The sequence below is a fragment of the Myotis yumanensis genome, unplaced genomic scaffold, assembly GCF_028538775.1.
Source record: "Myotis yumanensis isolate MYYU_CA2020_CCGP unplaced genomic scaffold, mMyoYum1.0.hap1 SCAF_15, whole genome shotgun sequence".
In the NCBI taxonomy this organism is placed as follows: Eukaryota; Metazoa; Chordata; class Mammalia; order Chiroptera; family Vespertilionidae; genus Myotis; species Myotis yumanensis.
This window is the reverse complement of record NW_027223766.1, coordinates 43,503,833-43,607,197: the sequence shown is the minus strand read 5'-3', so window position 1 is coordinate 43,607,197 and position 103,365 is coordinate 43,503,833. Positions and strand designations below refer to the sequence as shown.

The 103,365-nt window shown below is 46.7% G+C and overlaps 1 protein-coding gene and 1 pseudogene across 1 annotated transcript; both read right to left on the bottom strand.

The window, feature by feature from the left end:
• Nucleotides 1–25,314: 25,314 nt before the first annotated feature.
• Nucleotides 25,315–86,713, bottom strand: NIPAL2 (NIPA like domain containing 2). Its single transcript, XM_070392059.1, has 11 exons — nucleotides 86,487–86,713; nucleotides 71,406–71,474; nucleotides 68,477–68,648; nucleotides 55,715–55,774; nucleotides 45,275–45,396; nucleotides 39,456–39,552; nucleotides 36,936–37,071; nucleotides 34,703–34,791; nucleotides 33,352–33,415; nucleotides 30,349–30,443; nucleotides 25,315–28,138 (listed from the first exon to the last, which is right to left on the bottom strand). Exons 1-11 carry the CDS (start codon nucleotides 86,595–86,597, stop codon nucleotides 28,026–28,028), a joined length of 1,128 nt encoding a protein of 375 aa, XP_070248160.1. The 5' UTR covers nucleotides 86,598–86,713; the 3' UTR covers nucleotides 25,315–28,025.
• On the bottom strand, nucleotides 68,657–70,672 carry LOC138992997 (elongation factor 1-alpha 1 pseudogene; annotated as a pseudogene).
• Nucleotides 86,714–103,365: the final 16,652 nt, after the last annotated feature.

The window sequence follows — 103,365 nt, the reverse complement described above, 5'->3', positions numbered from 1 at the left end:
AGTGCAGGGGTGGTCTGATTTCATCACCCAGCCTCTGCACTGCTGACCAGCACGGGATCCTCACAGCTGCTTAATTTTTCTGGGCTTTTTGCTTCTGCAAAACCATAGAAGAGCATTTTAAAAATATGTTCTATGAAATGTGTCAAACCCCCGCCTCCCCCCCTCCCCAAAAGAGTGAGAGATTCCAAGGTCAGATTGATTGGGGAAACTGGGGTGAACACAGTTAAGCATTTCTTTTTAAAGGACTCCTGGAACCTCCCATGTGATAATGGACACTGTGAATCTCCAGGGTATGGTCCATTGTGTTTTCTAAGTCTTTTTGATCCCAAACTCCTTTTGCAAGGAGCACGGGGTAGGACCCGTGTCCCCAGGAACGGGCTTTGTAACCGTGGCCTACGGCGTGACGCTCACCTCCAGGGGGCGGCGACCACAGCGATCCGCTGCCGGTACACAGCCGTGCAGCCGCCCGGCCGCCTGACACTGAGCCGGGCAGCGAGGAGGCCTCGTCCTGGCCCACGGGGAGAGTGGGGGCGTCACCGCTTGTTTCCACTTGTGAGAAACGAGGTGCTCGTGAACTTCCAGTCGCCACGTGTGTCTCTCACCCCCAGTCCCTTACTGCCCTGCCCTGGGTGCCCAGGAGAGCTTGAGGGCGATAGTCTTTAAAATCTGAATTGTCCAGTCGGGCGCTATTTCCTGCAAACGGGTTCTTTTTTTTTTTTTTTAAATATATTTTATTGATTTTTTACAGAGAGGAAGGGAGAGAGATAGAGAGTTACAAACATCGATGAGAGAGAAACATCGACCAGCTGCCTCCTGCACATCTCCCACTGGGGATGTGCCCGCAACCCAGGAACATGCCCCTGACCGGAATCGAACCTGGGACCCTTCAGTCCACAGGTCGACGCTCTATCCACTGAGGCAAACCGGTTTCGGCTCCTGCAAACGGGTTCTTGCTGTAGCATCTGGCACTAGCTCCTGCGGGGGTGATGGGCTGGGGCAGGACACAGAAGGGCTGTAGTAGCCGATGAGACGCCTGGGTTTCCCCTCTCACCAGGCCTCTCCAGGTACTTGTGTCCAACCCCAATGAGACCGGAAAACAGTCTCACTTGGTGGTGTCTGTAAACAATAAACTAAGATGTCACCCGATGTCCGGTTGTGAATATTTACTGGATCGTCCCCATTTGTCCTCTAGGCTCTCAGCCACGTGGTTCGTGCCTGGCACCCGGGCCAGCCAGTCTGCTTGTGCTGAGTCATGCAGCCCCCCGCCGCCCGCCCTCCTCACAGGCCACAGCCACGCTCTGCTCTGTGGGGGAAGGTCAGACCGCCCTGAAAGGCAGACGAGCCCTTCCCAAAGCATGTCCCTGGGAAAAATGGGGGGAGCTCTCTGCCGATTCACTGACTGTTCGTCTATGAGGCTCTGCAGGTCCCTGCAGGAAGGAAATGTCTTTCCCAGACACCCCTTTCCACTTGCTTGCTTTTTTTCTTTCTAAAAATATATCTTATTGATTTTTTACAGAGAGGAAGGGAGAAGGATAGAGAGTTAAGAAACATTGATGGGAGAGAAACATCGATCAGCTGCCTCCTGCACACCTCCCACTGGGGATGTGCCCACAACCAAGGCACATGCCCTCGACCGGAATCGAACCGGGGACCCTTCAGTCCACAGGCCGACGCTCTATCCACTGAGCCAAACCGGCCAGGGCTCTTTCTACCTTTTTGCATCGCTGTTGTCCAGAGGACACTAGTGTCATGGAATGTGTTTCTTTTGATCTCGCTAGATGCCCACTGAGCTACTGGATAAGTACAGCACGGCCCACCCTCTTGTCGAGGGTGCGATGGCCAAGTTCACGAAGTCAGGAAGCGACCCGAGGAGCAGGCAGTGAGCTGAGCTCCCGGAGATCCGCTCCACCCGGAGTTCCCACCACCTTCCCAACAATAACAACTTGCGTCACCTAGTAATCGCCGTACCTTTCTGGTCCACACCCTTCTAGGCTTGGAGATGCGTGGATTGTCGTTTCCTTTTAAGAAAAACAGCATCATCAATCGCTCATATAAACACCTACGCGCACGTGCAGCCCGAGTGCCTGTGGCCAGTTCCTCATGGAGCTTGATTGGCGGGCGGGACCCTAATGTTCACGCTCCCTCTATCGGAAACAGGAAGTCAGCAGGCGCGCCTGGCACTCCACGTAGCGTTGCTGTCTTGCCTGCTGCGTGCCCAAGGTGAGTGCCTTCTCCCCGGCCAGTGGGAGGTGAGGTGAGGTGGGCAGTGGTGGCCGGATGGACTCCATAGAGCCTTAACAGGTGCACTATGACCAGCCGGTCGGAGGCCCGGGGAGCCCAGAAGCCAGCCCAGCCCTGGGCTGCCCAGCAGATGGTAGAAGTCGACAAAGACTAGCAGCGGCGGTCACTCGGAGCAGCGGTCCCAGTTACGCACTCCCGATCCCGGTCACCCCGGAACCCGGAGGCCCACAGGTGCAGTCTTTCCTTACAAAGCAGTGGCTTCCGTTCCTGGCTGCACATGGGATTCACCTGATACCCAAGCTTCCCATGAGTTGGGCTCAGTATTAGAAGCTCCCAGGCTGTTCTGACGTCTGGGGCCTGGGCTGGGGCCTGCGGCTTGAAGAGGCCCCTGCACTTGGGAAAGCGTGACTGAGGAACGAGGCCAGGGAAACGTTGCAACCCTCGTGTGGTTGGGCCCGGCTCACGGGGTCTGTTGTGAAGCAGCCAGGTGGGAACTGCATGAGAGCACACGGCCAGGGCCGCTGGTCAGAGCAGGGACTTGCACCTGGGAAGAGGTCTGGCGTTGCACACGCCCACGGCCTGGCTCAGTACTTGCAGGACCCTGACTGCTGGGGAGTATAAAGTGAGGCCTGTCTGTTTGCTCTGGGGGAGTGTCCTTCCAGATCGGCTACTGCTAACCTTGGCTGATCACCTGGGCCCTTTCCCAGCCTAGAGCCCAGGTGCTCTCCCCGCCCCCCCATCCCTACCCAGGATGCTGATTTAACTGGTCAGGGGTGTGGCCCGGACACTGGGAATCCTGAGAGCTCCCAGTCTGAGCTGAGAACCTCGGCTCTCGGCGTTTAGTTTGAGGTTCCAGTGTCATGAGCCAAGGACACAGAAACATGTCGGTCACAGGGAGCCCCACAGGGCAGAACAGGTGTAGGCCTCTTGAGTGGGCATGTCGCTGTCACTGATGAATGGATAGGGTCCTGCGGGTCTGAAAAAACAGCCAAGTTCACATACCGGCGTCTCCCTTCTCTGTCTTGTTAAAAATTAAAATGTAACCAGGTCCTGTTGTGGGAGAACCCACCCCTGTGCTTTCACAAAAAGAGATGTTTGCAGACGTGGACCCCGCCCATCCCATTGCGACCCTCAGCCTCACCCACCGCTGGGACACGCTGGCCCGGCTTTGGGACCCCCACCACTTGGCAGCAGCCTTGCTCTGCCTTCATGGAATGTTCTCGTGCCCCCCCGCCACTTCCTGCACACCTGTCCCCTCCCACCCCATCCTTCCCAGCTTAACTTTATGTTTCCCAGAGAGGCTCCTGCCTACCTTATTTTCTATCACCAGGGGTCTGTTTCCTGATGACATCACAACAGATCGCAATGCTTTGGTTGTTACTTGTCCATTCTATTAGGCTGTGAGCTTCTGAAGGGGAGACTGTGTCTTATTTGATCACTGTTGTTCCTCAGGTCCTAGCACAGTGCCTGCCCCATAACTGGTGTTTAATGTATGCTTGTTGGTGCATGAATCAAGTTGGTTGGTGTTTGTATGAAAAAAACGGTGCAATACGATTTTAAGCACAGGCATATGGTGTAATGCACAAATTAACCACTAGGTGGTGCCAAGACCTCATGAGAAAACGGCCTGCTCTGGAAAAATATCAGAACTAAAATACAATTCATTTGTGTGGGGGATTTACAGGGTTACCGATCAATTAATATTCCCTCTTTTGAGGCAGACCCATCCTACCAAAACCCTAGTTTGAAAAGGCTCTGTGATTTTTAAAGAGGGGACTAGAGAAGGAACAACCTTTAAAACTCCTACAATGAGTGATTCCCACCCACATTATCCCCAATAAGTTGGCCCACCCATCATGAGCAGAATGAGGAAGCTCATCACTTCGCCCGGAGTTGCCATCTCTCCCGTGGCAGCATCCGATGGGCAAACCGCCGCTTGGGTGCCTCCTTCCTGATATCAGCAAACACGGAGGAGCAGCCTCTGATTCTTAGGAAGCCAGTTCCGAGGCATTTGCTTCGCTCTTCTCCAGGCTAAACAAGCCTCATTTCTGTAGCTTTTCTTCTCTTGCCCAACATCTCCCCGAGGACCTTAAATTCCTTTTGGACAAGACATACTTTGTTCTTAGAACAGCCGTGCACGGCTGCGTGAGCCCGAGCAGGGGCTGCCGGCATAGGGAGAGCCTGGAACGTTCTGGGCCACTGTGGCCCTCTGAGGTCTCCAGCCTCCCCCTCCTTGCTCTGCGGGATACAGCTGCTCTGGCTTGAGGCAGGAAAAGGCTCAAGTCCCTTCTCTAAAAATCACAGAGCCTTTTCAAACTAGGGTTTTGGTGAGCGTGGTGTTCCTCAGCAGCAGCGCCTTGGATGGCTGCACGCAGGTGGCTTATTTTAGGAAGTGATAGAAGGGAACGTGAGAAGGGGTCTGGGCAGAGCACCCTGGGGACAAGCTAAAGCCAAGGCAAGCATGCGTCATTCGCCTGGCCACCGTGGGGCAAGTGCACCTCCCCCTGCCCAGCGAGGCCCAGAGAGGGAACCCTGCGTGCACCGGCGCTCACTCCCCCGGTTGGGCGGCGGGTGGGGGGTGCCCCAGGAGCATTTCTTGCCTGGCGCCTCCAGGTGTGCACAGGTGCTAAGATGGCCGAGTGCTCTGTGGGGACCCCACGGAGGGCCAGCTGGGAAGCCCCACAGGTGGCCAGGTGGAAACGAGGTGCGGCTAAGGCAACGTGCTGCTGGGCTACACCTGTTCCCAGCGGGTTGCTGTGGTTAGGGCTGAACAAAAGTGTGCGGAGGGAATGGGAGATGGGAGGAAAGACATCTAGCACAGAGCCCTGGGGATGAGAGAGAGAGAGAGAGAGAGAGAGAGTAGGAGGGACAGCGGGAGGGGTCAGGGCTGCTTGACGACCTCTGGAGTAAGTGCCAGCAGTTGGCATGTACCCTGTAAAGTCGATCTTGCCGAAGTGGGGAGCAGCTATGGCCCAGCACCCAGTAAGCTCTCTGTCCCTCCCTTTTGCGGGCGCTGCCTGGTGCAGTTGAGAATATTGCCCATTGGGTGCCGCCATCGTCACAAGGAAACAGGTCCCAAGACTGTTGTCTGGTCAGAAAATAACCCCATGGAAATGTTCTGCGGGCTCCGGGCTGGCTTTCCCATCGTTCCTGCCCACCCAGCTCCCGGCTTCCTCCCCGCTCACCCCACTCCATCCTCTCCGCGCCTGCAGCTCAGTCACCTGCTTCCTCAGTGAAGTGGAGCAGTCTTTTTTTTCAAAAATATATTTTTATTGATTTATATAAAAGGAGAGAAAGGAGAGATAGAAACATCAATGATGAGAGAGAATCATTGATTGGCTGCCTCCTGCACGCCCCCTACTGGGGACCGAGCCCGCAACCCAAACATGTGCCCTTGACCAGAATCGAACCCGGACCCTTCCCCGTTCACAGGCTGACGCTCTATCCACTGAGCCACACTGGCCAGGGCAGGTGGGGCCATCTCGCTGCTCACAGTGTGGCCCTGGACCAGCAGCATCTGCATGAGAAAAGCGGGGTCCTGGCTGCACCCCAGACCTCCTGAGAAGGGCGTGCGTTTGAACAAGGTCACGGGGGATTCGTGACCGAGGGCAGCTGCAGGGGCAGGGGGCTGTTGGTGGTTTCTGATCCTGTTATCAGCGGAAGAGTCTGAGGAGCTTGCGAACAACACATTCCTGAGCTTCTGCAGCCCTGAAATCCGTGATTTCTGTTACACTCCCTCCATGATTCCAAACCAGGCCATTCATAGGATCACGTCTGAGCATCACCAGGATATGTATCTTTGGTGGGTTTTTTTCCTACTTCTAAAATTCTGATATTTTCACCTCTGACTTTTCACAGATTTGGGTGCCACTCTTTTTGGTATTTAGATGTGGGGCCAAAGGTTTTTTCTTTTATAAAACGGAACTAGTTTCTGGTGCTGAATATTCTAGTCAGGAACTTGAGTCTGAGCTCATGACGCACACCGTGCAGTTCTTCCCACCCTTCGTCTAGCCGGGCCACGAGAGGCATGTGGGCTGTTCTGTGGCCGGCCCGGAGGGTCAGAAACAAACTCGAATCGGGCATGCCCTTATCCTTGAGCAGTTCAAGGTCAGCAGCTCGCTGCGTTGGTGCCATGTGAAGAGCGAAGAGGACATGGCCTGTGGCCCAGTGCAGGGCTCCTGCTCGGCCTGCTGCTCTCCCAGGAAACGCGGCCCTGAGTCCCAATAAGATTGACTCCGTTTGCTCTCTTGTCTCAGCGTTGCCCTGATATGCTGCTGTTGTTTACCATTCGAGCACCACCCAAAACCATTCATCTTGCCATCGCTGGGCGTTTAGGAAAGCCACGATTACGTCTCCCACTTGGCCTTCTCATGTTTAAAACATCAGCCAAAACCAAAACAATAAGACACACAGACGCCCCTCCACCCAGACGGGAGTGGGCACACGGCACAGCATCCCCCCTGCACCCTGGCGGCCGTCTCTGGGCGCTCGCCTCTCCTCCCGCGCTGCCCCGTTGCGTCTTCCAAGCCCCCGCTCATCTCATGCTTTTAATCTCGCCCGTAAATCAGCGGGCCTGGCTCCCCAGCCTGCGCCAGGCTGAGCTCCGGCCTCTGGGCATGGGCCTCCCTTCCCGGTGAGGATTAGTGTTAATCTCCTGCTCATGCGATGGAGTCAAGTTATTCTTTCCATCTGCCACCCCTCGGGCAGAGCTCTGGCCTCTCCTCCTCCTACCCAGAGGCCTCTGGGGGCCGGTGGTGACACCCCTCGCAGGGACCTGTGCAGGGTGACCACAGGCAGCTCTCTCACCCAGCATCTGAAAGGTGCAGCCTGGTGAGTGACAAGTTGGGGGAGGAAGGCCTGAACCCCAGAGAAGGGCCTGCGTCCAGCCAGTCCAACCACGCAGTCACACAGCTGCTTCCTAACAGCGCTGGGGCCAGAACTAGGTCCCCTGATGGCCAGGCAGCTCAGGACCAGCTTTCAAAAACGATAACAACACACACACACACACACACACACACACACACACACTTTTTCGGAAGAGTCTCAACCCACCAGGAAGCGAGCAGGCTGCTGTGCTGTGTCTGAGTTCTGCAGGCAGCTCCTTTCTTCCTCCTTTATGTCCCCATCTGTTCTCCGGCGCCTCTGCCCTCCAAGTGCTGGCGGAACAGAAGGGCAACTTCGAGCCCTGCCCCTCCCCAGCCGAGCAGCCCTGGGCAGGCCCCTGAAGCGATCTGACCCATCAAATGGAAATAACTTTGATGTCCACTCAGTATCTTTAAAAAAATACATTAAAAAATATATACTTTTATTGATTTCAGAGAGGAAGGGATAGGGAGAGAGAGATAGGAACATCAGTGATGAGAGAGAATCATTGATTGGCTGCGTCCTGCATGCCCCACACCGGGGGCCGAGCCCACAACCCTAATGGTGAGCTCCTGGTTCATGGGTTGATGCTCAACCACGGAGCCACGCGAGCCGGGCAGTCCACTCAGGATCTTGCAGCGAGACTCAGTGGACTATAGGAGCAAACGTGCTTTGTATTTATACTTGCTGAGCACTTGCTATGTGCCCCTAACCGAGCCTTAGCTTATTTTATGTGGATTATGTCTTTTAATCCTCACAATGGCTCTATGAGTTTTATAGTCTGCATTTTAAAGAGAGGGACGCTGATCCCAGGGAGGTGAGGGCACTGCCCCTGGTCACACAGCTAGCTGGGGCCAAGCCCGTACCTGTCGGCATCCTTAACCAACCTCCTGGGCGCTCACAGCGCAGATAATAATAATACAGTGGGGCCTTGACTTACGAGTGTCCCGACTAACGAGTTTTTTGAGATACCAGCTGTCTCTCAGCAGATTTTTTGCATTGAGTTGATAGAGTAATTTGAGTTAACGAGGTCCTTAACGAACTCGGTCTCGGAACGAATTAAACTCGTAAGTCAAGGCCCCACTGTAGGCTTTTGGAAGACAGGGGTCAAACAGCCGTGGGCTAAGCATTGCCTGGCCACTCTCAGGGACTTCCTAGGGGGAGGAGGAGGGGCTGAGGCTCACCAGCCAGGACCCCTGCTTTGCTTAAAACCGTGGGAACGAGAGGGAGGCCCGGATGGCTGCAGAGAAGGCATCGGTGCGGCCCTCGATGGTGCAGTTCTCAGACACGCCACGGGGTGGCGCTGTGGACCGACAGGCGCGCCCAGAGGTCTAGGGAAGGAGCCTCCCTTGGGTCCAGACTGGGGTGGATGAAGGACTATCCGGAGACTCAGCAGAGACCTCAGGATGGGGCTCTCGGTTCGTTTGCTCAGTGCTGAAGCCGCGGAACCCGATGAGGTTCCCGTCCACAGGTGTGTGTGTGGAGCTCCAGCCACAGACCAGGCGCTAGGCTTGGGGAAGCCAGGGGCACAGATGGCCAGGTCTGTCCCTGAACCCTAGGAGCCCACGGTCCACGTGGGTGGTGTGTTGGAGGTGCAGAGGGGACGCCATTCATCCCTTTAAAATGAACACAAAGAAAGCAGGCCAGCTTTTCGTGGCCTTAGAAAAGTAAAACTTGTGCCCTGGCCTGAATGACTGCGGGTTTGATTCCCAGTCAGGGCACATAGCTAGGTTCGGGGTTGCATCCCGGTAGGGGCACGGGTGGGAGGCAACCAATCAATGTTTCTCTCTCACATCGATGTTTCTCTCTCTCTCAAATCAATAAAAAGCAACAACATATCCTCAGAAAAGGATTAAAAAAAAAATGTAAACTTTGTATTTCCTTTCCCAAAAGCAACTTCATGCTTCCTCAGACCCCCACCCATCCCAGGCTGCTCCCTGGGGAACCCATGCCCCGCAGGAAGCAGAGTCTGAGAGTCCTGGGGCTCAGACGAAGGCTCTAGAGCCCAGTAAAGGGCCCTCCTTCCTAAGCACACCCACCATTCACAACCAGCCCCACCCGCCGGGGGAGGCCCTGCCTCATTCAAACCCCACAAACCCCAGTTCTTCCTCCTTCCACCCTCTGTGTCTCACTTTTCCTGAACCTCCAGAACGACCCACTCCCTCTTCCATGCTGTGTTCCTCCAATAACTGGACATTTTCCACGGTGGGTAGGAACCTGTTTACGCGGCTGCCCAGCTGGATGAGGTCCCTGCGGGCAGTGCCCCGCGGCTTGCACCCAGCACAGTGCCAGGCGGGTAGAAGGTGCTCTGGAGGCACGTGTTTAATTTAAATGGGTTACTCGAGAGAGAACGCACACGGGGTTTGTAACGTATTCCCCAACTTAATCCTAACAACACTCCGTTCACGTGCTATCACCTGCATTATTTATAGGTGAGGTGATGTGTTGCTCTGAGAGAGAAACCCTGGCATCTCAGAAGCTCTATCTCACCTCCCTGCAGTCTGCGGGGTGATGCACAGCCTCTTCCACCAAGAATCTACTTCATCTAGACCAGTGGTTCTCAACCTTCTGGCCCTTTAAATACAGTTCCTCATGTTGTGACCCAACCATAAAATTATGTTCGTTGCTACTTCATAACTGTAATGTTGCTACTGCTATGAATCGTAATGTAAATATCTGAATGCAGGATGGTCTTAGGCGACCCCTGTGAAAGGGTCGTTCGACCCCCAAAGGGGTCGCGACCCACAGGTTGAGAACCGCTGATCTAGACTGTCTTTCTCCAAGGCCGCTGCTCCAGTCGGGCTGGGCTGCTCTAACGAAGTGGCTCAGACTGGGTGTCTCACACATTAGACGTGTATGTCTCACAGGTCTGGGGGCTGGGAAATCCGAGGTCAAGGTGGCCCTGCAGACTGGTTCCTGGTGAGGACTCTCTTCCTGGCTTGCAGAGGGCCACCTTTCTGCTGTGTCCTCATATGGAGAGGAGAGGGGAGGGGAGGGAAGGGGAGGGGAGGGGAGGGGAGGGGAGGGGAGAGGAGAGAGAACCACCTCTCTGGTGTGTCTTCTTATAAGTACACTAATTTCATCCTGGGGGCCCCACTCTCATGACCTCATCGAACCCTAATTACCTCCCAAAGGCCCCACCTCCAAGGACCATCACATGGTGGGGGGGGGGGGGTCAACATATGAATTTGGGGGAAGCACATTTAGTCCATTAACAACTGCACTACATCGGCACATGGGCCGGCCTGGCCCTGAAGTCACTTCCATTTACAATTCATTCGCCAAAACTAGTCATGTTGCCCCAATATAATGGCAAGGGGAACCGAGAGGTGTGAGGAGCACACGCATATTTGGGGAGCACTTTCAAGTCTGCCACAGACCACAGCACACCCACACACATGCACACGCATTCACATACATGGGTGTATGACGCATGCTCCAGCACAAGTGCTAAATCAGGAAAGACCTACATGGACACTGAACCTGCAGGACATCATGTGTCCAAACAGAGAGGACGAGTGTATACCAATCTGTGTGCTGAGAAGTGTAAAAAGCTGCGTTTATTTTTTTAAAAAAATATATTTTGATTTTTTACAGAGAGGAAGGGAGAGGGATAGAGAGTTAGAAACATCGATGAGAGAAACCTCAATCAGCTGCCTCCTGCACACCCCCCACTGGGGATGTGCCCACAACCAATGTACATGTCCTTGACCGGAATCGAACCCAGGACCCTTCAGTCTGCAGGCTGACACTCCATCCACTGAGCCAAACCAGTTAGGGCAAAAGCTGCAGTTCTTAAAGAAGACACCCCCCCCCCCCCATTATGTAAAATTATGATGCTCAGGATGGAAAATAATGGCGAGCGGGCAAGGATGACACCCATGAGAATGCACTCTCTGTTTCCCAGGATGACAGTGCTGCAGGCGTGCCCTGCCTGGGTGGTTTACAGAGGGAGCAGCGAGACACAATGTTGGCAAGGCTTAGTTTGAGCACAGAGAGACTTGTTTTATTTCTTGCACCTACTTTGCCTATAGTGGGAGACAGGAGAGGAACGGAGGAGGTGGTTACACCCACTGCCTCTGCTCGGGGCTGCGCCTGCCGCGGGGGTGGTGACGGCTCACGGAAGTTAAATGCGACTTTAGGGAGGTTACCGATGACATTTTGACATTGAGGAGGCTGGAGGCGACACATCTCTGTGGGAATTAAAATATTTGGGCCAATTCTAACAATAAACAGGCCTTAAAAGGAAAAGAAAGGAGAGCAAAGATTGTAAGCCCTGGGTGTTGATGGGTCTCCCCGCCCTGCTCTTGGGGGAGGGGGTAAGTGTTTGGGACACAAAGGCCTTCTTTCACGGGGTGCTTGGGGGCTGCTGGGAGAATGCGAGGCCCTGAGTGTGGGTGTCACTGCTTAGAGTCCCCCTGCGCACCCACTGTGAGCGATGCCTTGGCGTCAGGAAAGACTCGGTGGTAGTTGGCTCCCGAGGGAGTGAGCTCCCAGGGAACCTCAGCTCTGGTGTGCACACCTGGGGAGCCCTCTGCACGCGGACTCAGGGCTGGCCTGGATGCATGGACCACAGTGGCGGTGATGATGGGTGACTTCACGGGTGGGTGAGATGGGGCTGGTCCTGGTCACGTGCTCTGGGGGAACCCACTGCCACGCCAGGAGCCGACAGGGGCAGGGGCAGGGGCAGGGCCCAGGCCACAGCCAGCACCCGTTTTCCAGGCGGTGTGTGAACGACTTTGGAAATGGACCCTCCAGCCCCAGCCCCGCCTTCAGAGGATGCGGCCTTGCCTCACCGGGCACCCGGCGGGCACTTCCCCTGGGACTCTGTGCCAGAGCTGCCCGCCAAACCACGCCTGCGTTCCTGGCCCTCGGAAACGAGGCGAGGTCATCAGTGATTACCTATGTTTCAGTCTCTTACATGTTAGAGTGACTTGTTTGGCAGCATTCGCTAACGAATACAGACAGGACTCAAATGGTGGGATGTCAGACATCCAGACCCTTCCTGGAAGTGAGCTGCCCACTTCTGGAGAGAGGCTGGGGCTGGGTGGCCCGGGGGCATTTGAAGGTCATCTGGCTGCCACACGTGCTCCATGCTGTGGCCGGCGGCCAGCCCCTGCCCTTCATCAGCCTTGGAGTTGCTCCACATCCCACACCCGGTGTGGCCGGCATTCCTCAGGCCCTGCCCGTCTCTCAGCACCGCCAGCGGTCAGCATCCTGCCTGGGCCCCCAGGCCAGCTGGTTGGGTGAGGACCGCAAAGCAACTGTTGATTCTCCCGGGTCCTTTAGATCAGCGGTTCTCAACCTTCTGGCCCTTTAAATACAGTTCCTCATGTTGTGACCCAACCATAACATTATTGTCATTGCTACTTCATAACTGTCATGTTGCCACTGTTATGAATCGTCATGTAAATATCTGATATGCAGGATGGTCTTAGGCGACCCCTGTGAAAGGGTCGTTCAACCGCCAAAGGGGTCGCGACCCGCAGGTTGAGAACCTATGCTTTAGAGTCTCGGTCGGTCCTGGCCATGCTGTTTTGGAATGAAGGACAGAGGTAGATGTGATTTCCTGTTGAGGAGCGGAGGGCAGGGCTGCAAACGCTGCGACATTTGAAAACATCTTAGAAATGAGCTGCGTTGCTCCTAAGTTCTGAGGTGGCAAGGGAGCTGAAGGCAAGGACGGTGTGGCTTCTCCCTTCCTCCTGTTCGTTCATTCCTTCCTTCGTGCATCCACTCCACAATTCACGTGTAAGAACTAGCTTCCAGGCCTGGTGGTGGAGACAAAGCAGGGACCAAACAAACAGTAAATCCCCCTCCCCCCCCCACCCCCCCCCGGAGCTTGCTTTCTCGTAGGGCACGTAGTCAATAACCACAATAAATAAAATACACTCAATTGCGTGTTTGATAGCGAGACGTACTGTGAGGAGAAAGAAAGACGAGGGAGAGTGGGTGCCAGGCCGTGCTGCAGTTCTCCTGTGAGCAGGTGGCATCTGGGTGAGGCCTGGAGGCCAGAGGCGGAGTCCTGTTGTTACAGGATTCCAGGGCCGGAGGAATAGGGGAAACCGAGGCAGGGAAATTAGGACGAGGCCGAACAGCGTGAGTCATTTGCAGCTGGCCTGCAAATAACGAACCGCTATCCTCCCCAGCCAAGGACACTCCTGGAGCAAATAAAGACCTCCTTAATGAGCGCATGCGGAAGGGAGGGGGAGGGGAAAGGCCATTTTACTCCCTAAGCCAGTGGTTCTCAACCTTGGCTGCACATTCGAATCCCCTGGGAATCTTGTTAAAATCCTGATTTCTGGGCCTCATCCTCCGGAAATTCTGTTTCTTTGTTACTAATGTGGTGGCCCCACGCCATAACAAAGACACAGAATATCCGGAGGACGAGGCCCAGAAATCAGGATTTTAAAAAGATTCCCAGGTGATTCGAATGTGCAGCCAAGGCTGAGAACCACTGCCCTAAGCGGAGAAGCCAGCAGCCTCGTGGCTCGGCAAGACCGTTGCCAGGATTCTGGGGAGACCACGGCAAGAAAACCTGGAGACTTGATTTGCACCCAGATACTCAGCAAAAGGGTCTGTTGAAACCTATGGGCAGGAGGAGGGTGTCTTACCCCCCAACTTGCTCCAGACGCTCGCTCTTCCGGACCAGCCGGAAAAGGCCGTCTGTGCTCCAGGCCAGGTGGAACGGATTGCTTTAATGGCGTTAATAAGTTGGCTTTCCACAACGAGGAGCGCGGTTGGGCACGGCCCTCTCCCACCGACCGGGGAGAGGTGTCCGGTCGGTCGCAGCTCTCTGGTGTTAGGGCGCCTGCCCAGGGCACTGTGATTCCCGGGAAGGAAGGCCAGGCAGGGCCCTGAGGCGGGAGCACCCAGGAGTTTTCACCAGTCCAAGCCATGTGTGTGGAGCAGTGTGAGCAGCACAAGGGTAGAGGGGACCAAGGCCCCGGGCGGTGGGGACTGAGGTGCTGGGCCTGGGGTGGGGGTGGGTGGAGGGGGACCGAGGTGCTGGGCCTGGGGTGGGGGTGGGTGGAGGGGGACCTAGGTGCTGGGCCTGGGGTGGGGGTGGGTGGAGGGGGACCGAGGTGCTGGGCCTGGGGTGGGGTGGAGGGGGACCGAGGTGCTGGGCCTGGGGTGGGGGTGGGTGGAGGGGGACCGAGGTGCTGGGCCTGGGGTGGGGGTGGGTGGAGGGGGACCGAGGTGCTGGGCCTGGGGTGGGGGTGGGTGGAGGGGGACCGGGGTGCTGGGCCTGGGGTGGGGGTGGGTGGAGGGGGACCTAGGTGCTGGGCCTGGGTTGGGGGTGGGTGGAGGGGGACCTAGGTGCTGGGCCTGGGGTGGGGGTGGGTGGAGGGGGACCGAGGTGCTGGGCCTGGGGTGGGGGTGGGTGGAGGGGGACCGAGGTGCTGGGCCTGGGGTGGGGGTGGGGGTGGAGGGGGACTGAGGTGCTGGGCCTGGGGTGGGTGGAGGGGGACTGAGGTGCTGGGCCTGGGGTGGGGGTGGGTGGAGGGGGACCGAGGTGCTGGGCCTGGGGTGGGGGTGGGTGGAGGGGGACTGAGGTGCTGGGCCTGGGGTGGGTGGAGGGGGACTGAGGTGCTGGGCCTGGGGTGGGGGTGGGGGTGGAGGGGGACCGAGGTGCTGGGCCTGGGGTGGGGGTGGGTGGAGGGGGACCGAGGTGCTGGGCCTGGGGTGGGGGTGGGTGGAGGGGGACCGAGGTGCTGGGCCTGGGGTGGGGGTGGGTGGAGGGGGACCGAGGTGCTGGGCCTGGGATGGGTGGAGGGGGACCGGGGTGCTGGGCCTGGGGTGGGGGTGGGGGTGGAGGGGGACCGAGGTGCTGGGCCTGGGGTGGGGGTGGGTGGAGGGGGACCTAGGTGCTGGGCCTGGGGTGGGGGTGGGTGGAGGGGGACCGAGGTGCTGGGCCAGGCGAAGCAGGAAGTGCTCTGGCTTCTGCTCTGAGTGAGCTGAGGAGCCCTGGCAGGTCTCAGCCCCGGAGCCTTTTGTTGCAGGGGACCCCCTGCCGGTGTCTCCGGCCCCTAATGTCCCCTGGTAGGTGGGGACAGGAACCTAAAGTTCCAGCCGCATCTGCTCCTGCAGGGTCTCCAGCCCTCCTTCCCCAGGGGCCTCCGGTGGTGTATTTTTCATTTTTGTTGGTCCTCACCTGAGGATACTTTTTCCACTGATTTTTAGAGGGTGGAAGGGAGGAAGGAAGGGGGAGGGAGGGAGGGAGAAAGAGAAGAGTGAGAAACATGGATGTGAAAGAGACACATCGATTGATTACCTCCTGCATGTGCCCCGACCCGAACTGGGGATTGAACCTGCAACCCAGGTATGTGCCCTTGATCGGGAATCGAACCCATGCCTCATCGGTGTGCAGGCCACCGCTCTAACCACTGAGCAACCAGCCGGGGCTCCGGTGGGCCCTGCCCTTGGGAAGGGCTGCAGCCAGGCAGATCTCTGCTGCTCCATCCCCAGACACACGCACCCCCGCCTCCGAGAGGAGCCCCTGGGAGCATCACATTGCTTCGTTGCTGAGCACCACGTGGGAGTACCAGGTGAGTCTCCGCGGCTTTGGGAGCTGGGCAAGGGCAGGTTCTGGGCAGGTGCAGGGACGAGGCCTCGTCCCCCGGCCTTTGAAAACCTGCACAAGCCACAGGGCTGTGGGACCCAGGTCACCGGGACTCTCCACCCAGCAGCCTCCGGGCTTGGCTCTCCCTGTCTGAGTGACCCTCCCCTGCTCAGCTTGTCCTCCTGCCCAACTTGAACAGGTGGGGGTGGGAGGTGATGGAGGGGAGTCGACACCAGTCGTGTTTGCAGGCTGGGCCACCCGGCACGATACCCTGGGGAGGCTGGCCCCTGAGAGCCGTCCCTCATTTCTCCTCTGGTCACACTCGTGTCCTGGTGGCAGCTTGGGGACAGTGGCACTGGGTCCTAGTGTCCCCTGCAAGCCTGTCTGGTTTCTTCAGCTCCTACTGGAGCTTTTGGCCGGGGTGGGCCTGTGAGTTCTGTGTCTGAGTCAGAGCGGGTGCTGCTCCCCCCGAGGTAGCCCAAGACGGTTCTGCCTGGTGCTCTCAGGTGCTCCCCGTGTGCCTGTGGTGCACACGTACACATGCCCATGGCCAGCGTCTGCGGCCCTTTCCCGAGCAGTTCTCCAGCTGGGCTGTGGTCCTTGGGGCTCTGACATGTCTCCTTGGCATTTCTTTATTCCTGGGACCTCCCCTGACACAGATACAGCCCCCCCCCCCCCCCCCCGCAAGCTGGTCTGTGACTCTCAGCCCTGCTCTCCCGCCTTCGCCCTCCGTGACCCGCGCTCTCCCGTGATGCTGACCACAGGGCGGGGGTTAGTCCTGGGCTGGCGGTGTTATTAAAAACAGGTGTAGGAATTGCTCCGCGCAGTGAGTCCACTGCCCAGTAAGGCAGTGGTTCTCACCTTCTGGCCCTTTTAATACAGTTCCTCATGTTGTGACCCAACCATAAAATTATTTTCGTTGCTACTTCATCACTGTAATGTTGCTACTGTTATGAATCGTCATGTAAATATCTGATATGCAGGATGGTCTTAGGCGACCCCTGTGAAAGGGTCGTTCGACCGCCAAAGGGGTCGAGACCCACAGGTTGAGAACCGCTGCAGTAAGGGCTCCTCGTGCTCGTAAAGCTAGCCGGGCCCTGAGGGGTCAGCTCATCGCTGTCGCTAGCCGGGGCCACACCGACGTCATTCCAGAGAGACGGGATTGTCTTTTATTTGTTGTTACGTTTTAAAGACCTCCAGCGAGAGCTCGGCCTCCTCGGGAAAGCGCTCTGGTGACGCAGTGTCCCCTCGGCCGCCTCGAGCTGCTGCGTGTGTGACAGGTGCATGTTGCAGGGCCCCTGCGACGATTTCCGCCCCCACCCCCCTCCTTGGACACAGGGACACAGGGCCCGTGACAAGGCCGTGGAGAGTGCAAGGGGTGGGGGTGGGGGACAGGGTGCTGTTGGGGAGGCTGCACGCTCTGATGCCTGGACTCGAACGCACCGACCCAGGCGGGCTCTGTGAGCGAAGCCAGGGCTGATCAGTGGTCCTGAGCTCAGCCCCTCGCTGTGACGGGGGAGTAACCATGGTTACTTTGCGTGTGGTGGGGCTTGGAGATAATCATGTGCAACGTGCCGCCTCCGTCGTAAGTGCTCCATAGATGCTATTCTTGGGGACGGAGGGAAAAACGATGCCTGGGGAGGCAGAGGGGACACGTGGAATCGAGAAGCTCCTGAGAACAGACGTGTCTGCGTGGGCACACATCAGGGCAGATCCCCCCGGGAGTCTCCCACTCACAGCAGGCGGCTCCGGGGAAATCCCACGGCTGCCTGGGTGGGGAGCGGTGCTGGTCCCAGGGCCACGGCAACCTGGGTACTTCCAGCTGCCTGGCCACGGTGTCGGTCCCCAGGTTGTGGAGGGCGTGGGCACGCGTCCCTGTGTTCTGTGGGGGGCGACCCACGTTGCCTGGCTGGATGAGAGGCAACCTGTCCCTGGGTTGTTGGTTTCCATAGCAACACAGGGACGAGCAGCTAAGCAACCAGGCAGTTAGGTTAAAAAAAAAAAAAAAAAAAAGCATGACTTGGGAACCTAGAAATTCATTTGTGTAGCAAGGACTCACCGATCATCAGCCATGCACCAGGCACATGGAATACGTTGGTGAGCGTAAGAGACAGACTCCTGCTCTTGAGGGGCTCAGGTTGTGGCAGGCAGGGGCGAACAGACAGACAATGAACAGTCACCACCATAAATACATAAATGATACAGAACGTTAGGAGCCACGGTACGGAGAGAAAGAGGTGATGGGGCCAAGAGCGGCGGGTAGGGGATGGCGTGGGCTGCAGCATTATATAAAGTGGTCAGTAGGCCTCCTGAGAAGGGAGAATTTGAGCAAAGACGTAGAGACGTTTCAGGAATTAGCCTGGCGGAGAGCACAGCACGTGCCAAGGCCCTGAGGCAGGAGTGTGCCTACAGAACAGGGAGGAGGCCGTGAGGCTGGAGGGGAGTGAGAGACGGAGGGAGGAGGGGCCTTCAGGGCAGAGAGGTTGTGGAGATCAGACCACGTGGGGTCATTTGACTTGGGCTTTTCTGCTGAATGACCAGCGAGAAGGCCACAGCCATATTCCAGCGAGAGATGATGCTGGTGGCAGCGGAGGTGGAGACGAGACCAGGGAAAATTCTGTCCCACAAAGAGTTGCAAGTGGATCCGTAGCAGGAATCAGATGCGTATGCAGATGACCGACTCATTGTACAAGAACCTAAGAGTTGCACTGAAAAAGAAGTAGAGATTCTGAGGAAGGAGCACATCTGGCTGAGAAATCGCTTAATTGTCAAATGTTAGAGATGGGCTTCGAGGGATGGAGAGTCCACCGGGAGCAGGAGTTGGGAGGGCGGGAGGGCAGGGCTTGCAGCCTGGGCGAAGCAGGAAGGTGGAAAAGGTAGGGGCTGAGCCAGGCCTTTCTCCACCCTGACTCTCCAACCCCAGCCCACGGTGCACAGGGGACCCTGAGCGGGCAGAGACCCTGGGGCAAAGCAGTGGGAAGCCGGGCAGCATTTCAGGGGGGAGGTTTGGACCCGAAACAAGGCCGTGGCTCTGGTTCTGGGAGGAAGGGAGAGGGTGGGTGGGATGCTGGGGAGACCGGTTACAGGTGACTGTTGAGTGGCTGGCTGTCAGCCACTGGAGGAGTTGGAGACGCCCTGAGGCCCAGGCTGGGCCGGGGAGCATGAGGTGCTGCTAACAGAAGAAGTTTGGTGTCGGAGGGTGGGCGGGGGGAGGAAAGGGAGAAGAGGGAGGCGAAGGGGGCCTCTGAACACACTGAGAGGGCCAGGTCTCAGGGGCGGGGGTCAGGCAGGGGCGGGAATGCTGGCCAAGGTGCAGTGGCCATGCTCAGCTTTCTGTTGATTTGCACCCATTAGTTTATTGGGGAGCGGGGGTCGGGGTGGGGCTCACAGAACCAGCGGGAAGAGGAGGATTAGGCTTGGAGAGGGGACAGGAACCAAGTGAAACCAAATGGCTGGCCCTGCGGCCATGGGCAGGCCTGGCACGCGCTGGATGGAGTCACTGGAGCCGTCAGACTGGAAGTGGCATGTGCCACCACTGCTCCTGGCAAAGGATGCCCTTGGAACTGCCCCGTGCTCCAGACTCGGGGGGGGGGGGGGAGGTGGGATGGGGGTCTGGAGGCAGGGTGGGGGGTAAGGTCTCGCCTTTCAGCTTTCACGGCAGATGCGTGGGGGGGGGGGGGGGGGTGGGAGTGGGGGGGGGGCTCTGCTGCACAGGGAAGGGTCCCCAGCAGAGCAGGGGCCACCTGCTGGGAGCCTAAGGAGACAGAGTCCCTGTTAGGGTGCCAGGGGGGCTGCAGCCAAGTCCCACACACCGGGGGCATGTCACCGGAAACGCATTGTCTCAGGTTCTGGCGTCAGGAGTCTGAGGTCCAGGTGTGGGCAGGGCTGCCGCTTCCCTCCCCTCTGTGGGCTGGGCGGGCCCAGCTGCTCGCTGCCCGCCGGGCTTCTGGGAACTGCAGGCGTTTGGCCCTGGTGTGTAGCCGGCTGGCTGCTCCCGGCGTCTCCACATCATCTCCCCTCTGTGTGTGTGTCTCTACACCCGAATTTCCCATTCGTATGAGGACACCTGTCCTGTTGGCTCAGGGCTCACGTGAGCGACCTAGTTTGTCTCTTGATTACCTCTGCGAAGCCCCTGTTTCCAACGGAGTTCCACTCGGAGGTCGTGGGGGTCAGGGCCCCCACGTGTCTTTGGGGGACACGATTCAGCCCCTCCGTCCCTACGGCCGCACGCGCATCGCTTTGGCTTGAACTTCGCTTAGTGTCTCTTCCTTTCCAGCACAAAATGGTTTTCAAACGGCGTTTATTGAATGGTCAATATTCAGATATGGGAATGAAATAAATCGGCGTTGCTGCTTCAGTCACGCATATAGATCAGTTCTCGGGCTTCAGCGCCTCTCCGCCCGCTCTGTGGATGGGTGGTGGGTCCGAGGCTCTGCCTGCGCCTGTCCCCCGCCGTGGCATACACGCTTGTCTCATTATTAACTTTATTATCTGGTGCAGCAACCCGTCAGGAGAGGGAGGCTGTTCTCGCTGCTGCTGGACAGAGAGCACATGCCCAGCACGTGGGCCGGGTGAAGGGCCAAATACCCATTTGCAGCAAAGACCTGTCCCCGGCCCCCCAGGAAGGGGTGCCCTATTCCAGTGATGGCGAACCTTTTGAGCTCGGTGTGTCAGCATTTTGAAAAACCCTAACTTAACTCTGGTGCAGTGTCACATATAGAAATTTTTTGATCTTTTCAACCATAGTAAAACAAAGACATATTTTTGATATTTATTCTATATATTTAAATGCCATTTAACAAAGAAAAATCAACCAAAAAAATGAGTTCGCGTGTCACCTCTGACACGCATGTCATAGGTTCGCCATCACTGCCCTAGTCAGACCTTTGCCCCAAACACACTGCCCCGCGGTTTGCAAAGGGACGTGACCGCACGTGTGTTGCTAGGCCTGCTGCCTGGCCCTTCCGCTCAGCCTGCTCGGGAGCCATTTCTGTCTTGCCACCTGTGCCTGTGCCATCGACTTTGTGCATGTTGCTCGGAAGGAGCCATGAAGGGGAGGAGGCCGCGGGGCCCTCTTTCCACAGTCAGTTTATGTTCTGTCACCTGCTCTTCCCCAGCACCTTCCTCCGAGGCCAGCGGGCCGGGAAGCAAGTGCCCGCCATCTGTCGCCTCTTCCCAGGGCTGGACGACGGAGGTTTGGAAATGAACCCAGCAGACTCCCCGATCCAACAAACCTCCACTCAGCAGAAGGAAGGGGAAGAGGACCCCAGGGGAGCAAGTCCCTCTCCAGGGTCCCTTGGAGGCGGCCGTTGTCCAGATGTCAGAGCAGCCCCCACCCGCCTGCGCGGGAGCCGCGGGGCTGAGCTGCGGGAGCCGCCAGGAATCTATTTTTATTTGGTGCTGTCTTGACTCTCCCTGCTTTGGGTGGAGAAGGAGTCTGGATTCCGCAGACGCCTCAGTGAACACAAACAGGAGCGGGCAGTGCCAGGGCTGTCACTCCTCCTCCGTGGTTTGGACGGGGCTTCCTGGTGGAGACCGTGGAAGGCTGGGGCCTGGGAGGCCAGGAGCAGGTGGTTTGCTTTACAGAGAGGCCCACGGGTGGCCAGGGAGGGGAGCGCCGTGCCCGGGGACAGATGTCTGCCCTGCCAACGCTGACTTCCCAGCAGCAGCTGAGGACTTGGGTGTGTGTGTGTGTCCCTACTTGTGTCCTGAAGACCTCCAGGCCAAAGCGAGAAGGTGGCCATGGCGTACCCAGGCTGGAAGGATGCCCGAACCTTCCCGAGGGCAGAGCCAACTAGCCCTGGCATTCCTGGTTGGGCGTGGGTGTGTGGCAGGAGCCTGGGGGGCACTGCTAGGAGACGCCGCCCTCAAGTGCCACCAGGTCATTCCTCTGGCGACACCTTCGGCCGCCTGCTCAGGGCTGCCCTCCCTGGAGGGCGCCGCACGGAGCTCGAGGTGCGGAAGGGGCTCTCTTGCTGCTGAGCTCTCTGGTTCCCTGTGGCTCGGTGACTGACCTCTCTCTCCACATGATGTCTCCTGTCCCCGTCAGCACCTCTTTCTTCCTCTCCCCTGTCCCTCAGCAGTGTCTTGGCCTCCCGAAATGACCGCATGTCAGCATTCCTGCGCTTCTGAGGATGAACGGGCTGGGGTGCTCATGAGAGGAAGCTTGGGATCCACCAGGGCCTCCTGGTCCTCTCCGTGGGCCCACCTTCTTCTGTCTCTTGTCGCAAGACTGCCCCGTCGGTGCAAACAGTTCTGCACTGTGATCTGACTTCTCCATAGCGCGTCCCTCCCTTTCTCAAACGGACTCTCTCCCCCTTTCTGGGCTCGCAGCCCCACCTGACGTCCTTCGGAAACCCAGTGAGCGCTGTGAAAACAAGGTCCCTGTGGGGGCCGGGCATGGACAGTCTCCCCAGCGCTGGACAAGGGAGGGGTTTGCTACGATTCCCAGCCTGGCCCTGGCCAAGGGGGCCGAGCCTGGCCTGGGCGCTCAGTCGCAGCGGCTCTCCTGGTGGGTGCCGCCCTGAGTCTTTGCTTCTCTGTGCCATCTGCCCTCTTCCCCTTCCCCTGCCCAAGGCTCGTAGCTCTTTGCTGCCACGATTCCTCTTCCTTCTCACATCAGGCCACTGCTGACGTGGCATGCTTGCACCCCTTAGCTGTCCCCTCCCACCTGCAGCTCTGAGCCGTGGGACTTCAGTTCTCTCCCGACTGCATGCCGCTCTCCACGTCTCCCGGAGAGCGGGGCTCTGGGCGGCCAGCACGTCCTCCTCTGGGCAGAGCTTTCTGCCTGGCCGTCTCAGTGGTCACTGCCCAGCCTGTGGCCCAGGTGGGATGTTTCTGGTAGGAAGTGATGGGCCAGAAACGCAGAACTTGAACTCAGCCATGATTTGCTGAACGTTTATTACACCACCTAATATCGATAGTGAATGACTCAGAAAGATAGAAGGCAAATGTCATTAGATTCTGACGGGTGAGTTTTGGAAAAGACATGGATTGTGTCCTCGGCCCCCATTCCCACCCCAAAGTGAAGTCATGCCACCATTTGCCTCCCCAATCCCAGCCCAGACTCCGGAGTCTCGATCAGAGCTGGCCACCGAGGGCCTTGCAGCCGCCCTCCTCGTCCTAGCAGCATCTTTCTCTTTCGACATGGATACAGACTCTCCCTGAGTTTATTTCGGGCTGCGAAGTTCCTCTTTCTCTCCTGGGCTTCCTCCCATGTCCAAGTTCTACCTGGGCTTCCGAGACCAGCTCAACCTGTACTCCTGCTGCGGCGAAGCGCTACAAACCTGCTGCCTTAAACCCGCAGAAATCTCCCTCCGTTCTAGACGACAGAGTGGACATTAGGGGTCGGCGGGGTTGGCCCCTCCAAAGGCTCTAAGGGAGGCTCATCCCTCCCGCTCCAGTTCTGATGGCTGCAGGCATCCTGCGGCTTGTGCCTTCATGACTCATCTCATGTGGCTTTCTCCTCTGTTTCCTCTTCTGTCTCTTATAAGGACACTCATCGATGAGTTTAGGAGTCACTCAGATAACCCAGGATACTAGCTATCTCAAGACCCCTAACTCAGTTACATCTGGAAAGCCCCCTTTTCCAAATAAAGTCATATTATAGGTTCTGGGGATTCAGCAGTGGACATATCTCCACGGGGGGGGGGCAACATTTAATTCACTATAATCCCCAATTCCCTCGAAGGCGGCCCCCAGCCAGAAGTGACCTCTCTCCCCTGTGGGCTTCCATGCCCTTACTCCAGTCACATAAGCATCCTTGTGCTTCTACGGTGCAGTGCCGATCTGTTGGGACTCGTAGTAGGAGTGTGGGTTACAGAGTTAGCAGTTCTGGGTTCAGATCCCAGCTCTGCCACTTGCCAGCTGGATGAACTCCCCTGCCAGGGCCAGGAGGCAGCGAGGGGCCACTCTCCGGGGCCTGTGACTGCAGGCTGAGCTTTCTTACATATTGTACCATAGGTGCCCTTCTTGCCTTTGCCCCGGTTTTTAAATCTGCAAGGAAGGGACCCTTCTCCCGATAGAGAAACTGTCTGGATTAAGTGAGTGGCACAGCTAAACGACTCGGCACGCCGCCTGGCACGTAGCGAGGGCTCCGTAGAAGAAGCCGCGGTTTCTCTGGCCAGACGGTAAGCTCCCAAAGAGCTGGTCTTCAATTCTCATTCCTTTTTAGATTCCTAATAACTCCACGCGATCAGTGATGCTTGAGCGAATGAATGAACCCGTGCTCAGCCGGAGGCATGGGGTAACCGGGTGAGTGGTCTATAACCAGGCAGATCACGCCAGCTGCGCGTCCCTGGACCAAGAGTCCTTGGGCTGATTCATTTCCTTGTTCGTGTCTGGTGCTTGGAGGGTTTAGGTGAGGTGCTTTGGAGGGAAGGAGGGGAGCCCAAACCTCAGCACATTTCTGAGGTTGGTTTTCAAATTAGAACCATGAAGGAAAGGGCTCCCAAAGCGGGGTGCGCGGGCGCTGGAGGATTAGCGCGCGTCTGGAGAGCAGCAGCTCAAATGCACAAAGTGGCTTCGGTCCATGCAGGCCGGTCCCCCGGGAACAGCTGGGCTCCCTCTCGGTTCCGCACTTGCCAGCGCCCGGGGAGGAGTTGCTTTCCTAGAGCTCGGAGGCGATCTCGCCTCCGCCTGGAGCGCCATGAACCTCCCAGCAGCAGCTGGCCCCGGCGGGGGGACCCCGAAGCATGGATATTGGATGTTGGAACTGATGTTCCTCTTCGACATGGTGGTTGGGACTCATTAACTCGCAGTGAGGACCAGCACGGGAGGAGGAGTTCCCGCCTTTCTAGCAACAAGGAATGTTTCCTTGGACAGGCCACTCGCCCTGTAACTGATTTTCTCTGCTGGCACAGGACAGCCTGCTGTGGGGGACCCCGAGGCTGGTGAGAAGGGGGATGGATTCAAGAATTCCTGGATGGGAAGGCTCTTCCCTTCGTTTACCACAATTGCTAAAACACAAGGTTTAATAGCCCGGGAAGGTCTATATTTGCGTGGAGACTGTTTATGTGTGGAATTTAACTTTATTTTTGCTTCAAGCTGACCACCAGAGCCAGACGATTGACGACTGTAACAATTCTAAATTCCCCACACCGTCCGGTTAGGTTCAGCTCTGAGATCGTGGCCCTCAAAGCTCAAAAAAGTGTGTGTTTATCTAGCAACCTCACTAAAGCACTCGTTTCCGCCGGTGCCAGACACATGGATCAGGTTTGCAGTCGGCTGCCCAGTTCAAGGGCTGCCTCTCGAACCAGCCACAGGGCTTAAGGGAAGCGGTCTGGAAGGCTGTTGGGAAAGTTGGTTTTGGTAACGGCCACATCGATGTGCAGACGGTCACTATGGAACTGGCAAGCACCGAGCCGCTGTCGGTGGGGCTGAGCTGTGCGCTTGGAAGCGGGAAGCACAGAGCGGGGTTCTCGGCTTCAGGCATTTGGCTCACTGTTTCCATCCACTGAGTCATGTCCACTGTTGCACCTGCTTCTTTTGGAGCAAAGCGTGCACATTATCACCATGACTCTTCAAAAGCACTAAATTGTACTAATCTACGAGATCTGTTTCTTTCCCTTTCTTTCCCTGCCATGAAATAGGATCTCCAGGAGTGTGTGTGTGTAAGGGGGTGGGATGGGGGTTGAAAAGCACCTTCTGAGTCATTGCCTGAGAAGTTTTTTATTGTGTGTTTTTTCAAGCGATTCAAGGTAGCGAAAGCAGTACAGGGCAGACATTTAGACCGAAAACAACCAGGTGGTAAAGGCTTCTGCTTCACTCTGCCACAGGACAGGTAACTACCAGTCATTTCTGACGCTGTTAGCAAGTTGGAGAGTGGGGTTGGGGAGACTTTTCCAATAGAGGTGGTGGTACACACACACAAAAGAACCGCGGCCTGTAAGAGAGAAACTTCAGCACCAGTAATGACCTCACAGCTACCATTTGGATCTTGTGTATATAAGCAAGAAGATCCTGATGTAAATATAGAGACATGGTTCTGCACTCCCCTAGTATTAGCTTGTCATGAGCCATGAAATGGTGCTCTTTTGAGCTCCCGGGTGCCCAAGAAACGAGAAAAAAGCTGTAGAGCAGCGGCAGAGGAGTCTAGGCCAGGGGTTGGCTAACTCCAGCCCGAGGACCGGCCATCTGCTTGTGGAAATAAGGTTTCACAGGCACACAGCCACGCTCATTCGTTTCCGTATTGTCTGTGGCTGCGTCCATGCTGCAACCGCCGAGTGGAGCAGTTGCGACACTGTATGGCCAGCGCACCCAAAACATCATCTCTCTGGGTCTCTAAAGGAAAAGTGAGCAGACCCCTGGTCTAGACAAATAGTCAGATGAGTCAAATGTTGGCTAAAAGTCCCCGACTCACGATGCCAAAAGAAGGCCTGGGTTGGCTTTGGTTGTTGTCAGGCACTGTGTGATTTTAAAACATCTTTGCAAGCCGGCACAACTAATATTCTCATTCACCTTATTTTGTGGCAGCAATATGGAGAGTAAAATTAGACCTGAATATAGTTTATATGTTACCTGGACTTCTAGAGCATTGCTCCATTGCATGTGTATGTATGTGTGTGTATATATATATGTGTATATATATATATACATACATATATATACACACACACACGCAAGTCAATGTCATTTCTCAAAACTTTAAAAAAGATGCAAATGTTGATCTTTAAAGTATTGGTATTATGCTCGTGTCTCTGTGCAAAATTCTACAATTCTCAAAATCAAGTGCTGTAGCTATAATTTCAGTCCTACTTCAGGTAGAACTCTTTAGTCTAATAGTTTTCCCCATCTTTGAACCAGTTTTAAGAGTCACCAGAAGTCTGTAGGTTAAGACACCAGACACATTTCCGAGCCGAGCCTCCCAGTGCCAACATGCTGGACCAATTCAGTAAAACATGCCATAAAATTACGACTGTTTTATTTGAATTAACAGGGCACTTTCCATAATGGCAGGAGTTCAGCAGCCAGGCCTGTGCTCTGGGTTATTATGCACATGTTGGCGATAGATTTGAGTCTTGCCTTTGTGGCCAGGTTTGGTTGGTCTGGTCAGGAGTGCAGCGTCTGACCAAGAACACAGATCAAAGACCTGCAGCCATGAAAGCCGGTCTCCATAGGGCTGCGTGAACCAAGCTGACAAAGGCAAGACAAGGGGCTGGAACCTCGCTGTCCTGACATGTCAGAGGTGACCTGAAGGTTCTGAAATGTCTGGAAGGATAGGGCTTCTTCTTTGATGTTGGTTACAATGAAGGCTAACGCTTTTCTCCTCGTTTAAATGTTAGGTAGATTCATAAGTAACTGATGATGGACGCTACCTGTGTATGTGATCTTAGTTGATTTGTGATTAGTTGCAACAGAAAAGCCCTCCAGGGGTCCTCTTGAGACTCAGATGGACCCCCTGGCTGTGTGCTTTGTCTAGGGTTTAAATGGCTGGGACCCCGTTCTGTAACTGTTCCTTTTACCCGGGCGAATTTATAAAGCTTGAAATAATGATGTAGGGGAGAAACGCCGTGTTAGTGCGAATATCACCAGGAATTTAAATATGATTTTTTTTGAGACGTGTTAAGAGTTACAACATATAAACCCACATGATAAATTATAACAGCTAAGCCAAATGAAGGCATAGAATATGAAGTTTTTCCTTCTGTTTCAATTCACGTGTAATAGGATCTTAATAGCCGAGGGAAACGTCACCGTTCTGTATTGTTATTTAAAAAACTGGTCCTAGTTCTTAGGTGTTTTTTTTTTTTTTTCCTTGCTTAAGAAGCCGGCAAGGTCTTTAGTTTTGGTCTGTCCCATCTCAGAATGCCACTTGTAAATTCGAACTTAGAGGCACCCTTCATGTTTAAAGGAGGGGCACAGTAGGGCTGGTTTTCAGAAAAGATGACTCCTTGTTCTTATTTAGGAACAGAAAGGTGAGACCTTTATGGGGTGTCTAAGAAAAGATTTCAAAAAGTGACTGCTCTCAAACCTGTGTTCCCGGAGTCAGGCTGCGGGGAAAGCGTCTCTTTAAAGCAAAGCAGCTGGCACTCCCGGACGCTGGGAGCAGCGGCCAGATCGCGGGCACGTTTCTGCGTGGCAGTTCTGCTCGGGCAGCCAGGCTCTCATCAAGGTCCAGGCGGTCAGAGGCTCGCGAGGGAGAAGCCCCGGGGGTGGGGGGCACTTCAGGTTACATTCCATGCGAACATTAGACTGTCAGAGCGCAGGGGGCCCGCGTGTCCAGGGGATGGAGGTGGGCAGAGAACTGGAACGCACGCGAGCACATGTCAGCGATAAATAGCTGCTGACACAAATGGAACATGTGCAGCTTTTTAAGAAGGTGGGATCGAGTAACAGGCCCACAGCCATCGCTCTCGGCACTTCAGACCTCTTTCTTCTCTCCACTTTGGCTCTTTGTTGAGTCACTTCCATCAGGCAAAGTTCCACAGGATAAACCGTTTGAATCTGGTTGTATTTTATCCAGCGTCTGTTTCCCTGCGGAGATAACAATCACACAGAGATCGTTCGAGCTCTTCGCGAAGTCTTAGTAATTTCTCCTCTATCTGGGCCACATTCCCCCTTTTTATACTAGGGGGTCACCCTCTAAACCAGTGGTTCTCAACCTTGGCTGCACATTAGAATCGCCTGGGAATCTTTTTAAAATCCTGATTTCTGGGCCTCATCCTCTGGAAATTCTGTTTCTTTGTTATGGGGTGGGGCCACAACATTAGTAACAAAGAAACAGAATTTCCAGAGGATGAGGCCCAGAAATCAGGATTTTAAAAAGATTCCCAGGTGATTATTTTTTAAAAAATAATATATTTTATTGATTTTTTTACAGAGAGGAAGGGAGAGGGAGAGCTAGAAACATAGATGAGAGAGAAACATCGATCAGCTGCCTCCTGCACACCTCCCACTGGGGATGCGCCCGCAACCAAGGTACATGCCCTTGACCAGAATCGAACCTGGGACCTTTCAGTCCGCAGGCCGATGCTCTATCCACTGAACCAAACCGGTTACGGCACCCCAGGTGATTCTACTGTGCAGCCAAGGTTGAGAACCACTGCTCTAAACAGAAGAGGAAAACGCCAGCGGAGGAAAGGCCCTGGGCACTGCATGCCCCTCGTGATGTGGTCAGCACTGCCCAAGGGAAAGGGCAGTCTCTCCGCCCGCAGGGGCTGCCACGCTGGGCACGGAGACCAGCCCGGGTCGGCCGGGAGGTTAACACATTGCATTCCCTCATCTCCAGAGCTTTCTCCCCGGAGCCCTGTCTCCTTTTATGTTGAGCCTAACGCACATGACTACACAGAAAGGCAGCCTTTCAGAGTGGCTTCTAAAGGCCACTGATCCTATGCACGGGGCTTTGTGAAATGAAAAAGAGTTGGAAATAAGTGAGCTTCCCTTCCTACCAAACCTCTAACCATACAGGTCACCGCCCTAATGCACACCTTGCCACGAACGCCAGTTCTTAATTCTTGCACTGAACGCCCTTAGCCGATCAGATGGCTCACGTGGGAAACAGAGCACAGAATTCACGGGGCCACGTTTTCTCAGTTGTGCGGACGAGGCATTAATGGTTTGTGCTTCAAAGGCTTGGTCCTAACAGGATGGTGGAGGGACCTGTGAGGACACCACGACCCCTGTCTAGGAACCCATAGGTCACCCTAAACCAGTGATGGCGAACCTCTGACACGCGAACTCATTTTTTTGGTTGATTTTTCTTTGTTAAATGGCATTTAAATATATAAAATAAATATCAAAAATATAAGTCTTTGTTTTACTATGGTTGCAAAGATCAAAAAAATTTCTATATGTGACACGGCACCAGAGTTAATGCTGACACGCCGAGCTCAAAAGGTTCGCCGTCACTGCCCTGAACCCTAGCAAAGCTGGAGACTGTTGAGGATGGAGGGGAGGACACAGGGGAGTGTTTCCTTTGTTCTGGACATTGCTTCTGTGGTCTGCATGACTAAAGCGAGGGATTCTCAGTGGAAGTAGGGAACTGCCTGGAAGGATGAGGCATGTCAAAGGGCCCAGGATGAATGAGGGGAGTAGGGGAAGAAGCTACTTGTGTTCAGGTGTCCGGGGAGAACGTTACTCTTGGCCTCACAGTGCACAGGCCGCCTTCCCCAGGGACGATGTTCCTTAGCAGCCTGGCCTCTGCCTTTCACTGTCCCTCAAAGGCCCTCCGAGCACCGGGGCGGCTGCTAGGAGCCCTTCCCTGTTCCTCTCCTCCCCTTTTCCAATTTTTTTAAAAAAATATATCTTATTGATTTTTTACAGAGAGGAAGGGAGAGGAATAGAGAGTTAGAAACATCGATGCGAGAGAAACATCGATCAGCTGCCTCCTGCACGCCCCCCACTGGGAATGTGCCCGCAACCAAGGTACATGCCCTTGACCAGAATGGAACCTGGGACCCTTCAGTCCGCAGGCTGACGCTCTATCCACTGAGCCAAACCGGCCAGGGCCCCTTTTCCAATTTAAGGAAAGTCACAGAGGAAATCTGCCATATCACCCAAATCAAGAGAACAGGGTCAGAGCCCGTGTTCTGTGCAAACCTGACATTCAAATAGATGAGTATTAGCACAGTTAAAACATCACCTCTGGTATTATCATTAAGTGGTTATGTTTTGAAAATAATTATGTTTTCTCTGAATTTAAGAGGATAACATTTTCTCTTATAAATGAAAGAATATAGTTTTACCGGGAATATTCCCCAAATCAATGTAAGACTGTGGCAGATGTTCCTTCTCTCGGTTTCTTGTGACCAACAACACACCCAGGAATGACAGAAAACACCTGTAAGAATAACATGAGTACAGAATGCTGAGACAACGCATGGCATTAAATAACAGCCCCGTATTCCACATGGTGGCATACATTCCACTGGTTTTGCTCTTCCTGTTTCCCATGGTAAGCTGCCTAAAACTTGTCTTAATTGCTGCAGCCAATAATATTTGTCCTCAGAACCAAGCCCTGGAGAGCTTCCAAGACATCTCCGCCCCAGCTTTTTACCATCTGGAGGCTAATTCAGGCTCTAAACCCTTTGGGTAGACATTAAGTCTCATTTTCTATCCATGCTTGCCCAGACCCATTACTGGCATGCAAAACGAGCAAAAAAAAAAATAATTTATTCTTTAATTTTCTAAGAAATTTAGTTGTCCTTGGCCATAAGAATAGTCACAGTTTCCAGATCTCAGAAGTTTAGCCTTGCCCAAATATCTTATGAAATTGGATTTTCAAGATAGATGGTTTTCTATGCTGAGAGTAGTCTGGGCTCCAGTTTGCATTACAACGGCCATGCAGATTACCAGATAAAATGTCCATACTACCCAAAGCAATCTATAGATCCAATGCACTCCCCATTAAAATACCAACGGCATATTTCACAGACCTAGAACGAACTCTCCAAAAATTCATCTGGAATAAAGAAAAAAAACAGACCCCAAATAGCTGCAGCAATCCTGAGAAAGAACAACAAAGTAGGAGGGATCTCAATATCAGATATCAAGCTGTATTACAAAGGTACTGGCACAAGAACAGACATATAGACCAATGGAATAGAATAGAGAACCCAGAAATCGACCCAAACCACTATGCTCAATTAATATTTGACAAAGGAGGCGAGAGCATACAATGGAGTCAAGACAGTCCCTTCAATAAATGGTGTTGGGAAAATTGGACAGATACAAATGAAACTAGACCACCAACTTACACCATACTCAAAAATAAACTCAAAAATGGGTAAAGAGCCCTGACCAGTTTGGCTAAGTGGATAGAGCATCAGCCTGTGGACTGAAGGGTCCTAGGTTTGATTCCGGTCAAGGGCATGTACCTTGGTTGCGGGCACATCCCCAGTAGGGAGTGTGCAGGAGGCAGCTGATCGATGTTTCTCTCTCATCGATGTTTCTAACTCTCTATCCCTCTCCCTTCCTCTGTAAAAAATCAATAAAATATATTTTAAAAAATGGATAAAGGACTTAAACGTAAGAGGGCAAACCATAAAAATCTTAGAGGAATCCACAGGCAGCAAAATCTCAGACATATGCCGAAGCATTATCTTCACCAATACAGCTCCTAGGGCAATGGAAACTAAAGAGAAAATAAACAAATGGACTACATCAAAACAAAAAGCTTCTGCACAGCAAAAGAAACCATCAACAAAACAACAAGAAAGCCACTGCATGGGAGAACATATTTGCCGAAGTTATCTCCGATAAGGGTTTAATCTCCAACATTTACAGGGAACTCATACAACTTAACAAAAGGAAGATAAACAACCCAATCCAAAAATGGGCAACGGACCTAAATAGATACTTTTCGAAAGACAATATACAGAAGGCCAAGAGACATATGAAAACATGCTCAAAGTCACTAATTATCCGAGAGATGCAAATCAAAACGACAATGAGGTACCATCTCACACCTGTCAGAATGGCTATCATCAACAAATGACAAATGCTGGTGAGGATGTGGAGAAAATGGGACCCTTTTGCACTGCTGGTGGGAATGCAGACTGTGGTGCAGCCACTGTGGAGAACAGTATGGAGTTTCCTCAAAATTAAAAATGGAACTCCCATTTGATCCAGTGATCCCACTTCTAGGAATATATTCCAAGAAACTAGAAGCACCAATCAGAAAGGATATATGCACCCCTATGTTCATAGCAGTACAATTTACAATAGCTAAGATTTAGAAACAGCCTAAGTGCCCATCAGCAGATGAATGGATTAAAAACTGTGGTACATCTACGCAATGGAATACTATGCTGCTGTAAAAAGGAAGGAACTCCTACCATTTGCAACAGCATGGATGGACCTGGAGAGCATTATGCTAAGCGAAATAAATCAGTCAGAGAAAGATAAATATCACATAATCACACTCATTTGTGGAATATAATAACATAAACTGATGAACAAAAATAGATCCAGAGACAGAGAAGCATCAATCAGACTGTCAAACCTCAGAGGGAAGGTAGGGGTAAGGGGAAGAGATCACCTAAAGGATGTGTATGCATGCATATAAGCATAACCAATGGACACAGACACCAGGGGGGTGAGGGTATTAGCGGGGGTGTGGGGGCAAGGACACATATGTAATACCTTAATAATAAAAAAAAAATCATTAAGCATCATTGGATTGTCATTTGGAACCAACGGATAATCCTATAAATCGGTGATCCTCTGTCAAAGTCCTGTTCTCTGCAAGGATGTTGGCAATGATGCCCAGCAATGAAGGGTTAAAGCTGGGGGTCCAGACCCAGGAAAGGGATGTCACCAATCTGATGGCATTAGGTCCAAAGCTAGATCTCCCCACCGTGGTCTTTTCTAGGTGATCCTAGAGGTGTCCACGGTTAGATCTCAATCTCCTGACTGAGATCTAACCTAGGGGTCCCCAAGGGTGAGACAGGTCTGCTATAGTATGAAAAGGCATGGAGTAGCTACAAGGAGCCAGCGGATTTAACTTGACTTTGGCTGGAACTGAAAGTCCCCAATGTTTCAGAACCCTCGGACAGATACCTAAATCACAAAGTCAAAAGTCACTGAGCCTTGTGTAGGGTGTTAAATTGAAAAATGTTTCCTTTAGGAGCTCAGGAAACGGTTGTCTCTTCTATAATTTTCCAGTTTTCTATGCCTCATGTACAATGCCAACAATCCTACATAAAAGTAATAGCATTTCATATAGCTTACCTCAGACATTTACTCACCCAAAAAAATATATAAACATGGCGAGAAAAGCTGCACCAAGGAATTCCTTATAAAATACGATGCCTATAACAGGAATAGAAGACAACATTTTAGGATAAGAATATTTACAATAGCTACACATTGTTTTTCAAATTATGTCAATAGAGGAGGCCCCCTTTAGCCTCGGTTTCGCTTTTGTGGTTTCTGTTACCCAGGGTCAAGAATATTAAGTGAAAAATTCCAGAAGTTAACAATTCCTAAGTTTTAAGTTGCAGGCTGTCCTGAGTTGCATGACGAAATCCCACACCCCTGGGACAGGAGGCCTCCCTCTGTCCAGCATATCCATGCTGTATATACTGAGTCAGCAGCCGTCTTGGTTGTCAGGTTAACTATGTGCCAGTGTAGAGCCTGGGTTCAAGTCACCCTTAATAATGGCGCCAAAGCACAAGAGTAAGTGATGCTGGCAATTTGAACATGCCAAAGAGAACCCAGAAAATGTATTAATTACTTTTAAAAATTGCCCACTGGCAGTCACATTGCTTGCCATGAAGTAAAAAAGAAGAGCCAATTAGGAAACCGATAATCCCCTACCTACCTCCAAAATACAGACATTTTACAATAGGAAATGAAATCTCAATATGACACAGCGGTGAATTTATCCAATAAGCCAAAGAACAAGGGGGAATCGGTACCAAACGTAGGAGTGATATACCTGGATCTACTGTATTTGGGTCAGAACCAAGTTTAAATGTCATATTTAAAAAAAAACACTATTGTGTCTGACACATTAAAAAACTGTCCATAAAAATAAAAGAATGCAATAGTAGAAAAATAGAGGCCAGAACAGCAAAAGCAGTAGTTTCTGTTCTCATTTGTCTGGCCTTCCCGGAACACTGGGTTCTGTTTTGGGCCCCACTCTCTGATCCAGGTGGTGAAGGCCAGAGACGGACGAGTGAATGGCCTGGGGTGTTTGGCCTAAAGACAAGACACAAGAGGACCCTTCCACTGCTCTGCTCACCAGCAGGGCTGGCAAGGAGAAGACTCCAGAAATCGGAATTAAGGTGAGTGTCTTGAATTCACAGGGAGGCTAGTTTCTGTCCAATATAAGGAAACACTTTCTAATAATTAGAGCTCTCGAAATAATTAGAGTAATTTAAAACGGGACTGAGCTGTCTCGGGAGGCGGACGGCCTGGGGAGCACTCGCACACAGTTGAAGAGCGTGTCCTAGAGGGGTTATGGAGGAAACCTAGACACTGTGTGAGGCTGGGAGGACATGGGTTATGCAGATCCTAATAACCGAAGGATTCCTTGCTTTTCTCATATGCGCGTTGTGGGGGTAGAACACCTAAGTACAGAAAGCCAAAACTCACCTGCAATAATGGCACTGGTTGTGAAGAAAATATGGTTAATGGGCACCACCGTCGCTGTACTGTAGAGATTCGTGGCTTGATTCAGGAACCTAGAGCAGAAGGCACTTCCTGAAGCTCTGGCCTTAAGAGATGCTCAGCAATAAGTTAACAATAACATCAAGAAATGCATGTTCTTCAGCTACAACTACAAAGGGAAAGGAAGTGCAGTAGAAGGGCATTTCCAATCAGCAGCCATAGCTTATATGCATCTGATGTATGAGATCAGATGTCAGGTTTTATGGTCTGTTTAAACCAACAACAGTAACAATGAAAAGCAATTAATCATATTCTGAGGCCACAGAAGTTTGAGTTGGAAGCAATTCAAGCTGCTGGACCGGTATCACACTGCGGCTGATTCATTACGATAGACCCCAGAATCTGTTAAATATCATATCGAGGGAATAGTAGAGCTATGCATTGACATGCCACGTGCCAAGAAAGAAGATGGAGAAGTAAAAGGAATGTTTAATGTTTCAAAAACAATGCTTGGGGCTCCAGCTGCAGAGCACATGTGGAAACTCAGCTTCTCACGTTGGCGACCAACCGAATTCAGGTTCCCGCACTGTGCTGTGCTGCCCCGTCCGGGACTAGAACAGTGATGGTGAGCGAACCTTTTGAGCTCGGCGTGTCAGCATTTTGAAAAACCCTAACTTTGGTGCCGTGTCACATATACAAATGTTTTGAGCTTTGCAACCATAGTAAAACAAAGACTTATATTTTTGATATTTATTTTATATATTTAAATGCCATTTAACAAAGAAAAAGCAACCAAAAAAAATGAGTTCGCGTGTCACCTCTGACACGCGTGTCATAGGTTCGCCATCATTAGACTAGAACCTTCTCTAGAGCAGTGCATTGCACTGACATCACCTGGGTGCTTTCAAAAAGCATGAATGCTTAGGTCCTATTCTTGAGCAATTGGGAAAAAAAATAATTTTTGTGGGCAGAGCCCAGGTGTGCCTGTGCCTGTATATACATGCATGCATGTGTGTATACATATACGCACATATGTATGTGTAATTAAGCCTCCTCAGGTCATTTTAATGGGCAGCCAGGGCTGAAAGCCACAGTTCTACAGTTCTATTGTGTTCACCCAGCTCCAGTGTGAAAGATGTAGAGACGGAAACAAGGGTGATAAGAACGCACTTTACCTTTGACTGTATCTACCTTTTACATTCATAAAGCATAGTTCAAAGATAATGATGCTAATCGTTACATTCTAAAAGGTAGTAGAGCAGCCCTGATTAATTCAGAAGAAGAGAAGAGACAAAACAGCAAGACTCAAGTATTAGAAACACACTCAGTCTTATAAGGAAATGACTAATGAAACAATGACAAAACATTGGTTTCTCCGGTAATTGTCCACACTCCTAGTTACAGGGCCTATAGCCAACCCATGACAATGAGACTGGACTTCTAGGACTAAGAAAGAAACCAATCTCTTCCTGAGTTTGGGCTCTGACTTCCTCGCTGGCACTGGGATGGTGGCTTTGCATAGCACTTAGGGGGTAAACAGAAAACTTTCTGGTTGACCCGAGAGCCTCGCAGGCAAAGGCATCCTCCCCATGTGACATGGAGGGGAAGCCGTCGGAGCAGAGGGGCTGGGGGGAGGCGGGGAGAGCAGAAATTAAAAATGTTCCATGTCACCACTATTAGGCCCCAGGAGAAACATAAAACAATCATTCCACAGTCCCCTGGGTACGAAGCAAATTCTGGCCAAAGATACAAAGTTCTGAGGAAAGGATTCCCCTCCCGGCCAAACGTCTGGTTTTGTCCATCTCTGGGCAATTAATGAGCATGAGCTAAGAAGTGAAGGTGAAAGGTTCATGTATTTCCTATACTTAGAAAAGAAATCTGGATGTGGACCTGCCCCTTTGATTTATTGCTAATGACAACCTGTGTACGATGGATATTAATTACAAGCAGAAAAGCATCAGGAAAGTATCAGAGTGCACTTAGCTGGATTATGGCTGCACTTTAGAGCTCACAAGATGTGAAGGCAATGCTCAGTAAAAACTCCTTATTGGATGTGAAGGCTATTGCAAGGCATGTTAGCTGAGGATAAGCTGTAGACCCTTCACCCTTCTCAGTCAGTTGCATCTAATTTTAATGATCATCTGAAGCCAAGAAAGACGGATGCTCAGAGAAGCCCAGGAATGCTGAAAGACTGGTGAGGACAGGGGAGCTAACTTACTTGACTTGGAAAACACAAGATGCTATCATGATGATCAACATTATATAGAAGATGGGATACGTTAGCTGCATTGTATCCGTCACAGAAAAAGCGATCATGCCTGAGACAGCTTTCACTGAAATAACAGTCAATGAGGCTGAAAAACAAAACAAAGAGCACAAATAAAATACATACCTGAGACAGAATGACAAATATCTCCAGTGTACATGGCATAGTGGTAAATGCCCCCCTGATGCCTTAAGCATGAAGATTCTAGCTAAGCAGTAGCCCTGGTGTTTACGCTGGGCTGGATTTCAGATTGGCTTCTATCAGCTACAGATCTGCTGTGTGACTGTGCTTTTTATCTTTGGAGCAAGATGCTTATTTTCCAGCCGTAACTGTTGAAAGGATGCTATAGGGGTTATAATTACTAAGAGATGGGAAAGGAGAAAACAATGAAGGGAGGAGATAAGAAAAGTTGGATTGTCCACGTAACGTTAATGGGAAAATAACTATGAAGCTATACTGAAAAAAATGTAAGGCCAAATAGATGAGAAGACTGAAAACTGAAAAGCAACTCACTCTGTGAGTTTACTAAGAGTTGTACTTGGTCTATGCGTGAACCCTTTGTTAATAAATGCCTACAAGTTTCATTAAAATATTTTTTGAAGATGACACTAACAGGAAGCAGGACCTGAGTATTCGTTTCTCAGAGTCAACCATAAGTCTAAGATTTACACAAGCATGTCAACACACTTTCTACGCTAAAGAGGAACCTGTCCCTCACGGGAACACGTCTTTCTTAGTTTCCAAATAGCAATGAAGAAAAAGTGACTTGACAAGGTTCTATCAACGTGAAAGCAACGACGCATTTTCTGGAAACATCATGTTTCTGTAGGAAGAAGACAGGGCTTCCCTTTTACCCAGGTCTCTTGAAATTATGTTACCTATGATTCCATAAATTAGCTGAAACCTACAGAAAAATAAAAAAGTTTTACATGTAATCAAATATAATTATAAGTCAAAGGCAATGGGAAGGAGAAATACTGTTTTTGTTGCTGTTGATATCTGGTCATAATATATCTGAACTTTACTCCTTTTAGCTTCTGAAAAGAATATATATATATATATATATATATATATATATATATATATATATATGATGTGTTTAAATAGCAGGTGAAGTGTTTCAACTAGGAAAAGCCTTCCAGAATCTCCTTTTCCAAAAACTGAAAGTACTTTAACTTGAAGGGTACTAGGGCTCACTTCCAAATTAGGCATTTTCTTTCTGTTATAAGTCACACTTAACAGAGGAGACCGGTAATAAATTCTAAAAGCAAACCCCCAATCCGAACAAAGAGGCCCTTACAACTGAGCACCTCTTCATTTCAAAACGTCTTTTGACCTGACCTTCTACATATTTTCTACAGAGTACGACAACACTCATATCTCAGCAAATCTAGGGAATGTCAAGTATCTCTCGAGATGTGTGTTACTTGATGGTTTAAGTTTGTAAAGTTGGCTCTTGAGGGACCTTGATTTCCTCCTAAACACGTTGCTTGTAATTAGAGCACAGTGTGATTATGGTCCTGTAGTCGGAACAGCTTGGATTCCCAAAGGGATCACTGATGGAGAAACAGCTGAACACACTGTTCCATGAGCCGCAGAACCTCGGACTGCCAAGGCCCTTAAAGGTCACTGACTTTTAAAAAATCATCTAATTCAACCACCACCTGACGTTAAATTATACTTAAACACAAAATACAAACAAAACTGGAATTCTTTACTAAACAGCTAAACCAACTATGAGTTGCTCGAGTTGATCATTGCATTTTCAAAGCATGCACAATCACCAACTGATTAATCACTATTTATTATAACTCTGAAAGTTATTTCTAGACTGGTATCAAGTTCTTCTAAGATTATTTTTTTTTGGTGGGGGGAGGGTGGTTGATGAGGACAGATGGAAATACAAAATTGTAATGCAGTCTCATTCTAATATTGTATGCACAAAAATAGAAAGTACTTATGTGTACACAGAAAAAAAGATTAGAAGAATCTACGTACTCTAGGTAGTGGGATTATTAATGAATTTTAAACTAATTTTTAAAAACTATACAAATATACACGTTCATTTAAGAAAATCTGGAAAATGCAGAAAAGTCTGGAAAGAAAAATGAAAATCACTTGTAACCTCAACACTCAACTCCAAATCATTCTTAACATGTGGGAAATATTTTTGTAGCTATTTTTCTATCTTTACATTTGTCAATTATTTCTAAGAAAAAAAATCCTAAAGTTATCAGAGAGCAAATAAAATGACCAAAAAGTAAAAATTGCTAAATATATTTTTTAAAGAATTAAATATATATCAATTTTAGTAATAGACATCTAGTTTGCATAATTGAGACTCAGTTTCTTTCTATAAATCAGAGTTGAAAAGTAGAAACAATGAGAAAGGAATAGAATGCTCAAATATTTTCCTTCAAATCTTTTTGACATGGCTAGATTAGAAAATTAGAAAACAAAATATATCCTTACCTAGAAGTGCCACCAGGGTTAGTAGAATCACAATGTGCTTCATTCCTTTTCTTTTATAGAAATATAGGAGAATGCAGAAAATTAATATTTCTAAAATCTAGAAATAAAACAAAAAGAGTAAAGTATAAATTATTCTATACCAAGTCTTCAGAATGTCGCACTTCTTTGACTTTGCAAGTTATGAGAGTTGGTGAGGTGACTAGAGTCCCTAAGGACAATTACAAATATTGGAGAACAATACTTAAAACCTCAGCTGTCCAGGCCCAGAGCTCTAGCATCACCTACATGCCAATAGTGCCCAGATCTAGATCTCCAGTCCCGACCTCCCTACAACTCCAGTCTCATTTATCCAACTCTCTACTAGACATCTCCACACGCACGTTTAATAGCCATATCCCATGAGTATGGGCAACCCTTAACTCTTTTTTTAAAAAAATACATTTTATTGATTTTCCACAGAGAGGAAGGGAGAGGGACAGAGAGTCAGAAACACTGATGAAAGAGAAACATCGATCAGCTGCCTCCTGCACGCCCCCTACTGAGGACGTGCCCACAACCAAGGTACATGCCCTTGACCAGAATCGAACCCGGGACCCTTCAGTCCGCAGGCCGACACTCCATCCACTGAGCCAAACCGGCCAGGGCAACACTTAACTCTTGATTGCCTGCCTTCCCTACCTGTTCGTCCTGGTGTCCTCACCCCCTCAGCAGGTGACAACACCACACTGCTCCCTTCACCTCACTCCCTGCCACCCTCTGACCTCTGCAATGGCTTCTCACTCACCTCTGATTTTACTCTCGCCTCTCTACAATCCAGCCATTCAGCAGCCAGAGGAATTAATTAAAAGCACAATCTGGATAATATTTTATCCCTAGAGCACACATGTGACATACATATAAGGTATTTATGGTGATATGACAAGCATTCATGTGGCTCTAAGAAATAGAACGGAGCAATACCTTTGAAGTCTGTTGTATGCCCCTCCCCACTTGCACTCCTCTCTCCTATGACCTCCCCAGGAACCACTGTACTGAGCTTTGTGGTTACCACTCACTTTCCTGATAGTTTATCACATTTCTATGTATGCCTAAATGACACCCTGCTTATTTTTGCATCTGTCTGGACTTTATACAAGGGGGGTCATACTGCTTTCACTTGCTTTTTTTCACCGTGCATTATGTTTATGAGATTCATCCAGGATGCTACATGTAGTAAAAATATGTTAGATCCAGTAATTCCTATGGTTTCCTCTCACATTAAGAATAGAATCCAGCCCGGCTGGCATAGCTCAGTGGCTGCGCGTTGATCTATGAACCAGGAGGTCATGGTTCAATTCCCAGTCAGGGCACATGCCCAGGTTATGGGCTTGATCCCCAGTGGGGGTCGTGCAGGAGGCAGCCAATTGATGATCCTCTCTCATCATTGATGTTTCTCTCTCCCCGCCTTCCTCTCTGAAATCAATAGTGAGCGTTTTATCATCATCTGTCGTACTTCCTGTTCATGCACTTAGGTGTTTCCTGTCTGTCTCCCCACTGGACATCAGGTCTCTGAGGACAGGGTCCTTATCCTTATGGGATGTTTGCCACCCTGTCCCCAGTATTTAGGGAATAAGAAAATTACACCTCAAATTTTTGATGAACAACATGCCAAAAACAGACCTAACTCTAATAAACTGAAGGTTCAATAAATATTGACTAAATGTCTAAATTTTCCTACCCCAAGAAAACTCTAATGTAAGGCTGAGTTCTCAATTTTATTTTTTTTATCATTTTTTTTCTTTTTTGAGGTCCTTAAGATAATCTGAAGCAACTCCTTTTTTTTCCCCCCCAAAGAGATGATATCCATGGACTGAAATAATAAATATGAATGTTGCTGAAACCAGTTTGGCTCAGTGGATAGAGCGTCGGTCTGCGGACTGAAGGGTCCTAGGTTCGATTCCGGTCAAGGGCATGTACCTTGGTTGTGGGCACATCCCTAGTAGGGGGTGTGCAGGAGGCAGCTGATCGATGTTTCTCTCTCATCAATGTTTCTAACTGTCTATCCCTCTCACTTCCTCTCTGTAAAAAATCAATAAAATATATTTAAAAAAATAAATATGAATGTTTACTTTTCTGACATCAGACAAGTAAAAATACCAACAATTGTTTTTTTTTTCTTAAAAATTACTAGAATTAGGCACTTCAGTACTTTTAGGACTGCATTCTACTTATGGAGCTCTAAGTCAACAATCTCTCCTTTTCCATTCAAAGTTTCGCCTGTTGGTTTGTTTTCTCCTTTAATCCTCTGTGGGCACGGAAAGCAGCAAGACCAAACCTTCTTCATTTAAAAACCCTTTCATCTACAATGGAAACTTAGGTCATCCCTTAGTCTTCTTTTCCTGGTAAATCAAACCAATTATTTTAACTCTTCCTTATAAGCCTTATTTGCCAGGCCTTTGATTCAACCAAGCAGTGCTACAAAAGCGATTGGACAACTGTCTCTTTGCCTTCCCGAAGGCGGCCATCAAAACACTGGGTGTCCCAGCCTGTGTACGACTCCTCAACTGTTCACAGAAATATCGCTCTTGGCTTGCTCTCTGCTCAACCACAGGCCTCCATTTCTCACATGATACAGGGACCACAGTTCCCTCTGATGGAGAGAAGAAAGCTCTTCCGCACAGCACAGAGCATGTTAGCTAAATGGATGAGCAGGCCGATTATTAACTTTTTTTGGGGGGGTAGGGGGTGGGGGTTGAGGGTAGTTATCAGTTCATGCATGACTTTTTGTAAATCCACTTCTGAGGCTTCAGGTAAATAAAACACGAGTTCCTATTATTCATAGAATGACTGCCGTTGCCCTGGGTTCCGTCTTGTGTTACGATGTCATGGCGCTCCCAGGAATAAAATATTTAAACAGTATGAATGAATGTTAATTTTTTTCTAGCAACATTTCCCCCCCTCTGTGAGAATATCAATATTAAAGCAGCTGTGATTCCTGCAGGTTGCTGCAACCCACAAAGAGGCTGCTTTGCTGCTATCTGTGAGGTCAGAAATAATAACAGCGCGTACTGCATGCTCACCATATGCTTTACTTGTACTAATTCTTGGAGTTCTCACAACCACCTTTGGAGTGGCACTCTTATTATCCCCATTTTACAGGCGGGGAAACCAAGGCTCAAAGGGGTTTTGCTGGCCGGGCAAAAGAGCAGTTTTAATTACTGTAGTTATGATCTTTGAAGGCATGGTTTGCAGAAAAAGCACAGAATCTGCCACATCCAAGGATTAAATATTAATTACTTAGGTGTTTAACAGATTTAAACTAAACTTTAGCTCAAGATCTTAGTATATAATTGATAAGTTCTGGTCTTTAGAGATGCAACATCTAACAGATTAAATTTCAAACTAAGATAATATAGATCTATTTCCCTTAGAATCTACTGCCAATGCGTTATTCAAACGTGACTTTCTTAAAGGTTTATTTTATGCTATCTTATAAATATCTGGAATTATATACATTTTTGGTGGCATTTACTTTCAAATATATTTTTATGGGACTATGGATCTCTCCCAGGACTGTGAAATTTCTGCTACAGAAATTCCTCTCTCTACCCAGGATGACTAATAAATTGAATTGACTTTGGAAAATGGCAAAATGCAATTAATTTCATGTTTTTTTGTGTGGAAACATAAGGTTTAATAAAAAGTAGCTTTATTCTTTTAAAATGTTTTCTCTGGTGTTAAAACAATATAGGATACATCATCATCAAACAATGCTGTTTATTCCCCCCAAAATAAGTCTTGATGCATCTTTAATCTCCAAAGGATTTAACTTGGGCTATTAATTTTCTGATCATAAACTATGTGAGCCTTTTCTCACTGGAGGAAGAATTTGTTTTGCCTATAGACAAAGTATAACATGTGTTGGTAGGACTTCAAGTTTAGACTATCATGAACTACAGAGCAAGTCCTTCTAGTTCTTAGATGTGATTGGTGACAGCTGCAGTAGTTAAAGGACTGGGTATGGTGAACAAGTAGGAAGATGCAATGGGGTAGGCAGGCAGGAGGCACAGAGTATGACAGACCAGAGGAAGGCTGACCTGAGTTGGGAAGCCCAGGCCTAAAGGTGCTGGAGGGCAGGGGGAAGGGGAGCCTTCCAATATAAGAGAGGAGGGAGCGGAGGAGAGAAGATGGCGAGCTCAGTGTTTAAGATGCTACATTTGAAGAACCTCTGGGACATCCAGGCAGGGAAGAGTAATCAGTGGACAGATGAGAACAGAGATGTGCAGCTCAGAAGAGGCCTGGGGAGAAATGTAGGTCTGGATTTGGAAGTCCTTCTAACGGAGGGTGGTGGGGTGGGCAATGAGATCACCCTAGAAAACCCTGGATGAATATTTAGCATTAATAGGTAAGAGTGGTTGGCAGAAGAGGAAGAAGTGACTATCAAGAGCCTGGGATGGAATAGTTGGAGAAGAAGAGGAGAAACAGGGAAAACAAACGGAGGAAGCAGAGAGGCGAGCAGTTCGAGATGTGATGGGTCATGAGTAAATGCTGCTTAAGGTTCAGGAAGAATTAGGTTGCTCCCCCGCCCCCCGCAAAAAAAAAGAAAGCAATTGCATTTGGCAACTTGTGGGGAGGGATCCACTAGGATTTTAATAAATGGTGAGTGAGTAGGAGCTGAGAAAACAGAGGGGAATAAATGATGGTGAGTGGAAGAGAAATAAGAGTTTATTAAAGGGTGTGTAGTATATGGAGATTTTTTTTAAAACAGAGAAATCTTTGTTGAGTAAGAGAAAGGGGTAGAGTGGATAGAGTAGGAGACTACAAAAAGAAAAGACCTATAAGCATTTATGCTCCAGTGGTCAGAATTATATATCAAAGATAGTAATCATACAGAATTCTTGTCACATAGATGAGGAACTGCCAGACAATAATGTAATACCAGGCAGTTCCTGCTGTGATAGCCCGAGTTAAACTTGGAACAAAAACTTTTACATAAGAGGTGTATAAAGTAGGATCATATTGTTACCTGTTTTAACGGCAGAGGACTAGAGCAGACAGTTTTTTGAAGTCATGTCTAATCCTAAAACTACACGATTCTGTGTGCTTTGATCCTTTTAACTGAATTCACAATTACTTTACCAATCCAGTTCTTGGTTAAATGCTCAACTATCCCAGTTTTGTTCTTACTACCCGTCTTTCCTATAACGTTCTTATTTCCCACCCAAACCAACTCCTGCAAAAAGTTACGTGCTAACCACTTCAGTCATGTCCTCTCTTTACACCCACTGGGTATGGCCACGGCAGCAAATAAAGTGTCCCAATTCGTGGCTTCCAATTTCTGTACCAGCTCATTCCATTCTTTCTTTTGCACATCTCTCAGCGTTGTCCTACTGTGGCCTGCGTCTCCACAGACAGCCTATGGCATTGTTCTCAATGAGAATTTTTTTGAAGAGAATATCTACCTTGAATAAAATTCAAGGAAGAAAAAAGGGGTCTTCAGGTACTTCCCTTTGGACTTGGAAGAGAGGTTTTTGGGGAGTTTGTTTGTTTGTTTTTACTTTGAGTTGTCCTAAATATGATGCTCTGAAATTGGCCAGATCCAATGTTGTGGAAATTGTTCCAGTCACGGGTCACCCTCAGGGATGAGAAACCTGGGAAGCTGGGGACGTCTACTGCTGAGTTAGTGTTTCAAATACTTTCATGTTGGTCAAATATATTTGCATTGATATATGTTAATGAGATATTAATGCTGAGAAGAGAAGATTGTGTTACTTCTCTAACATCTGCATGTACCAGCGGTCTAGATAACATTGCTCTGCCACAGTCATTAGAATGCTTACCACATAGATCAGGAACTGCCAGCCAACAAAGTAATACTGTACTGTTCTCGCAGAGATAGCCTGGGATATGTTTGGAGCAAAGTTCACCAATAAATATGATCCTGCAAATGCCAATGTCATACCTTTAAGTAAAACAGAAAAGACAAGTTGAAAAGAGACATTTTAATCTTTTTGTTGATGTAAACATTACCTATAGACTGAGCATTACTTGTAAAAGTGCTGACAGTCCTGCCCTATTAAAATATAATTCATCAACCATCCCCTAGACAGCGTCACACATTCACCAGATAGCAGCATTACCTTTAAAGAGAGATAAGGGCCCTGGCCGGTGTTGCTAACTGGTTAGAGCACTGGCCGGCGTATCCAAGGGTCACGGGCGGGTTCATTCCTGGTCAAGGGCACATACCTGGGTTGCAGGTTCGTTCCCTCACCCCAGTGAGGGTGTGTGCGGGAGGCAACCGATATGTTTCTCTCACATCGATGTTTCTCTCTCCTCCTCTCTCCCTCCACACTCTCTAAAAATCAATGGAAAAAATATCCTCAAGTGAGGATTAACAAACAAACAAACAAACAAACAAACAAAGAGGGATAAGGGCCAGGGAATGGATGGGGCAGGACATAACTTCTGATTTTTCTCTGTTGTTCCAGATAGATCCTGGCCTAAGCAGAGAAGTGTTCTGCTAAGATGGGAAGATCAGAACATGTGTATATGGAGACAAGAAAACCCAACCACGCTGGTTGTTTGGGTTCTTCTGGGCCAGTCAGTGCAAGATGGATCTGGATTTAGGTCTCAATGGCAGAACCTAGAGGGTGGGGAGTCCATCACCTGACATTTATTCTGCACTTACTCATCTTGGGAGCCTTACACACACACACACACACACACACACACACACACACGTGATTTTACACTTAGAAACTCATAAATGAGCATCTTAATCATTGCCACTTTTTTGGCGTCCCTTTAGCAGAAATGAAGGTGAACATTGGCTTTGCTCTATGATATTTATAGCCCAATTTAGTATCTAGAATTCCAGTCATAGCCGAGTAAAATATCACATAATAAACCTATGGAAGGAATGTGTTACTGTCATCACTTTAACATTACTTAAAATAATGGAGGAAGGGCATGTGTGGGGGGAGTGGCCATGGAGGGGTAAAGGAAGGACACTTCCAAATAACACTGAAAAGCTACTTATTTGTGAATAATTAGCAGCCTGAGAAAAAGTGACATAGGTAGCATTTTTCAGGTAGCACCCTTGAAAACATAATTCAACTTGCTCCATCACTGAGGTCGGCCTTGTTCTGTACATAATTGACAACCAACATTGACTCCAACCTGAAACAATTTGATTTGTTGATAAAATCTCACAACTTTGAAGACACCAATTTCCTATTCTTCGTAGCCAAATGATTTATGACTTTGAACTCTAGTTTCTGAGAACAAAGAGCATTTGATTTTTCACACAAGCTAAATAATAGCTATTCAGGGTACTTTAGAAGCTATAAAATAAGTTTCATCGAAGTAACAATGTATTCTGTAATGCTTTGTGAAGACAGAGATCATAGACACAATTTTAAAAGCTATTTCTAATGAGATTTTAAAATAAAAAATATACATTATTAAGCATTGTAATAAAAGGAAAATAATAAACACCATCTATAAGAACTTGGGCAAAATTATTGGTCAGCCTTGTCCTTTCTTTAGGAATAAAAAATTCTCTTATAATTGTTCAATATTAGGTTTCTAGGAAGAAGGGACTAATAAAAACAGTTTTGTAAACTTGGTGTAGTAAAGTAGAATAAAAGCCTTGAATGCAATTTAGAAGTCTCAGAGACTTCCAACTTTCTTTTGTGAAATCCAAATTTCTTGTTTATATTGAGTTCCTCTGCCAGTTATTTCTTTATCTCGTTTCACTGTATCTAGTGTCCTTTACATTTCTTTCTAAAAATTTACTTTTGAATGGGTAACATAGTATATGCAGAAAATTCAAAAGTACACAAGGGTGATGTGGGAAGAGTTAAATCTCTCTTCTACCCCGATGGCCTCCTATTTCCAAGTTCTTGAGGTTTCTTTTTATGAGATACTTCTTGCATGTGTATTTGTTGGTGTGTATGACTTTTGGATTTTTTACACAGACAATATTATACATGCTCTTCTGTATAAGTTCTATTTCTAATCAACCGAACATCTTGGAGAAGGTTTCAGTATAGGTATGGCAGCCTCATCCTCTTCAAGTCTGCAGAGTATCCCATTATACGGAGGTTGCGCTACTTATTTAACTTTCCAATATGGTCCCCATGTCACATCCTGACACAACCCCTCTACCCCACATTTGTATACTGTTCCCATTTACACCAATGTAGATCTTCACTGCATTTCAAAACTCCTTAAAAACAAATAAAATGACTAATGATTCCACAATTATACTTTCAAAGTACTTTTTCATATGCATTATTTCATCTGAGCGTCATCTCACTGGGAGTCTGGTAAGTAACTTTATGACAGCTCAGTAGGTCATACCATTCTTTTTTTTATCGTCTAAAGTTTTACATAAGTCTCCTTTTTCCCCAGTTGACTCTTCTCCCCCCAACCCCCCAGCTCATACCATTCTTAAAATTTTAATCTCAGCTACCTTAGGCACTTACACAGGCAGTCAGGATAGCTGCTGCCTGTTATATGCTTGTATATCTGGTGTTATTCTTTTTCTATGTGGTTAACTATCTCCTTCATGAATCATGTGCACATTTTTCAAAAGTGTTGAAGATCGTCATTAGCAATTCCTTAAATGCATTTCCTTAAATTTTATTTATATCCCAGTTTTTTCTAAAAGTGGCATGAGACGCCAGTTCCTGCGATGTTTATGTCAGTAAAGCCGTGAATATTCCCTTTTGAAAGACACAGATTTCTGACTTAGAAAACTTGCTGTTGGCCTCCTGCTGGTCCATTTGCCCAAAGGAGTGTCTGGAAGAATGAGCCACCGAAGGAAGGGAAACAGCACTTAACACGCCCTGTGTCCACGGAAACGCTTACATTCCAGGTTAGGAACCGGATCGTGGAAGTCTAGTCTCAGCTGAAACTGCTCCCACAGAACGGAAAGGTCACCGCTACCTGCTAGCTGGAAGTTATTTGTCCCCCTGTGCCTCCGTCTTCTCATCTCCAGGTCCACATCAAATGTCACACCTGCTCGATTCCAGGAATCTGGCTCTGCAAGAGGCCCGTGTGGGGAACTGAATACGATGTTTGAAAAGCTCACCTGCAGGCCTGATGTGACCGAGGATCCTGGGACAATGACTCAGGATGCTGACTGCCAGGAGTCACAGGCCAGCTGAGTTAAGCTTAAAAATTAATTCAAAATTATGTCTCTATTGTTATAGTCCAGGGATCCAAAGGAAATGAACTAACAGATCACAGAGGAGAAACACTGGCAGCCCTATATTTGCTGCCCACTGCTATCCTCAGGGAGCCGGTGTGCGCAGCACCAAGATCTGGGTATTGGTGGGGACAGAACTCGGAGCAGCTGTGGGCAAGCTGCAGGTGGGAGTCAACGACTGGACATGACCTCGATACAGGGATGTGGCCCACCCGCCATCCTCATGCTTAGACCTGCAGCAAATCCATTTCCCCATCAAATACAGCTCAAGTCACTTAAGAGTCTACAATGACCTGGTGGGAATTTCAGATTTAACGATATAACATACAAGTATTAATAAAATCTCTTCCTACAAACTGGCCATATGTGCAAAACAAGTAAACAAGCTCATCTCTGCTGTTTGTAGACCAGGTGTACTGGGGGGAAGCGGGCAGCGTATGCCAAAGGAGGGCAATCTTTTTCCTTTTTTAATCCTCACCCAAGGAGATTTTTCCATTGACCTGTTAGAGAGAGTGGCAGAGAGAGGGAAAGACAGAAGGAAACATTGATGTGAGAGAATCACATTGATTGGTTGCCTCCTGCACATGCCTTGACCAGGGCCAGGGCCGGAGAGGAGCCTGCAACCAAGGTACATGTCCTTGACTGGAATTGAACCCAGGACTCTTTGGTTCACAGGCCGATGCTCTATCCACTGAGCCAAACCAGCTAGGGTGGCAATAATTTTTGTTAAGTGATGTTCTTAGCACTATTGATTTCATAGACAAGTGTGGTTGACGTGAGAGTCACATTGTGATCACCATCATACTGAAGTGTGACCATCATAACTATAATGGTAACAGCTAATACTTACTAATATAAGCACAATTCTAAATGTTTTATATACAACTAAATCCTTATAATAAACCTGTGAAAAAATAATTATACTATCAAGTTATTATACTATTATAAAATATACTATATGTATATATTATATGTATATACATAATATCTATCTATATATAAAAGGTTAAGTAACTGACTGTCCATCCGTTCGACTGGCCCGTACATATGACGTGCACTGGCAATCTATCTATATATATAAAAGGCCAAGTGACTGACCATTTGTCCATCCATCTGACTGACTGGCTGGTACATATGATGCACACTGGCAATTTAAAAACAAACGTTGACTCGCGCATGCATGATACATATACAGCTCTTGCTGGTGCCAATCGCACGTGTGTTTTAATTTTATACTGTATTATATATACTATTTTGACATAATTTTTTGCAGTAATGTAATTACTGAATGAATCTTCTAATTAATATCCTTTCAATGTGCACGAATCTGTGCACTGGGCCACTAGTAATATATAATACTGCATAAAACTAGTACTGTCCCTATTGGGCATACAAGGAAATTGAGTCAAAGAGGAAATGACGATCTTATCTGGAATTTTCTAGCGAAGTGGAGAGTGTGGATTGGAACCCAGGTAGTTACTTTCTTAATGACCACACTCTCCTGCCTCTTGTATGACAGAGCGGATGAATGGACAACTCAGCCCTGACTTTGTAGTCTCAGCGAGTGGCAGCCAGGAGCTGTGTGGAGCATAACCTGAGGCCTCACGCAGCGTCCCACTGGGGACAGAGGAACTGACCTCCATGGCAGGGGGCCTGGCTGGCCCTGGGGTTCCTTCAGACGAGCTCTCCAAACTGGAAGCCGTTTCATAAGGTGGACGCTCCACCAACAGAGGTCCCACGTCAAACTGATTTGGGGGGAGGTGAGTTCAACAAGCTTACATGGTTCTCTAACTGAAAGACCCCTCGGACCCTCAGTGCCTTAGTGTTTGCTGTGAATCTCCTCCAGGAGGATATGGTTGTAATATTTCTAACCATATCTGACCACTAATATCATCCTGAAGTAGAGCTTTGCGGACTATTTTCTACTTAACTGGATGCAGCTGTGCGGCCTGTTTCAGGAGGCGCCGCTGCTCCAGTGTAAAAGTCTCCTGTTGAAACTCTCGGACTGAGAATGCAGTACAAAGTGGTTGGAGGGAAAACAGCCTAGAATCAGAGCGATGCTTCCGTTCACTGGCACCTCCAGCTGCTGTGTCCTCCTCTACGCAAGCCCTAGATCTGAGATCTGCAGCCCCGTTCCTCCTCGGCTGACATCCCGTTTCCCAGACCAACCGTCCTCTTAAGTAAAACCTGAAATCTCTTTTAATTGGTCTCCACCCCCCAGTTCGAGGCTAGCGGGTATTACCTGTCTATCATCTAGCTTCTGGAATATGACTTGACCTTACTTCTGGCCTTAAGAGTTTTTTGAGATTCAGCTGAGCCCGACTCCAATGAAGATGGATGGGGGGCTCTCTTGGTCCTGGCAATGTGTCTCCTGATCAACAGGGGTCCAGCTATGACTTTTGTGGGACACCAGGAGTCACGGAATAAACTGGGCTCCTGAACACCCCGTGGGACATTCTCTCCCCTCAGTACAATCTCCCCCGATTCCCGGGCCATGGCAGTGACATGCTGAAGGAGGCCTGGATTGAGAAGTCTCTATAATGCAGGGAATAGAGTCCCGAACCTGCCATCACAAAGCCTGCCCTTCATGGGGCGGCTTGGAAGCCCGAACAGCCAATCTGTCCTCTCAACCAGAGACAATGGCTTGTTTGGCTAGATTCGTACTCTAGCCACTGGCCCCAAACAAGCTGACCTCTGGCGTGGGAGGAGGAAGCGGGAGATGGTCTTCGTCTCACAATGAATTTCTTGACATTCTGTCTGGGGAAGACATTAATAGGTGACTTGAAGTCAATACGTTACTAGTCTCTGGAGAGTGCTGATGAATGCACTGCAATTTTTATTTTTATGATAAGTATCTGGAGTAAATCAGCTAGGATCTCCCAGACTATTAGATTCCGTACTTCTGATGACAAAGGGAGAAGAGAGGGGAACATACTATCATTTTTGGCTGATTAAAGGGGAGAGAAATCTGGTGCTTTTTTTTAAAGGAAAAAAAATCATTAAAATAATTTAAAGCTATTAATCCACTGAGAATCAGAACACAGTCCAAAGCTTGTCATTGAGTTAATAATAGTTGGCGATTCCTTTCAGACATAGCTTTTGTGAGGTCATTTTTTGAGGCCAGTGGTGAAAAGCTTCATAGTCACAGAGCAACATTTGGCAATAAATTAGTTCAGCTTGTTCCCACATGGTCCAAAAATCTTCATTTGTTCCATCATGCAAAACAAACTGCCATTTGCTTCAAGCAGGGAAAAATAAGTGATTTTCTTTTGCACATTTTGACAATTTAATTTTTAGCATGCTTATATGTTAATCTTTTTTTTTTCTTTTAATGTCACTATTCTTTTCCTTGTTTGGTTTTAGTCTGTGTAAAGGAAAAAAAATGCATTTTTAGCTTCTAACAGAAAGAGCCAAATTTGCTCAAGACAACAGCAATACAGGACAAAAGAAAAGACATGTGACAACACATGTAGGGCTATATCGCCGATAGTGAGGCTGAGTGAGGCTGAGGAAAAACCTCTTCCTAAGCATGAGGTGGGTGACTGCGCTTCAGATCACGATAATCTTATGATGCCGCTGTTGAAGACGTGGGTATGGAATTGGTGACCAAATCCTTCCTTATTCTTATGATACTAGATTGAAATTAAGAATTAACCAGTTTGGCCCGGCTGGCATGGCTCAGTGGTTGAGCGTCAACCTATGAACCAGGAGGTTACGGTTTGATTCTGGTTGGGGCACATGCGGGCTCAGTCCCCAGTAGAGCATGTGCAGGAGGCAGCTGATCAATGATTCTCTTTCATCATTGATGTTTCTCTCTCTCTCTCTTTCTCCCTTCCTCTTTGAAAATATATATATATATTTATATACATATATATATATATATATAGAGAGAGAGAGAGAGAGAGAGAGAATTGAGCAGTTTTAACTAGAGTATTGCAACAAATGTGCTATCGGTGATATAGCCCTACTAAAAAGCATCAAGTTAGGAAGGCAAAAAAAGAACCCCAACCAGAGCCACGGGAAATGAAACCTGGTTGCTAACGTGTGCAAAGATATCCTCCTCTGGGTGTCCTCTGCTGAACCAGTAGGGTGCAGTGGTGGCTGGGGTGGTGGTAGGAGTCAGGATAATGATATGATGTGATAGGCCCCATACTAAGAGTTTGACACACATGAACTAATTTAACCCTCTGAGGCAGGTAATATTATCTTCATTTTAAAGATGAGAAAATTGAGACTTCAAGAGAGGAAGTCACGTTGCAAAGGTCACACAGCTTTCTGACACAGGAGACGCACCGGAGCCTTTGCCCTGTAGTGCTACCTGGCTGCCAGTAGGGGCACACTGGCTCCCCACTTGCTAGTCATATGACCTTAGGCAAGTTATCCAACCTAAGTACCATTCTATAAATGGGTGGGTTCCTGCATTTAAATGAGATAGTTCATTTAGAACATTTATGATACCAGAAAAGAATAAATATTTAATAAAGTGTTCTGTTATTAAAATAAGAGAAATTAGTGAAGAATTAAATAACTAATGGAGATTTTACTTGGTTTGGTGTGTGTGTGTGTTTGAGAGGAGAAAGAGAGAGAGAGAGGGAGAGAGAGGGAGAGAGAGAGAGAGAGAGAAAAAGTAAGTAAGTACATGTTTCCTATTCCTTTTTAGTATTACCTCTTGGGCATAAAGTTGGCTACACAAATGATGACAATGAACAGGGCTTTACATTGTTCAAAGTGCTTAAGTGAATGACCCAATTTGATCCTTAAAACAGTCTCTGATACTTGTCAGCCAACAGGCTTAGAGAAGTGAAGTCATATGCTGGCCACACAGTTGACAGCAGAAGCTGAATCCAGTTCTGAACCCACAAGCGTGAGTTCAATTCCTATCCTTTGATGTTGAGCCAGTTAATTGCTGTTAGTAATGCTTCGTTGATTTTGGGTTTTCTAAGTCTATGATCAAACCACCTGCACCGATTGATGCGGATATTCTTCCCTCTCACAGTTTATGACTAGCATTTATTCTTTCCCTAAACCTTACAGGCAGTGGCTGCAGTACAGTATTGAACAGAGACTTACCCTTTTGCACCTTTGTTAACACTTCTTGTGTTGTTCCCTCTGTATGCCCGCCTCCCAATGCTTGGATGTGGCCCCTGCCTGTCCTATCCAGCCATCAGAGAGGATTCAAATGTTACCTCTGCTGTCAAAAGTTCTCTCTGAGCTTCCCAGTTAGAGTAATCTCTCTTTACCCTAAACCAGTGGTTCTCAACTGGAGGCGATTTTACTCCCCTCTCCCCCGTCCGGGAACATGTGGCAATGTTTGAAGTCATTTTTGGTTGTCATAACTGGTGCAGAGGGTGCTATGGGCATCCACTGTGTAAAGGCCAGTAGGGATGTTGCTACATATCCTACGAGGGCACAAGACAGCCCCCTACAAAGAGGGGGTATCCAGCCTAAAACATCAGCAGTGCTGAGGTTGAGAAACCCTGTTCTAAACTAAAGCTTAAGGCCTTAATGATACGTATTATTTTCTGCTTTTAAAAACGTTCAACTGTATTGTTTGAGGGCAGAGATTCTGTCTTAATTAGTCATCTTTTTACCACGAATGTTCACGATAACTAGGCAAGTTTCCCTTTACATCCGTCTGTATCGCTTCATCAAATATCTTAGATTAATTCAAACATTAATCGACCACTAATGACAAACGATGGCATATTTTAGGTAAAACGATTTAAAGTTTCCTGAAGACATTACATAACTGAGAAAGATGATGTAGGACCTAAGGTTTTTAACTTATAAAACGCGGGCATGGCTCATTCTTATTTCTGATTCCAGACAACTCCCCCAAATGACTGCACAAACCATCATCTATTTTAAAAATATAGAAAAAGAATATAGGTGACGAGATGCAGTTCACGTATGAATAGCATTTGGGAAAACACTTTAACCATGAAAATTGTGACAATGTTGACTACAAACTCTAGAAGCAGAATCCAAGGAAGGAGGAAGAGAAACAGTGCCAGCACTGTCCCAACACTCGCTCCCGGGAAACACGATCAGAGACAGATAAGGCTCAACATAGCAACGCTGGTGTCCCGGCTAACGCTCACATTCTAAAAGCAAACGTGATCTCCTCGGAAGCGAGTGGACATTGCTTCATTTCAAGCACCTAAAGGATCATATTCATTATCATACGCCAGCAGCAATTCAGACAGGAGTTTGTCAAGGAAGGAAACAGGAATCTCCAAAGTCTTCTCACCAATGACATTTCCAACAAGAGGTAGAAGATAGAATCAATAGATGATGGCTTTGCTAATAACAAATCTGTCTTACACCAGGCAGGCTACTGTCATTTCCCACCAACAGCTGTCTTTCTCAATAACATTTTATAAAAGGGCAATGTTCTATGTTATGTTTGGAGAGAGCCAACTGCAAACCAGGTAGCTACTGGCACATCTAATTTGTGTGTGTGGTTTTCTTTTTTTTTTGTTTTGTTAATCCTCACCCAAGGATATTTTTCCATTGATTTTTAGAGAGAGTGGAAGGAAAGAAGAGAGGGGAGGGGGAGAGAGAGAGAAACATTGATGTGAGAGAGACACATGGATGGGTTGCCTCCCGCACATGGTCTGACCAGGGCCAGGGATTGAACCTGCAACACAGGAACGTGCCCTTGACCAGGAATGGAATTTGTGACCCTCCTGGTCCGAGGGCCAACATCTAATCACTTAACAACACTGGCCAGGGAGTGTTTTTCCTTTTTCATGTATACTTTCATGGGACAGTCTAACAAAATACATCCTTTGAAATAAAATTTACTGGATTTTATTATGCTCGTAAAAATTTCATAAAATTCATAATCACAATACTATAAAATAATATTTGCTGTGGTCAATAGTATGGGGAGTGGGTGCAATGAAGATGGAAGTATTTCCCATGGAAGAGCAAACGGCACCTCCAAGATGATATCATTTCGGTAATTTGTTCCCAGTTTCCAAAGCACATATTTTTTATGGATAGCATTATTTACTTCCTGATCAAGCAGTGCTGTAATGACATGAATTGAAGAATTACTTACCTAGAACATCGGAGGCTCTCAAATTTTCTTTCAGAAACATAGCAGAAATAAAGGCACTGCCTAGAAAGACAATGACCGTTAGTGGTGTTTCCAACATAAAAACATGTATTACGCAATGGCATTTGAAAGGAGTTAAGCAGTTCGTGTCCTAAGCTGGCTGGCTGTGTCCTGGTCAGAGAACCAGCGGCTGTGGCTGTAAAGTAACTTCTTTCCTGCTCATGGTTCAGGATACACGGAAAGTAGCCTGGCTCACAATGGCCCTGGGACCATGATTGGGATGGTGCCCCATGGACAGTGAGGGCTTAATAACTGAATGAGTGAATGGAAAGGAAGGGAAGAAGGAAGGGAGGAAGGGAGGGAGGGAGAAACCAGTGTTGCTATGGAAAGGCAGAAAGAGACAGAAGGGAAGGAAAGAAAGGAAGGGTGCAAAGAAGGAAGTCTTAACTTTCTATCCCAAATGGAAACTCATTATTTCCCATCACCTCCTCCTCTAATCCTCACTCCTATGATGCCTCTGTCGAGCACCAGAATCCTAAGACTCCGCCTGGCTGCCCCCCTCACACTACACATCCAACAGGCTACTGGGCCTGTTAAAGCTGCAAAACGCAAAAAGGATATGATTGGTAACAATAAGCTTGAACTACGCTAATGCGTCAAATCATATAAATTGCTGTGAAGTAGTTATCAGAGTTTTATGAAACATAAACATGCTATTTTTACTTTCTGAAAAGAAAATTATGTCTGATGCAACTTATATACTCATTTTTCTGTTTTAAGAGAACATGAGATTTTCTATAAAATTTTTACATAAGAGAATAAAAAGATTTTAAGTTTTATTTATCTAGCAAAGAAAGCAGTAAGAGGAACATTCTATTAAGATGCATTTACTTGTAACTCATTTACCCTGAAAAACATTGTTAAAATGAGAGCAGGGCTGAGCAAAAACAGTATCGGAACAACAGCTAATCACATGACTTCCAAGTAGAGTAGTAAATGTTTAAGATGAGGAAAAAATAAACTAAAAGTGCTCCCGTATACACTGGCAATCAGAGATCTGTCAAACTCAACCCTGTCTAGTTGTGGCGATAACCATGACCACTGTGCAATGGACACTTAGAAAGGGGGAAAAACCTATTACACTTTTATTCCTCTAGTAAAATCCAATATTCAACAGAAAAAAATGTCGAGATCAAAAGCATTACAACAGAACAAACTTGTAAATGAAACAGATTTGTGCTGGGTATAGGTACCTCTGAGCACGCACACTGTTGGGTACATTTTGGACTACACGCATATATGGGCAGAGGTTCATTCTGGCTTTCGTAGGACGTGGGGCTACACAGAGAACGCTACCGGCCACTAGTCTCCACAGATCACTCACAGACACAGGTCTACTTGAGTGTGCATAGACTCTGGGGTTAAATTCATTGCACCGTGTCACACTGTGACTCCAGAGATAGACATTGGACTACAAATGAACATAACACATTAAAGAAGGTGAAAAGCAGCATATGAAGTGGTTATGTAGGAATCATTAGGGGAAAAGATAGCAGGAATATTATCCATAGGGGAAAGGACAAAAAAACAAACAAAACTAAAGTATTTTCTCTGGCTCAAATAGTGCTCCATGGGGAAGTTTAGTCATATAGTCACTTGGCCTCGACCATAGAGCTTCATGGCCACGAAGAATCTTAGCAACTGTTACAATGGACTGACTCCTATTGATGAGTCATCTATTCTCTCTTCAGCCGTTAAGCGTCACTCAGGTTGGCAATTGGAATGCAGATGCTTTCTGGTCAAGGCTGACAAATGCCCACTTACACATGGGCATTCTGATTGGGATTTCCAGGTGTAAACAGGTAAAGGCCAAGCAAGATTCTGGTGGGTGCAGCTGAACCAAGTCTAGATGTGGGGGACCGTTCCAGCCCCAGGTAGAGGGATGTGTCCTGGTACTGAGCTCTCTAATACTTCCTGGTATGCTGAGGAACAAACCCTCTATTTGTTCTTCATTCACCTCCTCTCTGACATCACTTAGACTTGTTCTAAAACCTGGCTGTTACTATGGAAGAGTTACTTAGCTTCATGTGGCCAAGAGTTGGTGCTCTAAGATCCGTAGCAGGCCACAGTGAGAGGAAGAAACCAACAAGCATACATTAATTTGGTGCATGAGAGTTCAGATAGGTTGTACTAACTTGATTTGTATTTCTTCTATGATAGCTACTAAGGACCAGAAGTTAGGCATCAGTTTTCTGTTACACAGGACAAGGGTCTCAAGGTCTTGGGGGTTCTTAATGCTACTCTTGCTAGATGTTAAAAAATACACAGTATTTTGCAGATGCAGATGCAATGGGATGAGCTTGACCAGAACCACAACTAGATAAGTTGAGCCAACGGCAAAGAAGAAATTGACAGGCAATCAACCAAACAGTGTACATAGCAATGGCTAAGCCTCCCTTTGGAAGGCAGAGCTTTGGATGTGAGTTTTACTTGCTGCCAGAATAAAACTAATGGCAACCGTGTCTTGTTCTTGAATAAGAACATCCCAAGTGGCAAACCCCTTGAGTTTGGTAACATTTCTATAAGATAGCAATTAAACCCCAGGGTAGATTTTTACCTAAAAATCATTTTTGATTTCTGGGTCTGTAGAGTGATAGGTAAATGGCACTCCTAATTCAACACTGAATTATCTGTGTACATTTTACTTAAATTACCTACCTCTCCAAATAATAATTTTTTTAATTAAAGATTTAATAGCACAGGAGAAAATTCAATAACTATTTAAATGTGTTAAAGTATGGCTATTTAAAAAAGATTTTAATCCGAGTGGATTAAAAAACTGTGGTACATCTAGGTCAGGGGTCCTCAAACTACGGCCTGCGGGCCATATGCAAATACAAATATTGTATTTGTTCCCGTTTTGTTTTTTTACTTCAAAATAAGATATGTGCAGTGTGCATAGGAATTTGTTCATAGTTTTTTTTTAAACTATAGTCCAGCCCTCCAACGGTCTGAGGGACAGTGAACTGGTCCCCTGTTTAAAAAGTTTGAGGACCCCTGATCTAGGTACACAATGGAATACTACACTGTTGTGAAAAAGAAGGAACACCTACCATTCGCAACAGCAGGGATGGACCTGGAGGGCATTATGCTAAGCGAAATAAGCCAGTCAGAGAAAGATAAATATCACATGATCTCACTCACTTGTGGAATACAATGAACAACATAAACCCATGAACAAAAATAGATCCAGCCCTAGCTGGTGTGGCTCAGTGGATAGAGCACTGGCCTGCAAACTGAAGGGTCCCAGGTTCGATTTCGGTCAAGAGCACATGCCTGGTTGTGGGCTTGATCCCCAGTAATGGGTGTGCAGGAGGCAGTGATCAATGATTCTCTCTCATCATTGATGTTTCTATTTCTCTCTCCCTCTCCCTTCCTCTCTGAAATCAATAAAAATATATTTTAAAAAAATAGATCCAGAGACAGAGAAGTATCAAACAGACCATCAAACCTCAGAGGGAAGGCAGGGGAAGGTGAGGGAAGGGGATAGAGATCAACCAAAGGGCTTGCATGCATGCATATAAACCTAACCAATGGACACAGACACTAGGGGGTGAGGGCATGTGCTGGTGGGGAAGAGGGGTGGGGGGCAATGGGTGACCTGGAGAGCATCATGCTAAGTGAAATAAGCCAGTCGGAGAAAGATAAATATCACATGATCTCACTCATTTGTGGAATATAATGAACAACATATATAAACTGATAGGGGGAGGAAAGAAGACATATGTAATACCTTAATCAGTAAAGAATAAAAAAAAAGATTTTGTTCACATGTACTTCTCATTTTTTACCCTTTTATGACCACTTCTAAAAAGACAAATTTAATCCAAAACTTAAGAATAAAAACAATTACACGTTACCTACATGTAATTATGATATGATATTCTTATTTGATTCAATTGGAAAGAAAAAACCCATTCAGGTCACGAACGCAAATGCCGACAGTGGCCATTTAGCTAATCCTCTGGAGAGGAATGGAGTGGGCTGTGGCGACGCGGACTACACAGTCAGTGACAGGTGGCAGCCATCACTCAGCCCCCGCGCACTGCGAGTCCCCTGCTACCAAATCTGATTCTTCTGGACAAAAATCCAGTTCGTGTGTGTCATGGTCCAGTTTCTAAACATGGGGAAATAATTTGTATTCTTATAAGCATTGTTGGAGCCAAACAAAACACAGCCGAGGCCAGGGCTGGTCGGCAGGCCACCACCAGTGTGTGAGCACTGCCCTAGTCCTCAATTTCCATTTCCTGGACATTCGAGTTATCGTTTCGTGTCTACGATCTGAAGAGAACTCAGGGTATATGTTTATAATATAGGAAAGCAGAAGGCAAAGTAGTAAAGAAAACTCTTCTTTTATGAAAAAACAAAGTAACCCATGACATGAAAAGAACAGACTTACATAATAATGCCACAAACAGATCCTCGCATGTAAATATCTGGCTTGTGGTTTCTGACCACTTAGCGGGGCAGCTGTATTGTACGGGTAAAAGCAAACCGCAAAGCACTTTCGTGTCAGTCACAGCCCAGCGTCGAGCACGTGCACACATGGAGCGTGCTCACAGGCCCAGTCTAGTCTAATCGTACGAGGCACTGGCTGCTCCACAATGATCATTCCCTGTTAGTTGTAGAATTACATGTCAGTTACAACATACCCCGTGGAGTCAGGATTTGAAGATCTGAGGACACATTGACAGATGTTTCTTTACAGAGAGAAAAGTTAGCCTACCATCCCTAATGGTAGGAATAAAAGTGAATAAGTAATTCATCGTACTAAAAAAATTGCTATTGTCATTTATTGAAGATAATAGAAGGATAATTCATAGGTTATTCGCATAATTTCAAATGAGGAAATGTACCTGGATTAAGAGCAATAATCCCTTCTTTTCTACATTTTTTTTCTTGACACACATAGTGATTAAACTTGAAGAGACTCCAAAACAATAAAAATGCTATCACTGGAAAGATGAACTCTGTATTATAAATTTAAATGTGCATTACTTCAACAATAGCAGTTTCTCTAGAAATACACTGTGGGGTTCTCAAATAATAAGGATGGACGGAAGAGACATTTCAGATACAGTTTTTAGGTTTTTGGAATGCTTTCAGCTGAGTGCACGAGCGGACAGACGAAAGGTGAGAACCTCAGAGCTTTATTCCACACACTAGAGGCCCGGTGTATGAATTTGTGCACAAGTGGGGTCCCTCAGCCTGGCCTGCAGGATCGGGCTGAAACCAGCTCTCCGACATCCCCCAAGGGGTCCTGGATTGCGGGAGGGCGCAGGTCAGGCCGAGAGACCCCACCGGTGCACAATCAGGGCCGATGAGGGACGTGGGAGGTTGGTCAGCCAGGGAGGGACCGCAGGAGGGTTCCAGGGACGTGTCTGACCCGTCTTGCTCAGTCCCGATTGGCCTGACCCCAGCAGCAAGCTAACCTGCTGGTCAGAGCGTCTGCTCTCGGGTGGTCAGTGCACATCACAGCGACTGGTTGACTGGTTGACTGCCTCCTGGTGGTCAGTGCACATCACAGTGAGCAGTTGAGCGGCCTTAGCATATCACTAGCATATTACGCTTTGATTGGTTGAAGGGATGACCAGACGACCAGACACTTAGCATATTAGGCTTTTATTATATAGGATGTTACTTAGGCTGTTTTGGGGACCATGTGCTGAAGCAGACAGCACAGCAGGTCACTGAGAAAAGGGGTATCTTATCTTTGCACATGTCCAACATGAAGATAAACATGCATGCGAAGCGCCACTGTCACAGGCAGCTGTGAGGTCTGGAGCTCCGGCGAGTTCACGGGCTGGCACCAAACACAGGGCTCCCAGCGCTGGGACACGCGCAGGATCTAGGTCTGTGGAACGCGATGTCACTCACTCATTGGTCTGTTTATGCTTCCTTTCATTTGTTTCTAATAAAAATCTTGGAGACCCAACTTTCTGCTTGAGATGACTTCTCTGGAACTCCAAAAGGCCTCGCCTGGGCGTCTGGCTACGCTATGCCCATCATCTAATGGATCACAGACATGTTTCAGTGTAGAGCTTCCTAACAGCACAACAGAAATACACGAAACAACATATATTCCACATCCTGCATTTCATGTTGAGCAAAAGCCAGCATGTTGGGGGAAATTAGAGACGGAAAAGACTTATCAGTCATATGTCTCACTCTCTTCTCCAGATTTAATCCAAATTAGCCACGCTGAGGGTGACTCCTTCTCTTAGGAAATTATCCCAGGGCCAAGGAGACTGAGCTGCTATTAATTTTTATCGTTCCATTTAATATTCCAAGTGTTTGATCTCGTATAATTCACCTCAAATTTAACCTACTTATTACTCATTTCTATTCAGCTGGGAAATAATTAAGGAAAATAAGCGCATGTGGCTCAGATGGTACCTGGCACAGAGGACGCACATTCAATGTTAGTTCCCTACCTTCCGCTATTTCTAAAGGACTGCCCGGGTTTAATTGGAGAAAGATGATATCTCCTCTGGACTCTTTTCTAATTACTTCCAAAAAATATACTCGGAGGCACAAAACTGGAGAATGTCCCTCATGTTCCATCTGTTCCACCCTCCTGCCCCTGCAGCAAGCTCCCTTCGTGGCCCGCTCCCGTGCCACCCCTGGTGAATTTTATACTGAGCAAGCGCTGCCCTGAATCTTCTTCACTCTATGTGGCTTCAACTCTTTGGATTGTTGCTGACATAATGATTTTATTTTTTTATATTTTTATTGATTTCAGAGAGGAAGGGAGAGGGAGAGAGAGATAGAAACATCAATGATGAGAGAGAATCATTGATTGGCTGCCTCCTGCACACCCCCCTACTGGGGATCGAGCCCGCAACCTGGGCATTAGCCCTTGACCAGAATCAAACCCGGGACCCTTCAGTCCACAGGCTGATGCTCTATCCACTGAGCCAAACCAGATAGGGCTTAATGATTTTAAATCATCTCTCAATGCATAGATCACAGGCATGGGGATGAAAAAAGGAAAATGTTACACGAAGAAAACCCTTTGTCAATGCACAAATAATCCAACTCAACCCCCACAGGACAGTCTTATAAGCCTTTGTGCATTTACAAGAGCGAGTATTCACAAGTCCCTTGCAATGAAATGTTTAACCATTGTGCTTCGTCAGGAATGGAAATCTTTGAAACACATGTTCTTTTCTGTTCCAACACCCTAGATCGGAACGTCCTATCCTCGTTTTATCACAATTCAGTTTCAAACCAATTCCCCGAGGCTATACTGTGTGATTTCCCTGGGCCCCTCTCCTAGAAAGAGCCAACGGCAGGCAACCAGACATGCACAGCCACAGTCTCCTGGGTCTCTCGGTTGAACGGCCAGGACGGACATTAAACAAGTCACTGAGAGCATGATGAGACCTGCCAAAGGGGAAGGGCAAGGTCAGGACTGGTCGGGGCCGCTGAGCAGGTTGTGCAGAGCACAGACACTGCAGCTGAGGAGGCACCACCCACATCTCAGATTCTGTTGGTTTGTGTCTTTCCCAGGACAACTTTCTGACAGGTGGCACCAGAGTGTCCTGCTTCAATAAAATCAACGTATTCCAATTTGCAGACAAAGTACCACGAGAAAGGCTGCCTTTTGCTAACTCACAAAAAGGCACTGAGCAGAGACCACGCCTGCTGAATTTAGTCTGGGAGCCAGGAAAGGCCTGCTGAGGAGGAGGGTGTACCTGGGACAGGCAGTAAAGCAGAAGTTTAAAATTTTAGTACAAGTTCTACAGATATCCAGCTTACTTCTTTTTACTAAGTTTTTGGTATAGTAAATAGTTCTTCAGAAGCAATTTTTTTTTAAATATATATTTTTATTGATTTCAGAGAGGAAGGGAGAAGGAGAGAGAGGTAGAAACATCAATGATGAGAGAGAATCATTGATGGGCAGCCTCCTGCATGCCCCCTATTGGGGATCGAGCCCAAACCCTGACCGGGAACTGAACCGTGACCTCCTGGTTCATAGGTTGACACTCAACCACTGAGCCACACCAGCCGGAGAGAAAACACATTCTTAAATTGCAGTTAGACCTGAAAAATTCCGCCCTTCAGCCTCTGTGAAGTTAGTCAGCGAGCGAAGAAAGTGCTGCCAAGTGAGAGTAGCAAGTAGACAGAGTTGCACACACATCTCAGGCTGTTACCACTTGTCCTCTATCAAACTCCTGGGTCTGGTTTCTAGGTGCATTTTGTCGTGGTAGGTTATCTGGAAATCCCAGCATTTCCAACTTGTTTTGGTAGGGAATGTGGGGAGGAGTCCAAGGGTAATTACTGCTTAATGGCCCAACAGAGGAGCCGGGAAGATCCGACTTCTAGCTCCCTGAAAGTTAACCACTGCGTGGGTAAGAACGAAAAGCTTTTCTTGAACTGGTTCATCCACTTTAGAAAATGTAACCATTGGCCACCTTTGGGGACTGGGAGCTTCGTTTCTATGTAGGAGGAGGCACAGCAGTGAGAGCCAGTGCTGTCGCTGAGGCAGACACCGTACTCACTGCTCAGCTAGTTCTGTTCTCAGGGTGTTACCCAATTCCTCCTGTGACCACGTCTGAGGTAAGCACTCTTTTTCTTTTTTAAGAACAATTATCTTTATTGTTGAAAGTATTACAGATCGCCCCCTTCTTCTCCCCCCATTAACTTCCTCCACACAAGCACCACGCCCCCACCAGGCCTTCACCACACTACTGTCTGTGCCCCTGGATTATGTATAGATGCATGTAAATCCTTTGGTTAATCCCTCCCCACCCACCCACCCCCACCTTCCCTCTGAGGTTCCACAGTCTGTTCCTTGCTTCCATGTCTCTGGATCTACTTTCTTTATCAGTTTATTTTGTTCATCAGATTCCACCTATGAGCAAGATCACGTATACTTGTCTTTCTCTGACTGGGGTGAGCACTCTTTTTACTCCCATTTTACAGATTAGAAATCGAGGCATGAACCGGTTTAAACACCTTGCCCAAGGTCACAGGGCTCTCCAGGGGCAGACTGAGATTTGAGCCTCAGTGTGGCCCGAGAGCTTGTGCTCCTGACCATTCTACTGCCCTGGCTTATTGGGGAAGCATCCAGCCGAAGCGCTAGATAAAAGTGAAAAAACTACCCATTAAGCTTTCTTAATTATGGAAAATCAAACACAAGTCTAAAATTAACCGCACTGCTGGTATCACCAGCCTCTCCGAAGAACACGCGTTGGGACCTATTCTTCACTGACAAAGGCCTTTAGTGAGAAAAGTAGGGGAAAAGCACAAGGTGGCACAAGGATACCAGGGCTCCGACTCTCTCTCTCTCAAAAAGCAGGACCCAGGCCTGGCCACTCCGATCTGCCTACTCACCAGGCCTGTTTCCCGTCATCCAACCCCACTGCCCGCTCGGGCTAGTCGTCTATCCCGGCTGGGTCCCAATGCAGGGACTGCTGGGACCATTGCCTTCAGAAGTCCCCGAGGGTCCTCAGCAGAACTGTTGTTTGTAGAGAAGCTTCGTAGAAAAGCATCTTGTGATTGTCAGGTTTGGGAAACCTGGCCCATTGCCTCTGCCTCTGAAAGACTGACCCTGCGCCTGGACCACCCCAGGCCCCGGAACCCCACATGGACGACACCTGAGTAACTGGAAGCCAAGTATTTCAGAAAAGTGCTTGATTGGGGAATTCTTTGTCCCTTAGAACACCCTCGGAAGCACCGGCAAAAGTCTCCTTGTGAAACGCTGTCTCAGGGTGAGCATGTCAGCGGGGACCAGCCGGTCACAGAGGGCCAGAAAGGACAGAAATGAAGATGGTTTGAGGCGGGAACGTGGAGAGAGTGCAAATGGAAATATCCGTAATGCTGACCATAGTGCTTCTTCCATACTAGCCCTAATTAACACTTGGAGTGGGGGAAACGAGTTAAGTCGGCTCGCGTGAATTGCGCGTACTCCGCGGGAGCCGTCTTAACTCGGTTCATATAGATTTGTGGTGGAGTGCGGGAAACGTGTAAACTCGGGCCGATTGTAACTGCGTATTACCAAATATTTGTTTGTTTGCCGTTCACAAAGATACCTACCTGCGTATGCGAACCGTTTCATACCCATTGGGGTAATAGGTATCATAAAAATCCCTGATTTTGCGCGGGAAACCTAAATAATTGCCCGCGCCATCTTATATTTTGGCGGGAAATTCACCCCACACCGGAGTGTTAAAACAAAAACAAAAACCCTGCTCGAGTGCAGTGTACAGAGGGAGCAGGAGCTATGATGACTAAGACAGAGCAGCAGGTCCGACACATGCACACCCGTGTGTGGTGAGACTGCACATGGGGTCAAGGAGCACAGAGGACTGGAAGGAGCAGACCGGCCGGAGGAAGAGGGCAGAAGGTACCCTTCGCTTGGACTTCAGAGCTAAACTGTCTACAGTGTCCTAGATTCTAATTTCTTTTAAAAAATTTATAAAGCAGCGGAAGAAAAAGAGGCCAGAACAGAAGATGCAACCTCCATGCAACATTGCAACAGACACTATCCTTTTTTCTTAATTCAAAGGGAGATTTGATTTCTCTGTTGAGGCTCCCAAGGAATAATAAGGGGGAAAAGTTCTAGCAAAGAAGTGTGGACACTCTAGTGCCTTACCTATAAACACAGCCACAAGATACGTCTGCGTGAAAAATACTTTCCCCTTCACTTCAAATTCTCTCCAGTTTCCATAATCTTTATAAAGAATCTCAGGGTGGTCGGGGTTGTTCTGGGGAAAATTCTCCATCACAGTAGTCCCTATCCCACCCACGACACTTCATCATAACCTAAATTCAGCTCAGGAGTGCTGTGGGGATATTACTTCTGAGAATATATTATTATTTGCAAAGATTGTAAAGCAGAAAATGATTTGTGTTTTTGGCCATCATTTACTTCTTTGAATCGTTTTCAATGGGCAGAGAGGGAAGTTGCTTAAAATGCTCTAAATGTGAACCATTAATTGGGGCTAAGATCACAGACACAAAACGGTGAGAAGCATTAAGCAAAGCCCATCGGTCAAGGCGGTGGACTCAGAGTTTGAGGTAGGCAGGCAGGCCCCACAGGGGACTTGGGGTGGACAGGGCAGTGAGGGAAAGGCGAGACCCCTTACATTTCCTGTGGTTAATGAGAGCCTCGAGCAAGTCATGCCGCAATGAGCAGTTTCACGGCAGCTTCACTGAGGATCTGCGACAAGGGCCCTACATTTCTGACAACTTTTGAATTTCCACCTCAGGTCCCAGGAGGCCTGGCTATATTTCATTCCTGGGAAGTCTCAAGTTTATACAACAAATCCAGCCATATCCCTCTTGCTTTCAGCTGGTTAGAGTAGTTCTCTTTTATTTTGTTCCCAGAAAAATGATTTCCCAGGACTGGGTATCTGGCCATCAATGGAGAATTTCAGTACAATCTGGTGCCCTCAGCCCGGCCCCCGGTAACTATTATGCCTGGACACTTTTTTCCTTTAGCTATTTCATGGAAATTGAGGATAAAGCAGAAAAAGAAACAAAGCTAAAGATCGGCTCTAAATATACAGTCATTATGAAGAATAATATAACATATTCAGAACAATTGGGGAATTGGGGGCCTGAAGTCCCACGTTGACAATATAACTAGATCTTTTATGTTATTTCTCAGATTTTGAAAATAAAATCTAGGACGTCTGTGTACATGGTATGTATACTAAATGGAAGATAAGACATACCCAAATTGCTCCTTTTATCAGGATGTTAAAAATGATAAAGAATTACATTAATTGTGAGCCTATTCAGAGTAGTAACAGCATGGCGATTTTAACGGAACAACTTCTAGAAATTAAAAAAGTGGTCTTTGCTAAGTGTTTATCATCATAGATCATAAATGTATTTAAATATTTTGAATGATTAAGAAGGGGAAACTACTTGATAAACAAAATGAAATTCTCTATGAATACACATTATTTCAGTTCAAACGATGCATTCTTTAAGTCTATTTTATACTTGCTAGGAGAAATACCAAAACTGGGATATGTAAGCACATGGTATGCTTGATCTAGTTGTTACCAGACAATAACCAGCCTCTTGTTTCTATATCAATGGTTTCCACATTCACAGAAATTTAGAAACATGCTGTTTCCATAGCAGCAAATAGAGAGCAAAAATAAAAAGATCTTATTGATTTAACGAGGTTTAGAGAATTTGTTCTCCTTTTTCAGCAGTGATTTTTGCTCCTTTTTTAGTCTTTTAGCAACATCTCACATTCCCTTTTCTAAATGTACTCAGTAAATCATATAAATTTTAAAAGAAACAAATATTTAATTTTTAATGTAAAAGGGATGCTAACCTATGGAGTCGAGATCAGGCACCAATGAATCTAAGTACATGCAATGTCAGTTTAACATATGAATAAAATATAAATTGTTTTACAAGATGCTTTGAGCTGATTCGTTAATAATTAACAAGAACAGCATAACATTTGCTGTTACTGTGAATTTATTAAGACGCAGGCTGCGAATTGGGCTTTTATGCACAGCGGTCAAGCTACCAAATGCAAGTTTATTCATGGTTAATGTGGCAGCATGACAGTGAAGAACTGAAATGAGTAGTATATTGTGTGAAGTTAACATGCTAAGAAGACAGGAATAAACCTTCTTCCCTCCTGCGTGTGTTTTTTTAAGTTGTATGTTTTTCATCAACTTTCTGATCTCTTAAAATTTCCATTTGTCAAAACATAGGAAATTGGCTCACCTGCAACAGACATACAGCCTAACGGAGCGATGAGAGTGATGGGGGCAAATCCGTAGGCCGCGAAGTTCCCTGTCTCTCCGAGGGCCATCAGGAGAGCCCCGCCCCACCACAGCAAGCTCCTGAAGAATGGCCTTGAGTGCTCTTGGTGCGCCAACTGAAGATGAGAATATTTCTAGAAGTAAATCAGAATGTAAATAAGAAGATATTTAAAACTTGTTTTAAAAATGCTGGCCCTATAAATTTGCATCGTGGCTTTAACATTTATTTGCCAGATCATTGTAGAGCAATGATTATGTTTCTTCTGTGTTTGTGTCAAGCACATGAGCAGCAGAAGTGATTCACACTGATGTAGCATTTTATAGTTCCCAGGGCCTTCTCACATATGAATGTTGCTTCATTCCCATAACAACTCTGTAAAATAAGTATCAATACTATCAAAAGTTGAGGTGTATGGGAAGGAGTTAAGTGACTTTTTGGTCCTTGACCAAAACACTTATTTTATTATTTTTTGTTCTCATTAAACTTAGTTTTAATGGGTCTCAAAATTCTGTGACAGATCTTTGGTCAAGCTAGTTTTTCCCATTAAAAAATACTGATTTTAAAAACAATTTAAAAATTGCCACACACACAAAAAAATCCAAATGGCCCATAACACATTCTCCTTTCCTTCTGAAGGTTTTACAAGGCATGAATCGTTCACCAGTCTTTTACTATTAAACCTAAACGGCCAATGGAGACAAACAGTTCCGAGACTGTCTGATTAAGAAGTGGGGTGGCAGGTATGGGGATGACGTGCATTTAGCTTCTGAGCTTTCTGGGCAGACTTGGTGGCTTTGCCAGCTCCAGCTGCCTTCTTGTCCACTGCTTTGATGACACCCACAGCAACTGTCTGTCTCATGTCACGAACAGCAAAATGGCCCAAACGAGGATAGTTCGAGAAGCTCTCCACACACACGGGCTTGCCAGGAGCCATAATGACGATGGCAGCGTCACCAAATTTCAAAAACTTAGGGCCGTCTCCCAGCTTTTCCCCAGAATGATAATCAATCTTCTCCTTCAGCTCAGAAAATGTGCAAGCAATGTGAGCTGTGTGATCACCCAGCACCGGTGCATGGCCAGCACTGATCTGGCCGGAATGGTTCAGGATCATCACCTGAGCTGTGAAGCCAGCTGCTTCCACTGGTGGGTCATCTCTGTGCCACCAGCCACAGTGCCATCTTTGACAGACACGTTCTTGACACTGAAGCCCTCACTGTCTTCAGGAAGAGCTTCATTCAAAGCTTTATGGTGCATCGCAACAGACTTTGCTCCAGTTGTAACACTGCCTGGAGCACAGGTGGCCATGATGCTGGATTTGAGAACACCAGTCTCCACTCGGCCCCCGCGGACAGTACCAATACCACCAATTTTGTAGACATCCTGCAGGGGCAGACTCCAGGGCTTGTCAGTTGGGCCAGGTGGTGGCAGGATCCAATCCAGAGCTTCACGCAGCGTGGTTCCACCCTCATTGCCAGCTTTACGGGTGACCTTCCATCCCTTGAATCAAGGCATGTTAGCACTTGGCTCCAGCATGTTGTCACCATTCCGACCAGAAATTGGCACAAATGCTACTGTGTCAGGGTTGTAGCCAATTCTCTTAATGTAGGTGCCAATTTCTTTAATAATTTTCTCATATCTCTTCTGGCTACAGGGCGGCTTAGTGGAGTCCATTTTGTTAACATCAACAATTAGTTGGTTCACACCCAAGGAAGTATGCTCAGAGGTCTGCCCGTTCTTGGAGATGCCTGCTTCAAATTCACCTACACCAGGGGCAACAATCAGGACAGGATAGTCAGCCTGAGATGTGCCTGTAATCATGTTTTTGATGAAGTCTCTGTGCCCTGGGGCATCAGTGATGGTCCCATAATACTTACTGTTCTCGAATTTCCACAGGAAGATATCAGTAGTGATACCATGTTCATGTTTCAGCTTTCAGCTTCTCCAAGACCCAGGCATACTTGAAGGAGCCCTTTCCCATCTCAACAGCCTCCTTCTCAAATTTTTGATGGTTCTTCTGTCAGTCCCATCACACCTGGATCAGATGGCCAGTGGTGGTAGACTTGCCGCAATCTACATGTCCAATGACCATGATATTGATATGAGTCTTTTCCTTTCCCATTTTGGTTTTCATTTAGTGGTGGTTTTCACGACACCTGTGTTCTGGTGGTAAAGCCTTTGCTCCAAAACACTTATTTCAGAATATCGAAAAGTCCAGATGCCAAAATAAACATAATTGAAATGAAGTTAATAATTTACTAAAGAAAAACCTTTTAAAAAGAGATTCAAATTTATGAATCAAAGTAGCTATCGCAATGAACACACCATGGCAGAATGATTTGGGAGCAGAGGGTTAGGTTGGGAGAGTCTTACTTATATCTGGCTTGAGTATTTCTTTGTATTTTAAACATATAAATTCCTGAAAAACTGGCCATTGAATAAAGCCCTATTGCCTTATTGATTTTATGATAACTGAACTTCCTTATTGCAAAGTATGTACAATTCTACATTACTTAAAAAAATTTTAAAGAAAACAATAAAAGTACTAGAAGAAAACATGGAACATTAAAGAAAATCTTAGCTTATGCCAAGACTATGAGTATCTTTCTAAGTGGGGTACAAATTCATAAGCCACCTACACACCTTGCCTACGGTATACAATACTATCAAGAGCACCACAAAAACATTTATTTAATTTCTTTTAAAATCACAAGAAGAGAAAACATGACTGTAATCCAGTTGGATTATATTTCTCTTTATATTGGCGAGGTCATAAAATATAATTTTTATATTTTTAATGAAGGAAAAGCCCAAGAAGGCAAAAGTGTCCATGGCCCATTAAAATTGTCATGTGCTAGAAAAATTCAGAATTAGAAAAGTAAGCTCTTCTTACCTGAATATTTAGGGAAATGCTGATTACCAAGTTTCCTAAAACAGCCAGCAAAACTCCAAAAAGGTGAAACTGAAAAAGAAAATGTTTTATTTAAATGGTGTGCTAAATAGGACTTGTACAATATTTACTACAATACAAACCAACACCCCAAACAGCAAAAAATTTTAGGTTGATACATTCATTCATTTGTTCATTCAGCAAATATTTATTTGGCATCCATATGGGAGGGTTGTTTGAAACATGAATAATGACTTTATTAGGATTAGTAGCCCATCTTTACTTTCTCAGACTCTAAACAGTGAGCATCCCATTTAGTCCTTTTATATTGTCATGTGTATCATCAGGCTCTATAAATAGATGGCGAACTCTGAGGAAAAAGAACCATGTCTTAGGCTTTTATTGGGTCTTTAATATCATCTACTATACAAAATTAGGGGCTTGAACAAAACTTGCTTGGACATATGTATAGTGGTTTAAAACAAGAACTATATAGGTTAAAAAATTATTTCTTTCACATTGCCCAAGATGTTTGCTATAGATAGTGCATCTATTATTTGATGACTTCAAAAGATGCATTAGCAGCTCCTCTCTAAATACTAAGGTAGAATATCTTCCAGCATGATAAATTAGCAATGATTTAAGGGATTTCCCCCCCTCTTCTTCTATAGTGCATAACTTCCAGCTTGCTTCAAATTCCAAGGAGTTATTTGAATTTCAAATGAACGTTACAACCACAAGGAACCCTTTTCAGAATGCAAAATGTCTTTGAAGTGTTAGAAGTTTATATGAGCCGAAGTGAAATTCCGTATTTAAAAAAAAATGAAGCAAAAAAGTTAAAAACCCATTGAATAGTTGATATACAATATCCCAAGTCTTTAATCAGTTAAGAATTTTCTTTTCCTAATAAAGGCAGTTGGCAATAATTTTGATCGCTATTCCTCATGGGGAACAATTGTATCATAAGACAATGTGCTATTTCCATGCTTTTGATTTCCAGTTAAATGCATTTGGCAGCAATCAAGAAAATAAAGACTCAGATGAAGTTTAGGACTGAATGAAAAATTATGAAAATCTCCCATAATTATAAAAGTAAGATGATAAATGGAAATAACTTCAAAATTCCTTAAACAATTCACTGAGTAGTTTAAATGCCACCAGGGCAAGTGTTTAGAAATTGGTAGCAGCATTTGGCAATGATTTCTTGGCTATGACACCAAAAGCACGGCAACAAAAGAAAAAAAAACAGATAAATTGGACTTGGTCAAGATTAAAATCTTTTATGCCTCAAAGGACACTCTTAACAGAATGAAGAGGCAACCCACCTATGTGAGAAAATATTGACAACTCATATATCTGATAAAGATTGATATCCAGAATATATAAAGAACTCCTATAACTCAACAACAAAACAAACACTCCAATTTAAAAATGGGCAAAGGAATTGAGCAGGTATTTTTCCTAAGACAATATACAAATGGCCCACAGGCACATAAAAAGATGCTCAACAATACTAATCATTAGAGAAATGCTGATCCAAACCACGACGAGCTATCACTTTACACCCATTAGGATGTCTAAAAAAAAAAGGACAATAACGAGTGTTGGGAAGGGTGTGGAGAAATTGGAACCCTGTACTTTGCTGCTGGGGATGTAAAATGACACAGCTGCTGACCTCACACCATGTACAAAAATTAACTCAAAATTAACTCAAAAGACCTAAATGTAAGAGCCCAAACTACAAAAATCTCAGGAGAAAACATAGGAGTAAATCTTCATGACTTTGGACCTGGCCATGGAGTCTTACTGGTAAAACATCAGAAATATAAGCAACAAACGAGAAAATAATTTGGACCTCATCAATATTGAAGACTATTTGATTTCAAAAACCACTATCAAGAAAGTGAAAAGACAACCCATAAAATAGTAGAAAATATTTGTAAATCATATATCTAATAAGGGACTCGCATCTAGAACACATAAAGAACTCTTACAACTGAAGACTAAAAAGACAACCCAAACAAAAGTGAGCAAAGGGTCTGAATAAACATTTCTCTAAAGAAGACAAATGCCTAATAAGCACATGAAAAGATGTTCAAGATCATCAGCTATCAGAGAATGCAAATCAAAACCACGGTGATATACCAGCTTGTCACCGGGTAAGATGGCTAACATAAAAAGCCAGATAATAACTAGTGTTCGCAAGAACGTAGATAAATCAGAACCCCCTCACACTGCTGATGGAAACATAGAATGTAAAAGCACTCTGGAAACAGTCTGGCAGTTCCTCAAAAAGTTAAGTTTCCATTTGACTCAGCAATTCCACTCCCAGGTACATATCCCAGAGAAATGAAAACATATGTCCACACAAAAACCTGTACAACAAGCATTCATAGCGGCATTATTCATAATAGCCCCAAGTGGGAATGACTCAAGCGTCCATCACCTAACGAGCAAGCAAAATGTAGTGCATTCATACAGTGAATATCATTCAGCAACAGAAAGGAAGGAAGCACGGATGTATGCTACGACCTAGGTAAGCCTTGAGAAGCTTATGCCAAGTGCAGAAAAGTCTAGTCGCAAAGAGCACATAGCCTATGACTCCATTTGTCTGAAAGGCCGAGAACAGGCACATCTACAGAGACAGAAAACAGATTTGTGGCTGCCTAGGGTTGGGAAGGATGGGAGGCGTGGGGTTTAAGCGAAAGGGTGGAGGGTTTCTTTCTGAGGTGGTGAAAATGTTCTAAAATGACTGGTGCTGGCTGCATAGCTCTGCGAATATACTAAAACCAGTGAATTGTACACTTTAAACGAGGAATTGTAGGGGATGTGAATTATATTTTAAGAAAGTTGTTATAAAAAATAATTTTGAAAACACAAAACATTTACGGCTTTGTTTTTTGCCCTGAGAACTAAAATGCTACAAATGTACTAGTAGCTATCTATATTTCAGTCTTTTCCTGGCTGCAGTGTGGAGGATGGACTGGCAGGGAGCAAGAACAGGGAGCAGGAAGACCAATTCCAGGAAGGAGGAGACTACTTCCGGAGTTCAGAGAAGAAGTAGGTAAGGGCAGTGAAGAGAGTTCATGACACCAGGGCCATGAAGTAACAATATTCACATTCATAGCAGGACAACCTGAAATACGCAATGCTTTTCAGATGACTGAATGGGTTGGACATCCTTACCACTAATCTCCTTGCCCTTGTATGTAATTAAGTTGTCTGCAACACTAACCCAAGCCGAGTTAAAACTAAAATCCCATATGTGAAAAAGAAGAAAAAATTTCAGTCAGGAACAGATTTAAAATATATATGTATATATATTTTTATTGATTTCAGAGAGGAAGAGGGAGAGATAAAAAAACATCAACTGATGAGAGAGAATCATTGACTGGCTGCCTGCTGCAGGCCCCAATGGGGATTGAGCCCGCAGCCCGAGCATGTGCCCTGACTAGGAATCGAACCATGACCTCCTGATCTCCTGGTTCATAGGCCAACTGCTCAACCACTGAGCAACACCGGCCAGGCAAACAGATTTTTAATTTATCTTGCTTATTGTATGCTGCAAGGTTGTTGCCTTTCGTTTTTAATTATTTACTTGTGTAAAGTAATTCATCTGTTCATCCATCTATCCATCCACCCACCCACCCATCCATCTAGTCAAGGAATAGTTATTGAGTACCTACTACAACTATGAGTTCCAACTATGGGGCTACAGCAGAGAGCATGTTTGACAGACGCTGCTCTCAAATAGTTTGCTTTCCTTGGAGACAGATCAGCAACAAATGAACAAGAAAATACATCTAGTAAAAACTGGAAGACGAGCATACAGTAATGTCATAGAGGGTGCAAGAAGGCCTCTGCGAAGACAGCATGTAGCTCAGATAGGAGCACCAGGAAGAAGCCACTCCAGGAAGAGGAGGGGAGAGCATTCCCAGCACAGGGAACAGCTAGCTCACTGCTTTGCCTGCAGACTCTGGAGTTCGTGTCATAAAACATTCCTCTGGAGATATTCAGGAGGCTGGAATCTAGCCCTTTCTTTTGAGATGCTCAACACAGCATCCATCTATGAATTCCTACGATGGTGCCCGTGTGAAATAGTTTTCAAGCCTTTTTATAGATGCAAGATTTTAATACTCCTGACAGTTGTGTCTTCCCACTTTGCAGTCAAGCGCTAAGGCATTTTCTCCTTGAATGTTGTCCTCTTTCTGTTGTTGTTTTTGTTGGTTGTTTTGTTTGTTGTTTTCCATTGTCCTTCTTGTGGTTGGCTCCTTTATTTTAATTTTACTTAATTTATTGGGGTGACATTAGTGAATAAAATTGTGTCGGTTTTAGGTGTACCACTCTATAATGCATCATCTGTATGTTGTATTATGTGTCCATCACCCCAAGTCAAGTCTCCTTCCATCACCATTTATTCCCCCTATTTTTCACCCTCTTCAACTTCCTTTCCCTTTGGTAATCACAATATGTACTGTTGTCTGTGCCTATGAGTTAAACACACACATACCCCCCACACACACAAACCCATAAACTCAGACAATAGCATGGTTATTGCCTTTCTCTCCTGAGACTGTCTCATGACACTGAATCCAAATCTAGTGATTTAAAGCCAGCAAAGAAGGCCAGGGTTACATAACACAGCATATTCATGCTATTGTTCCATGCCATGTTTTAATAAACCTTAAAACCTAGGTAAAAAAAAGCCCAACATATTGCTTTCCAATACAATTAAAAACTATTACATTTTTTTTCTTTTACTCTGGAACACAGTTACTTACATAATTGTACATTCATTATTTTTAAAAACTGAACTCCACTGAGAATAAGCCTTACCGAGCTTTCTAAGAAGCCATTAGGGCTCTGCTCTTGAGAAATTTTGTTTCAGAACAAATTTATGGGAAAAGTAATACATTTAATAACACATCCTTTGGGGGCTTTTAACACTTTGTTAAAAGGAGAGCAAGAATAGTCAAGAAAGGTGAGATATCAGTTAAGGAAGTCTTAAACTTGGTTCTATTACAAAACAAATCAATCCCATATAATGGAAAGGGGATCTTTGTAACAAGGACAGACATTCTGAACACTGTTGTTTGCATTCAGATCAATATAAGCTCCCCTCACTTTCACATTTTATAAGAACGTAGTCATCATCATAATTTTAAAAATCTGGAATCTTTTGTTTCCAAAGAAGCAGATGGCAGGCTGCCTTCTGCAGGGCCAGCCCGGGGTTTGGAAGAGGCTTCCTACCCTAAAGCTGGAAACTTGTGAGCTGGCTTAGTTACCAGTCTTTGCCCACACCTGTCTGGGTTTCTGCAGCACATGTCCCCTTTGAAAGCAATGCCTGCCTTGATCTCTGGCTATATTTTGCCAGATCCATCCCCCTGGAGACTGAACTCTATTGTCCATGTCAGGCCCCAGCCGCTGGGAGAGTTTCTGCCTCAGTATGGGGGCGGGACCATGGCATTGCCACTCACTGATAGATGTCTGCCAGGCTCCCATGGCCCTCCCCGCCCACCAGACCAGATCTTTCTGACAGCAAGGCCGGGATCCAGTTCAAGTTGCCTGCACCTCTTGGGCATTGTTACTTGGGCTCTGCGTTGCCTCTAAAGGGCCAGTCTTTATAGCCAAGGTGATACCTCCTCTCTCCAAGCCCCCCTTTCCTGGCTAAGTTCTCACATCCTACTGATCCAGCAGCCACATCCCAACACAACCTACATATGACACCCACACAACCTACATATGACACCCACAGAACTTATGAGTGGCGATTGTGACTTGGGTCTGCATGTGTCTTTCACAAGAATAATAAAATGGTCTACATGTGTGGTCACAGAGAACCACATGTTTCTCTGCTGCTGTGACTCAGGCTGTCATATCCAAAGGTATATGGCAATATTTCCTCCTCTTCTTTGGCTCTCTTATGTACAATTACATAACTGTACTACCATGTCAGTCCTGGAAGCTTACCATAAAGTGTCCATCAGGTCGTATAAGAGGGCAGCTTCACGCCAGTCCTTCAATTGTTGTTTTTCAAGTATTTCTAAAGCATTCTTCCCCCCTCCTCCACCCCTCTCTCTCTTTCTCTCTCCCCCACATTATGTAGCTACATTTTGAGGACACAGTCTACGTGTTCTGATTTCTTTGACATCACTTCCCAACACTGCTCTGTGGAGAAGGGCTCTCTGCTTATGATTTGTATCGAGGGGAATGTTGGTTGCATTCAGGCTCTTATTGTCAATGAGCTGATCAAGCTTAATGTGGGCTGTGACAAAAGGGAACACAGCGCATCTATCTTCCAAACAGCCCTGGAACAATCCGAGCTCTGCAAGTCCAGAGCCTAAAGCAGTGGTTCTCAACCTTCCTAATGCTGCAACCCCTTAATACAGTTCCTCATGTTGTGGTGACCCCCAATTTCATTGTTACAAATTGAACATGATTAAAGCATAGTGATTAATCACAAAAACAATATGTAATTATATATGTGTTTTCCGATGGTCTTAGGCGACCCCTGTGAAAGGGTCGTTCGACTCCCAAAGGGGTCGCGACCCACAGGTTGAGAACCGCTGGCCTAAAATAATAAAGAACCCCCCAGAATTCACAGGGTTCTCCTTGGATTTCAATGAGATATTGGCAACGCTAAATGGCTTCTAGGACTCCATACAGCATTGCCCTCACACACCATCCCTTTTTTCCTAAATTCACTATCTCGTAGGAGATTCCTGCCTACTACAGAGGTGGTTGTTGACGGTGAAAAATTGCTAGTCAGGTAGAGGCAAGACAGGGACTGAGCCAGGGGCACTGCCTTTGCCAGCCGAATCACTTTGACTTTGACATCAGTAGGAAAGACAGGCCTTTCTGGAAGTTCTTTTATAAGTCACTGCTTAGAGATGATGGTAGCAAAAATGTTTTAGAACTTGATCCTATACGTTATGAAGGAGATTATGGCTCACGTCCCCTCACAAGGACAAGAAGGCTAAATACGGAGCTGCATTTCAGGGGTTGCTCCTGTGAGACAGGATATGGAGGGAAGGTCACAGGTGAGTTGGGAGGGGTGTTCACCTGGGAGTTGCCCGAGAAGACATTCACCCACGGGAGGAGGAAGGAAGCCATCCTGGTGGGCTCTGCATTAGGGCCACGTGGTATCTCTTTCTTTTGGTTACAGGACCCTCTTTCATCCAGCCCTTGCCAAGGGTTCCCATGTTCTTTGGGGACACCAAGCCCAGTAAGTCTAGGTAAGTCTAGCCGTGGTGACTGACAGGAAAGGACATGGACCTAACCTCGTTTAGTCAGACTAAAGCCCAAGTAGGTTGAGAAAGTTGAGTTTTCTCTTCTGGAAAATGTAGGGTAGAGCAGCAAGCCTACTAAACATGGGATCCACAACCCTGAGGAACAAAGGTTGAAGAGGAGGGTGAGAAACTGAGTGTCCACCACCCTGTTAAAGCCTCTGAATCAAGACTTATGTGAACCAGTATTTCTTCTGGCCTTTTATGTCATCCAAATGGATGAATTTCTTTGACTATTTAAGCCAGTTAATGTTAAATGTTAGGTTTTCTGTGACTTGCAAATGAAGCCTCAATTCAAACAAAGCATTCTTGGTAGGGAAGCCAAGTACAAAGGCCAGAAGAAAGATGGGCTCCCACTGTAAGCTACAGAAGGAAGGCCGGTGGTCCAAGTTATGGAAAGAAGAAACAATCTGTGAGGTGCAGAGTAGGTGATTTAAGACACCAGTGTGTCTGCAGGCAGGCAGGCAGGCAGGCAGCAGGGCGTTCATTTTAGGCAGAGCTCTTTATGGCCTGCCAAGGCCAGGGCGGGTCTCTGGGGAGTCATGCGAGGACAAACACAATCGTCAGTGAGGTGTGGAGTGCATAACTAGACATATGTTAGCCGTGCTGGGAGTGACCAAAGTTCCAGGGATGTGACAAGGTGAGGCAAACGTCTCACAGGTGTGCACGTGGTGAGAGTTATGTGGAGGGGCAGTGGAGTGTTAGCTGCCAGTCCCCAGGCAATTACGACACTCTCATGACTCAGGACAGAGTGGGTAAAATGTAAGTCTGTCGGACGGAACACAGGGGTGGTGGGGGCGGGTTATAAAAGGTATAAACTGGCCCTGGCCGGTGTGGCTCAGTGGTAGAGCACTGGCCTGTGCACCAAAGGGTTGCGGCTTCCCTTTCAGTCAAGGACACATACCTGGGTTGCAGGCTCATTCCCTGGCCTAGGCAGAGCATGTGCAGGAGGCAAACAGTTGATGTCTCTCTCTCACATTGATCTCTCTCTCTGTCTCTGTCTCTGTCTCTCTCTCTCTCTTTCTCCTTCCCTTCCTTTCTCTCTCTGAAAAAGCAATGGAAAAAAATATCCTCAGGTGAGGATTAACAAAAACAAAACAAACAAACAAACAAACAAACAAAAAAATATAAATTGAATAGAGGAATGTTGGACTTTCAGGAAAAAAGAACCCAAGCTAAAATAAATGGCATCAAAGTCCTAATACTAACACTGTATGAACTTTCCCAGGCTAGGGGTGCTGGTCGTACTGGCGGGCTGAACTACAGTTGGTGTCTAAAGATGTGATCCCACTACTGCCACCAAAATATCTGTCAGCTGTTTCCATATCCCCAACCCAGAGGCCTGGAAAGTGGTAAAAGGCACGTGGAGAACCCTTGCTTTAGTATTTCAAGACACGTTTTCCAACTAGAAAATTAATTAGGAAGTGTTCTGGAATGTGAATACATCTGAAGAGTGAAGGGGAGGCAAATATCAAAGGGAGTGAGAAAGGTATGAGGTATAGAGAAAGCAGTGATTTTAGATTCAAGAAAGCAACATCTCATCAAATCACTGATACATTTTCTCTTATGTCCGCTTGTAATGAGCTAAGACCCATTACTAATTATTAGAAGTACTACACATTTTATGAAATTTCTTATAATCTAGGTGGACTGCAATCTATTACTAATAGCTAGTGCTTATTGAGTGCTCTCTGTGTGAATAGCACTTTGCTAAGTATTTGACATACATCCTCTTATTTTATTCCTACACCATCTCTATAGGTATATAGTGCTATTATCATTGTAATTTCAGTAGAGAAAGCTACAAGTAGGGGAAATGAAGAAACTTGCTAACACATTCAGTACAAAGACTGAGCTTTTAAAACTGCAGAAGACAAGAACAAAAGGATATCTTGGGGGGAATGTCATCCTTGCCATGGTAAGCTCTCAAATGCCAATTTGAACCATCGCCAACATTTAAAACAGAAATTATTTAAATAATTCTCATAAGCAAATAAAATAAATACGGCATAGCATTTCCCACACGATCTGGATAAAACATGTGAGCTGAACAGTCACAGCAAGGCTAACATTATTTTTAAACTTTTTAAAATTGTAGACTAGATACAGACAACTGCAAGGAGAATGATATAGAGGAATAAAATGAATTATTATAAGGCAAACACCCTTATAACACCATCCAGATCAAGAAACAGGAATTGGGCATCTATCCAAGGCCCTCCCTTTTCCCCATCTCATCACATCCTCTCCCTTCCTTAAAGGAACCACTGGCCTGACTTTATGGCCATCACTCCCTTGCTTTTTTCCTTTTAGTTCTATCACCCAAGTCTGCATCCCGAAATACTGCAATTGAAGGTTGTCTTTTATCTGATTGAACTGTTAGGTCTATTTTATTTCGTTTATTTTTTAATATTTTATTTATTTAGTTATTTTTAAATTGAATTGGGGTGACATTTGTCAATAACATTATATAGGTTTCAGGGGTACAATTCTATACTACATCATCTCTATGTTGTATTGTGTGTTCACCACCACAGGTCAAGTTTCCTTCCATCGCCATTACTTCTCCTACCTCTTCCTATCCCACTTTCCCTCTGGTAATCACCACACTGTTTTCTGTCTAGCAGGTGTTTGTTTGTTGCTTAATCCTTCTCCCTTTATCAGCCAGCTCCCCTACCCACACCCCTCTGACAGCTGTCAGTCTGTTCTCTGTATCTGTGAGTCTGTTCCTATTTTGTTAGTTTATTTTGTTCATTAGATTCCACATATAAGTGAAATCATATGGTACTTGCCTTTCTCGGACTGGCTTACTTCACTTAGCATAATACTCTCCCGGTATTATAATACTCTCACTCATGCAATCATGAAAGGCAAAATGTCCTCTTTTTTTTATGGCCGAGTAGTAGTCCAATTTGTAAATGTACCACAACTTTTTTAACCACTCGTTTACTGATGGGCACTTGGGCTGCTTCCAAATCTTGGCTATTGTAAATAATCCACAATGAACGTAGGGGTGGGTATATCCTTTCAAATTAGCGCTTCAGGTCTCTTCAGATACATTCCCAGAAGTGGAATCACTAAGAGAACCCTCGTGCACTGCTGGTGGGAATGCAGACTGCTGCAGCCACCCTGGAAAGCCTGCTGCTGGGAATGCAGACTGCTGCAGCCACCGTGGAAAGCGGTATGGAGGTACCTCAGAAAATTACAAATGGGTCGGCTCGGTCTATTTTAATCTACAAGTTCTCTCTCCATTCATTCTCTCCCTTTGTTTTTCCTGTAAACATGATTTATGAGGAAACTGAGTCTTGTAAACCCACGAACCGGCAAAGCTGCCCCTAGCCCGAATTTTTCTGATTGCATCAATGCCAATATTCACACTAGTTGGTATGAACCAAGCCATAAAGAGGCTAGCAGGTCGATTTAAATGCAAACACCTGGTCTGCCAAACCCCACACGCGCATTAAAACTCCACTCCTCTAACAAGAACCACGGGGTTCTCATTATTATTACAAAAGCTCTGACAGAGTTGCTTTGAGGTAATCCGTTTCTTTCTTCCCTCTTCTTGCTGCCTTATACACATATCTCACAGAATATTGGGTAAAGGGGATGTGCACGCTATATACATAAGGAAGGCAAAAAAAAAGAATCAATATTAAAAGAAAACCAAAAAAGAGATTTTTCTTGGGAAGGAAATGGAGAGGTTCAGCGACCTGTACCTGGCCCTTTGAATATTTGTAAGTTTGGGCACTTTTCTTTCTTTAAGAGACAGTAAGATGCAGCTACCAGCAGAAAAGAGATAGATGGAGGGAGAGCAAAATCAATAAAGGGGCGATATGAAACTAACGCCATTTTTTTTTAGAACACTGTGAAAAGCCACATTCACTCCCTCCCCCCCCCCCGTCCCCCCCCTCCCCCCATTTACTCTCACCACCACATTCTTTTCAAGCCTAGTTTCTAAGCAATGGCCTTCAGGCATGGAATAAAAATAGCTTTGCAGTTAAACCTACTTGCTGTAAGAACTTGAGGCAAGTTATTTAGCGCAAAGTTTCCTGACATGAGCAGTGAGGATAATGTGTACCTTACGAGGTTGTTGGGAGCTCCAAAGAGATGATAGCTATGAAGGGTCACACAGTAAATGCATAACAAATGTCAGTCTCTTTGCTCTGCCTCTTCCCTGCCAAGTTGTATCAGTTTTCCTTGAAATATGTTGACTTTAAAAATTCAAGTCATTGGAAATCAAAAGTTCAAATACAGGACATCAAAAATTCTGAATTTCCATTCACCCTATGCAGTATGAACCTTTTGACAATGTTCTTGTGAGTTTATATATTTAGCAATTTGCTATGCATAAACCGAAAGAACCAGTAGCAAAACTCCTTCACATTATTTCCCACATTCTTCTATCTCCTCTAAAACCTTGTTGATTTGGCATTAATTTTTTATTTTAGTTTTTAAAATATATTTTTTATTGATTTCAGAGAGGAAGGGCGAGGGAGAGAGAGAGAGAGAGACATCAATGATGAGAGAGACACATCGACTGGTTGCCTCCTGCATGCACCCTGATCAGGGATGGGGATCAAGCCTGCAACCGAGGCACGTGCCCTTGACCAGAATCAAACCTAGGACCCTGCAGTCCACAGGCTGATGCTCTACCCACTGAGCAAACCGGCTAGGGAGGTTTGGCATTTGGGGCCTGGAGAACTATTTCACACCTAGTTTTACAGGTAAAGAAAGTGAAGCTCAGAGTGACTTGCCCAAGAACACTCAGCCAGTCAACAGCGAAGAATAGACAACAGTCTCTAACACTGGTTGCAAATTGCCTACAGGGCCAATAGGTCCAAGGATGAGAGCAAAGATAGAGGCTTATGTGGGGAGCACAGCTGTTCTAAACTGTCAACTCCAGCTCACAGTTACCACGTGGGAAAGGGGGCCAAGTATTGCTAGAACAGTGGTTCTCAACCTTGGCTGCACATTAGAATCACCTGGGAATCTTTTTTAAAATCCTGATTTCTGGGCCTCATCCTCCGGAAATTCTGTTTCTTTGTTGTGGGGTGGGGCCACAACACTAGTAACAAAGAGACAGAATTTCCGGAGGACGAGGCCCAGAAATCAGGATTTTAAAGATTCCCAGGTGATTCGAATGTGCAGCCAAGGTTGAGAATCACTGCTCTAGGAAGACTTCAGCAAGGGATTGCCCGAACCTGTGACACCACGCCATTTATTTCAAGTAAAGGGTAGTTACAATAAGATATTTTGAGAAAGTGACCACAATCACATAACTTTTAATACCAAAGTGTATTGATACAATTGTTCTATTCTGCTATGTTACTGTTTATCTCTGACTGTGTTTCGTTTATAAATTAAACTTTATCACAGGCATGTATGTATAGGAAAAAACATCGTATATCAAGGATTCGGTACTATCTGTGGTTTGAGGCACTCACTGGGGGTCCTGGGACATAGCCCCACAGGATGGAGGGAGACTACTGTATGCTGAATATCCTTACAGTGCTTTGTACAAAGCAGGGAGCGCAATAACCATTTTAGAAACATTGTCCTTTTATACTGAAAACTTGTGGCTCAGACATAAATAAAATATCTTTGTAGAACTCTACTGCATCCACACTTGTATAGGCAGGCCTCACTTCCCTGGCTCCCCAAAACATCTTCCCCACAACTACTTTTTCTCCTACTACTACTTTCTGCTTGCTTTGAAGTTTCCTCCTTTAAGTAAGTACTCAAGTCATCCCCTGAGACAACACTGATTCTAGGAGCCCACTGTTAACTATTCATCTCTTACAGAGAATTGTTTCAGGAGAGTTGGTCTTTTTCTAGGAGTGAGGTTAATTAATCGGATCTGATGGTTATCACTGGAGAGACACAGAGAGTGGGGCTATCAGTCAACAGACACTGTCCAAATATTTAAGTTGTGATAAAACTGATTAAACGCTGGCTTTCCAGTAACCAAGGCTAATTTTGAGTGTGGGAGTCCTAAAGTTTTATTTCACATTTTGTTTTTCTTCAGCCACCCTCATTTTCAGCCTTCTATTTTTAGTTAAGTCAAAAAGAAAGAAAAATTAAACTCCATTTTACTTTTATTGGCCTGGCCAGCACTAGAGGCATTCAACACACTGTTGGCCAAATGAATAAAGAAATCAATTTTTACTTTTGCTTAAAAACAAATGCAATTACTGAAAGGGTAAAATATGACAGTCTTATAAGACAGCCTAAATTTGCACAGTAATGGGAAAAGTAGATATGGTCTTACCTCAAACTAGCTATAGTTTAAATGTCAGCTGAGTAATTTCAATTAGCATATTTTGGATATAGCCTTTCTAACCTGTATAAATATATCGTCAAAGGCAAATCAAGAGTTGCAAACCAAGTCCTCACATTTATGTCACATGGTCATCTGTAGTCAGGCGTCAGAAAGCCAAGACAGTCTTGAATTCCAGGAAACATTAAATAGAGGAAAACTAATGACGACAGCAGTTTCCACTGTGAAAACAATGGTGTCTCCTGTTTTGGATGATGCCATGGTAGCTCACAGGTACTTAACACTCTAATTTCTTTACTAAAAGAGAAAAAGCCATTCCTAAACTCTTATTGGGAGTGCTTCTCGCATAAGCACTTTATAACACACTCATAACATCTACTAGCTTTGGCGTACTATAACATATACTCAAAGATCTTCCCATAGAAAGCCATTTTCTAACTCCTGTGAGAAGAAGACAGGGAATAGCTTACATACAGTCATCAAGAGGTGCTGGGGCCCCACATTTTTCCTGTTTGAGTATATTTTGTGGTAAGACTTAAAGCAACACTCCCCTCTGTGGAAAGCTACGGTGAACATGCTTACTTTGTCTTTACATAAATAATCTTGTGTTACATTTTTGAAAATGACATTTCAACATTTCAAGAAGCCGACATTCAAAACGCCTTTTACGCATAAAAGGATCCTAGACATTTGCTTATTGGTTAAAAATCCCTGCTTTAGACCAGCAGCAACAAATATTTTGTGACTATATTGTTGTAAAATAAAAGAGCCCACGGATTTGTTAAAGAACCGGAACGAAGTAACACGGAAGCCTGCCATCCACCCTCTCGATCACTTGTCCCCACTAGAAAGCGATAAAAGCAGCCAGAGCAGCGCCCGCGGAGCCCTTTTCCTGACCTTAAACCAAGCCCCAAGGTAAAGGGCAGCTCCAAGCCCGTGGCTGTTGTTAAATGTTTATCTGCAGCGCAAACAGGTGTTGTTTGGGCTGGCAGTGCTCCAAACGGGCCGGTGAGAAAGAAGGGGGGAGCCAGGGGAGTGCCCCCCAGAGCACGGTGCTGCGCGCGGACACGGGGGGCGGCAGAGGCTCTGGGAACGCACACGCGGGGCGCGCAGCGGGGCACCTGCGCGGGGGCCCCCATGCGTCCCCTGCTTCTGAGAAGGGGCTGTCCCTGTCGTTAACTGGGACACGATCCTGGGGGATACGAGTGGAGGAGGATTCACCCCGCACCCCAAGAATCCTTCCGGGAGGAACGGCGAACTGTTCTGGACCCAGCGGCCCAGGAATGACGTGTGCAGGTCAGAGCCGCGGATCTGCGCGCCCCCCTGCCGGCGACTGGTGCCCGGGGGTGGAAGCCGGGGGTCCCCCGCCCCCGCCCGCTCTCCCACTCGAGGGGCAGTGACGTCAGCGTGTGCAAACATCGGGTCGGCGGGCCCACGTGGACCGCGGGCTGAGAGCTGGCGGGAGGGCGCCGAGGAGGGGCCTGCGCGGGTGCGCACCGGGAGGCGGGCGGCGGCCCTTACCTGGTTCCTGCGGTACCAGGCGCCCGACAGGGAGCCGTTGCCGGCGCCCGGCGCCCCGTACGTGAAGTTCCGGGACAGCTCGTCCAGGGCGGCGCCCCCGGGGCCTGCCATCGGGTCTCGCTCCGGCGCGGGCTCCCGCCTCCCGGGGCTGCTCCGCGAGGCTCGAGCAGGAGGCGCGCCCGCCCGGGCCGCGCTGCCTCCTCTTCCTGCTGCCGCCGCCGGGCGGGTGCTCCCGGCCACCTGGCTCCCGCCCCGCCCCGCCCGCCCCGCAGGTGCGCTGCCGCCCCGCCCGCCCCGCCTCCCCCCTCCCCCCTCCCCCCTGCCCCCTCCCTCCTTCCGCGCCTGTGCCCGCGGGGAGCCCCACCCGCTCCGCCTCCTCGCGGGCCACTCCGCCCGGGCTGGTCACCACGCGGGCCAGGGCGTCCGCACCTGTCAGGGCGGCGACGAGACCCTCGCCAAAGGCCCGCCCGGCCCTGCTGGTGGCGCTGAGCCAGTGTTTGCGGGGTGAATGGGGAGGAGGGGAGACACAGGCTGACCAAAGCAGCTGCCTTCGCCAGTCCCACCTGGCAGTTCCAGCTCCCTATCGCTCAGTCGTGCTTCTCACTTGTGTTTTTAAATTGTTTGCATGTGGAAAAGTCGCGAGTTCCCCAAATACTGTAAGCAGCCCCAGGATGAAGGTTGGATGGGTGAAATCTCAGCGCCAGTCCTGGCTAGAGGCTTCCTGCAATGAAGGAGAGGACCCCCAGTGGGAGCCGGAGGACCCCAACCTGTGCCTGGGACCCGATGGGGTTTCCTTCACAGGGAACCAGGAGGACTTGCTGAGGAGTTGCCCTCAGCTGATGTAAGAGTTCGGGCTGGGAGGTCATTGTTGTTAATGGTCTTAAGGAGCCCTAACCAGATGTTCTGGGTTTACCTGTATTCAGTCCGTGCCGTGCTACTACAAAGGCTTCTCTCTGCAAGGTTTCTCTCACCTGTAGAATTTTGTGATTCTATATCGTTGCCCCAAACGCTGGAACTTGCAAATCTTTTGTTGTTTACACCAAGCTGAGATTCTCCTCATACAATGTGCGTTGACTGCCATGACTTCCTGAAAGAGAGACTTTCAAAAGAAGAGGGCGTTTCCAGTGATTTTTAGGGGAAATGTGCAAATGAGAGAAGAAAATGAGGAATAATAATTTCAGATAGAGAAAAGAACAAGACATGTCATCTCAGAAGTTGTATGGTTTCTTGCTTGAGCACCCAAAATGTTCAGTGAGCAGTTAGTATGGTAGATAATTCCAATTTTAAGAGGCTCATTTATTTCAAACTAGAGGCCTGGTGCACAGATTTGTACATCAGTGGAGTCCCTCAGCCTGGCCCACGGGGATCTGGCCAAAACCGGCTCTCCGCCATCCCCTGAGGGGTCCTGGATTGCAAGAGGGCGCAGGCCAGGCCGAGGGACCCCACCGGTGCACTATTGATTGGGGCCAGGGAGGGGCCGAGGGAGGGCTCCAGGGTGTGTCCAGCCAGTCTTGCCCAGTCCTGATCCGCTGGACCCCAGCAGCAAGCTAACCTACCGGTTGGAAGTCTACCCCCTGGTGATCAGTGCACATCATAGCGACTGGTTGAACGGTCGGACACTTAGCATATTAGATTTTTATTATATAGGAGGGTAAATATCTGGGAGTGTCTCTTTTTAGTATGTTCTATATACCACAAAAATTTGTGGCAATTTTATTCATGGTTCTTTCAGTTGAAATGCTTTAGGATCCAAGGAACCAAATATTCAAATAAAAGTGGCTTCAACAACAAGCACCTGTTATCTTCAGGGGAATGTGGCTATTTATGGCTCTATGAGGTCATCATTTCCATCTTCCTGCTCTGCCATCCCTGAGGGATTGGCCTTGTCCCTTTCCATGGCGGCAGCTCCAGGCATCACATGCAAACCTGACCACATTTAGAAAGGAGGTGGGCATTTCTCCTGATGCATCTTTTTATTAGACAGGAAAACCCTTTTCAGAATCCTCCCGGCCGCCTTCCCTCTCAGGTCCCATGAGCCAGGACTGGGTCACATATGTATGTTTTACCTGCACGGGAGGCTGGGCATGTTCAGCTGGCAAGGAAGAACCAGGAGGCAGTGGGCAGGCAACCCCAGCAGAGCCTGGCACAACCAGTCTTCAGTATATCCTACGAGCCAGATTGCAACGGGTCATACAGCCCCTAACAAGCAAATAATAAATGGGTCGTGTTACTTTTCTGTTTAAAATGCTTCCAAACCTCCCCACTGACGCAATAAAGTTCACACTTTTTAAGCCTGGCTTATGAGACCCTTTATGATCTGGCCCCCATCCTCTGCTACACTCAGCTCATTCCCATTTCATTGTTTAATTGAAAAAATCCTTTTCAGTTTTCTTTGGTATTTGTTTTAAAACCTCTAATTTTAGAGAAAGACATGACGTGGTGCAGAATAGGTGAGACGTGTGTAGCCTGTGACCAGCGGTTCTGCACATTCCGAGGTGCCACTGCAGTTGCCGCGGCTGTCCCAGCGAGCGGGGGTGGTTGGGACAGAGAATTCGTGACCGGCGTTCCTTCCCACACGGTTCACAAGGAGGCAGCACAGTGCGCTGTGAGCTATTTCGGTCCCAGCGGTGGAGGCGGAGCTGGAGGCTGTTCAGGACTTTGTGATGGCCTCTGCCTCTTGCCGGGGTGTCTTCAGGGGATATGCTGTTCACTTTGCAGGAGGACAAGGCCTTTGATCACCTCCTGTCCTCAGCGCTGAAAAGGTGGAGCTTTGACTTCCTCAGTTAATGCAAAGAATTCCATTCTGGTGCCACATCCTTCGAAGCTGGACTTCATGGTGAACTTAGAGAACAGGGTCACATTTTGCCCGCCTTGCCTGGGATCACCTCTTAAAAAACATTTTTTTTTAAAATCGATTTCAGAGAAGGAGGGAGAGAGAGAGAGATAGAAACATCAATGATGAGAGAGAATCATTGATTGGCTACCTTCTGCACGCCCCCCACTGGGGGTCAAGCCTGCAACTCGGGCATGTGCCCTGACCAGGAATCGAAGTTTGAGCACCTGGTTCATAGGTCAATGCTCAACCACTGAGCAGCACCAGCCGGGCTGGGATCACCTCTTGCAGCATCCACACACTAGTTTATTTTGTGTTTTCTTTCCCCTTCCTTCCTTCCTTCCTTCCTTCCTTCCTTCCTTCCTTCCTTCCTTCCTTTAATTCATCTTTAGCACGAATCAGTCAACACTGTTTCATTAATGATGAATATCCAAGGGGAAAGGTAGTTGTTACAGTAAAGATTAATTCAGGTATCTCACTTCATATAGAAAAGGCAACTTCAGATTATATGGTTTAAGGAGAAAGGCAAAACTTTATAAGCATTTTAGAATAGCATGACACGATCTCTACAACTCTTTGGAGCAGCTGTCAAAATGCACATGCTAAAGACAGCCTGTGTGGGTTCAGATCCTGACTCCACTGCTTTCTTGCTGTGTGACCTTGAGCAAGTGGCTTAATTTCTCTGTGCCTTGCACTCATCGTCTGCCAAAGGCAGACAATGAAGACTGAAAAGTAGAAAGTCCTCGGTAAGTCCTGGCTTTTCCTGTCTATCACCTCAGGATAGGGAAGGATTCCTTAAACAAACAAAACTACAAGCCACAGAGGAGAAGATTGATACATGCAATTACAATGAAATGAAGGACTTTCATACATCAATAGAACATAAAGCCTAAAAAGAAAAACCACAAACTGAGGACATTTGTCACACATATGACTGACAAGGGATTCACATCCAGGATGTACACGTGACTCCTGGGGCTCTTGAAAAGAAGCATGTGCTAACCTAGATGCACAAAAACGTTGCACAGGGCTCGCTCAAGGCAAATAGAAACCTTTTACTAAAGAAGTTATATGCTTGGGGCATGACCATCCACCACGACCTGCCACATTAGAAATTTGCAATCAGATCACCCTGTGAGGGTACTTTGAGTTAGATTTATTATAGCGCCCCGCTTTTGTCCACACTTAGAGCCTAGGTTCGGAAAGGTAAAGGGAGTGTGGCACATTGGGTATGGCTCCCCGGCCTTGATGTCCCCAGTGCACAGGGTTTGGCCACATGGCTTGCTTCGGAGATGTGGACAGAGCAATAATGGGATAGTTCTGGGCCAAGACCTTCAGAGTAGCTCACGTTTCTGCTTGCTCTGTGCTCCTGGGCTCCATCCTGAGGAGAGTGTGCCCCAACGAGCCCGGGGCCGGAGAGAATGAAGAAACCCGTGAAGCGCACCTGAAGCTAAACCTTGCCGGATTTGGCTCACGGGCCCACAGACAAGAAAATAAATAGGGATCGCTGAGGCTCTGAGAGTATCACACAGCAAAAACGATTGATTAAGGGTATTCTCCACCAGCTTCGTTGACAAAATCCTGGTGAAAAACTCTGATTGGCCTGGTTTGGGACATGTGACCCATTTCTGCACCAATCACTGAGGACAGAGATTGGTACTTGGATTGGCCCTCCTGGGTCATGTGCCCTCTTGATTCAAGGAGGTGGGGGCAGTTGCCCAGGTGAGGAGAAGAAATGCTGAGCAGACAAAAGCAATAGCAATGTAGTGGTGAACCCGCATAGAGTAGTGCCATAGAAACTTAGGCAGGAGATAGCAACAAAAATGAGGGTGTGTTGAATAATGCCATCGCTAGCAAAAAGGACACCCACACAAGAAATAACATGTGTTTATAGGCTCCGGCAATAATGACCAATAAAGGTCACTGGTGAGTTTTCCCTGTTTCAGTTGAGTGTTGGGGTGACTGCCAGATTACAGTTAAAGATACTATTTCAATAATTAGAAATATTCCAACAAATTAGAAATCACTATGATATTTCAATAGATTAGAAATCACTATAGGAATGTTAGTTATTACTACAAAGGACCTTAGATAAGGAACAGGCTTTAAGGGAGAGCCAGGAGTTTTATTTATTTGCGCATCACTCTGAAGCCACAGGAGGCTTTGGGGAGGGGCGTGTTGAGATCACCCACACTAGAGGGAGATGATTCTGGAAGGAGGAGAGATTCCCTCGAGGGTGGGGCTGGGCTAAAAGGTGGAGCACAGTCCTGGTGTGACCCTCAGGGCCGGCGGCGAATTGAGTTGCATCTTTGGGACCCATATGGAACATGAAGGCAGGATCCAAGTGATGTGGGCTTCAAAACAGCAGGGTTTAGCGAGAGATCAGGAGGGAGGTGAGAGAGGCCAAGGGAGGAGAGAGCTGATAAGGATATCTGGTCTCAGGCCTGGAGAAATAAACACCGAGCCAGCTCCAAACTGACAACATGCGACTCTAGTGCAGCCCCTTTCAGGACACTGACCTTTTCTCGACTTCGGTGGAGATCTCTCTCCTTCCCCTTCCCCAGCCCCTCTCCCTCTACGCCCTGTTCCTCCTGCTTTGACTGACCTGACTGTGCGGGACTGTCCAGGGCTGTGTCCCATCCAGCCGGGTCCTCCCCAGACAGTATAGCAGCATCTCTCCCTCTGCCTCACCTTCAATCGTCCTGTCTTATGTCGCATTCCTTTGCCCTCCACTTTCAAAGAGGCATCTGGGAATGCATCCAGCCTAGCACAGCAGATCGGCTTCTGCATTATTTGCCTTCCAAATGGACTTTTCTGGTAACATGACATTGTGCCCAAAAGGAGTAATTTTTGTCCAGGGACTAAGAATTTGGCAGACGGAGGAGGGAGGGCATGCAAACTTGCCCCTCAAATTTGACCACACGATAGGTGTGTCACTGACGAGGCTGGTCCTGAACTGTAGACGGTATTGAAAGAAGTTAGATAAGGATCTTAATTTTAGGAATAAAATATTTACTTTTAGGTGTTGACACAACCGATTTTAAATGTAATTAATTGCTAAATAAAAATGCCCTGAAGTGAGAAATATAGGGCTAGACAAATGGCCACACATTTTCCTTCCAGTTTATAGTGACAAACACTCTCACATCTGTTATTTCACTTGATTCCTTGCAAAAGCTTTGTGAAGTAGGCAAAGCATTTGTGTTTCTTAAAAGCATTTTTAAAAAGCAAAAAATTTCAACTTGGAGAGCTAGATTACTGATCTCATGTTTACTGCTGGTTTGTGGAGTCAGAATTGCCGCTGCTGCTCAATCTAAGACAGTCGATGTGAGTGGGTGTAAGTCAGGGTTCTCCAGAAGAACAGAATCAATAGAGTATATTCTCATTCTCTCTCTCTCTCTCTCTCTCTCTCTCTCTCTCTCTCTCTTTCTATCTCTCAGACTGAGAAGTCCCATGATTTACAGTCAGCAAGCTGGATCCAGGGGACCTGATGGTGCAGCCCCGGTCCTAGTCTAAAGTCCTGAGAACCAGGGAGCGGATGGCATAACTCCTAGTCCAAAAGCTGGCAAGCTTGAGGCCCAAGAAGAGTTCATTTTTTTAGTTCAAGTTTGAAGAAAGGAAAAGGTCCATGACTAGCTCAACCGTCAGGCAGTAGACGTTCCCTCCTACTCAGTCTTGTTCTACTTAGACCTTCAACTGTTTGGATGAGGCCCACCCACATTAGGGAGGTCAATCTGCTTCACTCGGTGTCCCAATTCAAACGTTAATCTCATCTAGACACACTCACAGACACACCCAGAATAATGTTTGACTAAATACCTGGGCGCCCTGGGGCCCAGTCAAGTTGACCCATAAAATTAACCATCCCGGTGAGCTCCTCAAGGAAGAAAAAGAGTCCATCTCGTTTTGCGTTTAGTATTGATGAAATGGCTTATAAAGCCGGATGTGACAGATGTGGCAAGCAGAAGTTTCAGAGACACAAATGCAACCATTTTCCTTTGGCCTGGAGTTTGATCTCTGCAGTAATCCAACTTGTTCTGTACGTTTTCGTGACCATTTTACTTTAATAGAATTTATTTTCTATCTTTCGCCTCCTTTCCTGCTCATTTTTTCTCCATCATCATCATGATCATCAACATCAAAGTGTTACTGAAGGCCCGGGCTCACATGGCTCTGTACCAGGAAGGAATTTGCAATTCATAGGGGGAAACTAGATCGGTCCCTTGCTTTGAGAGGCTTAATTACAGTTTAGGAGTCAGAACATGTCCATAAAGAAGTACAAATGAAGTATGAACTGGATAACTAAGTGCTAACTGCAGAAGGATATTAATCTTAGGTGCCAGCAAAAGGGCTGGTTGGCAGGCTGAACATAGTCTAGAAAGGCTTCGAGAAGGCTGTGATCCTTGGGCTGGGCCCGAGGGAAGAGGGTGACCTAAACAAGTCAGGAAGCAGAGAGGCTGTCGGGAGCAGAGAATTCCCTGAACAAAAGTGAAAGGTGCAATGTGTGCACAGTGTCAGGCGGAGGCGTGGCATGGTGGGCACCTGAGCCGAACAGGTTGGTGCCTGGAAAGCAGCACCTAGAAGCAGATGCAGGCCCGGGCTGCCAGGTAAAATTATTTGACGGTGTGTGAACATACCCAAGGTCAGTGTGGCGTGTCTTCTCCCAAACGCGACTTCTTAAACCTGTCCAGCCAGTCACTGCTGCTCTGCCAAGTTACACAGGCGTCCTCGGAAAAGCAACTTCTGGATTTGCACACGATTAAAAGAAAGAAAAGCAGGTGTGTTTTTTGTTGTTGTTGTTGTTGTTGTTTACCTGTTTTCATCAGAACACAACCCATAACTTCAACATCCATTGCACAATATACACATATGCAACAGAGAATTAATTTTTCACTCACATATGGAATTACAAATATAAAAGTGAGTAGGAAAGAAGCAATGCCTGTCCTTGGGAACCTTAAACTTGAGATGGACAGGCAGATGGGTAAGCAGAATCGATTACATAGTGCAATGAGGGAACTAAATACCAAGTATTCTGGAAGTTAGACAACTAACCTGGTGTGTGTGTGTGTGTGTGTGTGTGTGTGTGTGTGTGTGTATGTGTGAGAGGGGGGGGTGCAGGGACACCTGAAGTTTGAGTTGAAGTTGGTGTGTGGGGCTGTTGGGGAGTCGAGCTGGGGAAAGGAGGAGAGCATGCCCAGTGAGAAGAGAGGCATCACATGTCCCAGAAGGTACAGAGGCCTGCAGGGGCCTGCACATCGCTCCACCAGCCAGAGTCCAGGAAAAGTACATTCGTGGCTTGGATAGATGTAGGGAGGAGAGAATTAACTGGCCAGTAATTTGGACTTTATTTAAATTCTATGTTAAAGATCCTGGAAACTTCGGCTCTGCTTCTGATGTCTCACCTGCCTTCTTTTTTTTTAAAAAAAAATATATTTTATTGATTTTTTACAGAGAGGAAGGGAGAAAGATAGAGAGTTGGAAACATGGATGAGAGAGAAACATCGATCAGCTGCCTCCTGCACACCCCCCACTGGGGATGCGCCCGCAACCCAGGCACATGCCCTTGACCGGAATGGGACCTGGGACCCTTCAGTCCGCAGGCCGATGCTCTATCCACTCAGCCAAACCGGTTTCGGCTCACCTGCCTTCTTATTCTGTGTTTCCTGCTGTTTTACAGGGTATCCCCTTTTTCACTTAAATTCAACATGCTCGAATCACTCAACACCTTTCTCCCCTGCTAAATATCCCACACTGCTTCTCTGTCCGCATTTCTTTATCTGTCATAACGAGACCAGCAAAATTCTAGTCTCTTTCCACAGCTAAGACATCTTTCATCCCTTCCCTATCTTCACTCCCTCTACCGAAGCTGACACCAGATCTTGCTAATTTTTTGACTGGATATCTGAAGGCTTTTAGTTCAAGCACTTTCTGGCTTCCTTGAAGAGAATTCATCACTCATTTTTCTATAATAGCTCTAAATTTTCGCCAAGGCTATCTAAACTCCAAGTGAGGGGTATAACTTGTACTCCTTGGAGACATCATGTTGGAACGAAACAGCAGTTTAAAAAATCACATCAGATTATAAAGTAGGGAAATAATTTCAGCGGTCCAGAAAAGCCCCAAGTCATTTTTGTTGGGGGAAAAAAAAAGACAGTCCTTAATGTTTTATTTATTTATTTTATTCTGTGTTCCTTTATCTTTAAAGAAATTCATCCACCTTCCTCCTGAAATCATCAGGTTTTATTACCTGCACAGAGCATCCATGAACAGGGATTTTTCCTTGTTGCACCGTGTCCGTCCCTTTCTGTACAAGCCCTTCCCTGGATACGTTACCTGCACATTCGCACACACTAAAAAAACGTTCAACGCTGTTTCAACTTGCCCTTGATTACCGAGTGCCTTACTTCATACTGGCCCGGCTATTCATTACGGCCACACCCTGAGAACTGGACATGGAAAATCTAAAACACAAGGACCAGATTGCATTCTGTGTCTCAGGAATAAATGAGAAGAAAAATGATAATTTCTCCCAGTTGTATTTTGTCATATTTTAAACAAAATGTCCACTGGCTGGAAATTCCATTTCAATCAGTAAAGTATTTACTGAGATTTAAGGACTGTGTTCAGCATGAAACTACTTACTTGTTCGCGGTCTGGTGACCATATTCTCTGCAGTTAAAAAATCAGGACACATGGTGTGATGATGGGACAGAGCATTTGAAATCAGTACTACCCTGGAAATCCTGGGTTATGTGATCGCCACAGTTACAGGACATGCAAGAGAAATATTGTCCCTCAAATTTACAGTTGCAATGGAAACACAAGTCCAACCCACATTCACTTACTTGACCACTGAGTAGGTGGTTACTGAACTCCCAGTATAGGAGGTACTTTGTTAGCCAGTAAGATTGCAAGGATGAAAACTACAGATAGTCACCTTAAATGCCCTCTCAATCGAGGTAGGCCTTTCTGAGGCTAATCTTCTGTGTCTACTTGGCGGGGCTACGGTGTGCAGTTGTTTGGACAAGCACCAGCGCAGTGCTGCTGTGAAGGTATTTTTTCCTATGTGAATAGCACTTGAGTCAGCAGACCTTGAGTGCAGTAGATTACCCATCATAATGGGATGGACCCCATCCAGTCAGTTGAAAGCCTTCAGAGCAAAGGTTTCCCCCAAGAAGAGGGAATTCTTCCTTTGGACTCACCATTGCAACAGCGACTCCTGCTGGAATTTCCAGCCCACCAGCCTACCCTGCAGATTTTGTACTTACCAATCCCCAATTGTGTGAGACAATTCCTTAGAATAAATCTACCTATACCTATATATCTATATCTAGGTCTCTATCTCTACCTCTATTCATATCCATATCCATAACCATATATCTATCTTTATCTTTGTTTCCTGTTGGTTTTATTTTTCTGTATTAAGGGTAACCTTAATACAGCTTTCATAAGTATTATCATTTCTTTCCCATTCCTGAAATAACCCATACATTTTAAAGCATCTCTACTAATAAAAGGGTAATATGCTAATTAGACTGGGAGACCTTCCGGGAGACCTTCTGGACGTCCTTCCAGACAAAGCCATGGTGGCAGGGCCAAGGCAGAGGCGGTTAGGGGTGATCAGGCCAGGAGGGGAGGGCAGTTGGGAGTGAGCAGGCCGGCAGGGGGATGCAGTTGGAGGTGAGCAGGCTGGCAGTGAAGGGCAGTTGGGGGAGATCAGGCCGGCAGGGGAAGTAGTTGGGGGCGAGCAAGCTGGTGGTGGGGGCAGTTGGGGGCGAGAAGGTTGACGGCGGGGGAGGGGGGCTCAGTTGGGGGCAATCAGGCAGGCAGGCAGGTGAGCGGTTAGGAGCCAGTGGTCCCGGATTGCGAGAGGGATGTCTGACTGCTGGACATCCCCTTGAGGGGTCCCAGATTGGAGAGGGTGCAGGCTGGGTTGAGGGACAACCCACCCCCCGCCCCCGCCCCGCACAAATTTCAAGCACCAAGCCACTAGTAATTGTATAATACCTTCTTTTCCACAAATAGTAACACCCCACTTCACAAATGTGTCTTTAGCAATGTTTTAAGCACGTGGCATCTACTTTCAAGACCCACCTTGCTGCGGAAGAGAAGCCCCAGGGCCATGATCTGGTGGAACAGAGTTGCCCACCTTTGGGTGGAATGAGGGGTGTAGGATTCGAGGACCTGAGGAGACCAGGACATGCTCAGATTGGGTGGCAGTAGGCATGAAGCACAGAGCAGGCAGTGCTGGCCTTCTGGTTACAAACCCCGGAGGAAAGAAACTTCATGGACGATAGGGCCTGTGTCTGTGGGTATCTTTATAGCAGAAAAAGATCCTGTGGAAGAAAAGAGGAAAGTAGTGCAAAATTGCTCAAAGCAATTGGGATAATAATAAAAATTGCTTGGGGTCAAAAAGGACTAAATGTTGTCCAAGAGCTAGAACGATGAGTTCAGCGCTAGATTAACATTTGGGGGATTTAGACTTTTTATGAGTTGTTCCAGTGGAAAATGGTACAGGTTGATCTGTTCTAAAAAGAAGTGTGGCATGTTACATTATATTTAAGATCGTTTTTTCTTGAAATATTAAAAAAAAAAAAGAAGTGTGGGTGCTTTGTAGCAAGAGAATTCTGGCTGGAATAAGTGATAGTCAATTTTCCACATCTGATTTGAGCATGTAGCAGGCCCACTTCTCTGAACCTGCAATAGAAAATACTTGGAAGGGGAAAATCTTATGAATAATTAGACATAATTAGGTTGTCAGCTCATATATCATTATGTCTTGCCTCTCGGGGATGTTTTGCAGATTAATTAGCTAATGTTTGTAAAATAAGCTCCAAATGCTATGTATCATTGGCATAGAATTCGATTTTCAGTTTGATGAATGTAATTAAGCCATGTTGATTTCATACAGACTTTCATTGCGGAATAATGTCTGTTCGGGGGCACGGATTCTCGCACTGGCATTTCACCAAGGAGAGCCTTGATGTTGGAAGCACTGTGGCAGGCATTTTGCATGGTGTGTGATGCACGTCTCAGGTAGATGAGGCATTTAAACTGTCAGATTAGAATTGTGGCTTCTAGTCCCGCCAGTGTGGCTCAGTGATTGAGCCTCGACCAACAAATCAAGAGGTTACTGGTTCAATTCCCGGTCAGATAACATGCCCCGGCTGTGGGCTCCATCCCCAGTAGGGAGTGTGCAGGAGGCAGCCAATCCATGTTGCTCTCTCATCAATGTTTCTATCTCTATTCCCTTCCCCTTCCCCCCTCTCTCTAAAATCAATAAAAACATTAAAAAAAAAAAAAAAGAACTGTGGCTTCTCCCGATGAATAAAGGTTTATTCATATGTGATGCCCATCTTGACATTACAGTAATTAAAAACAGACACTTTAAAATCAAGATCAACAGAAGGGAAAACATCAAGTTCTTATTTGGGGCCCTATGTCATTCTTGCCTAAATGACATGTACATGAAATATTCTTCAGTTAGGGTTCATTTTTTAAACCCCAAATGGCTTCAAATATCCCCAATTCATACCCATTAGTAAGCTTTTCTTAAATAGTACAACTAGTTGACTCAGAAGCTCCAATATATATTTACTAGTGCCCTGGTGCACGGATTCATGCACATTGAAAGGAAATTAATTAGAAGGTGGCTGGTAGGGAGGGACTAGGCGAGATGGGCCCCACACCCCCTGGATCCAACCTCCTGTGGTCCCTCCTTGGCTGGCCACACCTGGGGCGGCACCACGGCTCAAGGGCATCTATGGAGTGAGCTGGGTCCCTCTGGCACGTGGGGTCCCTTGGCCTGGCCTGCGGGGATCGGGCCGAAACCAGCTCTCTGACATCCCCCAAGGGGTCCTGGATTGCGAGAGGGCGGTTCTCGGGTGATGCACCCCAGAATCAGGCTCCCTCCTCTCCGGTTCTGGGGTGTGTCACCCAAGAACTGCCGCTGCCAAGTCACCGTAGCTCGGCAGCTCCTGCGCTGAGTGTCTGCCCCCTGGTGGTCATTGCGCATCATTACTGGTTGGACAGTCAGATGGTCACTTAGCCTTTTATATATATAGATATTTTGGATTTGGTGATTTTTTCCACAGTGGAATCAAATAAGGTCTAGGACAGTGGTTTTCAAATGGTTTGGTCTCAGGACTCCTTTAACAAAATCTTCAAAATCATTGAGAAGCCCAGAGTTTTTGTTTATGTGTTATATCTACCAATGTTTATTGCATTAGAAATCAAAGCTGAGAAAAAATATTTATTTATTCATTTAAAATAATAAGCCCATTACGTGATAACATAAATGAGACTCTTTAATGAGGAAAGGTGGGGAGTGGCACCGTCTTACATTTTTATAAATCTCTTCAATGACTAGCTTAAAAGAAAGCAGCTGTAGCTCCATATCTCCTTCTGCATCCAATCTGATGTGATATATCATTTTGGTTGAAATAGATGAAGAAAATTTGGCTTCACATAAATATGTAACTGGAAAAGGGAGGAGTGTTTTACTAGCCTTTTCAGATCATTCTGGATGTTCCTTTTTGATTTGACACCCAAACTCAACAAGTGGCAGTTTTTTAAAGGCTGCTTTCTTAAAAGTTGGTGGGTTCTGAAAACACATCAATGACTTTTTTGTACACCATTGCTTTATAGCGCATGGGCCTGTCTTGGATTATGTGTTGGTCATTTGGAAAATATGGATTCACTGAGCTATGCAGGTCTTCCAAATGTTGACACACTTCATCATACAGTGTCAAACAATCACTTTCATTAGGATCACCACTGATTTCATCATAAAATCATTTAAGTATTGGTATACTCTCAAGTTAAAATTGTTTTTTCACTATAAAGCTGGAATTTTATTATTGGCCATAAGTACTTTCAGTTGTTTTCCCTTAAGTGATAATCTCACTTTGTTCTTTTCAGAGACAACTGTCTGCCAAACACCCACATCTGAACAAGCGTCATTTGTTTTCAAGCGAAACTGCTATTCCACGATAAAGCAGCTAGCTCAGCTCACAGCACGCGCGATCTTCCTTGAGACACCATTGCAGTCGGTCTGCATCGAGGCCTCTCTGAGAACTTTCCATTTCCTCACACAGAATAGTAAAATGATGTGTGCTCAAGGGTCAACATTTAATAAAACTAATACTTTTTTACTGCTGGATCCAGGTCATTGTAAATGAGATTGGCACTTTAAGAAAAATCTGCACGTGCATGGCCTTGGCTCCCCCAACGCACATGTCAGCCCCGTGAAAAGGCAAAGAATGTCCTCGTCTTACCAGGAAATCGCTGGGATGTGTAGACTCTCTGTAGGGGCCTTGGGGACCTTCAGGGTTCCATGGACAACACTTTGAGAATCACCGAGGTAAGAAATGCACTGAGGGCGGAGCACAGGAGAGAGGCGGGTATCTTTTTAAAGCAGCCACTTCAGCAATATGCAGGACAAGTAAAATCTGGTGGGATTTCCTGCTGTCACTGTTTTGTTTTGTTTTTACGTAGCAGGAAGCATATCGTGCTGCCCTAAATCAGTTTTTCAAACTTTGTTGACTATAACACACAGGAAGATGTATTTTTTTTTTACATTGTAACACGGTGCACACACGCGTACAGCTATTATTTACTGAAATAAAAGTTGAATGAAATAATAGCCTTACGATTTATGACACAGCCTAACATCTTTATTTAGTCCTTTTCCATTTCTTCCGAAACGATTGGTGTGACCCACTAAACTGACTTCACAGCCCACGAGTGGGTTGGAAACGGCGTTGGTAAGAATCTGCTCCAAGTAAAGACCCTTTGGTTCTGTAACGCATAAACCTCCCTTCAGGCTGGCCACCTCTGGCTGGAGACCAAATGTGGCCGTGGGCGTTTTAAACAGTTGTTCATTCTGCCATTTCTTGATTCAGTTGCAAATTATTTAGAAGTGTGGTCCAATGAGAAACACTTTCTTTCAAGGGAGCGATGTGTATGTTATTGCATAAAACACCTTTTAAAATTTTATTTTCTCTGATAAAGTCTAAATGTTTAACTGGGGTTCAAAAAAGAAAAAAACAAAAACAAAACACAAATTCCTAACTTTTTTTTCCCCTTCAGCATTGGTGGCTAAATATACGATATAACCTCATAAAGGAGACTGTATTGACACTGGTGTGGTGGTAATTGTTGCTCCCATAAAAAGAGCCCTTTAGTACAGTCCCAGGATCCGGGTTCATGTTCCAGTCACACTGCTCCTCTTCCTATTCTGCCAGTGTTTTGAGAATCATTGCTCTGACCGATGCAGTTAATGGTAAAACCCAAATTTAAGTGGCTACCAATTTGGGGTGTTTTTCCTTAATGCTAATTGACATTTTTTTTTTTTTTTTGGTGATATAGTAAGAAGGTACTAACAAAGGGGAATGTATCTGAATGTTCTCTTCAGAATTTGGCCCCCGCCTGCTTCTCTGAGGCTTTCAGGATATCCTTTCAGAATTTCTCTCTCTCTCTCTCTTTCTCCCAACCCTTTATCTATATTTTTCAATATTTTAGAGATATTGATCTATTGGTCTATTTTACCTTGACCCTTAAATGTTGGTTTTTCCCTCTGTTTAAGGTCAAGGACCCATCGAGTCTTGCCTCCTCTGCTTTGGCATTATTTACTCCCCCGCATGGAGCAATGTTTAGGAAAGGTTGGGCAGGGAAATAGGAAATGAGAAAAAAAGTTAGACATCCATTGCAGTTGTTCAGAAGAGAGGGGAAGAGGCACTGAGTTAGGGGACGCCACTGGAACGGCAAAGGAGGGACAGACCCTTCGTATTTGTCTCGCAGCTGGTGCGGGGATACGGAAGAAAAGAGGTTCTCACTTAGGAGAATCTGGTCAAGTAGAAGGAGGAGCTGATACAGGAAAAATGATTTTAAAACACATCGGAGATGTTAAACAGGTACAAGAGAGTGTCGGAGGGTAACTTGAGAGAGTGCAGGGCTAGAGATCTGAGCTAAGTTATCTACACTTGAGCCGTTTTTGAACTCGTGGGTGAAGATGAAGTCACTGATGTAGAGAACCAAAAGGAATGTGGCTGAGGACAAGCTTCAGGAAACCTGGAAAGTGGAAAGAGCAAAAAGAGGATGAGGAGCCCTGACCGGTTTGGCTCAGTGGATAGAGCGTCGACCTGCGGACTGAAGGGTCCTGGGTTTGATTCCGGTCAAGGGCATGTACCTGGGTTGTGGGCACATCCCCAGTGGGGGGTGTGTAGGAGGCAGCTGATCAATGTTTCTCTCATTGATGTTTCTAACTCTCTCTCCCTCTCCCTTCCTCTCTGTAAAAAAAATCAGTAAAATATATTTTTTTAAAAAAGAGGATGAGGAGCCCCTGAAGCAGACAGAGAAGGAGAAATCCAAGGAGTAGAGACCCAGTTAGAAGAGTGTTAACCTGCGGGGGCCAAGTAAATATGACAGCATGTAAAACACCAAGTTACAGTCCTTTGGGGAAAGGACACCCCTCCTTCCTCCTGAGAAAAGGGTGGCAGAGAGCAACGTGCAAGGGGATGCAGGATGCGCAGAGGAAGAGCCTGCCACTTGGAGCCGGCAGCCACGGGCTTTCGCTTCCTCGTTAGCGTTTGCTGTCTGGGCGAGCTGCAACACAGACGGGAAACCACGGGAGAACAACCGGAGGCCAATCTGTGTCCAAAACGCTGTCAGAAAGACACAACGTGTGAAAGCGCGCGGCTGTCTGATTTGAGGCAGTTGGAGAGCATGTCCGACTTGAGTGGCCTGTCGGTGGGTAAATGGGGTTTTGTCAGACACAGGAGTGGAGGCAGAATACATGACTTAAACGGTTTTGCGTTGTCATCTGGGGAAGGGAGGATTGAAGGCTTAAATTCCTCCAGGAGCGAGTGCTTGCGTTTCCCTTTTCCTGGTTCGGGAACTCAGAAGCCGTGTTTATTTGGGACATTGATATGCAATAGTTTGGCGCTTGATGGAAGAGGAAAAAGAGCGGATCCGTTCACGTTTAAAGGAAGAGCCTTCCATTCCAACGGATGGGTTGCAGTTGATTCATTTCTGAAATGTACC

Coding starts and splice junctions, on each gene's coding strand:
- NIPAL2 (XM_070392059.1), bottom strand. CDS start 86,597: ATGGCAGGCCCCGGGGGCGCCGCCCTGGACGAGCTGTCCCGGAACTTC. Junction 55,775..68,476: donor AGGCTGTATGTCTGTTGCAG/GTGAGCCAATTT, acceptor TTGTCTTTCTAG/GCAGTGCCTTTATTTCTGCT. Junction 30,444..33,351: donor ATGTTTATATATTTTTTTGG/GTGAGTAAATGT, acceptor TTATTCTTACAG/GTGTTTTCTGTCATTCCTGG.